Source organism: Natrix helvetica (assembly GCF_964273705.1).
Source record: "Natrix helvetica genome assembly, chromosome: 1".
Classification (NCBI taxonomy): Eukaryota; Metazoa; Chordata; class Lepidosauria; order Squamata; family Natricidae; genus Natrix; species Natrix helvetica.
Window position 1 is genome coordinate 69,502,756 of NC_138548.1, and position 116,679 is coordinate 69,619,434.

General features: G+C 40.4%; 1 protein-coding gene across 2 annotated transcripts; it reads right to left on the reverse strand.

Moving 5' to 3' along the window:
• Window positions 1–53,411: 53,411 nt before the first annotated feature.
• BMF (Bcl2 modifying factor) lies at window positions 53,412–115,602 on the reverse strand. 2 transcript variants are annotated; one of them, XM_081939908.1, is made up of 4 exons: window positions 115,487–115,602; window positions 78,662–78,982; window positions 76,414–76,577; window positions 53,412–54,231 (listed from the first exon to the last, which is right to left on the reverse strand). In XM_081939908.1, exons 2-4 carry the CDS (start codon window positions 78,975–78,977, stop codon window positions 54,130–54,132), a joined length of 582 nt encoding a protein of 193 aa, XP_081796034.1. In that variant the 5' UTR covers window positions 78,978–78,982; window positions 115,487–115,602; the 3' UTR covers window positions 53,412–54,129. The 2 variants fall into 2 exon arrangements, with proteins under 2 accessions (XP_081796034.1, XP_081796033.1); XM_081939907.1 differs by lacking the exon at window positions 115,487–115,602 and adding an exon at window positions 90,345–90,628.
• Between the last annotated feature and the right edge of the window lie 1,077 nt (window positions 115,603–116,679).

Consider the following 116,679-nt stretch of genomic DNA (forward strand, 5'->3'; position numbering starts at 1 on the left):
AAAAAAAGGCTGAAAGGTTCTTTGACCTCTTTGTTTACTTTGGAATTCTGGACCGAAACCCTTCAAAATGTTTCATCTACTTTTCATATTCCTCAAAATGTTTCTTCTTCTTTTTGTACTGTTAATCTACACATGCCCCATTTCACCAAAGGGGGGGGGGGTAGAAAAGATACTCCACTGAGCATAATAAAACGATCTCTTCTCTTATTTACACATTAGGGATAATTTCAAGAGTTGATCCTGTGTGCATTTACTCAGAAGAAAGACCAATTGAGTTGAGTACACCTACTCAAATTGCAGCACCATCCTGCAAGTCTAAACATTGTTGGAAACAAATCCTATTTAAATTAGTTGGGCTTATATCTATGTAAACCTAGTTCAAGAGTAAATTGCTCTGTTGAGGAGTCAAACAGAGCAACCACTCAGATGAAGCCTGAATAAGCAGACCTGTAAATATTTAAATATGTAATTATTTATATCAGAAATACATAGATGGCTAAATATTTTGTGTGTGTGAAGCAGGAATCAATCCTTGCCAATTTTAAAATATTTGTATTGGACCTCTACTCTACTGTTTCTTTATTGTTTCTTTATAGGCAACAGAAACAAAACTTTTTAAAAAAATCCTAGATTCAAAATTGGCGCAGTATGTTTAAGCTATACTAACAAACTACTTGAAAAGCTCTAATGGTAAATAAAACTTAATTTAAAAGACACAACATTCAGTAGTATTCATAGATACTATAAATCAAAATGTATGTTCCTTAAGGTATAGTAATAGTTTAGTGGTTTCAGAAAGTCTACCCTCTACAATCAGAAATACGGAGCAATCGTTAATACAGGTAACAGCACTGAACCTGATTTTTATTAAAATGTAAGATAAAAATTTATAGCGTGTCATGAAAGCTCATTGGGAAGAAGGAGCAATAATAAAAATAGAAAGAAGCTTCTAAATTATGAAAGAAGATGAATGGAGAGAAATCATGGGAAGGAATTGAATATGGAAAAAAAAATGAAACACATTGGATCGGAGCGGCCAGAAATGAAGAGTAAAGCTGGAACATAGGCTGTTTAAGTAGAAATCATCCAGAAATGGCTGGATAGAAAAATTGCTGCTTTTTAACAGCAATCCTGTGCATAAGGATTAGTTCATTGCTGTTGAAACTTTAGAAGCCTGGTCAGTTCCCCAAGTGGTAGAAATTTCATGACAACACGAGATTTGTAAGATTTCCTCTTTGTAATTCTCTCAATTAAAATCAAGGTTGTTCAAACATCTGTTAAGGATGAATAGTATCTTTGGAACTATAGGACTACAGTACCGATATACAGTAGTATCCAAGTGAAGTGGCCTGTTGTGGCCTGTTGGCCGCTGGCCCCTCCAGCGGCCAAATCAGATGAGGAGGAGGAGGCGTGGGAGTCAGGGTCAGCATCAAGGCAATCTGAGAGCTCTGAGGGGGAAGAGGGAATGGAGTTGCTGCAGAGAGAGAGAGAGAGAGACAGAGGTGGAGCATGGGCCATCTGTCAGCCCTGAGATGGAGAGTCAACAGCCCCCAGGTCTGGAGGTGGCTGATGAGGAAGAGGAGGAACAGCTGGCTCCAGTGCCTGACCTGCAGATGCGCAGAAGGCAGAGGAGAGAAGAGCAGTGGAAATCTCTGGGCCGATCCTTGGGAAGGAAAAGCCACCGCTGCTAGCAAATTCCTACCCTAGCTCTCAGGATAAAAGGCAGGGGGAAGAGATTAATAGGCATGGCAGGCAATGATTCATCTCCCTGACGGACAGACTTGTTACCCTGTGGTGAAAGAGAAACTTTTCACTGGTACTGTTGGCGCTCCTAATAAAGGAATCATTGCTTCAACTACAGAGGGATTGTCGTGTTTGGGGAGCTGGGTCAGAACATGGCCATACTATTATGCAAATAGGAATTAGCAAGTCTACGCTACAAACATTCCAAATGACCAGGACATGAGCAGCAAAGTGATGGAGACAATCCTCTTTGCTACCATTCAGTGTTGCTCATATTACTTTACTTCAGATATGATATGCCTGACTCAAGGGATTTCCTACACAAGGATAATTTCACACATATGTACATGAAAAAAGGTCTTTGTAGCTTTTTGTTTTTGAAAGCAAAAAGTTGCTTTATAGCAGGGGTCTCCAACCTTGGCAACTTTAAGCCTGGTGGACTTCAACTCCCAGAATTCCCCAGCCAGCTTTGCTCCTTCAGGTTTAAAGTTGCCACGGTTGGAGGCTTCAACTCCAACCCAGAGTTGTCACAGAATACCACATTAGTTGAAAACTTGGATCTTTTTCTGCAATTGCCCTTTGCAATGTCATTGTGATCCAGGAAAAAAAAAGATGTATTCAAAATGCAAAGCTCATCACAGCTATTTGTTTATTCTTTTTCCGTTTTTGCTTTCCTCCAGCACTTTTTAAAACATCATGTTGTTATGCAAATAGATCTTCCCTTGAAGAATGCAACTTAACATATTTTTCAGTGTATAACTTTACTTTACTTTACTTTTATTTAGATTTTTATACCGCCCCCTCTCCCCAAAGGGACTTGGGGCGGTGTACAGTCAAATAAAAACACATCAAAAAATAGAAAATATAAACACAAAGAGGAGGCAATAAGAAACTGTACATATCTGAAGTAAAGTAGTTAAAAGCAATATTTAAATACCCTAAAAATACCCAATTAAAATATCTACCAGGAGGTAGAATAAAACTATAAATGGGCCAGGCCGGCTAAACGGAACAGGTGAGTCTTCAGTTTTTGTCGAAAGGAGCGGAAGTCGGTGGTGGTTCTGATATCGGGGGGGAGGTCATTCCAGAGGGTTGGGCCCATCACAGAGAAGGCTCTACTCCTAGGCGCCGCCCGTTGGCATTGCTTAGTGGACGGCACCCGGAGGAGTCCTTCCCTGTGAGAGCGAATCGGTCGCAGAGAAGTGTGTGGTAGGATGCGATCCCGCAAGTACCTAGGTCCTGAGCCATGGAGCGCTTTAAAGATGGTAATTAACACCTTGAAACGCACTCGAAAGACCACAGGCAGCCAGTGCAGCTCGCGCAGGAGCGGTGTTACATGGGAGTACCTAGTACTCCCCATAATAGCCCGCGCGGCTGCGTTCTGGACTAGCTGCAGTCTTCGAGCGCGTCCCAAGGGAAGCCCCATGTAGAGGGCATTGCAGTAGTCCAGCCGAGACGTCACCAGTGCATGAGTGACCGTGCGTAGGGCATCCCGGTCCAGTAGGGGGCGCAATTGGCAATAAGATGCACTTACCCCCTAAAAGAGGGTGAAAATTTGAGTGCATCTTATATATTGAATGTAGCCCCGCCCACCCACTGGCCCCCACCCTTTGGCCTCTGCCTCCCAGCAATTTGCCTTCTTGCAGCAAACAGCAAACAGCCTGTTTCAGCTTCAGCACAGCCTGATTAGCGCAAGGAGCTGATTTTCAGTTGGATTGGCTTCTCAACCATCAGCTGTTTCAGGCTGCAGGGGTTGCCATTGCCTATTGTAGCTTCCGCTTGGCCCATTTTCGGTCTCCACATCCCATTTTTGGGTTCTGTGTGCCCCATTTTCTGCCCATTCCAATCCTCGCCGCCCAGAATGAGTGGAAAATGGGTTGCACGGAGGTGGCAATAGGCCATTGCAATCCCTACAGCCTGAAACAGCTGATGGGTGGGAGGCCCGACAATCAGCTGTTTGTGCTAATCAGGCTGTGCTGAAACTGATATGCGCTGTTTGCTGTTTGCTGCAAGGTAGCAAATTGCTAGGCGGCAGATTCCCCCCCCCCTTGTGCTAATCAGGCTGTGCTAAAATTGAAACTGAAACAGGCTGTTTGTGTTTGTTGCAAGGGGGCAAATTGCAGGGAGGCAGAGGCAATATTTTTTCTTGTTTTCCTCCCCCAAAGCTAGGTGTGTCTTATACTTCGGAGTGTCTTATACTCCCAAAAATACAGTAGTTTCCCCATCATATTATTTGCAGTGGTGGCAGAGGCAGCAGGAGTGGGTGAGGAGATCGTTTCACATGCACAACCTAATCCTGTGCATACACAAATGAAGCTTTGCAGGTTCACCTGCCACTTGCATGGCTCGGTTCCCAATGGGCCACAGACTGGTACCTGTCCAGTACCAGAGAGTTGGGGTCTCCTGTTTTAGAAGGTGCCTGTGGAATGCAGGGGAATTGCAGTGGTAATGCCTAGTTGCAGTTGGATTCTATCTGTTCTTTTCTAAAATAAGAAAAGAGGAAGATTTTCAGGCTTGGTGGACCAGGTTTTTTTTTTAAAAAAAAAAACTAGAAGGAACTATGACAAAGTGAAAAGATAATGACATTCTATAAAATTTGTTATAAAATCTCTAAAGGGATTTATGTTCTTAAAACAGGGGAGCCTCACACTGGAGGTGGTTGATGAATTGAGAGACACTCCCCTTCCCCTTCCTTGCTTATTCCCTCCGTCCCAATCTTTTAACTATAATTTTATTTTGATTGTGATTTCCATTTCTATGGTTTTAAAAATATTTATATGTTAGGATTTTAATGTTTTAATGCTGTAAGCTGCCCAGAATCATTTCGATATGAGAAGGGTGACAAATAAATTTAAGTTAGTTAGTAAGTAAGTAAGTAAATTATGATGTTACCATATGTTATGTTTCCATATTGCTAGAGGGGTTCCATATTGCTCAACACGGCCAACTCGCCATGACCAATTTGCCGTGGCCAACACTATGCGGGACAATTCACCATGGTCAACTTGCTACAAGACAATTCACCGTAGAGCAAGAGTTACACTAATATAGAGGAAATGGTGGAATTGAATCATTAAAGACTGTATGCAAAAGGAGGGACAAAATGAAATGTGAATGACAAAAATTAAAATAATTTTAATAACTTTAAATTAATATTTTACTTAATTGAATACTTAAATACTTGAATTGTTGAGTTGTTTTATAACGAGTTGTCCCACTTGAGTTGGCCAGGACAAAGTTAGCTGCACTGAGTTGGTCGTGACATGTTGGTCATGGCAAGTTAGCTGCGGCAAGTTGGCCGCACCGAATTGTCCCATTCTGTTGCTGGAGGCAATAGAGTAAGCTGACAGTGGCAATGGTGCCTTAACCCATATTTTCTGATGGCCTCATCACCTTAACAAACAGGATGTGGCTGATACACCTGTGATCCATCGATAAGAGTTTGATGGAAATGCTTAGGATGAAAGAATGTTGGGATCTGTCTACACTCCATCTATGCACTATTCCATTGCTGGTACTTTTGATCTTTCTTCACAGAATTAGGAGGAGAGTACTTGGTTTGTTGCAGCTATTTTCAAACAACTGGGGATTAGAAACCCAGAGTGAATGATCTGAAAACATTGAAAAGTGGTGAGTGCTTTCCCTTTTGTCCGACTCTGTGTTAACCAAAATACTGTTGCATTCAACACAGTGGCGGGTTTCAAAATTTTTTAGAACCTCTTCTATAAGTGTGGCCTGCTTTGTGGGAGTGGCTTGCCGGCCATGTGACTGGGTGGGAGTGGCTTGCCAGCCATGTGACCAGGTAGGAGTGGCTTGCCAGCCATGTGACTGGGTGGGAGTGGCTTGGCAGTCATGTGACTGTGTGGGCGTGTCCAACTTGTAAAATGTGATGAAACTCACTTAGCAACGCTCTTGCTCAGCAATCAAAATGTTGGCTCAGAAACTCTGGCATTTGAAGCACGCAAGTCTTAAAGCTGTCAAGTTACAAGACCCTTGCACCCCTAACCCTTTAGAAAAAAAACCTCCAGGGGTGTTCAAACTTGACAGCTTTAAGACTTTAAGGTTTAGATAGGACTCTTAGAGGCGGGCGGGGAGATTGGTGAGCAGGCAATCAGTGAGCGGCGGGTGGGGCAAGCATTGTGCGGATGGGCGGGGGGAGGGAGCTGGAACCGGTTCTAAACGGCACGGTAGATTTGTGGAACCTCTTTTATAGAAGAGGTTAGAACTGGCAGGAACCCATCCCTGATTCAACAGGACCTACTGCTTAGAATATGAGCAAAGGATTGGAACCAGTGGTGGGTTCCGGGCCCCGTCGCAACTGGTACATTGCGCATGGGGCTGGGCGTCCTAGTCCTAGCGCTGCACAAACATGTGCACGCCACCACCCTGCAACACCCAGCTGCTCAGTGGAGGTTACGCAGGCACTGCACTCTGTGCATGGGTGCACAATTGGCCGGTTGCGTTATAAACAGCTATGGAATGCAGGTGGGTGGGTAGGCCAAACAAGCCACCGTACCAGTATGGTGACCACTGCTCCCGGCTACTATCGGTACGGCTGTACCAGGCCGTACCTCCCAGAACCCACCACTGATTGGAACTCTGATGAATTATCAACAATGAAATGGCACAGCTAAAGATGCAATTTTTACAAATACATCAGTGGTGGGATTCATTTTTTTTTACTACCAGTTCTGTGGGCATTGGTTTTGGGGAGTGATGTGGCTTTGTGGGCATGGCTTTGTAGGCATGGCAGGGGAAGGATACTGCAAAATCCCCATTCCCTCCCCACCCTACTAATCTGCTTTCCAGCTCCATCCTCCTGTTCAGGGCAACAAAAGAAGATCAGCTGGGAGGCAATCGGGGTGGAGCCAGCCTATTGCCAGTTCTCCGAACTACTCAAAATTTCTGCTACTGGTTCTTCAGAACCTGTCAGAACTGGCTGAATACCACCTCTGAAATACATATACCTTTAAATCTAGGCATTTAAAAAATCTACTATAAAAGCTGTGCTTTTAATTTGCACCAAAGATGTTTTCCTTCCTGGTATCTTAAAATAACCTATTGGGCAAATAATGCAGTCACTTTTCCATGCCAAAGTCACTTAATTCCTTTATATTACAGCAAGTGGCCACGTCAGCTTCTTTCATTGGATGCCAGCCGTTGTTCATGTTGAGAAATGGTAAATAAAATAACCAGTTAGCTTAACATCAGAATGTTATTTTCTCATGTGAATGTTATTGTTGTTAATCCCTTTGTTTACTGTTACATGGAAAGCAGCATAAATAAAATACGCGTCCTGTGGAAGATCAGGGTGCTTAGCAAAACTGCTGGCACCTGGGCTGCCTTCTTTCCCATCCATCTGAACCTTTCCCTGAATGTCAGCACAACAAACTTGCCAGTAAAGGTACAGCCTTGACATAGCCATAGGAGGGGTTGTTTGTTTTGGAGTTCAGTACAAAACCAATGAAGGCATTGTTCCTCCAGAAGGTATGGAGGGCCCAAAGGAGATGATTCTGCAGCCCGGCACGATGAAACACAATATTTAAAACAATCCAAGAGCTTACATGGTGGCCATTAACAGAAAAAGAAGAAGACATCTCAGAGAGGGGGGATTTCAGGCAGAATAGGCTTAAGAAAGAAATATTGATGCAAATAGTATAAAACACGGTACATAGGTAAATTGAAATAGAGCCGTAAGTAATCATACTTTTGAAGAGCAAGAGGAAGTGTGAAGTAAACTGGCAGCAACACCGGCAGCAACCCACCCCTGACCTGAGGGTAGAACAAGAAGCAATGGGTGGAAACTAATCAAGGAGAGAAGCAACTTAGAACTGAGGAGAAATTTCCTGACAGCTAGAACAATTAATCAGTGGAACAGCTTGCCTCCAGAAGTTGTGAATGCCCCAACATTGGAAGTCTTTAAGTAGAGATTGGACAACCATTTGTTGTGGGTTTCCTGCCTGAGCAGGGGTTGGACTAGAAGACCTTCAAGGTCCCTTCTAACTGTTATCTGTTAATAAGAAGCTGACCTTTGTTATATTTATTTATTTATTTGTTGACCATCATTTTCAAGGCGCTCCATGGCACAGGACCTAGTTATTTGCGGGATCGTATCCTGCCCCATACATCCCTTCGGCCTATCCGCTCACACAGAGAGGGACTCCTCCGGGTGCCGTCCACTAGGCTGTGCCAGCGGGCGACGCCTAGGGGAAGAGCCTTCTCTGTGATGGGCCCGACCCTCTGGAATGACCTTCCCCCTGACATTAGAATGACTACTGATCTCCGCTCCTTCCGTCAGAAACTCAAAACCCACCTGTTCCAGCTAGCCGGCTTGGCCTAATTCCAGCCTTTCCACCTCAGTTTTGGTTTTTAAATTTTATGATTGGTTTTATGGGGTAGTTTTAATTTTTATAAATTGTACAGGGGTTATTTAATTTAATTTTAACGATGTATATTATTGTCTGGATGGGTTTTTTAAATTTATACCTGTACACCGCCCCGAGTCCCTCCGGGGAGAGGGGGTGGTCTAGAAATCTAAATAAATAAATAAATAAATAAATTATTACTGTATTTATAAAAGGATTTTCACCAGAATCAATTATGTCTTCAGATTTTTCTTTCTTTCTTCTGTATTCGTATGCATATGTTCTGTGGGTTATGCCTAGGCCATTCTCACTTTATCCATATTTATGGCTTCATTTCTACAAAAAAACCCTGATGATAATTTTCAGCTATGGCAGGCAAGATCCCTGCAAATCAACACAGGTTTTTTTTCTCTCAAGGTATTAAGCCAAATGCTCAGAGTCAAGCCAAATTGGCCAGCAAAAGGATTTCTCTCATGTAACGTTTCACGGGAAATATGGAACTTCACTACTATTGTTTCACAAAAAAAATTAATGTTTCTGTAATACACCTGAGAAGATCCAATTTTACCCTTCTTGCTATCCAGCCTGCCTGCCTTTCCAATACAAAAAGGAATATTTTATCCTTTGTACACAAGCTATAACCACAGATACTCCAACTCAAAACACGAGAAAAAAGATAAGTGTTTTGTCACTGATCTCAGTTTAATGCAAACAATAACTATACATCTGTCAATTTTTCCACTGGATAAAAGAGGGCCAATTTTTAACTTTCATATTTAAAAAAGCAATTGAGAAAATATAGAGCATAAAGAATTGCATGTGACAAAACTGTTTCTTTTTATGTTCTTAATAGTTCAGGAGTGAATATTTTCTACCTCCACAGAATTACAAAAAGGGGCCCAGGTGCAAAGTGCTTGGTCACCTGTGAACTTGCAACTGTATGTAATGGCGCTGACAATTATCTTTGCTGTGAAGCATCCTTGAGGAAACAAGAACATTTGCAGGAAAAGGGCAAGATACTACTAAGCACCCTGCCTGGTTCCCAAAATTCTTTCAGAGAATGTCTCATTTGTAGCTTTATCTTGTCTTTCACTGGCTTCCTTAAGCAAATAAGGTTCTTTTAAGAAAAGGTTCCTTAGAAATAACTTTGATTCTTAGCAACTTTATGGACAAAAAACATTAACAACAGGACAAAACAGTGCAGACTGCCCACCTATCTCGCTGATATTCCTGTTGGTCTCTCATTCAAGCACTAAATACCATATTTTTTCAGAGTATAAGATGCACTGGAGTACCGTGTTTCCCCGAAAATACGACATGTCCTCATAATACAGCCATGCCACATTTTTCTGGTGGGCAAAAATATAAGCCCTCCCTACCCCCTGCATAGAAGCCCTCTGGACAACCCCCCACTTCTGGCCAGGCAGGTATAAGACGAAGCTGAAGAAGCTTCTTGGATGAAAAGCGTAACGTCTTCAAAGAAAAACAAGAAAGTCCAGGTGCTTCTTGAAAAAGTACCTTTGGGACAAGCCAAGTTTTTATTTTCGTATGAAGATGCTAGTAACCTGTGGATGCTTTTAGTAGCTTGTCCTACATTACTAGAAAAATGAACATAGAGCCAATAATTTGTCTCCTACGAGAGAATAAATATCAGAGGAGAGACACTTTGCATTTCACAATTATGGAATGGGAAAATGCATTGTCCTGATATTCACTCTTAAGTTGTCTCTCACACACTCCTTCGGTTTTACTGCAGTTTTACTCTCTATAGGGAGGTAACTGTATCAGTGATGGGACTGTACGTCCATAGGGTGGCTTCAGGACAAAACCACCTATCTTTAGAAAACATTACAAAAAAAATTATTTTCACTTTTTCAGATGTGAACTTTGGCTATAGCAGCCACAAAGAGTTATAAATTGTTCTACTGACTCATCCTGAGAATACTGCTCTAAGAGAGCGGGTTTTTTTTTTTTTGGCAATTTTATAATAATAATCTGGCATATCATTTTATGATCTCCAAAAAGGTAGATCCATCTTTTGGAAGTCATAAAATGATATGCCAGATTATTATTATAAAGTTTTGTCCCATTCTACTTAAGAGGGGGAACAATTAAGACAGGATGACGAAGACTAAACAAACCTATATAGAAACCTTATAGGAAGGAAGGAAGGAAGGAAGGAAGGCCCTGCTGCAGTTTGTATGCTGTACTTTATGGAGATTATGTGTGCGTGCAGCTCTGGACTTTGAAAAACAGACTTTTTACCCTCTCTTTAGGCACAATGGCCAACACCCTGGCAGCTCTCTGAGTGCTCTGACTCTGTTACCTAATCTCCAGCTGTGGGCCCTGCTTTGTGCCAAGTCTCCTTTGGCTCTGTCTTGCAATAATGGTTTCTGGAGCCCAGCCAGGAACCCCTGCCAGTTCCAGTCACACTCTGCTAATGCAAGAGGCAGAGTTTATTAATTCACCGCCAAGGCCTATTGTCTGGGACTGCCTGGCTATTTATTTACTCCAGTTGATGGGGTTACATTTATGCAGAAACAGCAAGCCAGTAAAGGGGTACTGATTAAAAATTGTGGCCCCTTCTGATTGTGGAGAGGTGGGATCCTTTCGCAGTGTAAAAGTTCATAACTTCTCTTGAATTTTTTTCCAGGAGAAAATTAATCTCACTGCTATATCGTTTTCTCAAGTCCCTTTATTTCTTTTCTGAGCCATATCGATTTGTTTTTTTAAAAAGGATCGGCAGAAAATTGTGATTTTAAAGTGCTAATCTAGAAAAGAGATAAGAGAAAGTACAGTGCTGTGCATAAAACTATAATAGTAAAGAGAGACTTTGATTTGCTTTAACTCTCTCATAGATGTTTTTCAAGGAGACTAGTCATGGCATTAGATAATCAAGTACACTAAACTGCAGCCTTTCCCAATGTGTTGTTGTTAATTGCGAAGTCAAGTCCAACCCATCGCGACACCCTGGACAATGTTCCTCCAGGCCTTCATTGTCCTCTACTATCCTCTGGAGTGCATTTAAGCTCACGCCTACTGCTTCGGTGACTCCATCCAGCCACCTCATTCTCTGTTATCCCCTTCTTTTGCTCTCAATCTTTCCCAGCATTAGGCTCTTCTCCAGTGAGTCAATCTCCCAATGTAGTTGATGATAATTTCCATCTTTCCTATTCATATGACCCATGGTCTCAAAGGCAGTTTTTGCTTTGGTCCAAGGCAAGGAGACACCAAGTTGGAGAAATCTGCCCTGATACATATCAGTACATAGAGGTAGGAGCAGATATGAAAGATTGCTTACCTACCGTAAATGCCTTAATTTAGTCTTATCTCAATTATTGGGGACAGAGGAAATTTTCACTGCAGAGCTAGCTCTATGAGATATAGTTCCCTTTCTCCCTTGCATCTTTACCATACAGTATAAGACTTTATCGTCTCTCTGGTCTATTCCACTGGTTTCCCCATGGCTTTTTCGTCTTGAAGAGAACAACATTTCTACTTTCAATACAGATGACCAATATTGTAGGTGTGGGAGAATAAAATATGTTGCGAATAAAAAAGTAGTATAGAAAAGCACCCAATTTCTTTATCCAACTCATAGTTGAAGTTATTATTATTATTATTATTATTATTATTATTATTATTATTATTATTATTATTATTATTATTATTATTATTATTATTAGATGTGGTAATGGCTGCTAGTTGGACTGTCTAAAATGGTATTAGACATATTCATGGTGGATGAGATTATTCTTATGACTGTATGCCCACTTGTAGAATTAAAAGCAGAAGATATTGGGAACCAACAGGTGGAGAGAATAAGAGCTTGTGTTCTCTTAGCAGTTTTTCATAGGCATTAGGGTAGTCAATATCTGATGATAGAAACCTTTGATCTGTTCTAGCAGAGCTCATCACACATTCTTCTGCTGGCGGAGAATTTAAAAGATTGACCATCATTTATCTGAATAAGGATGAATGTTGGGCCCCATTTGCCCCAAATACATTTAAGAGGTTTGGTAATCACTGTACAAGAGACTTTGAAGTGTCACTATTTGATTGGCATTTTATGTAGTGATTAAGGTGCTCCACTAGAAACCCCCATAGAAGTTCTAGTACTCCCTTAGAAACAGAAGCCATCTGGGTGATATTGGACTGGGTATTTTTTTCTCAGCCCAGACACCTCACAGGACTCTTCTTGTGATAAAAATAGGAGGTGGGACCATTAAATATACTTCCCTAAATTGTCAAAAGTAAAGGTGGGTAGAAATGCAGTGGAATGCAGTACAATGCAAAAAAGTGCATTCTTAATTTGAATCTGATTCTTTTGGCTATTGTTGTCTAGTTTAACATTTAATTTCCTCTGTTTGTAATTTTAGACATAGACTCCCAGTGATGCATACCTTAAAAGGACCTTACTGCAGAATTGTAAAATACGTTTACAATTAAAAAGCAGAACTGTAATTTTTTTTTCTCAACAGTAGATGGTTCTTGTTAATGAATAGTCTAGGGAAGAACAGATTATGCACATAATAAATAGCAGACCTTAATTGTAATAAAAGATCTCTAGAAGGAGTTGTCTTATTCTGTATTACAGAGACAGGGAATCAGTGGTGTATTAATCATTAAGCAGACTAGGCCCGTGCTTAGGGCACCAGGCCCAAGGGGCATCACAAAGTTGAGGGGGAAAAACCAATGAAGATTTGTAAGGTATGTATAAAGGAGAGGGGTGGGCACCAAGATTTGTCAGTGCTTAGGGCACCAGTGAGCCTTAATTGGCCACTGCAGGGAATGTGAAGTCCTCCAAAATATAACTCCCTTATCACTTGCCATACTGGTGAAACACTGGGGAATTGTAATAGCTATTTGGAGAGCTACTCATTTCTTATCACTGCTTTAAGAAAAGAATTGCTAGTCTTATCACTCTCTAAGGAAAAAAATTATCTTCTACAGTAAACTTTAAATTACTCAACCATATTATTTTAGCCTTGTAATTGGTTGTATGGTTTGGTGTGACACAGTATGGCAGCTTCTTATGAACAAGAAACAATGAAGTTGATAGCGATTACTGGCCTGGATACAAATAAAAATAACACTACAAAAATATTCTGGCTGACATCATAGGGTAGAAATTCTTAAACTGGGGGTCATTTGGGCAGATCCAGAGGATAATGGAACAATTTGTAATTGCTTGTTTGAGAGTTGGGGATCCAGTTTATAACAGCCAATGCCGAGAAACTTGTGTAAAATAACATCCTGTGTTTTTTTTTAAATGGAGGTAATGATATTACAGTATTTGAGAGCAGGAAAAGGAGTAAAGGATCAAACAATTTAAGAACTTTAGTCGTGAGGAGTCTTGGGTTTCGGCAAGCTGATGGGTCCCAATTTTCATAAACCTTTCTGATGTTGCACAGTACTTTTTTAAAAAACCTGAATTCTCCAACTGTAAAGAAGTATCTTGTCAGATTTTAGACAAATATGCCTCGGTCTGTACAGAAAGTCATTCTCTGGGGGCTAGAAGGAGCCAGTCAAAAGAAAATTGGAGATTTAGGAGGCCAAGCGCCAGCCAGTGTGGAAGAATTTGACCCTTCTATCTCTCGTGCAGGCCCAGGTTACAAATGGAACTTTTCTGAGTCCCCTGAGTGTCCAAGAATAACAAATTGAATCAAGAGTGAGAGACATAGACATGCCAGGCTTCAGGAAGAAGCTCCTTCACATAAATAGTCTAGCTGGGTGTCCGCACTCTGACATGAGCCTATTCAGGGTAATTGTGTTAGGGTAGAGGACTGAAGACTGCAGGGGAAAGTATGCCTTTTGAAGACGACCCAATGCTGAAAAAGAAGGTTTGCCCTTGAGCTGTTTTTATATTCAGCTACTAAAAATCTTACCTTTTTCTCTAGGACAGTGATGGCTAACCTTTTTTGGCTCCCGTGCCAAAATCTGGGGGAGCGCAGGGGGGGGGTCATGTGCAGGTGTGCCATGCCCATAATAGTATGCATGTGACCCCCCTCCCTGATGTGCATGCACACGTGACCAGCGGCCCCTCCTGCATTTGGCGCAGTTTCTTCACCCTCCCCAGGCTCCAGAGGCTTTCTAGGAGCTTGGGGAGAGTGAAAACAGGGCCTCCGGGGGGCTTCAGGAGCTTCCCTGAAGCCTCCAGAAGGGATAAAATGGACCGATGGGGAACCCAGAAATTCGGGAATGGTAACTTCTGGTTTGTCTATAGGGCCAATTTTCGACCTCCGGAGCCTTCAGGTGGCTTCCCTAAAGGCTGTGCAAGGCAAAAAATGGCCGTATGGATAAGGTGACCAGACGTCCCGCTTTTGGCGGGACAGTCCCGATTTTTAACAATTTGTCCCGCGTGCCATGGCATTTTTAAAAAGTCCCGATTTTTGGAAAGAATGCACTACAAGCTAGGGAACAGTGTGAGCCACATCCCCCCGGGCAGCGGTGGAGCTGAGGCGGTCTTCATGCAGCGGCGGTGGCGGCTTTTGCCCCTTCCAAGGAACCGGCTCCAGGGGAAGTGGCGGCAGCGTGCGCGCGCCTCCCAAGCGGAGCCGTGGCCCGGCCGAGACGAGGCGGAGGTTGCAGCACGCGGACCCTGTGGGGAGCTGGCGCTGGTGGCCTCCGTCCGTCGGTCCCCCCACCCTGGCAGGCCGGGGAGTGGGGCTTCCCCGGGGCCCCCGATCCTACCAGGCGCTCAAGCGGCGCTTCCCCTGTGGCTCCGGCCAGGATCGGTGCACGTGCAGAGACAGGCAGGAAGAGCCTTGGCCGACTGGGCTGGACTGGCTCGCCTTACCTGGTGCGCCGCAGAACGGGTGAGCCAGCGATGCGTGCCCCACCTCCCCGCCCTGGCTGCGGGCTGTCCGCAATGCTGCTCCGCTCACTCAGCAGCCCGGAGAGGCAGGAGCCCAGCGCTGGCCTGCCTTTTGTCCCCCGCCGCCTCCACCCGCTGGCTGTGAACGCTCTGCCAGGCGGCTCCCCCTGCTCCGCGCCTCCTTTCTGTTTGTTTTGTCTCTGGGTCTGTGGAGGGAGAGAGAGAGAGCGGAGCGCCAGGCAAGGCGGCTGCCTTTCCGCTCGCCAAGCGCTGCGGGGAGAGAAAGCGTCGGGCGGGCAGCAGCCGCAGCAGAGGCCGAGTCTCGCTCTTGGCTGTGCCCCCTCCGAGCATCCTCCCTCCCTCCCGGTCAATGGTGTCCCGCTTTACCAATGTTAAAATCTGGTCACCTTACATATGGACAAACCGGAAGTCACTTCTGGTTTGCTCGTAGGGCCGGTTTTTACCCATTAAGCCTTCAGGGAAGCCTCCTGAAGGCTCTGGAGGGCAAAAAATGGCCCTATGAGCAAACCGGAAGTCCTTTCCTGAAGTTCCAGTTTGCTCGTAGGGTCGGTTTTTCGTGAAAAACGGCCTCAAAAGAAGGCCGAAGTCAGCTGGCCAGTGCACGCATGCACGCTGGAGCTGACAGGGCAACGCCTCACATGCCCTAACAAATGGCTCCGCGTGCCACCTGTGTCAGGCATGCCATAAGTTCGCCATCACCACTCTAGGATTTATTATTTAATGTAGATCTGGTGGACTTTGCTCTTCTCTATTATTCTGGGATCTGAGGCTATTGGATGAAACAGGCTTTGGATCAGGCAGAAAAGGGTAAGTTCAGATTTAGTAACCCATATCTACCTATTAAACAAGGCAAATCTTTGGCAGCAGATTGGGAGTGGGCTAGTTGCTGGGGCGTTTATTGGTCTCCACAATAAATCTGGTTGCAATAAAACCAAGTTAACTAGTCAGTCAAACTTTTAAAAAACATTTCAAATGAAATGACATCATGTCATGAAGTAAAAGTCACAATTAAGGATTTCTTGACTTCCTGCCTCCTCCTACATGACCTTGTCTGCTAAGCAAGAATATATGATTCAGGTGGCCACTAGTGTTTGATCATGGCCTAATCATTTTTTTTATAACTAGACATTTTATCCCAAAAAGATTTTTAAAAACTAACAGAAACTAATAATTAAGGTAAGAGAAAGAAGAAAAAGGTATGCAGAAAAAAAGAAAGAAAAAGAAATATGAAGAAATGATTTCTGATTTTCTTTTACAGCAGTTATAAATTTAAATTGATCTCTTAGTCTAAGGTTACATTACTTTTATGTTTTCTATTATCAACTATTTTTTCTAATCATTGCACCTACATATCATATTTTCATTTTTTTTCTGTCTCACACAAAACGTCCAAAAGAGATTTCTAATCAGCATTAAAATTAATTAATATCTTTTCTCTAATCAAAGCTATTAATTTTGCATGTCTCTTCTGTGGTGAGTATTGTTGAATCTTTCTCCTGTGGCATATATAAAAGTTTAGCTGCCTTTATCAGATATAAAAACAAAGTTTCATGGGTTTTTCCAGCTTTTGTCAATCAGTACCAAAAGAAACATCTCTGGTTTCAATTGTATCTTAATCTTTTAAATCCTTTGAATTTAATATACGATTTCAATGTAAAAAAAGGGGGGGCACAATGGCTCAGTGGTTAAAGATGCTAAGCTTATTAGCTGGAAAGCTGACAGCCTGAGTTCAAGATCTGAGCATTGTGCAAAGGGTGAGCCCCCATTGCTTGCTCCAGCTCCTGCCCACCTAGCAGTTCAAAAGCATGCAAATGCAAGTAGATAAATAGATACCACTTTGGTGGGAAGGTAGCAGTGTTCTGTGTGCCTTCGCTTATAGTGATGCTGGCTACAGAAATATCTTTGGACAATGCTGGTTCCCTTGGCTAAGAAATGGAGATTAGCCCCCGAGTGTCAGACATGATTGGCCCTTTCCCTTTATATTTATTTCAATGCAAATGTTTTAAGCTTTTTTTTACATGTCCACTGTTGGAAGAAAAATCCAGGTGCAGTTCCAAGTCGGGAATAAAACGGAGCCTGATTGGAAAGAAAGATTCTGTTTATTCGTGAACAGAACCAACACACAGCATGCAGTTCTAGGACAGCTGACAAAATGGAGTTGAGAGTGCGTGAGTTTTATACCTTCTGGATCCCTATGAGGTCAGGTAGGGGTTATGGCTGGCTGTATAGGCAAAAGGAGAAATGCAAATTCTAGATGTTTGTCTAAGCTAATCTTGTCCACCTTTGGCTTGTTGCTTATCTGAAGTTTCTGTCTGACCCAGTCTTTCTGAATGAATTACCAAATCTGCATTTCTAAAAGTTGGCTTCCTCAATTTTTTGCTTGGGGCAAGGAGACTGGGGCTAGTGTCTGGCTCCCTTAAGATTTTTTTCTTCCATTTCTCTTTTAGGGGAAATATTCTATCCTGCCTTTTTAATATTCCCCAAAATATTTCATTCTCTAGGAGGGTGTGTGGGATCTGACTTTCTATGCCACCTAGAGTGATAAAAAAAATTCCCCTCTTGTTTTTATTTCCAGCATATATTCAAAATATTTTTTTTACATTTTAGACAATTTTTTGTGGTGACAAATACCAGTGAAACATTCTTGTATAAAAATTGTCTTTAAGATTACAACATAATGTGAATTTTAGTCCTTTCGCCTATATATTCTCCCATTGTTCCATTGTGTATATTATAACCAAGCTTTTAGCCCATTTTATCATATAGTCTTTTACTTGATCTTCTTTTGTTTCAAATTTTAATAAAAGTCTATAAACCAGCAATAACATGCTCATCATCTGCACCTATTTCTGTGTCAAATTTATTCTTACATTATTCAAAACCAAAGGTCTTTTCATCTTCTTTAAATCTTTCTAATAATTATAGATAAGAATACCACTGTCGTGTATGTCTTCTAATATGTCACCATAAGTTAACTATTTATGTTTAAGTTATCATTTCTCATCAATAATATGCTTCTTGTGGTGAGAGCTGCAACAGTATTTTTGAACAAACCTAAATGGACATCTCTTCTATAATCTCAACATGGCACATCTAATAAAATGATTTTTAACATCTATATTAACCTTGACTTTATGATACCATAAATAGCCATGCCACCTAACCTCAAATCATGTCCTTCTCAGTCCAATAATAACCTTCCATTTCTTAGCTGCACCCAGTCTTTCATCCAAACTAAACAACAAGCTGCAAAGTATAATTTCAATCATCATCATGGTCTAATCATAAAGGCCACTCTGACTGAAGAGCAGAAGCATCCAATACTGAATCCAAATATCCCTCCTCTGGATAAATAGCTTAAGCTGTGTCTGCCATGGTATTGCCATTTGGAGCATGCTGGCACTCATGAGAAATTGATTGCGACCACAGCTTTGTTGGCACATAACTATAGAAAGCAGGCTCAGACCGATCTGCTTTGCTCTACTTACATTATCCCACATTCCCTCGGAACTCAGGCTTTAGCAAAATCCAGTGCACACCCTGAATTAATACCTTCATTAACTGCTATGTGTATGATGAAACCATATTTTTGGAGTAAAAAGGGAAGTGTATATTTAATTCTGAAAGGTATAAATCAGGGTTTAAGTATTGGATTAAGGCAATCAGAGGTTTACAAAAAGGTACCAAATGCAAAGAAATTCCATGAGAAAAGGGGGAAAATATTACAGAATAGAGTTGTTGGTAAGAATTGGACAATAGCAGGGGGGGGGAACGAAAAAGTTGCTTAAAGCTTTTGTTTTAGGGAACGTTGTGATTTCATGAATTGAATTATTAAAATGCTAAACCACATCTACATTCCCTGTTGAACATGACTGCAATTTGCATTGAGAACACAATTTTAGAGGTTCTTTGCTACAACACACTTATTCTTGTCCGTCCGTCCCCCTATAAAAGTCTCAAAAGATTGAAGTCAGAATGGTTATAGGCTGCATTTAAATGCTTGGTGATTGTTCTGTTAGGGCATATCTCTGTATTGTGTGTGTGCACGCGCGCCCGCACACACACACACACACACACACACACACACACACACACATATACACTGCTGGTTCTGTGCTACTGACAATTATGTAACCAGCCCAGCTTTTGGGGGTCATCCTTGACCCTAATTTGCCACTTTGAGGCGGATAACATAATTTGAAAACTCAATAGTATGAAAATATTGCACACTACTATAAGAATTCATTAATCCCCCCCCCCCCTTGCTAAACTCTCCCTGAAGAATCCAATGCTTTTTTCTTATCGCCATTTCAAATCCATTTGGCTCAACCTTTTGAAGAACCTGTTTGCAATTACACCAGCTGATTATAACGCTGTCATCATTCTACATAGCTTTAGAAGAATGTTATTGATTTGTGTTTCAGGGCACCATTAACATGTGGGTCAAAAAGCAGAGCATTACTTTACTTTACTTTTATTTTAGTTTTTCATTTCTTGCCCATTATCCAGAGAATCCAAACATGCATGCATGGCTTTCTCCAACAATACCAGGCCAGTGTTTCTCAACCTTAAGAGGCATGGACTTCAACTCCCAGAATTTTTGCAGCTAGCATTGCTGGCTGAGGAATATAGGAGTTGAAGTCCATGCATCTCAAAACTGCCAAGTGTCAGGGTTCCAACCCATGCCCTAATTAAATCATGAGCTTTAAGCCAAGCTTCAAAATAAATCCTGTTATTTATTAAGAGCTTCACGTCAGCAACAAACCAAGTGAAGCCAACTCTGACTTCACTTAATTTGCGCCTTGGTTCTGACCTGTTTCCCCCTCCCCACAAGGTGTGTCATCAGTCACATTCCCCAATGAAGCAATTTCGTATAAGTCCCTCCCTCCGGCCACTGCAGACACTCAGTAACCAGACTGCATTTAAAACCGTTTGCAGCATGACCAGATTTTTCCAGTTTTGCAAAAACATTTATTTTGAACTGGCACATACCACTGGTTTGCTTAATGACTATGGTGTTCTAGAACTTTTCCCCCCTAGGAATCATGTACTTGTAGTTCAACAAATGTCGATATGTCAGTAGGAGGTGGATAATATGTTTGGTCTTTTATTTATAATTATTTCAATATTGTCTAATGTACAACTTGGTTCTGGAAGAAATTTGTTCCCAGCGGCTCATATTTTGATCCTATGATATTTTTTCCTCTAGTTTCTTTCTCTCGGAAACAAAGGAACTTGGCTTTAACTCTATGGGGATGTCATTGTAGACAGCGGGGTCAAATCCTGTAAAGGAGTTACTCAAAATAGACATGTTAAGGTTTCTAGGATCTTAACGCGTCTATGTATATATGTGACATGCCGGGGTGGTATTCCCTTGCTTTCCCTACCGGTTCGCAAATGTGAGCATGCATGTGTGTGCTCAGCCTCGGCACATGCACTCAGTCTTCCGCTCATGCGCTTTTGGCTAAAAAAGGGCCTAAATGGGATGCCATAGAGCCGGGGTGGGTGGGGCCACCCACAATTTCCACTACCGGTTGGGGCGAACCAGTCCGAACTGGCAGAATACAACCTCTGGTGACATGGGACCATCTTTCCCCCACTATATTGGCCCATCCCACCAGGGCTGGCGGGAAAGATAAATATGTTACAGACCCTGTCAATTAAAGAATTCTGACTGGCAGAGCCCAGGAAGCGAGACTTCTCTGCTCCGACCCTTTGGAATATTCCTCCCCAGAGGAGAAGTGGGCCCCCACTCTCCTGGGCTTTCAACAATTTGAAGACCGAGCTCTGCCAACTCACATGGGACTCGCAGAAGAACATACAAGCTTGGGGTTGGTTAGTGTCTTTAAGCTCCTCCCCTTGCCTTTTTAAATTTAATTATTCTGTTGTTTTATCTGCCTCCTAATACCTAAGATGACCCTTGGTTTTTATATTTTATATATTTTATATTTTGATTGTACACTACCCAGAGCCACTTTATGAACAAGATGGGCAGTCTCTAAATTTGATAAATAAAAAATAAGTAAATAAAATGTAGGACACTATTGCATTGAAAAACACAGACACTCAACATTTACAGTATCCTGCCAAATTTCACTGGAATAATCTGTTGCTTTCAGACCAGGGGTGAAATTCAGCAGGTTCTAACAGGTTCTGGAGAACCTGTAGTGGAAATTTTGAGTAGTTCAGCAAACCGGCAAATACCACCTCTGGTTGGCCCCAGAGTAGGGTGGGAATGGAGATTTTGCAGTATCCATCCCCTGCCACACCCACCAAGCCACACCCATAGAACTGGTAGTAAAAAAAATTGAATTTCACCACTGTTTCAGACCTTACGTTGTTATCTCGCACTAAGCCACTTTCACCTCCTCCAAATCACAGGAGCTAAGTTTAAAAAAAATGCTAAGTAAAAACCACATAATATGGAAGCCATTGCTATTCCATACCACTGAATCCAATACTCTGAGCCAAATTGAAGGTATTTTATTCAATACTGCTGGTTTTGCAATTAGCTTGATCTGCACGTTTTACTAAACTGTAAACCATGGTTTACCCACCACAATATATGATTTATACTAGCTATGTTCTGCTTTTGCTTAAATCTGGAATGGAAAGTTTTATGCTTGGTGGTTATCAAGTCCTATGCAGGAAGGCAAGCCCAAGAAAGCAAGAACTATACAGTGTTCTTGGTCTAGGGTTAAATACAGGATCTTGGAAATTATAATAGGATTTGCCTGATGTTATTTATAGTCAGTTAATTAAAGGAGGCATGGTGGCTCAGTGGTTAAGACGCTGAGCTTGTCGATCAGAAAGGTCGGCAGTTTGGCGGTTTGAATCTCTAGCACCACATAACAGAGTGAGCTCCCGTTACTTGACCCAGCTTCTGCCAACCTAGCAGTTCAAAAGCATGTAAAAATGCAAGTAGAAAAATAGGATCCACCTTTGGTGGGAACAGCGTTCCGTGCACCTTTGGCATTTAGTCATGCCGGACACCTGACCATGGAGACGTCTTTGGACAGCACTGGCTCTTCAGCTTTGAAATGGAGATGAGCACTGCCCCCTAGAGTCAGGAACAACTAGCACATATGTGCAAGGGGAATCTTTACCTTTCATTAAAGTAGAGTCTTTTGAAAAATGTTGGGGTTTTTTTTTCTCCACCTGATCTTAGTTGTTGTTCATAAGATAAGCTGCCAAGAGACCTGCTCACTATGTCTTCCTTTTTTTTTTACTAATCTGACCGCAATTTCTCCCAGTGATGGATTGGTGGTTTTATATATAGAGACATATACACCCCTTCGTATGCCTGTATCACATACTGTTTATACCACGCCAAATCATAAACAAGTTTGTTTTGGTTTAAACCAGGACACTATAGATTACTTATAAAAGAATGATGACTATTCATGATCAAAACCTCAATAACTTACATATCTTCACAAATTTAAGTTCACACATATCACCTCTTCCTTCCTGTTTCCTGAGCCAGCTCAATCAAATGTGACTAATCCTGAAATTACTATTCTGATCATTTAACTGCAGGAAGTGGACAATGTTTGAAACGTCCCCCTTCTTGCAAGGTTCACTAATGAGCTCAGTCTGTTCGGGAAAGAAAACAGAGCATCAATAAAACAGATGCTAAGAAACACCTTAAATGTTCAGTGTTCACTCATCCAGTGGAAATTCAGCTCGATAGTACTGCCCTAAGATCTCATTGCTGTTTTGAGAAGTGGGAGTACTGGATATTGAAATCAATTTGTTTTAATTAGGAAAATGTTAATGTCATCTTTAAAGCGCTCCATGGCTCAGGACCTAGTTATCTGCGGGATCGCATTCTACCCCACACATCCCTGTGGCCAATCCGCTCTCACAGAGAGGGACTCCTCCGGGTACCATCCGCTAAGCAATGCGGGCGGGCGGTGCCCAGGAGTAGGGCCTTCTCTGTGATGGGCCCAACCCTCTGGAACGACCTCCCCCCTGATATTAGAACTACTATTGATCTCCGCTCCTTCCATAAGAAACTCAAGACCCACTTGTTCAAATTAGCTGGCCTGGCTTAATTGTAATTGTAATTAGTAATATAGCATAATTTAATCCTGATCTTCCTGGATGGCATTTTAAATTTTTAAATTTTGGGGTTTTAAATTGGTTTTAATTGGAACTATTTTTAACTATCGTTAGTTTGGTTATTGTACGGACTGTATGTGTAAGTTGCTTTGTCTGGGTTTTATGTTTTGCCTGGTTGTCCTATTGTATTTATTGTCTGTACACCGCCCTGAGTCCCTTCGGGGAGAGGGGGCGGTTTATAAATTAAATAAACTCAAACTCAAATGTTGATCCACAGCTAACAAAAAGGTGGGAAACCCTGTTAAATGATATTGTTTCTAACAATACAACCTCCTTTTCAAAACTAAATAAGAAATTTGTAGCATGCTTTTATCAGTTTCTTGCAGTAGTATGCTATGAAGTGCCTTGAATTTTTCACTCTGAAGAAATTCTTCTTTTCTCCAGTTAAGATTTGGTCTTCTTTTGTATCTTTTCCCATTAAAGTAATACTACTCAAATTTAAAGCACTTCATTTCAAGGCTCTACCAGATTGTCTAAGTTTCCTTACATTTTCATTCTCCTTGGTACTTGTTCCTTGCTTATAGTTACAGTAATGAAGGGGGAAGAGGTTTCTAGACTGAAATTTCCACTCTGTACTCTTTATTTTAATATTGTTTAATTCTCGTGTTTCATTGAGCAGCAAATGTACCTGCTTTGGTCTGAACTTGTTACTTCACATGAACATGTTCAGATCTTTTTTGGCACTTGTAAAAAAATTTTCTTGCTGTGCAAAGACTTCAATTTCTCTTCTTTGGATTACACAATTTTGATAATGTGTATTCTTGGTTACACAGCAATGTATGGCTGTGAATGTTGTACCATAAGAAAGGCTGAGCGCCAAAGAATTGAGGCCTTTAAACTATGGTGCTGGAGAAGACTCCTGCAAGTCCTTTGGACTGCAAGATGATTAAACCGGTCAGTCCTAGAAGAGATCAACCCTGATGATTCTTTAGAAGGCAAATCCTGAAGATGAAACTCAAGTATTTAGCCACCTAATGAGAAGAAAGGACTCACTGGAGAAGAACTTAATGCTAGGAAAGTTTGAGGGCAAAAGGAGGGGGTGACAGAGAATGTGGTGGTTGGATGGACTCACCGAAGCAGTAGGCATGAGCTTAAATGGACTCCAGAGGATGGTAGAGAACAGGAAGGCCTGGAGGAACGTTTTCCATGGTTTACGATGGGTCGGACCCGACTTCGCAACTAACAACAACAACAACAGATTCTTGGTTACCCAAAAGATTTTGCTTTTCATACAACTCCTTCATTCTCATTCTGCACAGATTTATTTACAGTCCATAATAAGTGTTGCACTTTGTTAAGAATGGGCTAAAGGCAGCCTAAGAGGCCTAAGTAGGTGAAATTGAACCTTTGTTTTCAACTTGCTCCCCGCAGCCTCCCATTTAATCCTTTTTATACAAAACCACAACTGCTGAAAATTAGATAGTGGCGTTATTGTTCAGAGATCATTAGGAAGGTGGATTCAGCACAAGATAATCTTCTAATTTGCTAATGAGATCCATGACATCAAAGATGGAGCATTCTGTTAGACACTAGGAGAAAGAACAGTTAGTTCAATGAGGCTGTCCTTCTCTTTCTCTCTCCATCCTAAAATAAACTTCCCTCCTTTTCCTCAAATATATTCAGAAATGTTTTCCCTTAACTTGCTATATTTTGTGCTCTCCATCAAAATTTTATTCTGATCTGTATACTTGCTGTCTCTACCTCTATATGGTTTAGCTACAGCATTTTGTAATTCTCATTAGTTTTCAGCTCTTGTTTCCATTTCCTATCAAACCTTTTGCTTTTTAGCTTTTAATGAGATTGTTATTCATTCACACAGGTCTTTAATGTTTTTCTATTTTTTCTTCCCATGGAGATAATCTGTGCCTATGTTTTCAACGTCTATTTTTTTGTTGTTTATCCCATAAGATTCAAGCCATGGCATGCTGTTCACCTTTTGCCTGAGTGCATTAAAAGCTGTCTTTCTGAAATCCCTGGAGCAAGTCCAACTTCTTTCAACTTTTTCTTCTCCTAGTTATCTTGAATTCCAATATGATTTAATTGCTCCCCCCCCCCCCAAAAAAAAATGGATTTTCATCCTTTAATCAATTCCTATCTGTTGGTGGTCAGGATTAATTTTAGATTAGATGAGTGTCTTCTTTCTTCCTCTTTCTTCTGAAAAATGAAATTATCTGCAGGAAAACTCTGTGGGTCCTCCTGCCTAGTTGGCACAATGGTTAGAGGCAGTACTGCAGACTACTTCAGCTGATTGCTAGCTACAGTTCAGCAGTTCAAATCTCACCGGCTCAAGGTTGACTCATCCTTCCATCCTTCCGAGGTGAGTAAAATGAAGACCCAGATTGTTGGGAGCAATATGCTGACACTGTAAACTGCTTAGAGAGGGATGTAAAAGCACTATGAAGCTGTATATCAGTCTAAGTGCTATTGCTATTGCTCCAAACTGCTTTAGTTTTCCAACAGGTATCAGGATCTCTTGAAGTTCTGAAATGCACAATGGAAAAGAAAAGAAGCAGCAGCAGCAACAAAATGGACTTGCCTAACAACATCGAAATGAGATGTTTCAATGACCTCTCTCCAAGTCTGTTCATGGGAATGAACTGTAAATGTGTGCAGAAATTCAAGCGCTTATTCAAGAAAGAAATAGACAATTATTGATTTCTAGCGATGATGGTTATTTTATTCAGAATTTTGTATGGGATTGTTTCCTTTCTTTTTTCCAGTGTATGTCTCTTTCCAATAAAATTATCTTTTTTACATGGAGATATTTATTGGTGTTACTTGTTCAAAAGGGGAAATACTCATTGAAACCTACACACATGTAAAATTGCACAAATGCGTAGAAAATCTTTATGCTTTTTCAGTTGATTATTTATGGCCTTTGGTTGGGAAGAGCCCCAAACATTTCTTTTTCTTTTCTTAAATCTGGACTGAAGGGAAAAATCATTTGTAAAATTTCCCCCCAACAAGACACACTAGACTAGAGTGAATCAGAAAGTAATTCAGATTGTAGCCAGCCTATCGTAAGTATATTTTTTCAGAAAGCCTTAGGAAAAAAAGGGGAGGTTTCAAATCAACACACTTCTCCATTCATAACACAATGTCACAAAAATGTTTTCAGAATCAGACATAACATATTTCTTGATTGATTTCTTAAATAGGGAAAAACAAGAGGAGGACTTTAGATTTCATATATTCTCTCCAGAGAATATTCCACAGGAATTTGGTTAACTATTAAAAAGAATAGGATACCGGAAGACAGAGACATTGCAAAGACATAGTCTATAGCCTTTTTCCTTATAATTTTAGAGAAATCAGGAATCTTCATTGAAGATTGATGAAATTTTAGATCATAGGTTTTGCAGGCTTTGCCACTAGATCTTGAGATGCATCCAAGAAATATGCCTATGTCTTTTTCTTTCTCCTTTTGCAGCATTTTCCAATCATCTAGGTGGGTTATATTAAGATTTTCATCTTCAGGGCATATGAGCCAATGTAGCTTGGAATTTGGGAATATGTCAGGAGGATACCTGCGTAGGAAAAACTGATTTACTCACTTCCATCCTTGAAATTGCCATAATTTATGCCACCAGATTAACCATTTAACAAACTGGAAAAAACCATTTAGGCCAGGGGTGTCCAATCTTGGCAACTTTAAGACTTGTGGACTTCAACTTCTAGAATTCCCCAGCCAGCTCTGCTGGCTGGGGAATTCTGGGGGTTGAAGTCCACAAGTCTTAAAGCTGCCAAGTTTGGACACCCCTGATTTAGGCTATCAAAGCCAAAATACTCCCAACTGTGACTGTCTCAGTGTGTTGGATACCAGCATCTGTCCATCCTTGCCTTAGCTTACTAACTAAATATTAGTACTTGTATGAGAAATCATCCAGAGATTCATTCAAGGCTGTAGATTAAATTGGGGGGTTAAATACCCTGTTTCCCTGGAAATGAGATCTCCCCCCAGATAATAAGCCCAATCTGGCTTTTGAGCGCATGCATTAAAGTAAGCCCTCCCCAAAAATATTGCAACACAGCAGCAGCCCTGAGATGACCATGCTTGCCACCTCCTGCACCTCAAAAATAATAAGACTTCCCCCAAAATAAGGCCAAGCACTTATTCATGGGTCAAAAGAAAATAAGACTCTGTCTTATTTTCGGGGAAACACGGTAAAAAAATATGGAAGAGGAACAGTAGTAAACCACTTCTACATAGTTATTTGTATTTATTTGTATTTATTAGTTTGTCAAACATGTACACAATAGCAGGTATAACTATAAACACATATATGAACGAAACAAATGAATACAAAGAAAGGGGGACAAAAGGACAGGGAGAGTAGGCATGCTGGTGACCTTATGCACGCCCCCTCTTAGGAATGGGGTGAGGTCCACGGTAGACAGTTTGAGGTTGAAACTGTGAGGGTTAGAGGATGTAACAATGGAGTCGGGTAGAGCATTCCAGGTGTTGACCACTCTGTTGCTTAAGTCCTATTTTCTGCAATCAAGTTTGAAGCGGTTTACCTTGAGTTTGCATTGATTATTTGCCCATATATTATTGAGGTTGAAGCTGAAGAAGTCATTGACAGGTAAGTTGTTAAGGTTACTGAATAGAAGTGTCTGTACTATCTCCATTTACATAAACAAATATAAACAAACATGTAAATGGCTGCTTAGGCATCTCCTTTAATACATCTAATGGAGTAACCCTAATGGAGTAATTTTGGCTAGAGCGCTCTTGCATTCAGTCAGAATCTGCTTACATGTAATTAAAACCCATTATTCCGTGCCCTGCACACTGAAATAAGAGAAAACCCTTCCTGTGTGTGCCAGTGTTTCAGGTATTTGAAGAGTGATGTCAAATCCCCGTCCTCTCAAAATGAGACATATCCAGTTCTTACAATCTCTCTTCATAGGACTTAATTTCTAATCCCTTTATCAACCTCGCTTCCCTTCCCTAGCTCAATTCCAATTTCTCTGAATCTGTCAACTGCAGAAATCAGGAAACTCAAGACAGTTCAAATGCATGTAAAGGTCTATTGCAAGCATAAGCTCTCTACAAGCATCTGAACTACTAATGGTCAAACCAAATTAGCGATAAACAAGAGTCAAAGGAATTCAAAGTGGGCTAGACTTAGATCTCTTCTGGGCATGAAGGAACTTAAGAGTGATGACATGTTTGATGCTTCCTTCTGGCTCAGCCTAATCATGTCCTACAGTAATTATAAAGACAGAATATATAATTATATACTGTATGTTAGAAAGACCTCGAGAGACAAGGCAAAGAAAGGCTGCTTAGACTTAGAGAATGGTCAGATAAGAGAGGACATAGTCTGCAACTACATAAAGCAGCAGCAGCCAAATAAGCCAATGCAATCCTAGGTTGTATTAATAGAGGGATAGAATCAAGATCACATAAAGTATTGGTAACTCTTTATACAGCCTTAGTAAGACCACACTTGGGATGCTGCATATTATTAAAAAAATGTTGAGACTCTGGAAAAAGTGCAGAAAAGAGCAACAAAGATGATAAGGGGACTGGAGGCTAAAACATATGAAGAATGGTTGCAGGAATTGAGTATGTCTAGTCTAGTGAAAGCCACTTATCTGGAATAGTATAGGGCAGGGGTGTCAAACCCATGGCCCATGGGCTGGTTGCATCACGCACTGGCCCCGCCAACCCCCAGTTTAGCGAAGGGGGAAAAAAGTCATGATACGTCAAACTCTCCCTAGTTTCTCATGCTGTAAAGGAGATGGTGGGAATTTTGTACTTTCAGTTTTGCAGGATTCTAATATTGTGAAGTAGAACTAGCTTATCAGGTCATGATTCCTGTTTGGTCAATCTGGGAAGGCTGACATCAGTTGGATCTCTATATGTCTGATAGCAAGTATCTGTTCTCCATAAACATCAAAATAAAGTCTGAGAATGCAGCAACGAATATTATATGATATGGGTTATGCTATTTTAACTTTTTAAAAACTATTTTAACTTTTTAAAATTCTGTAATTTCTTGTTCACATCACACCCTAGAGGAGAATATAGTGGAGCTGCTAAGAGGCAGCTACAAAAGGATTCAGAGAGATGCTTAAATCCTCACTTGAGGATTTTAAGCACAGTAGTGAGACCCTCTCCCAGTAGTAGCCGAAGCAAAAGCAAGATGCAATCTCCTTCTGGTCCTTCATGAAGAGCAAAGACAGGGAAAACATCCTCCAGCCTGAAGTGACCTTTGTCCTCCCTACATATCCCATTCCTGAAACCCCCTTTAATCTTCAGGGCCAGGACAAAACTTCCCTGGTGAGTGGGTAGATCCCCCAGATGGCAAATAGAAGACTCAGTAAGCACTCAGTGACACTCACCTGGGGCTAGGTCACAATGGTGCTAACTTCCTCACCATGCATGTCTTTGACCATGTGTAGAGAAATGGTCAGAGGGGACCCAGAGCACTTGGAAAGGCACCGATCCAAGGAAAGCCAACCCTACATTTACACAGTGCAGTCTAGTACTCCAACAGGAAAACTGCCCTCTAGAAGGATGATGCAAGTGCCAAGAGATATCCTGGGTACTGGCGAAGAACTCTCTCATGATTAAGACATTTTGAGAGAAAGAAAAAGGTAGAATAGGGAACTGGAAAAAAAGGGAAAGGACAAACAAAAAAAATACTGGATGAAAAGAGAACATATCCGTGAACAAACAGAGTTTTCAATTGGCATGAATGAAAATTCAGGATTTCATTAGGGAATCAATTCAATTAACTACCTGAACAGAGTATATTAGGATTTTAAAAGAGGAGCAGACTCTAAAAAGCAAAGCAAAATATTGATATTGGAACGCTTTATTAGAATTCATTTGAAAAGTAAAGGTAAATGTATAGAAAAAGAAAAAAACCCAATGAAAACGTTCTTAAAAATTGTTTATTTTCAAATTCCATCCTATTAAAACCTGACAGATAAAAACTAAGAGGTTTATATAAGCATCTGAATTTTTTTTATGATGGCACTACTTAAAATGCATAATTTTTCCTTTCTACATATCTATATTTCCCCTAGTGTGTGCCACATTATCTATAGGAGAGACATGTTTATATCATTTGGTGTTCTTACATTATATATATATGTTGTTAAGGGTACCTAAGAAAGAAGTATAAAGAAGAAAGCAAAATGCAAAGATTTGCAGGGAATGGATTTCTAGGCTTAGTTATTCAGATTAGAATTCTAGGAATAACAGGTTCTACAGCAGCTATCTTCATGTTGAGTGAAAAATATTTTCCTACCTCATCTCCAACAGACCTATGACTTAGGTTGTAAGGGAACAAATCTTTATTGGATTATTTTGATATGCATGCTACAACTTGATATGCATCAGTCACGATACTCAAGTATTTTTATGATTGTGATTACCTTTTCCAGGAGGGAAGGCCAGAGTAACTGAGCATCAATGAGTAAAGGCCAATGTCAAGAAGGTGATGGCTGGAATAAAGGCAAGTTCCTTGGAAATTTTCAGAGTGCGACAGCAAGACTGTAGCAGATAGGCCATAATCAAGCAATTGATTAGTCAACCACTCTGCCCCAAAGCGGTTTCATCCCTAAAATTAAAGAAAAAGTCTTGGGAAGCCATGGAATATCTTTGGAAAAGAGAAAACAGAAGCTAGCACACAGACTTATCTGATCATTAAGCCACACCCCATGCACACACTGGTATCTGCTCCCTTTGTGACATTACTGTGTTTCCTTGAGTCACAATCAGGGCCACTGGCTACTTGCTGCATAAAAGGACCACTTAAACATCATATGAGTCCCCAGCCCAACCTTCATCTTTAATGTGTTTCCTTTCCAGAGTGTGTATTTGGACACTGCCAGTTTCTTCATAGGGGAAATCCCAGGCCCAGGCAACCAAATGTTTGTTTGTTTTGTTTTGTTTTTATTGGATTTATATGCCGCCCTTCTCCCAAAGGACTCAGGGCGGCGTACAACATTAAAAGGCACACATCCCAAAAGTTAAAAAGAAATTAAATATATATCCAAAAAAACAAATTGAATTTATGAAACAATACATTTAAAAAATGAATTAAAATTAACATTAACAGGCCAGGCTGGCTTGCTGGAAAAGCCAACTTTTTAGGGCGCGTCGGAAGGACCGGAGGTCAGGGATTGTGCGAAGCTCCGGGGGCAGCTCATTCCAGAGGGAAGGCGCTCCCACAGAGAAGGCTCTCCCCCATGTGCCAAATGTTGACACAGAGGAGCCCAAAGGTGGACCAGAAGAGGACTGATGGAAAGGCAGGTTTGCTAGAGAACTTGCTGAGCAGGTTGGATTATTTGCAGCTTGAAACCCTCTTATCCCAAGGACTGAAAGCAGCTGATGTCTGGGAAAAAACCAAGAGGAAGCTGGCTGACGGATGCAGTGTAGAAATCCATGAACTGAAGCCGGGGCAAGTTTGTGAATAGATGGAATGTGTCAGATAGTGCAGATGGGCAGAGTGGACCATCCTAGAGTGGAGGTAGCCCACAGAGTGATTTTGGATACGTGTGAGTTGTCAAATCTGTTTGTGGTGCAAGAGAGAGCCCTGGTGTCGGTTTAGTCTGGCACTGTAGCGACATGGGGTGATATACCCAGGGCTCTACTTTACTCTGATCTAATGACGGCATGAATGCAGCTAAGAATGCACCTAAAGATGCGGAACAAAAGGAAACCGGTAAATATTCATAGGAGGAAACCAGTGGAATTTGGCAGGTGGGTGCTGGGAATGAGTGCTCCAGACCAAGGCTAGTGGGTGTCTTTTAAGAGATGTCAGTTGCAGATGAGCTGGCCCACTCAGTGTACTTTGCTTTCTTGGCAGCATGCCACTTAGCTATTCCAGGAGTGAAGCTCGGGGGCAATGGAGTATCAATGAGTAGAGGCCAATGGTCAAGAAAATGATGGCTAATAGAAAGGCAAGTTCCTTGAAAAGTTTCCGAATGGGATGGCAAGATTGTAGCTAACTGACTGTCATCAGGTGATTTCCTTCCACCCTTCCCAAAGTTGTTCTCTCACTTGGCTTGAAATGTTGCAGAGAAGTGTAGGGAATTAATCCCCCACTGAATTAGAGAAGATACCATTGTGTTCTGGAAGGAATCATGCAGTCTTGTCTAGAAGCAAATAGGAACCCAGTTGAATGGAAATACATGGGCCTTCCACAGTCCCTGGGATGGCAGCGTGCATACTACCATTTCATTGATTGATTGATGATTGTGAAATTGATCCCTCAATAGAGTTTTCTTCCTAAAATTAAAGAAAAAGTCTTGGAAAGCACTCACCTGCTCAAGTTGTGCTAGTGTCTTTCCCAATTATTTCCATTTGCATAGCTGATTTCTGGTTTCTGGGAAACCTACAAGCACAAGGGCCCAGCCTGGTGGGTTTGAGATGTTAGCTTCCATTTAGTGACATCCAAGTGGTATTCTCCAACCCCAGCTCCTCCCGCAAATGTGTGATCTGTGATGATCTCATGAGGTTAAGGTTTCGGACAAATGAAACTGGGTCTTTGTAAGATGGTTTTCCTTGGAAGTGAGGCAAGGGGCTATTCCTGCTGAGTTGGGGATATTTGGCCATTCCCCCAGAGGAAGCCGCTCCTACTCCGAATCTGCTCATGAGGAAGTTTTTCCAAGGCTCACCTAGCAAATTGCCTCCAGTGAGGGATTGCCCAAGAGCATCCCTTTTCCTTCACTAAGTCTTATTCTTTTGTCTCTCACCCTCCATTCTAAGACTAATCCTATTCCCAAGGCTCAGGGCTGCAGAGTAAAACTCACCCAGAAGGCCATTGGAGTTACAATAATACAATACAATAATACAATAGCAGAGTTGGAAGGGACCTTGGAGGTCTTCTAGTCCAACCCCCTGCCTAGGCAGGAAACCCTATACCGTTTCAGACAAATGGCTATCCAACATCTTCTTAAAAGACTTCCAGTGTTGGGGCATTCACAACTTCCGGAGGCAAGGTGTTCCACTGATTAATTGTTCTGTCAGGAAATTTCTCCTCAGTTCTAAGTTGCTTCTCACCTTGATTAGTTTCCACCCATTACTTCTTGTTCTACCCTCAGGTGCCTTGGAAAATAGTTTGACTCCCTCTTCTTTGTGGCAACCCCTGAGATATTGGAACAATGCTATCATGTCTCCCCTAGTCCTTCTTTCTATTAAACTAGACACACCCAGTTCCTGCAACCGTTCTTCATATGTTTTAGTCTCCAGTCCCCTAATAATCTTTGTTGCTCTTCTCTGCACTCTTCCTAGAGTCTCCACATCTTTTCTACATCGTGGTGACCAAAACTGAATGCAGTATTCCAAGTGTGGCCTTACCAAGGCATCATAAAGTGGTATTAACATTTCACGTGATCTTGATTCTATCCTTCTGTTGTGTTCCTGTATGGCCACGAAATAGCCACTGAGGCCATGGAACAGCTTTGATAAAGAGAAACAGAGCCTGATGCATATACCTATCTAGTTATTGAGCAAAATTCCAGGTACAGACAGTTATCTGTTCCCCTTCATGACATGATTGTGTTTGTTCAGGCCACAGTCAGGGCCATTGATAATTCACAGAATGAAAGGCCCACTTCAGCATTACACACAGCACTAGCCCAAACAGTCTTGGTACCATCTCCATCATTAATGTCCTTTCTTTCCAGAGAGTGCATTTGGACACTGCCAGTTTCTTCAGAAGTGAACTTCCCGGCAACCAATGTCAACACAGAGGAGCCCAAAGGTGCATCAGAGGAGATGGGCTGGAAAGGCAAGTTCTCTGGAAGACTTGCTGAGCAGGATGGCTCATGGGTAGCTTGTAGCCCTCTGATCCCGAGGACTGAAGCCGGCTGATGTCTGGAAGATGGACCTAGTGAAGCTGACCGGTGGAAGCTGTGTGGAAATCTATGAATGGAACGGAAGACAGACATGATTGTGAATGGATGGAATGTGACTGGAGAGTTGTAACTGGAGAGATGGGTGGTGTGGACCATCCCAGAGTGGATGTAGCCTACAGTGTGCTTTTGTGTATGTGTGTGAGTTTTCGAATATGTTCATAGTGTAAGACAGAAGTCTGGTGTCGGTTTAGTCTGATGCAGTGGTGGCATGGAAGGATAAACCCGGGCCCTGCTTAGTTGGGTCTTGTGGCAATGTGAATGAAACTAAGGATCCTAAAGATGTAGAATGAAAGGAAATAATATTCATAGGAGGAAGCCAGTGGAATTTGGCTGGCGGATGCTGGGAATGAGTGTTCTGGACCGAGGCTGACGGATGTCTTTGGGCGATGCGAGTTGCATATGAACTAGCCTGCTCACAGTACTTTGCTTTCTTGACAGGATGCTGCTCGGGTCTCCAGATTATTCTAGGAGTAAAACCCAGTACAATGGAGCCTCAATTCAAGGTGCAAGAAGGAAGCCTGGTCTTAGCCTGATGCAATGGTGGCATGGAAGGATAAGCCTGGGGCCGAGCTTAGTCAGGCCTGATAGCGATGTGAATGCAGCTAAGCTTCCTTAAGAAGTGGAATGAATGGAAAAGAGGAGCATTCTTAATTTCACATCACAACTTGTTCTTAATAAAGATAAACCGTTACTATAAAACTCCAGAATTTTGAGAAGAGGCTTTATATTAAATTCATGGTAGTTTGGCCTCAACTAATTTTCCTCAAAAGCTTTGTGGACAAAATCTTGGCAGATTTTTCAGGAAATGGAATATCAATGGAAGGTTTGAGAAAAGATGGAGGAAAATTTAATGTAATACTACAGGTGCATCGACATAGACAATGCTGCCAGTTCTTGTTGTTCTTGTTATGGGTGTATAAATTCAGCATATTATTCATTATCATTTAGTATCCATTTTTGCTCTCCCAAGCTTTTAACGGTGACTGACGCTTCAGTCCTAAACATTAGGGAGCTCATTAAACACAGTGGGACATTCTTCTGAACAAACAGTCATGTGAGTTCATACTCTTATTAACTGAATCCCTTCAGAAATGCAAGATTATACTAGGAAAACTCAGCCCCGCTCACTCAGCGATAGCAAAATGTCACTGAGCACATCCCCTACAATTCTCACATAAAACAAAAGCAAACATGATTCCAAAGCTGGAAACAGTTGCTAACTTGTGTTTTAGAGCAGTGCATCTCAACCTTGGCAATTTCAAGATGTGTGAACTTTAACTTCAATCAATCAATCAATCAATCAATCAATCAATCAATCAAACTTTTATTTATAAACCGCGCCCTTTCCTAAGCAGGACTCGGGGCGGTGTACAGTCATTATTAAAAACCATATACATATCAAAATCGAATACATATACATAAACATAGACATAGACGGAGGAGGTAGAAAATATACTGTACCATATTTAATTAAAATACAAATAAGATTAAAATTCCCTTAAAAATTCCACAATAAGATGTTTGCCAGGAGGTGAAAGATGGAGCTATAAATCGGCTAAGCCAGCTAATTGGAACAGGTGGGTCTTAAGCTTCTGTCGGAAGGAGCGGAGGTCGTTAATAGTTCTAATATCGGGGGGGGGAGGTCATTCCAGAGGGTTGTGCCCATCACAGAGAAGGCTCTACTCCTAGGCGCCACCCGTTGGCACTGCTTGGCAGATGGCACCTGGAGGAGTCCCTCCCTGTGAGAGTGAATAGGTCATAGAGATGTGTGAGGTGAGATGCGATCCCGAAGGTAACTAGGTCCCATGCCATGGAGCGCTTTAAAGATAGGATTCCAGAATGAGATGAATTCCACACATTTTAAAGTTGTCAAGGCTGAGGAACATTATATGTTTGCCATCTTGAGTTATTGTTGAAAATAATAAAGACAGGACAAAATTAAAATGAATAAATAAATCACCTTAAGAGTTTGGAATGCCGTATTATATAAGTTAGCTGTATTTCTTGATCATGTCAGCCCCGCTGCAACACATTACATAGATAGAGAAGCCTCATGTTGTAAAAGGAGGCATAGTAGTGGAGCTATCTCTGATATCGTACTGATTTCCACATCACATCATACTAGAGTTTGAGGCAGATAACTGAAGGGGAAAAAAACTCTCCACATTTCCTGACAGCGAGAACAACGATCAGTGGAATGACTTGCTTCCAGAAGTTGTGAATGCTTCAACCCTGGACATTTTAAAGAAAAGATTTGAAATGGACAACCATTTGTCTGAAATGGTACAGGGTTTACTGCCTGAGCAGAGGGTTAGACTAGAAGACCTTCAAGGTGCCTTCTGACTCTGTTATTCTGTTATTCCTGCAGAGCTGTCTTCTCTTGAAATAACACTGAAATGCTCCACACTATTGCATGGCCCTTACAATGCATAAGCATAGCCCACTTCTTCTGAGCTATGCCTGTCCATGCACAGAGGCTTTTAATTCGTGACTCACTTTTTCTGACAAGACTGTCTCGTGTAAATGTAGGTGTACCATCTCTGTTAAGAATCCAGAGTCCTTCCAAGTCTAACCACTACTTATTTTCCATAACAGATCATGGGGGGGATATGGATGAAAAACTGACCTTAATCTTCACAGACCGCAGTGGAAAATACAGATCTTTTATACAAATCTGAATACCATCCAGAATAAACATATATGGTCTGAAATAATTATAGCTGTACATTTCAAGGTTTATATGAGAGACGATGCCAAGAACAGATCCTTTGCAACTGCTAAATATGAAGATGAATTGCTCAGTGAGGTGTAAGGACAGCTGCTTGTAAACCAGGCGGACAATGGGAAAACCAAAGCCTGTAAGTCCAAAAGACCTCATGTGGTTACAGATGTGCCAAAAAAATTTTGCAACTTCAATATCCATACGTTTGGTTATTACTTCAAAAGCATGTTCTAGATTGTGTGCATTCTGTGCGCCCCAAAATCCTTATCAATTAATGCAAATTAAAGAGACTGTTTTGCATTTTATTCTGCAGTTGTTGGCACTTTTCATTGAACTCAATGAGCCTTATATGTCTGTCAAATAGTGCTATTTTCCAGTTGCGAAAGGGTGGGAATATGGTAGAAGCAGCTGTGGATTGGAAGCTGTTTGCATAAATCTACCTTGTGCACCAATTGTGCTCATTCCTGAATATAACCTAGCTATAGTCACTCATGCGTTAAGTCATCTCTCATCTAGATTACTGCAATGCACACTACGTAGGACTGTCCTTGAAGCCCCCCCACCCCACCCCTTAGAAGTTACAGTTGCTCCAAAATGTGGCAACTTATAGGCAAACCCCAGTGTGTTTGTGTAACTCTGTTACTCTGTGAACTGCACTGGTTACTAATATGTTTTCGAAGGTGTTTCAAGATGGTGGCTATGATCTACAAAACCCTTTGTCTGTCTGTCTCCAAATACTTCTGTCTATCCAATAAGACCTGGCAGGATGGATGTGCTTTGGATCCTGGCACTTAAACAGAGTCATTTGACAGGAGCCAAGATATATGTGGTTTCTATCACTACGCCAATCCTATGGAACAATATTCTTCTGCTAAAATTCTTTGTTGCCCCAACCCTAATTCTCTTTCAAAAGGCCCAGGCATTGGATCAGGTTTTCATGTTTGCCCTGATTATTTTTGACTGACTAAAAATGCCTCATGCACTACAAATTTTATTGTGCTTTTAATTGTTATCATTATGTGTTATCTCTATCTATGTTCTGCCTATTATGAGTAGCATGTCAATTGGGTAGATATACTTGTATAACTAGATCTAATAAATAAGTAAATCTTACATGTAAATCTTCTCTTTTAAGTGTGATGTTCACAACAGAAACCCATTAAGTTCTGCAGAAATCAATCACTGTTGCTGTTTATTGAAAGGCATATAACAGGAGAAAGGCAGTTTTCCATTTGTAAATTTGTGACTTTTGTGGTGGGTATGGCCCTACATTTATCCTTGATCCAGCTTCCCAAATCCAATTTTCTCAGCTAAGAATTGTGTGGCTTTATTTCCCACACAATTCTTATTTGGGATTGAATGTTACACGTAAACAGGGACTCTCAGGCAATAGGTAGAATGTCCTTGGAGTAACCAATTTTTGTGTTAGTGCAATTGAACTTACAAGAGCTCTTATTTCCAAGATGAGTTATTAATGGGTGCATTTTTTCTATGTGAAACATATGTAATGGGAGGTTCTCAAACTTGTCTTCCCAAACTTGCGCAGAAAAGGCTTCATTTTGAATAGCTTGCTGGCAGTAGTAGGATGTTTGAAAGAAAGAAGGATTTGTTTAGAGTCTCTCTTGGATGGGAGCCATTCAATCATTTTGAGATCGACCAATTGCTTTTCATGGTGTAGAAGCTGATTGAGAGGGAATGTGGCTGCATTTTTTGGGGGGGGGGGACCCTCCCATTTTCCTCTCAGGCAATAGAAAGATAGCATTTAGTTTAGTTTCTCTTAATATTAAAGAGGAAATTTGTAAGGAGGGGGCAACAAAAAGATATGTTTTTGAATACACAGAGATGCCAAAGAAGCAAGGATGGAAGAAAATATAAACGGAGCTGTTTATAGACAAGAGGAATATAAAACTAAAAATTATGGATAAAATCTCAGTTTTATAACATTTAGCAAAACAAGTCTACATTAGATTTTTATGTAACTTCACCAGAAAAATATTTAAAATGAAAGCCAGAAATCAATACTTTTCATTTTGTGGATAATGTTTAATAATTCATCAAGGATAGGGGAAAGAAAAAGTGGCAAATAATTCTGTAAACTTTTTCTTCTTTTTTCTTCATTGGCCAAGTGTGTTTGCCTCCGGTACATAAGCTCTTAGGGTACATACAAGCAACAAGTGGTAAATCATTATCATCATCACAACATACAATAATCATAAATCATAAGATTCAACACTCCGTGATAGACATAGGATACTAAATCAATCAACATAAATCATAATAGGATACTAAATAAATGCAATCAACATAAATTATGAGATACAACGAAGTCAAATCATAAGCTAAGGGAATAGGTAATAGGAAAGATGATGAGAATGTCCATGACACGTATCATTTAGCCAGAAACCATGATTTGCGAGCTACAATAATGGCTCAAACAACAAATGTAGCCAAAAGCAAACAAGTTACAGGATGAGAAAGCATCTCCCAGTTGCAAGACCAGGAAAAGAACGGCCAAATTTCCATTAACTAAAACAAGCTAGAGGAAAGGCCTAGAATTTAAATGCTGGAACAGATCTTAGATGTAAAAAACTTGGTTCCTGTGTCCTACAGAAAGCAGATCTTTTGCTTATATATCATTTTAATTCTATCTGCTATAAAGCAGCTGGTTGCAACAGTCAGCTTCTGCTGTATGCAAGTTTGGAAATATGGTTTTATGACTCTGGCAAGCTATGTACGATAGTTGTGCCTGACATGAAGTTTGACAGCAGTATTCACTTTCTTCTACACGCACGCACGCACACACACAAAAGAACATTTAGAACATTTTGACAGACACACGGTGTCATATTAGTGTGAGAGCAGGCTATCTGAAAATTGGCTAGCACCTGGGCTAATGGTGCCCTGCCCCTTTAACGCCTCCCCAGCCATAAGGCCCCTTTAACACCTCCCCAACAATAAGCAGCTATAAAAGCTGAGCAGAAAAGCAGCTGGGAATGGGGGTGTGGTGTTTGGAGTTGTTCTGAGAGGGAGATAGTTTCTGTTACTTTGTGGAAACAAAGCCACTGGAAGCAGCCTTGGGCTAACAGACAGAAATACTTTTCTTTTGAAAATTGTAGTAGTTGAGTACATTAGTGGTAGTAGAGTGGGTGGGTTCCTACCGGTTTGGACCTGTTCGGCAAACTGGTAATGGTTTGGCGGGCTGGGTCTGTGGAACTGGCAGCGACCCAGGCCTGCCATGCCCCCAAACTGATTCTCTGCGTGCTTATCCGCAATGTGATCAAAATTGTTCTGTGTCTAAGTGCGCAGGCATGAAGCAGACACAAGGAAACCAGCAGTAGTACCTGCTAGAACCCACCCCTGGTGGTAGTAGTAGTGGACCTGGAGAAGTGGAGGAAAAGGAACTGTGATTACTACCCAATGTCTGCTTGTGTAAGAGGAGGTCTAAAGGTCAAGGGGATTTGTGTTGGTCCTCTGGGGTTTTGAGATCCCACTGACTTTGAATTTAGATGAAGAACCTCTGATAATGAGTGTGCTTTTTTCTTGTTTTGACTTTTGTACCTCTCACATTCTTGCAAACAAAACAAGTGTGCTTCTAATTTTTCATGCAAGAATCCTTTGCATCACGTGAGCCTTCTCTATTCTGACCCCCGGAAAACATTGAGCTTCCCCTCCAGAGGTGGTATTCAGCCAGCCAGTTCTCTCCCGTTTGGGTGAACCAGTAGCGGCGGCTGTGGGAGGCTCCACCCACCCACCCCGACGTAATGTGTGAGCACTGCCCATGCGCAGAAGGTGGTGCACATGGGCAGATGTGCACTTACATTTGCAAACTGGTAGGGAAGGTAAGTGAATCCCACCACTGCTCCCCTCCAATATCTGCACTGCCCTTTGAGATTCTTGGGATTGGAAAAGTGATTCCCTTCCTTACCTGTTTAAATCTGTATTCAAAAGAGCTCATTTTGCAGCAAAAAAACATCTTTGTTATTCCAAACCTTCGACCAACAAATTGGCTGGACGGTTGCATGTGTGGCCCTCTCTCTCTCTCTTCAGAAGAGAGATGCAGCTTCCTTGGATTTTACTAGCCTACCAAATATTAAAGACCCCAATTAAAGGTGAGCTTTGCTCCAAGATGAATTGTGTCATTCCCTACCACCGCCTTCCCTCTATTCCTGAAATAGCTTGTTTATTCATCAAGTTTTCTGAAATTATGATTTGCCCAATCACTTTATTTCTGATGGAGATATACAATTCATGTCCCATTTTTGGAAAGTTCTGTTTCAGCACTGTCCATTGTTCACTGTTAGATGGAGAAACAAGACAGATGCCAAGTTAGTGTAATGATCTTCTTATGTAAACTATCAGCAGCATAATTCACCTGATCTTTTATTATGGCTAAATTTGCTTATAATAACTCAGTTCATGCCTCTACTGAGATGTTGATGAGATTTACAGTTTCAAGCCATGCCTGTGAAATGCTTCCCAGCCTCCCCCTCCTTTCACAGGCTTCCTGTTTACTCCAGGAACCGCAAAGTATTCCTCTCCTACTCTAGGATCAACTGGATCATGTCAAGCATTCCTATAGGTCCATGATGGCAAACCTATGGCACACATGCCCAAAGTGGCATGCGAAGCCATGTCACCCGGCACGCATGGCCTTGCCTGCTCATATATCTGTTTCTGGCGCGCATGCGCAGGTGACTATCAGCTGTCCTTCTTGTGCGTGGCAGGACCAAAAATTGGTGTGCGCATGCACACCAGCTAGCTGATTGTTGGGTGCGCATGTGCACCAGAACCCACAAGTCCAGCTTTTCCAGAGTGCGCCCCCGATGAGCATGAGCGCATGAGCATGATGTTTCTGCACAACCTTTTTGACACTCAGTGCCAAAAAGGTTCACCGTCACTGCTATGGGCTACCTGGAAATTGAATGTTCTGGGGAAACATGAGGCATTATATACCCCTCAGCTGCTTTATTTGCATTATGTTTAAAAATCCAGGCTGCCTGACTCGATGCATATTCAAGCTTTGGCATCTGCCAGCAATTCTGACTCAAAGTGAGGCCTTGTACTGGAAGAGGAAGGAGATATTTGAATTGAGAGACATTCAGACAGACAAACAGACATATCTTCCCAGAGAACCGAGTACCGGTAGATATTCTGAAATGGACATGTTCCCAACTAAAAGAGTTGGACACTTGCTCCTTTTTGCTATCTAGTGTCTGAAGCAGTAAGACGGAAAGACATAAAGCGAGAGAGATCTATCCAGATTTTTCTGTGAGGGGGAAAAAATCCTTCCATTTTGAGATAATCGGGCAAGCGGAGGAAGGATATAACAAACTGAAGATGGCTTTTTGCATATGTTCTAACCAGCAAAGAATTAGAAATTGAAGGAAGCATATGACTCCTTTAAATCACCTATAACCTGAAGGAAGGAAGGAAGATTACACTTCCAATATGCTCTTACAATTTTAAAATTAGGAACATTATGCTCAAATTTCTGTTGACTAAAACAACAGGCCTAGAATTTTTGCCTCTTTGATTATTGTAAAAAAAAATCTGAAGAATGGTTTATGGTGCTGGACAGTTAATAGTTATTGCTTTTGCCTGGTATGAAATCTTGCCTCAGAATTAGAGGAAGTTGGCAACCTGTTCTACATAGGAAGGCCAGTCCTACAGCTAAATGTGGTCAAAACACCTATTGAGTCAACATATTGTACCCAACTGTAATAATAGATTTAGTTTTGGCTCATTATAGATGTCAACTACTGTAGTCATGTTTAAACAAACAATGGCTTAGTATGGGATATGAAGGCAGACATTATCAGACCTGATAGTGTAATTCTTAGAATATAGTCACATGCATATTTCCTTGGATGCATCCTATGAATTATCGTTAGGGCAAATGAGGCCATTGAATCTAAGTCTTGGTTCAGCAAAGGAATTGAAATTAAGCTAAAGATGTTCAATATCTTCTCAGTAAGAGTTTTCAGTTTGCTGATCTTTGTTATCCTTCCCATTTGTCCAAAATCCATGTTCAAGTGTGGTGAGTAGAACTGGATTTAATACTTGAGGTAAAATCTGACTATTGCAGAAAATAGTTTGGCTATTATTTGTTGTGTTTTTGAAACTAAACTCCTGCTGATGCAGCTAAAACTCCACCCCCCCCCCCCAGTTATTTCATCCTGATGACTCATATTCATTGAGATCATTTAAAAATACTTACTTCCAAGAAAGTGAGGGTAGGATTTCCTTGTAAAAAGTTCAAACCCACTTTTTGCATGCTTGTAAATAAGGTTTAAAAGAGTAGCCTCTATTTTATTTAATGTGAAAGACCACAAAACTGAAACAATAAAAAAGTATCTGTACCACTACAGAATATAAATGCTGGATGTTTTAAAAACTCCAAATAGAACAGAAGTGAGAACAGCAATGGGTGGCCTTGTAGTCTTGAATTTTGACATGTGTTCAGGTTTGAATTTCATGAAGGTTAGCATGACCTCTACTTGAATCTATTCTCTGTTGATTTCAAAGGGTTTTTGTTCAAAATTAAAGACTTTACACTGTTTGTTTTTAGACATGATATTATAGCATAAAAAAAATCCAAACTGTATTTTCTCTCGAGTTTTCCTGAATAATTTTGCTTTTGCCAAAATGAATTTAGCTGTACTGTGATGGTGTTTAATTCAAAAGCATTTGGTCCCACAGGTATCCATGTGAACATGGGCTAGCCAATAGCTGAAGTGAATGAAATTACATTTCCCTGAAAACACAAAATGTACTGAATGGTTTTCTTGGATAGAGATCATGGGTTGTGTTAAATAATAACAAGCTTAGTGTGTTTTAGGTTGAAACTTACTCAACAAACCATGAGTGAACAAGCCACTTTAGTGTGATATGCTAGCTCAGATATGCAGACTAGAAGTTATGGTTAGTCAGGCTGTCACAAATTGCTTCTAAGGAGCTACCCTCTGGTCTCATGCCACCCACAATAACCTCTCAGTTACATTTCTGAAAGATGCTGTACACCAGCTTTCTCCAGCCACCTGTTGTCTAACAGGACTTCCCACTGCAGATGGAATAGGCAATCAGTATTCTTCAACCCCAGTGATACCAGCTGCCAATTCATAGAACAAAAAGAAAACATTTGATTTGATTTTAAGTATTTATTAAAAATGGTACCAATTATGAAAAAAGAGTCCAAGTTGAATAGTCAGAAATAAGAAAAACGGAGACATCCAGAAGTAAATATTCTGCAAAGATAACAAAAAAGGGGGGAATTCTTCTGACTTGCCCCTGGTTGAGACAGAACAGTCTGAAGACATGTAACCATAGCTAGATAAAATGCTACATTCTCACTGGGTCTCGGTCCATGGAAAAGGGGGTCTGTGCACTTCAGGCCCATGATGGCAAAAGATATAATAACAGAAACATCCTGAAAAATGGGAGAATATATAATATATACAATATGAATGAAATCTTTTTAAAAACACTTTTAAAAATGATGTGGCAATATTTGCCGCCTACCAGTTTTCCCAGTATAATTGGCTATTTCCAAATTACTGTAATTCCTTATTTACAAAGTTGAACATGTCAACAACACATGTCTTAAATTCTTCTTTCTTATAGCACTCTTAAAAGAAATCTGCAGCATACAGTATATAATGTGGGATGGAAAGGCAGGAGATTATAACAAATATAGATTAATTATAAGTTACTATATCAGAACGAGAGATTCAAGATACCTTAAGACTGTAGAATGAAGCTTCTTTAGGATTCCAATTTCACAGTTTAAGAAAAATACATCTGACTTAATATTTATGTACAGTATTTTATTGACTTCAATGGACCAGAATATTGGAGGAAAAATGAACTCCTGCTATATTGGGATTGCAACTTTCCAAACTTCCATCTGGACGCATCCAATTAAAGATCACTCATTTAAAGAATGGTCCTCATTGTGATTTCTGGATTACTTTGTCAACTTTGGGGAGCCACTGTCCTTTGATAAGGAACATGCTCATGTGCAGAAAGCACAAGGTTCAAATACCTGGTATGCTCTGTTCAAAAGATCTAGGAAATTGATGGAAAGACTTCACTGTGCCCAGGATCTTAGGGAACAGCTGCTAGTAAAAACACCCCCAACAAAACAAAAACAAATCCCAGTTCTCCATTGCTGGTTTGGACACACATCCTTGTAACATGTTATAAGATTGCTACAGACAGTTCTGCCTTAAATAGTGAAAAGGCACAATAGAGCTACAAAGTTAAGAACGAAATGACAGCGAGTCTCAGGATTTGTTTTTTAAAAAGTTGATCATTATTTAAATAACCAAAACTGTGTGAAATAAAGAAACACTGATTTGGTTTGGTATGCTGTATCCAGTAAGTACAAAAGGAAAAGAGGACTCTCTATTTTTAATAGTCACAAAACGGGTACAATTTTTCAACAGGTCCATTTTTTTCCCAAGCCCATCACAAAGGGCAGCTGGTCTCTCTTACAGTTACTGAAGGCGCAGAAATTCCATCTTTATACAAAACATGCTTCCGTAATTCCTATGATTCCTATAATAATGAAATAGGCAATAATTCTTGACATTAAAAGCACTCTGAACAAAAAAGAGTTATATAAATATTTATAAAACAATATACACAATTGCCTTACAGATTTGGTAGGCTCATAGCACTGAAAGGGTATCAATGCATCTGGGGAATTACTAGATGGCAGCAAAGAGTTACAGAAAACTCTAGCTCCTTCCTATCGGGCCCAATATACCAATCCTAATCAATATTTTTTTTAAATAAACATCCTTACCAAAAATGTTTTTTTTTTACAAACATTGTACGCACAATGATTTTCTTAACAGCATTTAAAAATAGCAATGATCCATATACCTTTCCTACTCTTAAACTCATCCTGTATTCTCATTACTCAAAGGTTGAAAATAATCTGAAGGCCTCTAGAAACACATCCCCACAAGTTTTTCTATGTCCCAATTGTTCCTGGAGGAACAGGCTTCCTACCAGAGAGCATAAGTTGCAATTGAAGCTCATAGAAATCGACAGGACAAACGAGTAATGCCAGTTATTCAATTTATTTCAATGGAGTTCATTTAAGCATTATAAAGTCCCCCTCACCTCCAAAGTCATATGGCTTTCTATTTGCAGAAATCATCTTCCAAGGTAGATTTCTGAAAAGTTCCTATTCATTTCGCACATTCATGAAGGGGGGGGGGGTGTAACATGGTGACACATGAGTGCTCATTAATCCAGTTTCACAGCCAGTGAGTTGCAATAACCCAACCAATAAATCTGTCTGGGTTGCCAGTGCTTCACCCAACCTCTGTAGCTGTGTCTTTAAAGCAACTCGATTTGAATACAGCAGCAGGGATAGTTTTTATGGCAACTTGCCAATTTTTTCAATCACTGTGAACAAAATACAGCAAAGGCAGTTAAATACTGGTGATCCTATTTGAGGCAATGCGAAAGAGGAACTTGGAGACCACATTTTATTTATAGATATACACAATTATATTCCAATGCATGTGACATACTTGGCCTCTTTTCTCGTATTGCTGATGAGTAAGAACAAGAAATTTGTAGGAGTTCAGTACTGTTTCAGATACTAAAAAATGGTACTGTCACTGTGAAACCCAACGCAACATTAAGTCATTATTATTATTTTGTGTGGATGAAATATAAAATGTAATAGCTAGAATGACATTTGTTAACAAGAGCTGCCAGAATACCTGGGGGGAAAAATCCTCATCTCTTGAAAAGCAGATGAAGCTTCTCAGACCATGAAGATAAACAGTGGCTTGGATCCAAATTTAGTCATTGAAAAAAAAAGAATTGCTAAAATACAGACCTCTTTCCCAAGTTCCATCACAATTAATAGCTCTACTCTAAGGAGGGCCAAGTTGGGATCCAACCCACTCTTGCCTGTGAAAGTCTGCACTTAAAAGTAGCACTTAAAAATCAGTTAGAATTGGAAAGGTTGGCAAATGTTATTTTTTCCTTTCGGGGCATGAAATAGCTGAAAAGTAAGACAGCCATTGAATCCTAGATGGAAAATGGGCATTTGAATATGTAAAGGACAGGTCTGTATTTTTAAGATATAGATCTCAAGCTTCATTTGTTGTTTTAAACGATTAAGATATTAAGATGACATGTAATATGATTCTACATAGGCCAACTCAAAAGCAAGACAGTTTACAGTAAAGTGGAATTACTTTCAAGTGTACATAGAGTTGAACCTTTGGTTTATTAACTTCAGATTTTACCCTCCACTGAAAAATAAATTTCTTAATAAATCTCCAACTAATAGTTAAGCATTATATGGTTGTCATTAGAACCAATTATCCCTTTTCCTATTTTACATTAGAGGGTGAAATATGCCACTGATTGATAGGTTGTACCTGAAGTTCTGTTTTTACATGTTGCTGGCTCCAATCTGAAACTAACCCCAATAGAACTGAACACATATTGCCAGATGTTTAAAATATGATATAATGTAATGAACCACAAGACCATCTGCTTTCAGTACACAAAACCAAGCAGGATAGGGGTAAAATAACACATAAATGTAAGCAACCTCATATTTGGTCATAAGCATGCTTACACAGGGTGTTAAAACTCGTGTCTTGAAACAAGGCTTAGAAAATTAGGCTCTCCAGATGTCACAGGACCAAGTTCCCAGCATTCCTCAGCATTGGTCATGTTAAAAACAGCTGTTCAGCAACATTTGGAAGGCCTCAAGCTACCCATATCTTAAAAGATTTGTATTGATTGTGAGATTGTAAACTTAGTGATCTGCCCTGTAAATTCCCACCATATCAGGAGAGAAGGTAGCCACAGAGAACTGGTTCAAATGCTTCCCCTATCTGAAGTGAAAAGAAAGATGCTGTAAAGGTAAAGGTTCCCCTCGCACATATGTGCTAGTCGTTCCCGACTCTAGGGGGCGGTGCTCAGCTCTGTTTGAAAGCCGAAGAGTCAGCATTGTCTGAAGATGTCTCCTTGGTCATGTGGCCAGCATGACTAAATGCCGAAGGTGCACGGAACACTCTTTCATCCCACCAAAGGTGGTTCCTATTTTTCTACTTGCATTTTTTTACATGCTTTCAAACTGCTAGGTTGGCAGAAGCTGGTACAAGTAACAGGAGCTCACTCTGTTATGTGGCGCTAAGGATTCGAACTGTCGACCTTTCTGATCAACAAGCTCAATGTCTTAGCCCCTGAGCCAATGTGTCCCTGCAGAAAGATGCTGCCTTCATCTCAACTACTGTTGAGACTGGCTGGCCTGGCATAATTTTAACGCCAACCTCCTGGCATACATATTTACTGGTTTTTTAGGGGGATTGTTCTTTTAAACTTAATTTTATAGGATATTGGGGTTTTAAATTCTGTACATTTTAAATTATTTACTTAGCAGTACAGTTCTGTATATCTTTTTATTCTCCTCTTATTTATGTATCTATCTACTTAATAATTTTAATTGTTTAAATTTTATAGTTATTTATGATGTATTTTGATATGGACTGTACACCGCCCCGAGTCTCTTTCGGGAGAGGGGGCGGTTTATAAGCGCTAAGAAATAAATAAATAAATAATTAAACTACAGAAAAGTAGGTGGAAATGAAACATTAGTTCTATATTAAGGATAGGACAACCATCTCCACATTTGCAGGATAATTCAGGAGCATAACAGGAAGCTTACTTTTGTTCCCTATCCACCAACTCCAGCTTCCAAAGGGTGCTTCCTTGAAACTTGTTTGTTTTTGGTCTCCAGCTCCAGATGTACTATATATAAAAGAGCTATGTGCCTGAATTCAGAGAGGTGCAGTTGAACTACGCTACAGCTCACTAATCTATTTGTGAGATTAACAAATACTAGCAAGGATATTGAAGTCCTACTCTAGTGGTCCCATGTCAGATCTCTGGGATATTGAAGGAAGATATCTATCTGAAGGTTTGGCAGTGCTGCTGCTAATCATTGTAGACCAAGTTCAGTCAATTTTTTTGTGACCAGTCTACTGTTGTTGTTTTTTTTAAAGAAAGAAACTCCCCTGCAAGGATCTCAGGGCTTGGTAACGACGACATGCGTTATAATTTTCAAGGGCTTTCTTTCAGGTGTTATTTTTCCAAAAATAAAAAGTGGGGAGGGAATGCTCTTGATTTCCTGCATTTACCTCCAAATTTTGGCAACATAATTGGGAGAGGTTACTGGGGGGAAGGGGACACGGTGGGATGAGGTGGCTAAGATGCTGAGCTTGTCAATCAGAAGGTCGACAGTTCAGCGGCTCGAATCCCTAGCCCCGCAAAACGGGGTGAGCGCCCATTACTTGTCCCAGCTTCTGCCAACCTCGCAGTTCGAAGCATGTAAAAAATGTAAGTAGAAAAATAGGAACCACCTTTGGTGGGAAGGTAACAGTGCTCTGTGAGCCTTCGGCATTGAGTCATGCTGGCCACATAACCACGGAGATGTCTTCGGATAGTGCTGGCTCTTTGGCTTTGAAATGGAGATGAGCACCGCCCCCTAGAGGCCGGAAATGATTAGTATGCATGTATGGGGGAACCTTTACCTTACCTTTTCCTTAGTGGGGGGAAAAATAGAGTTGGGTTGGTGTCTGTGCAGTTAGATTATTTGTTGTTCTTATTCAGTATAAAGAAACTTCCCATGTGCCACATGGCAGCTAGGCAATTTGAGACGACAGTGGAGTTACAGCCACAATACTTGTGGTGTTTGTAATGCCTCCTTTAATTTATCACAGCCAGTTAAATCTACTAATTGTTGTCCATTCTGTTTATAGCCCATGGGTAATTTATATGAAGCACTGGAATAAATGCATGTCCCATGTCATGGCTCTCTTTCACTTTGGAAAAGCCTCTCCCGTCTTTGCATTCTGCAAGGCACATCTGAGTCTACTTTTTATGTGATTAATGCCTTTCCCAGGCTTTTCTATAGGATGGGATTGTCAGTTTGTGGCCAATCTCAGTTACAGCTCCAACTCCTGTTGTATATGTCCTTATTTTGTACCAAATAGTGATTGGAGTTAATTAATTCAAGCTCACTGTTATATGACAACAGTATCCCTGCATATCTGGGGTTTGGTCACAATGCCAGTAGGCCACAATTTTAATTCCTCAAAGAACAAAATAAAACCCAAACCCAATGTGTTGAAAGCAAAGTCACAGATACGGTTTTCGATGGGAATGTTAGATCACCCCCTTTGGCTGATTATAACCAAAGCTTGCAAGTAGGTGAGGAGATTAGTACAGTCTTCAAAAATGAAAGTTCCAGGCTTTGGGAACATTGACAAGAACTTGCTGCCAACAGGCTGCTTAAGTTGGCAGAACAAGACAAGCAGATTTGGTACAATAGGAGAACACAATGCCATGGGATAAAGGAAAATCCACACAATTCAAAGAAAACAGCAGCTACGTATATAGACACAGACGTTGCACAACAAAAGCCCAATGCAGGACAATCAGCCAGTGTCCCCAGGGCCTTTATCCTCGGGGTCTTTATCTGAAGACCATTCCCCTATTCTCTCCCCACCTTGGCCTGGCTTTTTTGGCAGCTGGAAGACACCTCAGGCAGTACAGTTTGTTATGATTGCTGTCTCAGTTTCCAAGAACTGCAGCAAAAGCACTATTACTGGAGAGAATGCAGCCAAGGAAAGTTTGATTTAAAAAGGATTAACAAAGAACCATCTGAATTGAGGAGAAAGAGATAGTAAAAAGAAATTTCCTTTCTCAATGGAAGCTTTTGCTGTAAATTGCTCTGCCTCATTTGCAACATTTTACTGAGGTAGTAGAGCTTCAGATAATGTTGCAGGTTATTTGGAGCTCTCCCATGGTCTTTCTACCATGGTGAAGACTTTCGTTCGGTTGCTAAAGAGCCACTAAAGAGAAAAGACAACTGTAAACTAGCGGCACAAAGCAACCTCCACCCCAAGCCAAGGACTCTTGCTTCCTTTGAATTAAATGATCATGAGAGAAGAGCCCCTCCTTAATTAGGGGCTCCCTAATTGTGGAACTTTAGAATATGGAAGTGTTCTTTTAGAAGAAGTTTAGATGTCCTAAGCCAGCCCTGATTTTATCTATCTATCCATTCAAAAATTAGAGTTCCAAAAACATGGGAGTCATAAGCAACATCAGGTTGTATTATTAAGAAGATTCACAGAATTCATTGAGAAGTGTCTCATTAAATCAAGGTGGTAGTCCAGTTAGAATGCACGAGATAAGGACACCAAATGGTCAGAAGAAGCCAGAGGAGGTAAGTAAAAATTACACGCTCATTTTCTATTACTAGATGTTAAGCAGGTTGTTCTGGTTCTACGCAATATGAAAAATCTAAAATCCAAATAGGCTTCCCAGGTCCTCCTCCAAAAATAGAACACATTAATTATGTCTGGTGGGATGAAGCTATTATGCCTTATAACCAGTTCAGCCCCGTTACAGGTTCTGTTCTTGATTATACACTTAAATAGATACACATTTATTATTATTATAACTTTTTAGTATAAACAGACAGTAATCATTGGTAATAGTGGGGAGGAGGGAACCACTGTTCAACAATAATAATTCTGATGTATTAGGTTAAAGAAGACACAATGTAAAACTCTTAAAAGGTCCCAATTGGGATTTCTAGTCTTCACACAAAAAGAATTGTATAGAAGGCAACATCCATGTGCTAACATGCCCTACTTCTCCATCCCTTAGTTACTGCTTAGTCCACTGCAGAGAATAATACAATAAAGCTTTGTGCTTCAGATGTCTGCCCTGTGTCCAAACTGATGATGGGTAAGTAGGTCATGTGTCAAACAAGGCAATCTATTGCATCTGCTCTCACGGCAGAAGGGCCAATACCTATACCGATCAGGAGGAGGAGTAGCATCTAAAGAGGTTATCAAAAATGAATCTGGCCCATTTAAAAAAGTCCAAGGAGACAATCTTCCATCTTTATATGCCACGATGAAGTAATGGTCAGCAACGTTATTTGTCTGAGTCAATTAAAGGAAGGTGTGGCATGGGAACATATTGATATGGTTGGGATTGCAGGCTTGGCTCAGAAACTCTTGATTCTTGGAGCCACTTCATTTAAGTCACCTTTTCTCAACCTAGTGCCCTCTTGCTGGTTGAGAATTAGTGAACTAAATGTTCAGCATACCTAAATGATACCTGACTTGTGGAAGCCTGTCCCAGGTGATCCATTTTCACATCTTCAAATTATAAGCTCTCGGGGAGATAGATTTGGGATAGATAGATTCCTTCTGGATCCCGCAAGACCTCCCTAAGCAGAGTTCTTATTAGGGAGTTCTGTTTCACATCACCTTCCTCACTGTCCTAGAGCTCCACAATTTTCCAGAAGAGATTTTTTTAGAGGAATCAGAAATCACCTATTCATTCTACCAGCAGGAATGCTCCATTAGACCAGATCGTACTATAGAAGAAATCTGTTCTTTTTGTAGAGATCAGAAGTTGGATTCAGTCCAGGATTTGGAGCAGCAAGTTTTCAACTCACTACATAAATGCTGAAATATAGCCTACAGTTCCATAATTAGGCCAGATGGGGCAAACTCTCTTAGTGAAGGCACAGTGGCAAAGCTGGAAGGAAATCTAGCACAGAGACGCAAAAGTCTGAGACAAAGCTGCTTGCTAAACTCTTAAAATCCCTCTCCGAAAATATGAAATGAAAAATGTAAGTATTAGAAACTTTGGAATAGAACTTTGTCTGAACTATTTGTTCCTTCACATTGGGAAATATTTAAATGATACGGATATTGTTAATTCATGTTGTTTTTATTTTCTTAAAATCAATATATAAAAAGGCCATAATGTTAGAGATGCTCTCATTACACCTATTTTGGGAAGAAGTACTAAACACACACTCACCCAACTGCATTCCTGTGTTAGTCCATTTTCTTAGTCCTCAAAATACAACGAAGCACAAACTAAACATATTGGCTAGATCTGCACAACATGCGAAAGCCATGAGGGCGAAACCGCAAATGCACTTAACATTAATCAAACTGTGCAACCGCTGACTCTAAATCTTAAAAACACCTAGGAATATTGCCTCTTAAGATAGTGGGGAAGTATTACTACGTAGTTCAGAATAGCAAATGTCTTCAGGTGAACACTTTGGAAGGTATGTCTCTTGCAATAATATAGCCAAATCTTTGAAAACTCCAGAAGCCTGAAACTGGAGTGCAAAACCCCTTTCAAAATCTTTTGCATTGATGCCCCTGTACCTATGGCCGGGCAATAAAAAGCATTCCCCTTCTTTCCTGCAATGTATGTGATTTTCTTTTTTTCCCAATAAAAACTTTACTTCCATTTTTTTTAAATGGCTAAAGAAAAATAGGTAATATTATAGGTTCAGTAGTTTGTGGTTCCATCTCTGATACGGAGTATAATCATAATGAGAGTTTAATGTAAAATTAAGGCACTTTTCTCTGCTAAGTTAAACGAATTGTGTTCGATGTTTGGACTTAGAAAAGAGAGAAACCCAGATAGCTGAATGAGTTCTTCTGTAATTTTAGTAGCTTACGCCAACTGGATCCCCCCCAAAAAAGATAATTTTCCTTTCCTTGTCCTGCCCAATGATTCCAATGGGAAGGAAAAGGATGGTACAAGCTCCAGGCTGCCATGATCCTACCCACTTTAGAGGCAAGTTAGCATATGAGGACAGTAGAAAACAGGGTTTCTACTAGCAACCCCCCCACCCTGACCTTCATAGTACCAACTGCAGCAAGTTTGTAGCTTTAGGTAAGGTCCTTGTGAGGCTGGATTTCTCTCTCCGAGGACAAACCTTTCTTCTCTCCTTAGGGAAGGAAAGCTAAGAAATCCTATTGGTTGGATAATGGCTCATTTTATTACTATAAGGATTACAGCTTTAGAGTAGTAAAGGTACATTTGATAAGGAAGTTAACTGCATTTTTCTGACTTGAGTTAAAAGACAGGAGGGGGGCCTATATGTTCCTTAGAGTAATGATTGGGTGTTATTATTCAAGACTCACTCCTTGTTTACACCAGTATCTCCAGTATTTAAAATGTTAGGATTCCGTTGTACATATTCTATATGCTGGTTCACAGTTGCTTGTTAACAGAGTTTCTTCGAAGTTTACTTATCAGGAATCTGGTAATTGCCCTAAACCTCGATCCTAGAATATCACCAACAGTCCATCACCAACTCTTCCAAAGCTTCCTTACATCAGCTCCTCCTTGGACCTTGATTATAAGCCAGACAATTTGGGAAGATCTTTCTTCAACAGTGTTGGACCAAAGCTCCCCACTACAGAAGACAAGGGAGTCAGAAGGCGAGTCTTTTGTACAACAACTAGCACCCTCGTGGGGTCCACAGGAGCCTCTCATCTGTCCAGTGGCACATGCATTTATAACCTGGGTTTGTTTGGTGCTCCCAGCAGACTGGATGGAACCTGGAAGAGGCAGGGCAGGTCTCACCTCTGACCCACACGTTGTCTGTTGGCTTCCACGTTCACGGCCAAGTTATGGAGGAAGAGAAGGATCTGCCACCAGACCTGATTTCTGTTCTGCTGGTGCTGTAAAAAGGGGAGGGGGGGGGAAGGGATCTCAACAAGATTATTCACATAAAATGTTAAAGCCACCATTCAAAAGCTTAACCTGTCCCAATAAAAACTTATACTTATATTTTTTAAGAACAGGCACTTTTTAATCCAGCAATACTACACATATTAAGGAGGTAAATGCATTGGCCCCAGGGTATGTGTGTGTGACTAGTAGTAGTTTCTCCAGGAATAATTGTTGCTCCAATATTATGAAAGAAAGAAGCAGACCCTTTATGTATTGTGCACAAAAGGATTAATCCCTCCCTCCCCCCCCTTTTTTTTTTTGCAGGATTCTGCAGAGTTTTGCCAAGTGCTGTTTTTAATCAGATTGGCTTCTGAGTGTCTCATAGCCCAGCTGCAAGAACAAACAACTTCGCCCCCCCCCACTTTTTTTTCCTAAAGGAGAGTGCCTCCCCCTTCCAGCAAACACAGGAGGGGGGGAAGGGAGGGGGGGAGAAGAGAAGTGTAGCTGGTGATCCATCTGTAAGTGATTTGACACTGTGAAGGTCAAAGGGTTAATCTTCAATTTAAACCACACTGCTGAGACAGCAAAACTGATTTTATCCAGTACAAGGAAACACACTCCTATACACACACACACACACACACACACACTCCCCCCCACTTTGCTTCCCAACATCTCCAAGATAATACTGCCCTTTTTTAATAGCTCCTTTTGACAGTAAGCCATAAATAATCAGTCTTGGAGCCCTTTCCTACTGACTGGAGCCAATTAAACCTTAAGCAAGAACACACTTGAAAACAAAACCCAACCAACCCCCCCCCCCCACTTAGGGGTTATTTCAGGTCCCCATGATCAAGCAACACATTTTAAAGCTTGACTGGGGGCGGGGAGGGTTCAAACTCTTAACTCTGCTACCTTGAGCTAGGGCTAGCGAGAGCTTAGCTTTCATCAAGTGGCACAATCCAGGCTTTGTATGATGCAGGCCTTTTGTCAAAAGACAGAGGCATCATTGATACGACGAGCTAGATCTAGAGATCCAGCAAGCAGAGCCCCATGCACATTATGTCAAAGAGGTCATTTTCTCCTACCTTCCCTTTAATGACCTCCCCTCCCCCCCCAAAAAAAATTGCTCCAGAAAATTGGCAGCCCTCCAGCAGAGAATGGAAAGGGGCTCAGAAGAGCTGCTGGAGAAAGGACGATCTAGGAATTGATATTTAAAGGCCACTTGGCCTTCATTAGCAAGAGCCCTGCTAGATTATAGTCTCCTCCACCAATGGATCTATTTGTGGAAGAAGAATGGAAGCCATGAACTTTGTTTTGCAAGATTACACCTTGTGTTGTGCCTTGTGTTTTGGAATGCTGCAGGGATGTAGAGAAATGATCCTTTATAATAATCCTCTGGCAATTCCAGAATTGTTTTGTCTTCATGAGCCACGGAGTCTACCTCAAGCAGAAGCCAGACCTCAGTGTATTTTCATCCCATTGCAGAGGTGGCATTCAACAGGTTCTGACCAGTTCTGGAGAACCAGTAGTGGAAATTTTGAGTAGATCGGAGGTGGTATTTACTTGTGTAAATACCACCTCAGACTGGCCCCGCTCCCATCTATTCTCTGCCTCCCGAATCCCAGTAGATCGGGAGGGAATGGGGATTTTGCAGTATCTTTTCCCTGCCACGCCCACCAAGCCACACCCACCAAGCCATGCCATGCCACGCCCACCAAGCCATGCCCACAGAATCAGTAATATATATTTTTTATTCCAGGACTGTCCCGTAGTGCCATCTTTCCTAATAATCTAATAGCAGCTGATACCATCAACATAACCCTGACAGCTCACAAACCTTAGAAAACTAAAAATCAATACAGGTGTTCCTCATTTTAGTGACCATAATTGGGACCAGACATTCTGTCATTAAGCTAAATTGTTTGGCACTTGAGTCAGAAGCACCAAGGTGCTTCCAGATTGAAAGGATTAGCCAGTGACATCACTGATGTCCTGGGGACATCCAGTTGAGAGTTCCTTTCATGTCCCCGGCAAGAGCTGGAATGAAGGACAAGGGCTCAACCTCTCCTCACTGCCTGCTCTCAGGTCTCAAACACAGGCTTGCTAATCTCCTGCCCAGGGTTCCAACCACTTGAGCCACTGTGCTCCAGCTAAGTGGCTGCTAAGTGGGTAATCAGATGATAGTGCTTTTCTTTTCCCCACTCCCCTACCCTTTGGTATGCTCACTCCAGTGCTGGGTGCTGAAATAATTAGCAGGAAGGGAATTAATGTTTGCATTTACATTCATTGGGAAAAAAAGGAATTAAAAGAGAGTAAGAAGGCAGACGATGAGGAAAATTCATTGAGAGCAATGTGTTGGTACCCATAGTCTAAGCTTGCTACTCACACAGCCTGGTATATTCCTCACTGTGCGCCTGCTTATTCTCTTTAATCTCTTCCTCTCCAATCTCTCTGCTCAGCAAGGCAGCTGAGGAAAATACAACAACACTACATTGAGTATGGACTATAATGATACTCATGTGACTGAGGATCGCTGCTAAGCTTGCCAACGAGGTCATTAGTTATAATATTATTTTTTCAGCATTGTCATTAACTTCAAATGGTTATTGAACAAATTAGTAAGGGAAGTCTACCTGTATGGAAAACTCCCAGTATGCCCAACTTCTGTACATCCCCACAAATCCACAAACAAACAAGTCTTTCTGGGCTCCAGACTTATACTTGTGAGAAAACCAGGCTGTCCCACTTTTGGAAGGCTAGGAGCCTGCCAGACCTCAGTGGTGTATTTAAAGGACAGACACAGGCTACTTAGAAAGCATATTGCCTAGGTCCCACTAGATGGTAACATTTGAGGGTTGGGATCTGAGAACATCCATCCTATCACACCTAGTGGAATGGGCAGATACTCTCAAGGAGAGGTGATCTCACAGATGATCTGGCCCTGGGCCATTTAGGTCTTTAAAAATGGTCACCAGCACCTTGAATAACATCAGTCAAGAAAATGGACAACAGAGCAGTTTTCTCCAGCAACAGGGTGACATGCAGAGGTGGTATTCAGCCAGTTTGGACCGATTCGCCTGAGCCAGTAGTGGAAATGGTGGGTGGGTGGGTGAGCTCTATGATGTCCTATTGAGGCACATTTTTGAGGCTGGGTGCATGCACGGAAGGTGCATGAGCAAAGTGCATGCGCAGAAGGCTGGGTGCATGTGCGGAAGAGGCATGAGTGTCTGCAAAGCGAGCGGGCGCACGCGGGGCAAACCAGTGATAATAAAATATGAAACCCACTGCTGAAACCCAACATGGGTTAATTGTGAAGCATCCAGAACTATATGGGCCACCACATTCTGCACTAGTTGTAATTTGTGTGGTCTTTTAAGAGCATCCCTAAGTAGAATGTGTTGCAGTAATGAAACCAGGAAGGGACCAAAGTATGAATGACTGTGAACAAGGCCTTCCTGTCCAGGAATGGGCGCAATTGGTGCACAAGATGAAGCTGTGCAAAGACCATGTGGGCCATAGCTTCCAGGTGCCCCTTGACTAGAATCCCAAGTCCAGGAACATATCCAAATTGTGTACCAGCAAGAGTCAAAGGTGATACTTCACCGGAACCAAGAGGATCAAAGAGCCAGAACCCCTCTGCCTTTCTAGGTTGAATTGAAGCCAATTCATCATCACCCAAATGCTTATAGCCTCCAAGTGCTGACAGCATCAGCTGGACAGCATCACCTGGTCATCTTGGGATAGAAATGTACAATGAATATCATCAGCATACTGATGATAATTCAACCATCCGCAAGGATATTGACCAATTATTTTTATTTGAGATGTTCAAAATGAATGGTAATCTATATGAAACACCTACTAGGTTGTTTTCAAAATATTTTATTTATTTATGTGCTACCCAACTCACTCTGAAAAGTGACTCTTTTATTTATAGAAATCTAAAACAGTTTAATTCCATCACTTTAATGCCAACTTAAATATCTGGTGTGATAAATTACATATTTCAAAAAGATGAATTTGTATCCCCTGAGTGGATATCAAACATTTCTTTGGCTCCTTTTTGCTTTTCACAAACCACATTATTTTTACCTGGAAACTGGTAGCCAAGTTTCTAAAGGACACTAGAGTCAGGTCTCATCCTATAGTATTAATTGCAGTGGCACAAAATGAAACTCTCAGGGACAGAGCAGAAAATCAAGAGCACTGCAACAACAGAATGCAAGCAAATAAGTATGCTATATGACACAAAATGTAACACTCACAGCTGCATAATTTGAAAAGTAGTTTTGCCTGCCTGTCCGGTATATGGAGTAGGCATACTCTGCTGCCACAGAACAGATTAAATGTTAGCTAAAGCAAAGAAATCACTCACATTCCTCAGAGTAACAGATGAACGAATATGTTCCAGATGGCAAAAGAATCTGGTAACCAATGGGTGGAATAAAGGGAAGGAAAAGTCCCCATAGTGGCCTTTAAGTATCTGGAAAATGACTAGGCTAACCTTATAATTCTCCAGTCTTGTTATTAAAACATGTACGGACAAGAATATTGATTTAGTAGCACAGATGAAAACTTGCCATTATGCTAATGCATCTTCAATTTTTAATCTTCCAAAGCCAACATGGAAGGAAAAGTGAGAATTCCTTTTAAGAGGCTGAAAATTCATGTGTTACACAAAAACCATTACTTGGTTCTTTATGTGATACCCGATAATTATTTTGGGAAGGATGCCACTAACCCTTCCAGGGCAATGTCGTGCGAATCAGGAAGAACCAAAGGGGAAGAAGCCTAGCTTCATTAGCCAAAAAAGACATTTGTGCAGAATCTATACGATGGAGACTCTCTGAGCTGTTTGAAGAAATATTTAGTGAAAAGTGCTCCTAGTACTTGCTTAGTTCCCCGTCACACCTGATAGCAAGAGAGTGCAATGACAAGACAGATTGACTTTGCTTTGGAAGAGGTAACTGCTGTGTTCAGCCCCTCCCACCACATTTTCCCAGGTTCACAGCATCTCGACTTTAGTTCCCGTTTCCACTTGCAAAAACAGAAAAAAAGGAAGTACAAGAATCCAGTGCAATTATTGCAAGCCACAGCATCTCAAGTTAAAACTGCAAGTGGAAGAAATTGGTGGTTTTTTAAAAAAAAAATCGTTTAAATCAGGGTTTCCCAACTTTTGTATCTTTAAGACATGCGGACTTCAACTCCTAGGCTTCTGTGTCTTAAAGTTGTCAAGATTGAGAAACTCTGGTTTAAATTGTGGAATGTGTTTACAGGATCCTCTGATGCAGGTGAATCCATGCTTATTCTCAGAAAAAGGACATGAATAGGAGGACAGCGAGAAAGTAATCATATTTTATTGGCTCAGGGAATGCCACCATATGCCAAAGGGAAGACTTTATGGAAAACAATAACTCTTTTTTTTTTAATGCTTGCAACCGGTGATGGGATACGACCAGTACGCCCCGGTACAGGCGTACCGGAGCCTGCTGGGAGCACCGGGTACCATTCCACTACGGTGCTTCGGAGGGCCCACTCGCCCGCCTGCCCTCCTTACCTGTATTTGAGCTGATCGGTGCTTACAGGCATGGAGTGTACAGCGCCTGCGCGATGCTCCGCCGAGCAGCTGGAGCATTGCGGGCGCTAAGTACGCATGCGTGTGCTGCACACATGCTGTGTGTGTGCATGTGGTGGACGCCCGGCCCTGTTGTACTGTACCAGTTGCAATGGGCTCAGAACCCACCACTGCCTACAACCTATCAGATAGTTTTGCTACTGACCATGAGCCCTGGGAATCTCAGGCAGGATTGGCAATGGCTTTCTTCTACCAAAAGCATCTCCAAGGAGGGAATTATGGTAGACTCAACACTGCCTGGCAATTCTGTTTGGCTCCTTAGAAGCTCAGCATTCACAGCTATGTTCTGAAACACCCAGGGAAACTCTCCCATCCATCTACCGGTAAATTATTAACTGCATGATTCCTCTCTGGTCCAGAGACCATTCTTGGATGGAACAGATGCAAAGAGAACATCTGGAACAGAGGTGGTATTCAGCCGCATCTCTCCTGTTTGAGTGAACCAGTAGTAGCAGCTGCAGGAGGCTCCACCCATCTGCCCTGATGTGTAATGTGCGAGCACTGCACATGCACAGAAGGCAGTGTACATGTGCAGATGAGGTGTGTGTGAGCGAATCCAGAGTGAGCACGTTCACATTTGCAAACCGGTAGGGAAGAGAAGTAAATCCCACCTCTGATCTGGAAATGTTACATGCTTATTGTAAGCACAACTAGCCAGTTAAATTTTTTGTGCTTTTTTTTTTAATTGGAAAAAAAGAAAGAAAAGAAGTTGACCATTACTTGATAGGTTTAAGGAACTAAATCTCTGTGTGTATGTTTTTGGCGTGTCTGGTTTGGATATCTAAGATATTTTAGCCTAAGTATTTCTGAGCTGGGGTTGGAATATAACTCTGAGCATCATCAGTTTTCCCTGTTTTGCTACGAATGCTGTTTTGCATTTTCCCTGTTTTGCTACGAACTTGAGAGTCAAACACATCCAAATGCCTTTTTTAACCAGGCAGATCTTGATTCTGGCCATGTTGTGATGACACCCAGGACAATTTTGCAGGCCTTCAAATCCTCTCATAACACTTTTTCTCTAATCACATATACAGTAACTTTGAAACAGAAAAGTAATGTTCTGGAAAGTGCAAGTATATTCACATAATCCCTTTCCATCTACGGTAGCTGCTTTTTATCTATTTCACTTCTGTTTTCAATATAGTAACTCACTCTCTGATTTTAAGCATTCATGTTTTGTTTTGTGTTTTTTATTTGCATTGATAATTATCCTACCTTATGAAAGTACTTATACCCATGTTTTAAATAAGGTTTTAAAAATCTTTACTTAAAGCTGTAAAATCTCGCTTCTTCCTCAGTAAAGCACAAGAGATGAAGATGAGATTTTTTTTTCTTAAAATCAAAATGGGTTGTGTCCTTTAAGCTTGATGTCTTGCAAATTCTTTCAGATTTTCTTCCCAAAATTTTGAACATTACAATATTTACCAATATTAACACTTATCCTTCCCTGTTCCCACACTTACCCTTCCCATGAAGAAAGGCTTGCCACAAAAGTAAAAAATAACAAAAAAAAAGCTTTTTCCAACATGTTAAAAACAAGAAAAGAGTTAAGGAAACAATTGGTCCATTGCTGGGAGAAAGTGGCAAGACGGTGACAAGCAACAGGGAGAAAGCAGAACTATTTAACTCATGTTTTGCATCTGTCTTTACACAAAGAGATAAAACAGTCCAACCTATCAAAAACAGCACCACAAAAATCAGATTAGGAACACAAGTTGAAATAGGGAAGAAAATGGTAAGTGAGCATCTGTCTACCCTAAACGAGTTCAAATCACCAGGACCAGATGGATTACCCCCCCAGGGTTCTGAAGGAACTGGCAGACGAGATCTCAGAACCACTGAACTATATCTTTCAGAGATCCTGGAGCACCGGGGAACTGCCAGAGGACTGGAAAAGAGCTGATGTGGTTCCCATCTTCAAAAAAGGGGGAAAAAACAGATCCAGGAAACTACAGACCTATCAGCCTGACCTCAATACCAGGAAAGATTCTGGAAAAGATAATCAAGCAATGAATTAGCAAACACCTAGAAGCAAACAAAGTAATAGCCAAAAGCCAACATGGGTTTGTTAAAAACAGATCATGCCAGACTAATCTTATTGCATTCTTTGACAATGTGACAAAATTAGTGGACCAGAGGAATGCTGTTGATATAGTTTACTTGGACTTCAGTAAGGCATTTGATAAGGTATACCATAACCTACTACTAGATAAAGTAGAAGAATGTGGGTTAGACAGCATCACCACCAGATGGATTAGTAGCTGGCTGACCAACCGCACTCAACGTGTAGTCCTCAATGGAACTGCATCTACATGGAGGGAAGTATGCAGTGGAGTACCCCAAGGCTCTGTTTTGGGCCCAGTACTCTTCAACATCTTCATCAGTGATTTGGATGAAGGAATAAATGGGGAACTCATCAAATTTGCAGATGACACCAAGCTGGCAGGAATAGCCAACACTCCAGAAGATAAGCTTAAGATACAGAAGGATCTTGACAAACTTGAACATTGGGCACTATCTAATAAAATGAAATTCAATGGTGAAAAGAGTAAGGTTCTACATTTAGGCAAGAAATACAAAATGCACAGGTACAGCATAGGTGGTATCTTGCTCAATAGTAGTAACTCTGAAAGGGATCTTGGAGTCCTAGTGGACAATCATTTAAATATGAGCCAGCAGTGTGCAGCAGCTGCCAAAAAAGCCAACACAGTTCTAGGCTGCATAAACAGAGGGATAGAATCAAGATCACGTGAAGTCTTAATACCACTTTATAATGCCTTGGTAAGGCCACACTTGGAATACTGCATTCAGTTCTGGTCTCCACGATGTAGAAAAGATGTGGAGACTCTAGAAAGAGTGCAGAGAAGAGCAACAAAGATGATTAGGGGACTGGAGACTAAAACAAATGAAGAACAGTTGCAGGAACTGGGTATGTCTAGTTTAATAGAAAGAAGGACTAGGGGAGACATGATAGCATTGTTCCAATATCTCAGGGGTTGCCACAAAGAAGAGGGAGTCAAACTATTCTCCAAGGCACCTGAGGGTAGAACAAGAAGCAATGGGTGGAAACTAATCAAGGAGAGAAGCAACTTAGAACTGAGGAGAAATTTCCTGACAGTTAGAACAATTAATCAGTGGAACAGCTTGCCTCCAGAAGTTGTGAATGCCCCAACACTGGAAGTCTTTAAGAAGATGTTGGATAGCCATTTGTTTGAAACAATATAGGGTTTCCTGCCTAGGCAGGGGGTTGGACTAGAAGACCTCCAAGGTCCCTTCCAACTCTGCTATTGTATTGTATTGTTCAGCTACTTCCCTTTAGTTTCTTTCAATTCCCCCTCTTTTCTCCCCAGTGCACTGGCCCTTCCCCTCCCTCCCCTTATCTTCATCCTGCCATTGTTTCCTCAGCCTTAACTATTTCTGTTGAAAGGAGGAAAATATATATGTGCACAATTGAGTTTTTGTGTGTCTGTGCAAGAGTGTGGGCCTCAAATAAGAGTTTTTAATGTAGAGTAAAACCAATATCGTTGTATTTAAGTACAATGACAATAAAGATTATACTTATAGAGGGAATTCATGTTAATCAATAGTTAAGAATCTAATATTAATAGCAATAGCATTTAGACTTATATACCGCTTTACAGTGCTTTACAGCCCTCTCAAAGCGGTTTACAAAGTAAGCATATTGCCCCAACAATTTGGGTTCTCATTTTACCCATTTCTGAAGGATGGAAGGCTGAGTCAACCTTGAGCCTGGTGAGATTTGAACTGCCAAATTGCAGGCAGCCAGCAGGCAGCAGAAGTAGCCTGCAGTACTGTACTCTAACCACTGCGCCACCAGGCTCATTAATTACTGAATTCACTAATACTGAATTAATATAAGTAGTCCTCAAATTACAACCACAATTGAGCCCCAAAATTATGTTGCTAAGTGAAACATTGTTAAGTGAATTTTCCCCATTTTATGGCTTTTATGGCTTCGCCACAGTTGTTAAGGGAATCATTGCAGTTATTAAGTTAGTAACACAGCCATTATGTGAATCTGGATTCCCTATTGACTTTGCTTGTCAGAAGATCACAAAAGCGGATTAGATGATCTTGCAACCGTCATAAATATGAACTAGTTGCCAATAATATGAATTTTGACCATGTGACCCTGAGGATGCTGCAATGGCTGTAAGTGTGAAAAATGGTCAGAAGTGACTTTTTTCAGTGCCGGTATAACTTTGAACAGTCAACTAAATGAATTGTTGTAAATCAAGGATACCTGTACCGAGTGGGGGATTATTTTAAATTACAGATCATTGTCTTTTCAGATAGATGTAGCAGTCACTCTTGGAGGAATTTTTCAATTTTTAATAAAATAGTCAATCAGAAGAAAACATTCAGGGATCAATCCCCATTTTGTACTAATGCCTTAGACCAGTGTTTCTCAACCTTGGTAGCTCCCAGAATTCCCCAGCAAAAGTCCAGGCTTAGAAACATTGCCTTAGGCAAGCACAGTTTGAGGTCAATACAGCTGCTCTGCTAGTTGGTCAACAGACAAAAACTGATACCAAAGGACTTTCCTCTGATGGTAAACAGACCGGATGGCTATCCATCAGGCATGCTGCAACAACAGATTCCTGCACTAGACAAAGGGTTGGATTAGATGATAGCTCAGATCCCTTTCAACTCTTATACACGATGATACTGACAGCACAACTTTGAACAAGAATAAGATGCTTGATGGTGGAATTATTCGAATCCAGTTTGGGTTTGGCTCAAACACAACTCTCTTTGGTTGACATCAGCTCTAGAAACAAATGTCAGAGATGAAAGTAATAGTGAGAAGAAGTCAGCAGCTACTGAAATGAGAATGTGGGGAAAAGATGGAGGTGATGCAGAAGTAGATCAAACCAAACATGGAACAGAAAAAAAAACACACAACATAACTTTTCCCTAACTTGATGTCCTTTTTGGCATAGGCAACTGTTGGAGACAATTGGGAACGCTACTCTGGAGATCGCCAGGTTATGAATGGCTGCTGCAGACCCCTCCCAATGGTCCAAAGCAGGTGCTAGGAAGACAAAGAACAGCTGAAGTTGGATGCAAACATGAGATTTCTGGGAGGAGAAAAGATAAAGTCCCAGCAGGGATCAAAGCAAGAGTCCATGTTGTTGACAAGAGACAGGAAATAATTTTAAAGGCAGGGATCATGATCTTTACAGGATGGGGAGTCAATACCAGGAAAAGGCACTTTCGCAAATATTTTCATTGGCCGATCTATAAACAAATCCACACTTTACACATCATCATGGTACAGAAATATTGGATCTGCTTCAAGAAGAAGCAACAAAGTGTGAAGGACTGGTGTCAGCTCCATGCCCACAAACTAATGAAATACATTCACTCTCTGCATTCCCTCCAGTTCCCTCTCCTTTGCACATTTTTTACTACAGTTCACTCTTTTGCTGTTTTGTAATATTTTATAATATTCAAATTTGCCATTGCCACAATTTGCCATTGTGTTGGAGCTTGTTTTTGTTTTCCCTGCAAGGACCAAATTGTTAGAGAAACATATTTTATTCATAACAACTCTGTTCAAAGCATGAGCAAAAGTATCCTTCTGCTTCTAATCTTTTAAGACGTTTTAAAAGAAATCTGTCTTTGTCGAAGCTTACTTCGCATAAGGAGAGATACGGAGCCCAAAACTTAAGGATGAGACAGCTAACAAAACCAAAAAAAGCCTTTTTTTAAAAAAAAAATAGTATTACTGTTGAGATAATGCTGAGAAAATCTTTGGAAAGGTGCCTGCTAGATAGAAAGAGACAAAGGCCAGCAGTCAGGTATAACAGTGAAGTCTCCATTAATTCAGGCTCTTTGTCAGAAGTTATGATGACTCAGTTACTAAATCTAGAAAATGATTTAAACACTGCTGGCCGCAGAGAAATTCCTGCTAAGCTCCTACCTTTCTCACGCACAGTTGTACATATAAGAATGCCCTGAACCATTTTTTCCCTAGGCCTAATTAAAACAAAAAACTTGCCAGCAGTCCCAAATGAGACAATGTTTAATGATTGCGACTTGCTCCGAGGCAAAGTCCTTTCTCATAATTCCTGGGAGTTGTGTGGCATCATGCAAACTAATCAGAATTAGTAAAAGCAACTTTTTAAAAGGGGATGGTGTAGGACAGGGATGGCTAAACTTTTTCGGACCAAGTGCCCAAAGCGTGCCTGAATCCCCAAAATGCAATGTGTGTGCAGCCCCCACACTTGTGCTCATGTCCCGCTATATGCACCCTGCCCCTGCCCCTGTGCGCGTGCCCCCCACATGCACTCTGTACCCTGTACATGCATGTGTACCCTTAGTGCATGTGCGCATGCCCCCTGAACATGGCCCCCCACACATGCCACCAATGCATGCGCCGCCACCACCCCGTGCATACGCGGTAGAGACCTGACGACCAGCTGTCTGGCGGGAGGCATGAGCGCATATGTAGCAGAGTTGAACTGGGGTGACAGCTCACATGCCCACAGAGAGGGTGTTGGTGGCACCTATGGCACGCGTGCCATAGGTTCGCCATCACGGGCGTAGGAGGCAAGAACCATGTTGCAAAAACACTCTACAACAGAAGGCAAGAGAAACAGTCCTTGGGGAGGGGGGGGGGAAGTAGAATAAAACTTCTGATTTGTTTGGTGGTATAGTACTGTATGGACAATACCACCTTTAAAGGCGTGTCTCTTATTTGCCTCCCCTACTGCTGTGGAAGCTAAGAAGAATGTAACAGTTTATATTTTTCTCCTTGCCTCAAAAGCTGTAAACTTTTATTGGTCAATATATACAGCTCTCAATTACGGCTCATTTTCCACAAAAACCTCCCAGAAGCCCTGAAGCATTATCTCAGCCAGATCTAGGGGCCAGAGCTGGAGACTGGAGTCAGGTCTCCTGGATTTTATTGACAGTTATGCCACTCTCATCCTGCAAAAATAAACTGCCTCCATTTTTTTTATAGACTCCCAGTCTATTAAATAAAACCCTGGGAGCCACAAGAAAGTCAAGGACAAAACTTATTTGCTTCTGTTTTTTTCTAAAACATGAACAAACTAATTAACCATGATTTGATTTGCTAGAATTGTACTCACAGGCTGCAGGGCGATGCATTGTTACTTGGGTTTAAGTCTGAAGTGATGAATTTAGCAATGCTTGCTTTGAATAGGTACAATAAAAGCAGCTATTATGCTCTCTGAGGTAAAGGTAAAGGTTCCCCTTGCGCATACAGTATGTGCTAGTCGTTCCTGACTTTAGTGGGCAGTGCTCATCTCTGCTTCAAAGCTGAAGAGCCAGCGCTGTCCAAAGATGTCTCCATGGTCATGTGGCTGGCATGACTAAACGCCAAAGGCGCACAGAACGCTGTCACCTTCCCACCAGAAGTGGTTCCTATTTTTCTACTTGCATTTTTACACGCTTTTGAACTGCTAAGTTGGTAGAAGCTGGGACAAGTAATGGGAGCTCACTCCGTTAGGCGGCACTAGGGATTCAAACCGCTGAACTGCTGACCTTTCTGATTGACAAGCTCAGTTTCTTAGCCCCTGAGCTACCACGTCACCATTATGCTCCCTAGATCTCCTGAATACAGGTAGTCCTCAACTTACAATAATTCGTTTAGAGACCTTTCGAAGTTACAACATCAGTGAAAAAAGTGACTGATGACCATTTTTTCACACTTATGACTGTTGAAGCATCTTCATGATATGTGATCAAAATTAGAATCTTTGGCAATTGACTCATATTTACGACGGTTGCAGTGTCCTGGAGTCATGTGATCATCTTTCATGAACTTCTGACCAGCAAAATCAATGGGGAAGCCATTCATTTAACGTTACTAACTTAAGAACTGGAGGGATGCACTTAACAACTGCGTCAAGAACGGTTGCAAAATTGGGAAAAACTCACTTAACGTATGTTTCACATAGCAACAAAAATTTTGGGCTCAATTGTGGTCGTAAGTCGAGGACTATATCTGTATCTTAACAAGATTCAAAAACTTTATTGGACAGCAATAATAAATTTAAATAAACAGTTCTCTTTCTGAAATTGGTTGAACGGGAGAGTGAAATCTATCAACCTCCAAATGACTAAAAGAAGTTTGTGTGTAAATTAAAGAATGGGTGAGCCAAGCTCAGACATAGTACAGATGGGAGTATTACTGCATTATAGATTTCAATATAGCCCTTACTGTACACCCCAGCATTTGATCCTGTGTACTTCTATCTTCAAATAGGAGGTTTATGTCTGTGGTTAATCTAAAATTAAAAATTAAACCACAGTACAATGGCTATAGGAAAAGTGATTGAGGTGTTCTGATGTGTCTCGCCTACAAAGATCAGAACAGTGCAAGTCATGGTATTTTCTGTTATCAGCGGAAATGAAAATTGGAATTTAAGAGACCAGGATAAAAAGAGTATTGATGCTTTTGAACGTTGGTGTTGAGAAGACTCTTGGGAATACCGTGGACAGCCAAGGAATTAACAAATGGGTCACTGGATAAATCAACTATCGTTTTCACTTGAAGCACAAATGATCAGGCCCAAATTATCCTACTTTACACACATTATGTGAAGAAGGCTAAACTGCTAGACGAGGCAGAAGAAACCAGCAGCATGATAAAATGACTCAGTTACAAGCAGTGATGGGTAGATTGTTAGAAGATCTGAAAGACCACACTGTCATAGAGCAAATCTATCCATATGGTCATCAAGAGTCAATATTAACTTGATGGCACATAATCAATATATCAATTATACATATTGGAATACCTGCAAACAACAGGAAATTATTAGATAAACCGACTTTCCTTCTCCCCCTCCCCAATAGGGAAAAGAAATACAAGTTGCTTATGTCTTAGGCTTAACACAAGTGCTAATCAACTACAAGACAAACCAAATGTTCAATTGGAGTCTGTGTTAAATATTGATTCCAAATTCATATATAGGTCAGGCCAGGGAGCCGAATATGAATGAATCAGAATTAGTATTTTTTCCAATACAGTTAGAGAAGGAGAAGCAAACATCTCAAAGCTTGATTTGATTCACAGAGTCTCATATAGATACAACTAAATCCAGGCTTAACATTGTCTATAAACATACAGTTTCATGGAGATGTAAACTTTTAAAAAAAGAATCAGATAAACTCCAAATATTTGTTATTGAGGCTGGTGTAGGGATTATGGTACTGATCGAGGACCAAGGAAATCCAAATTCAAGTCTACTCTTAATTCATGTATGATTCCTTCCTATTGAAGGGCCATGGCTATGGATATGAAATAAGAAAGAATATCAGTGAATTTTAGCTCTGCATGTTATAGTGAAAGAATCTTTATCTTAGCCATGGTGCTTCTTCAAGGCACCAGGTGGAAAAGGTTGTTTTTACTCATTCATGCTCAATGGATGGTCACCTAGTCATTTTGATAATTCTTCTACTAAAACAAAGTCATCTCTTTCCTCAACTATTTCTTCCATCTTCCACACTCATAATGCAATGTGCACCCCTCCCCCCATTTCTGCATGCTTTTTTGCCCGGTTTGCTCGTTGGGTTGTTTTTCGTCCTCCAGAGCCTTCAGGGAATCCTCCTGAAGGTCCCTGAAGGCTCCGGAGGGCTTAAACTGGCCCTATGAGCAAATCGGAAGTCCGTTGCTGAAGTTCTGGTTTGCCCGTAGGGCTGGATTTTTGTGCTCCGGAGGCTTCAGGGAAGCTCCTGAAGCCTCCAGAGGGCCTCCAGGGGGGGTGGGGAAGGCTTTTCACCCTCCCCAGGCTCTTACAAAGCCTCTGGAGCCTGGGGAGGGTGAAAAATGGCTTTAAAAAAGGCTGAACTCAGCTGGCCAGTGCACACATGCATGTTGGCCAGCTGACAGGGCAACGCTTTGCGTGCCCTGACAAATGGCTCCGCGTGCCATAAGTTTGCCATCCCGGCAATAGTGCAATCAGATTGCAACCATACCTCTCTGAGGTGACACAATAAACAAGTTACAATTCTGGTCACCAATAATTGTCTAGAAAAGTATTGGACAACACACCACTGTCTTTATCAACAGGATGAGACGAAAATGGCAAAAGGAATATGAACCACCAGAACAAACTTAGTAATAAGTGTTGTGGTGTCCTTCAGTATAGTTCCGCACAAAGAAGAAGAATCCCCATTTCCATATGTGTAGGGAACCCTTTATTCCAGACCTTGTCAAATAAATATCTTCCACATCTTTTAGGAATCTTTTCTCCACAATTGTTGACAACATGGAACCCATCAATCTGAAAGCTCTGGTTTAATGAGGAAGGATGACTGAGTGGTAACAGATCAAATATTTCTTTCCTGTAAAGGTAAAGGTTCCCCTCACGCATATGTGTTAGTCGTTCCCGATTCTAGGACAGCGCTGGCTCATCTCCGTTTCAAAGCTGAAGAGCCAGCACCGTCCGAAGACATCTCCATGGTCATGTGGCTAGCATGACTAAACAGCGAAGGCACACGGAACACTGTTACCTTCCCACCAAAGTGGTCCCTATTTTCCTACTTGCATTTTTACATGCTTTTGAACTGCTAGTTTGGCAGAAGCTGGGACAAGCAACAGGAGTTCACTCCATTATGCGGTGCTAGGGATTCGAACCACCAAACTGCCAATCTTTCTGATCGACAAGCTCAATGTCTTAGTTACTGAGCCATCGTGTCCCTCTAATTTCTTTTCTACCTTCTGTTTAAACAGCTCTTCTTTCTGTTTAAAGAGCTCTTCCTTTTTCAGCTGAAATAATATAGTGGCATAAAGAATGAGAAAGTGTGTCCAAGCTGACCGTCCTTTCTCTCTCTCTCTCTCTCTCTCTCTCTTTCTCTCTCTCTTATATTTGTATATGCGCAAACTCCTTTCCTACAGATTTCTTTCCTACTTTCTGTTTCAAATAAGAAGTTTGTGCATAAACAAATATAGGGAGAAAGAGAGAGAAGGGACTGTCAACTTCAGTGGTGGGTTTCAAAAATTTTTAGAACCTCTTCTGTAGGTGTGGCCTGCTTTGTGGGAGTAGTTTGCCGGCCATGTGAGACAGGGTGGGAGTGGCTTGCCGGCCATGTGACTGGGTGGGAGTGGCTTGCCAGCCATGTGACTAGGTGGGAGTGGCTTAGCAGTCATGTGACTGGGTGGGCGTGACCAACTTGTAAAATGTGGTGAAACTCACTTAACAACACTCTTGCTTAGCAACCAACATGTTGGCTCAGAAACTCTGGCATTTGAAGCACGCAAGTCTTAAAGCTGTCAAGTTACAAGACCCTTGCACCCCTAACCCTTTAGAACTCCCGCCAGGGGTGTTCAAACTTGACAGCTTTAACATTTGCGGACTTCAACTCCCAGAATTCCTCCTCTCACTCTTCATCTTGATGATGTGCTGACGGGCGGGGGGGAGGGAGCTGGAACCGGTTCTAAACGGCACTGTAGATTTGTGGAACCTCTTCTATAGAAGAGGTTAGAACTGGCAGGAATCCACCCCTGGTCAGCTTGCACACACTTTCTCGTCCATTATTTCAGCTGAAAAAGGAAGAGCTCCTCCTCTCTCGCCTGCCTCAGCTCGTAGTAAAGAGGGAGGCTTTTGTTTACTAACTCTCCCACATGCTTGGATGACACATGATGCTCCTACACTATTTCTGCTCTGCAGTGGTTCCTCTCTGGCTCTTGGTGCCACAGCAACGCACACGTCTTGCCTGAAGAAAAGGGGAGGGGAAGACCCACATTTCTTTTTTTGGTTACAGCTTTTTTTTTTCCCCTGGGGGCATTCTTGGACACATTTCCCAGACAAAGACATTGGATAGCTGCACTCCCCAGATGGAACGGGTCGTGTTACAACCAGTTCTGCAGCTTCCCTTCAGGACTCTTGACAGGAAAAACAAAGCCCTGTTAACCTTTGCCATTCTAAACAAAGTTAGCTACCCCAGAACTGACATTAGGGACAGATGCTGATGGAATGCTATCTAGGATGGGAAAAACAATGCCAGAAGGATTTGAAGAGAGGGGGAAGTGATTAATTTCTTCTATCACCTATCAAACATATGGAGTTCCTACATTTACCACAATCAAGACATTAGAATGCCACTCCAGCACTTGAGTTTGTGTTCTGGTAAAACTCCCCCCCCCCCGCCAAAACTGTTCTCTTTTGCTGAATGTAAAAACAGAGATACCGTTCTTTTGTCTAGAGCCATTTCTCCCCCTCCCTCTCCCCAAACAAAGTAGTTATATCCCAAAAATTGAGGGCAGAGGTCTGAGAGAAAGAGGGGATGAAGTAAAATGAAGCTCGAGATTGTAGGAAAAGCAATGGAACAATCTGAACATCTGGAACTTCATGGAAATCCAGCTACAGAGACCATATACACACATCCTTTCCTCCCTGAGCGGATTCTGCATTTGTGAGAACTTGGCAGCTGCCACAGAGTTCCTATAGGAAATAGCAATGGCTGAAACTTAAAGCTCTAGTCCTCTGCAGCCTTTGCCTAGTTCCATCCCCCACATGACCCTGGTCCACAACAGCTTCCTGAAGTGGTTGCAGGCTACCACTCCTGTTCAGCTGGAAACACCCACAATCAGGCAGTGAAACTTCTCTGCTTGATTTATAGCCATTAAAACAGCTCCAAGGAATTTCTTATCTTCCACCAAGTACATTCTTTTCATAAAAGCACAAGTTTCCTTTACAAATATGGCAACCTTCATTATGGATCTTATTGCCCCCCCTCCCCCCACTAACCAAAGCTCTGGCATTGTGACACAACATGCACTTGTCTTAAGAAGAGAAACAGAAGCCACAACAATGATAAACTGATACCAAATTATATTTGGGTTTGCGGAAATACCATCCCAAGAAAACATAAACTGAGATTTGAAAGAGATACCTACAACAACAGAAAAAGAAAGTGAGACAGGAGGAGAGAATGAGAGGAAGGGGGGGGGAGAGAAGAAAGAGCTAAGGAGAGAAGGGTGGAAGGGAGAGAAAGAGAAGGAGAGAGGATAGGAAGGGGAAGAGGAAGAATAGGAATAGGGGAAAGGTAAGGGAAAGGAGAAGAGGAAGGAAGAAAGTAGAAAAGGAGGGAGGGAGAAAAGAAAAGGAAAATAAGGTGGTGTTAGAACAGGCGGAAGGGATGGTAAATGAGTTGAGTTTGAGTTTATTAAATTTATATACCGCCCCCTCTCCCCGCAGGGACTCGGGGCGGTGTACAGACAGTACATATATAAAACAACAAAGCAAAACACGAAACACTAGACAAACAACGTACACATACAGTCTGTATAATACCCAAACTAAATTATAGTTAAAAACAATCTAAAACCAAATTAAAACCCCAAAATTTACAGTTTAAAAAGCCATCCAGGAGGGTCCGTAATAGGTTGTACTAGTGATTACAATTAGGCCAGGCCGGCTGATCGGAACTGATCGGAAATAAAGCAACCCAAACTGTATATTATAACCTATTAAATGAAATAACAAATGTATAAGAATAACAAATGTAAAGAAGAATAACAATTATGTGAATGTATACTTAAAATGGTATGTAAGAGAATAATTTTTTTTTTAAATTGGGGGAAAAAAAACAATGATAAACTCCTGAATGCAATTTTCCTCAGAAGGAATTTAAGTGGCCCAAGCTGAAATCAGATCAGTCTTAAGTAGGTTAAAATAAACCGGCTTGGATGATTCCTCCTCTCCTGTAAAGCATTCTGAGAGATCTGCTTGGGTTTCACACAAGGAAGGACAATCCACAAGGGTAACTTACAAAGTAATAGTGGGAAGTGGAGCTGGTGGTGGTGAATAGAGAAAAAGAGGAGGGGGGGGGGGAAAGGGAAGAAAAAAGCACCCAGTGTCCAACGATAACATCACCTCCTATTGAAAGACCCAGAGGAAAAGACAGCTGCTCAGAACTTCATAGCTGATTGGTCTGGTGTAAGATATTTTATAAAATGGAAAAGATTGTGGTGAGCCTTCTAAGAACTCTTCCCACTTCTGCAAATCTTCCCTTGCAGAGAATTTAATCAAAAAGTCTAACAAAATACTCCTTTGAAGATGAGTTGGCGCCAAGTTCCTTTTTGTAAAGAAGCCAAAGGACACATTGGAATGCCAGTAGTGAACTAGTGTAGCAGGAGTCCCCATCCGAAATTTTGTACCTCACCCTTGCTAGAAGCTCAGTGGCCATGTTGATATAATACGACTCAAGAAGGTCAATCAAAAACCTAGTAGCTGCATTTGCACAACATACTAAGCTTGCTTAAGGTTCATCCTTGGCTGGTTTAGATCTTATTTTATGCATTAAAAGGCTTTAGGCAAGCTCTTCTGTCAGTCTTGGACACTTACATCTATTTGCAATCTGGATAGAACAGAACTAATTAGGGTTTGCTTGCTTTAAAAATGAGAAGTGCTTTGGATCATACATGTGCGTAAGGGCAGCATCTTCCTGCTCTTCATTTATGCAGCCTGCCTTTTTTAGTTTCCTTGTGAGACAGCTGCTGCTTTAATAGTCATGTTAATAGATGGATAGCATATACTATAGCTGGAGCACATTTGTTTTCAAAATTACAAGAAAGTCTGGAAAAACTCTGGCTGCCTTAATTAAGACCAGAAAAGTGCTATGCGTGTGCAACTTTCAAGGCACTTGTTTTAAAACACTTCTGAAGCATGCAGGGCCTTGGTACTAGTTCACTTTATTGTAACAATTATAATACAGACTACTTGTGGTACCTGGGAGAATGATACCGATGCTTTGTACTCAGGGGTGAAATTTAGCAGATTCTGACAGGTTCTGGAGAACCGGTAGCGGAGATTTTGAGTAGTTCGGAGAACCTGCAAATACCACCTCTGGCTGTCCCCAGAGTGGGAAGGGAATAGAGATTTTGCAACATCCTTTCCCCAGGAGTTGGGTGGGAATGGAGATTTTACAGTATCCTTCCCCTACCAAGCCACGCCCACAGAACCAGTAGTAAAAAAAAATGAATTTCACCACTGTTTATGCTGTTATTGTGACACTCAAAAGCTTTTGATGAAGAAGGGCTATTGCCATGGCATCGTGCTTCACCCATCACACCATGTTAGTTTCTTTCATCTGCTTCACAAGACAGAACCAACAGAAGAGCAAATCTCGAAAGTGACGGATACTTCAAGGCATATGGGGAGAGAGTTAGATTATTCATGGTATTTAAGGCTGAACTACATTTGGGACTAGATGTCAAAGCATGAAATTTGGCTTCCTGGAAGCCTTGCCTACTTGTTCTGCTATCCAGCTGACAGACTTAGTCAGCAGAAAATATTCTACCTTTCCATGACTAATGGAAACAGAAGACCAGCCCCTTACATACAGTCCCAGCATACAGGGAATGGCAGAAAGGCCTTGTTCTTTCTCTCTCTCCTAACACCACTGCGAGAAAGTAATAAAGCTGAGGTAAACAGATATCCCTCAAAGTATTTTCTAAGTTGTCCTTGGGAGCAGAAGGCAAGGCTCAAAGTGGTAGATAGGTAAGCAGAAAGAAAATAAAAACACCGTATTTTTAGGAGTATAAGACGCACCAAGATTTTAAAGAGGTAAGTTAAAAAAAATTTTTTTTGCACTCTGCAGGCCTCCCAAACCTTCTGCATGCCTTATTTTTTGTGAAAAACAGGGCATGCATAGCCATTAGGAGGCTTGTAAGGTGCTCCTGGGGGCTGGGGGGGGGGGCAAAAACAAGCAAAAAGGGCCCGTTTTTTTGCAAAGAACAGGGCATGCATAGGCTTTAGGAGGCTTGTAGAGTGCTCCTGGGGGCTCGGGGGGGGGGGGGGCAAAAATGAGGAAAAAACAGCCCATTTTCCCTCCCCAGCCCCCAGGAGCACATTGCAAGCCTCCGAAAGCATCTGTACCTCCATTTTTGTGAAGGGGCAGGGTTTCGGGAGGCCAAAAATGCTGTATTCAGTGTATAAGACGCACCCAGATTTTCTCCCTTTGGGGGGAGGGGAGTGCGCCTTATATTCAGAAAAATGCAGTATATACTGTATTTAGAAACCCTCCTCAGGAGAAGGAGTAAACCTGCCCACTACTTAGAAAGAGTAGGTTTGATTCTTTTCATCTTAGTTTTTTTTTGGTTATTTTTTTACTTTGTTCAATAGACTTAGTAGAAGACATTCAAAAACAAATCTACTTCTTTCTTTATAATGTAGCTCCCTGCAAACTTTATTTTATTTTTTGTTCAGCTGCAGGATAACTCAACAAAGGAAACCAGCTTTACATTCAGAAATAATAATTATATTAGTATTTCTGTGAGGCAGAGCTAGGGTACCTCTGTAAATAAATTACAATAGAATCAAATAAAGGATAATAATTATAAATATATATTTCAGAAAATAGTTCCCAGTTTTGGGAACAAACTGTATATTATCAATATTAACACAAAGCACCTTCTAAGCATATCGGAAGTGATGGCACAGAAGTTACACTACTTGACTATGCAATATATTCATAAAGCCTTTCTCCAATGAATTAATTCTGTTGCCTTACTGCTACCCCTAATTTACTTGCTCTTCAAGCTGCCTACCCTCTGTAGATGAAGCCTGTGGAACTGATCTGCAATGCACTGTAACTTCCGTGCAATCTGAACTTCAGTACGCAATTCCTGCAGACTTTCCTGAGGTTCCTCCTGGAGATGGGGATTCAATGTGAAACCGATTGGTTGGACATGTAAACGGTATCCAGCATTTCCTGCCAAATATCATACAAAAAAGATGTTTATATCACAATATGGTATAAGATCTTTTTTTGACATCAATAGCATAACAATAGGCAATTGGTTTTTTGTTATTGTTGCGCCGTTGAGTTAGCATTGACTGCCTGGATTAGGCCCTTCAGTTTCTTAGCCAGATTTTCAGAATTGGTTTTACCATTGCCTGATTCCTAGGGCTGAAAGAGAGCGACTGGCCCAATGTCAGCCAGGTGACTTTGTGCCTAAGTCAAGATTAGAACACATAGGCTCCTGGCACCTTAGACATTACACCAAGCTGGTTTGTTTAAACAATATAATTGAACTCAAATTTGGATTATTATTTATTTATATTTATTTATTTATTTATTTGTGCTTCTAGACCGCCCCCTCTCCCAGAAGGGACTCGGGGCGGTATACAGTCCATAGAGAATATCACAAAAATACAATAAAAATTAAATATTAAATATGTACAGTTTGGAGGAGGTTAAAATGCAATTAAAAGAACTGTACAAAGCTGAATAAATATAATTTTTTAAAATCCCTAAAACAGACACAACAGATTAAAAACCCTAAAATAACCAGATAATAATACATTTGCCAGGAGGGACAGTTGTAATTATGCCAGGCCTGCTAATCGGAACAGGTGAGTCTTCAATTTTTGCCGGAAGGAGCGGAGGTCAGAAGTGGTTCTAATGTCGGGGGGGAGGTCATTCCAGAGGGTTGGGCCCATCACAGAGAAGGCCCTACTCCTTGGTGTCGCCCGTTGGCATTGCCTAGTGGACGGCACCAGGAGAAGTCCCTCCCTGTGTGAGCGAATTGGCCGCAGGGATGTATGTGGGAGGATGCGATCCCGCAAGTAACTAGGTCCCGTGCCATGGAGCGCTTTAAAGATGGTAATCAGCACCTTGAAACGCACCCGAAAAACCACAGGTAGCCAGTGCAGCTCGCGCAGGAGAGGTGTTACGTGGGAGTACCTCGTACTCCCCATCACAGCCCGCGCGGCTGCATTATACCCATGGTAACTAAGATGGTTTTAATCAACATTTAATTTAGTGTTATTATTGCATCCATACCCTACCTTTCTATTGGGGGCTAAAGATGGTGCTCCCCTCATTTTATCTTCACAACTCTGTGAGGAAGGTTGGATTAAGAGGAAGTGACTACTCAAATTTAGCAGTGATCTTCATGTCAGGATCCAATTCAAAATAACACACTGAACTCCCTCATATGAATTAAATTTGAGTTGCAGTTAGTTACCAATTAATTTGAGAGGACAACTTAGATTACTTTTCTTCTAAATTATTATTGGAGCTTGTACTATTGGCTTATAAGGAAGAAAGAATCTATAAAAACACATCCTAGAATCGTGGTGGCACAGTTATTAGAATGCAATATTTCAGGCTAATTCTGCTGACTGCCGACTGCCAGCAGTTCATCCTCACTGACCCAAGGCTGACTCAGCCTTCCATTCTTCTGAGGTGGGTAAAATGAGGGCCCAGGTTGTTGTGGGCAATATGCTGATTTTGTAAACAGCTTAGAGTGGGGCTGTAAAGCACTGTGAAGCGGTATATAAGTCTAAGTGCTAGTGCTAGAAATGTCAAGTGACAGCAATTCATTTATTAATTCTGCATTTCGGAAGCAGATTATTAATATATTTTTCATTTATCATCTATTTCTTTTTTTAATAACACTAACTCTTTTTGTAGAACTAGCCCAGTTCTGCATATTATGAAGACTGTTTCTAAGTGACTTTTGACCCCAAAATTCAAGGGAGGGTTTCATTGCTACCAAATGTTGGTGGCCAAAGATGGGAGAGCACGGAGTCACATAGGTTTTGAGGTGCTGGCTGCCCAGTCTTGCTCTAAATAAAATACTCTGAAGATGAAGCAGGACTTCCCTATATCTGTTTCATGTAGAGCCAGGCAAAAGGTTCTGAGATAACTATTTGACACAACAGCCAAGGCAATTGCTGCCTTGCTCAAGAACAGCACGGTTCATTAAAAAAAGGGAACAGGTTATATCTGTGGCTCACTGCCTTTTTTCACTGTAGACAAAGAAGCCAGTAACAGCTGATGATTCTTACCATAAAAGAGTCTCTGAGGCTCTTCAGTGACTCCACAAGGTAACATGATATCCTGGCTGGAAGAGGATGCATTGAGGGTCTGTGTTGCCTTGTCTTGTTGTTTGGCATGCCTGCTGCCGGGACCACAACAGTGTGTAAGTGGGAAGAGCTGGAACCTGCCCAGGAGGCAGTTGTAAGATTTGCTTTGGGTGAAAATGCCACGAAAGGCCACCTTGCTGGACTGACTGACCAGTTCACAGTCATCAGAATGGAACACATCGTCATCTAACCCATCCAAATGGGAAAAATCATCTTCCAGGTAAACAGGGGGATCCATTTCACCTGAAAATATGTAATAAGAATAATAAGAATATTACGACACTAGATAATTGAATAGCAGAGGCAAAAACATACATGCCTTTTATTTGTCACATAAAGCTATTTCTGAATGCTGTCTGGGGAAAAAAAGTTAGCTGGTTAATGAAAGAGGCCCTCTGACCGAGTTCTCTCTTCTTTAAAACAAAAATTTGAAGCAAATGGGAAACAAAATGCCATTTAAGGTTCAGACTGTTTACAGTCTGGTCAGCCCTATGAAGAAAGTTGAAAGAAAAAAAAATAGCTTCCAGGAAAATTATTTTAGAATACAAGAAAACCACATCAATACTTTAACAAGCACTCCGCTCTCAAAAAATATTATTCTAAATTCTCTACAGAGTTTTGGGAATTCTTAACGTACAGTACCTGAAAACATTAATCAAGTTTGTTCATCTAAATCATAGAGCCAGTGGAACCAGGGACTGAGTGTGCCACTCCAGTTTACTAGGAAATACATCCAAGTATGGCTGGTTTTTGCCATTTTAATGCAAAAAAGCAAAGTGTGTGCGCAGCGAACTGGTACCAACTGGTACAGGAACCCACCTCTGATTGGATTATCTGCAAGAAATACCTTTTGCCTCCAAGCAAGAACTGGTGAGACCATAAAATAGACAAAACCATAGAAAATGAACAACTGAAGTGCTTTGGGACTTTGAATTCCAACAGATAAACATCTGCATCACTATACCTCATATATAGCAATTGTTGATAAGAAAGACAAAAAAAATCTGGATACTGGGCATGGCAATACCTGGAGATAGCAAAATAGAAAAGAACTGGAGAAAGTCACAAAGCATAAAGATCTGCAAATAAAAGTAGAACAATTTTAGCGAAAGAAAGCAAACTACCAAGAGTAAATTGCCCCAAAATGAGGCTCAACACCATAATCTCTGACAAAATCACTAGCCAGTTGCAAAAGGTAGCTTGATTTGGAACAGCTTACATCCTCTGACTCTTCCTTTAACACCATCAAACAACATCTTCCTATTCCAGGTTCTTAGAAAGGACTTGATAGATAGATAAAAATGCCAAATCCAGTCTAAACATCTGGCTGACTATGCAATGAACCATAATAATTTATTAAATGTATATGCTCCCTGATTCCTGATGATTCTTTTACAGCAAATGGCAATCATCGCCCCTAATGACAATTTCAGAAACATCACGCCGTTTTAATGTCTTCCACAAAAAAAGTAATTTTAAATTGTCTTTAGGAAAGGAAAAGTCTTGTTTCCTTTCTGCCCACCAAAATGTTTTTCCTTGCCAATATGTTTTGTGCAACAGTCAATTCCATCTGCTATGTTCTCTCCCACCCACCCCCACCCCAATGTTAGGGTTACAGTTATCTCTATGAATTTATGTAAACATAAGGCTATTGCACCAAGTGGCAACACCCGTAGCAGGCATGAGATTTTAGCATTAATAATGGGCAAAAAAAGGAACAAGAGCCAAAAAGAAGAGAAAAATATTTTGAAAACAACCAATCATAGAGAATGGAGAAAAAGGCTCCATTTCTAGCAGATAAAAGAAAAGGGAGAAAAAAAGCATTGTTGGCAAGCATTACAGTGCTGTTTGCTGGCACCTGTCTATTCTCTAGAAAGATAAAGGACACAGCACAGAGTTCAGAGCCAGAGGATGCTGCCAGAGGAAGGAGAAGAAGAGGTCTGCAGGGTGCCCTGCTCTGCAATTTTTTCCAATTACCTGACTCTGCTCTGGAATTTCACTTTAATTGATTTATGAACCTCAAGAATCAGTTGTGGGGTCAGAAGACGGAGGAAATCAAGCTGCTTTGGACACTCCTTAATGCCATATTTCATTACCTATTTGTATTTATTCACATATATCACTACATAAACATCAAATGGTGCTTGTTTACGTACTGAAAAGATATACAGGTAGTCCTCAACTTTCAACAATTCATTTAGTGGCCATTCAAAGTCACAACGGCACTGAAAAAGTGACTAACAGTCATTTTTCACACCACCGTTGTAGCATCCCCGTGATCAAAATTCAGACGCTTGGCAACTGGTTCATATTTATGACCGTTGCTGTGTCCCAAGGTCACAGGATCACCTTTTGCAACCTTCCGACAAGTGAAGTCAATGAGGAAGCCAGATTCACTTAACAACTGAGTTGCTAACTTATCAACCGCAGTGATTGACTTAACAACTGTGACAAGAAAGGTTGTAAAATGGGGCAAACTCACTTAACAAATGTCTCACTTAACAGGAGAAGTGAACAGTAGACTGCAACATTCTGTTGCTCTTGTTGGAGTACTTATTTTTTTGCCTTATAAAATACCTTGGTACTGGCTTTGAGAATAAACTATCCTCCCTGGTGGTTTACGAAGTTAAAAGAAATGGAAGAATCCATTTCTTACCAAACTCAGAGGTATGATTGGCTGTTTTCAAAAATTCATTTTAAAGCAGTTACAGGTAGTTCTCACCTTACAACAATTCATTTAGTGGCCATTCAAAGTTACGACGACACTGAGAAAAAGTCACTTATGAGGGGTTTTCATGCTTGCAGCATCCATTGCAGCATCCCCATGTTCATGTGATCAAAATTTGAATGTTTGGTTCATGTTTATGATGGTCGCAGTATCCTAGGATCACATGGTCACCTTTGGCAACTTTCTGATAAAGCAAAGTCTAGGGGGGAAGCCAGATTCACTTAACAAAGCGTGTTACTAACTGAAAAACTGCAGTGATTCACTTAACAACTGTGGCAAGAAAGATTGTAAAATGGGGCAAAACTCATTTAATAACTGTCATTCTAAGCAACATAAATTTTGGGCTCAATTGTGGTCATAAATTGAGGACTACCTTTATTACCTTAGTAGCTATTTAATCTGGGCTGACAAAATCCAGATGGCAGTAGATGGTAGCAAAGAGATAGTAAAAACTAGTTTGTCAATGCTGCTATGTAGTGGTCACCTGGATTTTGGCAGCCCAGACCTGATACCAACACTGCAGTATTAAAATACTGTAGTATTGTTTGAAACAACAGCAACAACTCTAGGCTGTAAAATAAAGAGGGATGGCTATTTCTTAAAAAAACAGAAAGGAACACTCAGTTCATTCAAGGGCTGTTCAAATACCTAGTTCACATTTAATGCTATTCCATCACTTGATTTGTTTTTGTTTGACTTCGTAGGATGTGTGAATCTAACTGTTATGGATAAGTAATGACTGCCTACATCAGCTCCCAGCAATTGGTATTCCAGTGAACCAAACAGCTACAAATCTTTAGGAAAATCTTTGTATCTCCCCATTCAAAACTGAATGCGTGTCATAATTTAGCAGTTTATGTAAACCTAGCTACGTATGCTCCACTGTGGATTATTCCATCCAGGTGAGGACAACTGCATAAAAAGCTTTTGCTGTTGTGCCCAGCCAACGTTTGGTTCTTCCTGTCATACTTTTGTGTTTTTTAAAAAAATATATAATACTTATTGAAAGTTTAAATGAGTAAGAATTAACACAAACTAAAATAGAGTAAAATCAAACAAAGAAAAAGGAAGAAATAAAAGAGAAAGCTCAAAGGCAAAAAGGCAAAAGGGTAGAGGAAAAATAGAAAAGAAAGGAAAAAGATATAAAGAAGTGTTTTTTTTTAATTTTTCTTACAGCAGTTATAAATACAATTGCAGATTTACATCTTTCTCTAAAGTTATATCATGACCCTCTTCTTTCTACAACTTATACTATCTAGTTGTCCAAGCCACAGATCATAAGTTCATTTTTTTCTGTTTTACACAAAATGTCTATAAGGCATTTTCAGTCAGCAATAAATGTTTGACTAGAAAAAAGACAAGATCTACAAGTCAATTTGGCTGCTTCAGCAAGTTCTATCATATTCACCAACCATTCTTTGGTATTGCTCAATCTTTGAAGTCACATTTTTGTTGAGTGTGAACAGTGCCAGTGGCCAGACTCAAGACCAAGTGGAGAAGGAAGTGGTTTACAATTTCTGGGTTGGTGATTAATTTTCTCATTAACTGGATTTTGGAAGATCACGTTGTGCAATCTCACTTTATAGTAAGACAAAAACCTTGGTCAGCAAATCCGCTCAATCAGGTTGACTAACAAACAATAGGAGTGAATTGACTTCAGAATTGGATTAGTCAATGCAGGTGCAAAAATATTTTTGCAGAGCTTTTTTTAGATATGTAACAAATGTACTAAATCTAAGCATAAGATCTAAAATTTTAATTAAAAAACAAAAGAGTATATAAACTCAGTTATCTAGCATCTAGATAACAGATTATACTGATAATAATGAAGAATGCAGTTGTTCAGAAAATCTCTAACAAAATTAATAACTTTGAACAAATGCTACACCATGGCCATGTCTTCACTGAATGTACAATTTTAATGACATCCATGAAAGGTACAGGCAATTTCTCTCCTATTGAGTTACGTTTAAAGAAAAACAAAATGTTTTTAAAAGGCAGCTCTTGAATCAACAACCAGTCTGCCCACAACAGAGCACGTAAAACTACGCAACTCCATGTCCAATCACAGTAACCACCATATAAATATCCCTTGGCAAAGAGGATTAAATGTACACCTCAAAAGATGGCATGGGGTGGCGTAGATTTATTTTTCTCACCCAATGCCTGGCTGGAGTGGGAAGTGAAAAGAATATCCCCAAGGAAGCCAAAAACTCTTTCACATCGTACTATACCAAGAAAACTGCATAGAAATACCCATGTAAATCACTATAATTGAGCTTAGTTCTGAGATCATATTATGCATTCTCAAGAGCTTATATAAAGAAAGTCTGGCAAGCAGAACCAGGGTAAAAAAAGTGTCTTTCATAACAGGACATGCTGCACAAAAAAGGAGGTGCTTTGCAAAACGAGTGTTTCTTGAGAACATCTGGCAATGTGCTCAATTTATACTTTCACTCTAGCAACTGGAACCGCTGGGATAGATAAGAAAGGGAAACTGTGCTGTTTCCTCTGGCCTCAGGCAGGAGCTCTTGGGAATCAGGGCAAGGAATTTGGTTGGCCTAACTTGCCAGGGTGATCCTGTAAGTGGAACTGCCCAAGTAGCATCCATCAGACAAAAATAGAAAAAAACAAGGGTAAGAAAGAAGCCATAGGAAGATTGGTGTGGTCCTGAGGCTATTTTATGGGCAGAGAAAGCATTATCGGAAGGCTTAGACTATTGCATACAGTTTCTTGGAAAGCCTTGGGAACTCCTTGACTACACTATTCTGACATATACTATGGGGACATTAGAGATTATTGCATATATTGTGTGATGATAATATTGTAGTACCATCTTCAAATTAGTTGACAAGGTTCAACACCTTTTGAGTGAAAGCAATGTGGAGGTGTGTTAGCAGGTGGTAACAAACTAGAATGAAAGGATAATAGCAAGGAAGAGAGGAAAAGACCCTGAACAAGTCAGCTACCCCAAAATGCACCAAGATCTTGCAAAACAGACAACTCTTTTTCTGAAATCCCAACTACAAATATTGCATTTTGTCTTCTTTGTTAAAAGTATGTACTGAGCCTAAAAACTGCCCTCCTAATAAATAAATTAAAAATACATCTAGAGTCTTGTTTCATTTTTATAAGCTGTCAAAATGCTTGGCCTATTAAAACCAGAAGTGTTTACTGATGCACATTTAGGTTATAGATTATAACAGGCAGTGCATTGATTTTTATTTATTTTATTTATTTATTTAGAAAATTTATATTGCCGCCTACTTGCACATGGCGATTCAAGGAGGCTTACAAGGACATAAAAGCACAATATAAAAGAAATAAAAATAAAAATAATGCAATAATAAATCTCCCAACAATTAGTCTTTCATGGTTTGAGGCCAACAATTAGTCTTTCATGATTCTCTCAATGTTAGCTTAATTTAAATACACAGAAAACTCACAAGAATTCTCCAGATCTTAAAAAAGTAAAATTCATTATTTGGATTATTTATTGTGCTGCGGTTTGTATAATCTAATTTGCAATTACTGATGAGATCTAAAATCTATTGTAGAATTACTTAGGAGTAGCATGTGTTCCTGAAATCTAAGGGATTTTTTTTTACTATGTACATACAGAACTGGGCTATAAATCTTGTCCCGTTTTGAATATTTGTACATAAAAATATTTGAAATTTAAAATAACACCTCACAACCTAAACTCTAACCTTAACCTTCACTAGATCAAAAGACTTGGTCTTAATTTCAGTTGTACTCCACTAAAGCCCACATAGTTAAAGACACTTTTATGTACTGTATTGCAATTCTAAGTTTATTTAACTTTAAACAATTTTATTCTACATTAGTAACAGGTGCCATAGATTATAATATTTTTCTTGTTTCACTGCCAGGGAACAAAAACAAACCTAAAGTCAGGTACAGAATACACACAACAAAATTATTTCAAAGATCAGACTTCTCTGTTGGTAGATGGTTGTTGCCATATCATTTTTCTTCAATTTTCTAAACAATAATAACAGTTGAAATGTATTTGAATACTAGTAGTTTGGGTTGATAGGCTGTTGTTCTGAGTTCCGAGCTTGGCAATTTGGTCACAAACGTTTCGTGACCATTTGAGGAGATGTCATCTGCACTTTGAATTGTGTTCGTCTGTCAGAACACTGGCCTTTAAATGTCTTTTTATGTGATGCAAATTAATGTGGATGTTGTTTGTTCAAGCTACTTCTGAGTCATGGTCTGATTTTGGACTGTTTGATAGGCTGGCTGTTGTTATTGGGACATGGTCTTTGATTATAAGTACCATCTGTATGATGTAAATTAGTGTTGCTTGTTCACATATTTCTGAGTTCGGATTGTTTGATTGACTGATTGTTGTTATTGAGATCTTATGGTCTGATTTCTTGTGAGCTGATGGGTTATGATGCGTTATATTAGTTTGTCACTTCTGGCTGTGATTGTTAAGCGAGTCACCACAGGTTGTTAAGTGTGATGTCACTTCACCATAATTTGTGAGTTCCTGCCAACTTTCCCATTGACTTTGCTTATTGACGGATGGCTGTGAAGATCACAAATGGCAATCACATGACTGGCCCTCTCTAACCATCATAAATGTGCACTACTTACCTAGGGTCCATGATCATGTGACCATGGGAACACTACAAAGGTTAAAACTTTGAGGACTGATCGCAAATCTCTGTTTTCAATGCCGTTGTAAGTTGAACAATGCTGAAGGAGTGGTTGGTAACAAGGAACTTTGGAAGAAACAGAATAAAGGCTGAAAACAGTGATAGAAAATTGTTCTATGGCATTGGAGCTAAGAAAATAATTAGCTTTCTACCTTAATTTTTTTAATATTATTAAATGCATATTCAGTTTTCTAATTACTGTAGTGACTTATCAACAAGCAAAAATACAGAGTATTAAATATTAAAAATAATACAAATAAAACCCAAACCAAAATGAAAATCAATCAATAATATAATTGATAAATATTGAAAGATCTGGAGCCAAACATGGCTCCTTAGGGAATTCTTCCTAAGCTTGCTTTGGAGCTGTAGAGAAGGTGGTTCTTTCCCACAAAGATGAACCGTGACAATGGGGTACCTTGAGAAGGGCCTCTCCTGCCAATCTGAGTAACCAGAAAGGTTTGTAGCAGGAGACGCAATGCCCCAGATAATCTACCACTAAGCAGTTTAGGGATTTAAAGGTCAGTGCAACCATCTTCCATTGTGCCTGGGACACATTTAGCAACCAGTGCAGATTTTTTTAGTCCAAACATCACGGGATTCCTATATTACATAGCAGACCAGAAGCTGGAAGCTTCATTTTGCGCCAACTGCACCCTCTGGATGCTTATCAAGGGTAGGCCCACATAAATTAGAAGAGTTGTAACTAAGGTGCAAATTACTGTCACTAAATTCCACTGGCTAAGGGAGGATCCCAGCTGCACCCTAGCCATAACTGTGCAAAGCGCTGCTCATTGCAGCTGCCAGCTGCAAATCCAATGACAGCTGATGGTCAAGAACCACTCTAAAATTGCAAACCCACTTCTTCTTGGGGAGTGCAGTCCCATCCAAAACATCACCATTCCAGAGTCCAGCGTTCTTCTTGCTAATGGTATCTCTGGATTGCCTGGATTCAATTTCAGCTTGCTCAGCTTCATTCTGTAAAGAAGTTCTTTTGATCTCACCTTCACCGAGCAATCTCATGTTTGAGCAGAATGAAATCCAATTTACATTTGCCATGCCATGCACCATTTCCACTGTATTTCTTTTATTCTACCTTGGAAGTTTATTCCCAAATAACTCCCAAATGCTTTAATTTTTTATTTTTATAATTTCATTTTACTCCATTTATGTATCTGCTGTAGGCTATAAATTGCAGGATTGCAGAAATGAAACATCAACATGAAAGGGTAGAACAATGTTCTAGTCCAATCTCATTTCTAGGGTAAAAGTCCATTTATACAACATCCTTTATATACCACTAACCAGTCTGTTTAAATATGGAAGAGTCCACCACCTCCCAAGGCACTGTGCTCTTACTTTTAAGGCTGTTTTTACCGTAATGTCCAGATGACATTGACTTCCTTGTAATTTCAACCCATTATCTTTTCTTCCATCATCTGGGATAGGATTTTGAATAACTCTCCCCCATTTTCTATGTAATAACTGTTGTGATACTTGAAGATAGCGATCATATCTCTCTACAACTGCCTCTTCTGTAGGTTAGGTAAAGGTAAAGGTTCCCCTCGCGCATATGTGCTAGTTGTTCCCAACTCTAGGGGGTGGTGCTCATCTCCGTTTCAAAGCCAAAGATCCAGCACTGTCCAAAGACGCCTCTGTGGTCATGTGACTGGCATGACTAAATGCCCAAAGTACATAGAGCGCTGTTACCTTCCCACCAAAGGTGGTTCCTATTTTTCTACTTTCATTTTTACATGCTTTCAATCAGCTAGGTTGGCAGAAGCTGGGACAAGTAACGGGAGCTTACTCCGTTAAGCAGCACTAGCGATTCAAACCACCGAACTGCCGACCTTTCTGATCGACAACCTCAGCATCTTAACCACTGAGTCACCTGTTCTCTAGGTTAAACATACTAATAATCTTGCATGCATAATTAAGACTGCTATACAATAAGTATTCATAATATCTATCACCACAGTAAGGGTCTTTAATTTATAACATAGAGAGAGAACGGTCCCTCAACACAGATCCTATGTTCGTAACTATGTTATGAACAATATTCACTTACCATACAGTCCTATGTGTAAGACCTTTTGTGTTCAGTGGGGCTCACTTTAAAATAAGAGTCCTTGAGTCTGTGAGGTTCTGAACAGTTAGCAGTATGGAAAAAACAGAATTGGAGCTTGGGAACTCATCACTTTCTTTTAGGCTAGGTTCACAGATCACAATAAACCATGATTCATTTAGTCGTGGTTTGTGGAATAAACCAGTGTTGTAAGGGTTCTTAAAGCAAAAACTTTCATTTTTTTCCATAAGTGGCAATTTTATGGGGCCAATCCAAGATCCTTGAGAGGAGTGCAAATTATAAATATCTTCTGAGCACAAGGGCAAGGATTATGCAGTTCCTTCTTACACTATAAGTCTATTATTTTTATTTTCCAACAATGCCAACGTGAAATGCAAGGGCACTCTTGAGAAATAAAAATTATTCTAGATGTTTAGAATTAAAATAATATTTAAAAAATAATAAGAGTGGGGCAGAAGGTGGCAAGAAAAGTATCCACGAATACACTGGTATCCAAAGGCAACATCCTGGGGATTTAAGTGCACAGGATGCAATTATATTGATACCATTCAGCACATCTGAGCACCTGGACTGGAATCCCCTGAAAGTCCCAAGCAAGCAGTTTTATATTTCCTGAAATGCTATAGAAGCATAATAAATAACCATCATGCTCTTCGGAAAGAAGGAAATCAATTCGGCAACCAACTTCACAACCCCGAATGGGAAAGAATGAAACCAATTCGGCAGTTCTTTCCACCTGGAAACACCTGTTGAGGAACCGTACAATGCAAGCATTCTTCCATTACCTCTAGCATTCTCTCAGGGGGAAAAAATCAATATACAACCACTTGCCTTTCTTCAGGAATGGAAGAACAAGGAAGAGGGTGGGGGAGGACATAACACGTGCATGCCAGTTAGCCAAAACAAAGTGACAAGTTGGTTTCATGATTTCTTTAGCTCTTCCTTTTGCCTTCTGCCCTGTGCTTAAATGACTCAATCGTAAAGAACCTTTAAGGTTGAAATGCATTATATCAGCCCAGGAAGAGGTCAAACCAAATTCTTACAGTGAAAAGGAAGGAGGAAAAAAAATCAGATACTCATATTTTATCCAAATGAGTCAACAAATAGAAAGGCCTTACAGCATCCGTGGTGCAAGAACTAAATTGAGTCTTTTAAGTATTAAAACGTCAAATATAGCACCTTGGTGGCCAGTTCCGCAAAACCAAGTGTCTCTTTTCTATTTTGTAGAACACAAATTTGCATTCCTTAATGATTATATTTAAGATGGCTATAGTCTTGGTATCCGAACAACTATTTCACTAGATGACAAATGATCTTTGTTTGCATCCCATCTTTTCTGTATGTCTAAAACCATCGCAAACCATTGGCACAAATTTCAGCTGCAGTGGTCCTGCTAGTTTGTTATCCTTATATCTTGGACAACTTTAATGGCCAGCAAACAAAAATGAAAAAGAAGAAGTTTCCATTCTTCGGGTCCTGCCTGTCAAGCAATATTGGAAGCCAAGTAGCCATGACACACCCCTCCCCCCCCCACTTTTTACTTAAGGCAAGTGAGGACTAAGTTATGTCTTGGAAAGTTAACTGCAAGATATACAAAGCAGCAATATCTCATGTGAGAGTGCAAGGGGAAAGTATATATACAAATATGCACTATATTGCCTAAAGTATTCGCTCATCCATCCAATAATCAGACTCAGTTGTGAGCGAATACTTTTGGCAATATAGTGTATCTTTCGATGAATATTTTGTATAATGCTAGCCCGAGCAACTGTAAACCTGACTCACACAAAGAAAGCCACCTTTGGGGGAAGATCATTTAACCGACTTGGGGGTGGGGGTGGAGAAGCCCCTTGCTTCAATGTAACTTCCTTAACTGCGCAAGGGGACCCACAGAACTTATTAAGTAGAAGAATCCGCCGATGCCTGCATCTCTAACGAAGGCTCTCGAGGGACTCTCGACTAGCTCGCTAAGGAAATCCAAATCCCAAGGAGCACGTTGTGATTTACAACTTATAAATAACAGAACTTATACATACAAATAACGGAGTTGTCACTCAAGTCCTCCCCTGCCAGCCCCTCCCCCGCTACTCCCCAAATACTGACCTGTTGCCCCCACTGCGCCTCTGCCCGGGCAGAACAGCTGCAGAAGCTTACGATCTTACCCCGGAGACAAGATCCAGGAGCCCCGGTCGCCTATTCAAAGCGGCGATCTGCGAACCCTCCGAAACGGATCCCGCCTTTCATCTGGTCTACTATTTGCTGCTGAAGCGCCAACAAGAGCCGCCAGCGGAAAGAGCGGGAGCCGGAAAGTCCCCGGGCTTGCAACCTGAGGCGCCGCCGCTTAGCACCACACGGTATTGTTTCCAAAAAGACACTCGCTTCCTGGCATTACCCCGCACAGCTGATGAAAGACACGCCTCCCCGCCGTGACGTCAGGGAGGGGGTCTAGCCAATGGGGAGCGGTAGGCGCGCACGTTCCCAGCTCGGGGCTGTCACAACGTGGATAATTTTGACGAGTCCGGCTCGTGATCTCGGTTCACAGCGAGGCAAAGGCTGGAGCTGCGGCAGAGCCGTTTCCAAAAGCCGCTGCCTCTAGACGGGGCAACCGCCTCCTTCCCCCAAATCGTGGCGCTAAGACGGCGAGAATTAGTTGGGAGACCTGAAGCAAAAGATTTTATATTTAACCGTGCCTCTTTGTTGCCCTGGCATTCAGCCCAAAGCCAAACCTCACAATCAGTCGAAGGCAGGGCAAGTCCAGACTTGCAGAGAAGCAATTTTTTTTTATAATCCCCCCTCCCCCCATGTAAACATTCATATTTTATGGACAGTACATTGACTGGGTCAAGTCTTAAAATAAGCCACTTAAGCAATAGTAATACAAATAAATAAATAAATAAATAAATAAATAAATAAATAAATAAATAAATAAATAAATAAATAAATAAATATGTATACTTCAAATCTTCCAACTTCAACAATATTGGTCCATAATTTCCATAATCCTTTATCTTTTTTCAAATATTTCTGTAGGAAGTTAAACCCACTCATCTAGAAAAATGAAATAGCCTGGGAAATATTGAAAATGTAGAATATTATACTTCCCTGGATAAGAAATGGAGAAACATGTTTTTAGGCAAAAAACAGACTCACTCTTAATACCCCCACCTTTGTCAATAGGCCATTAAAAGGCCTGAGCCAGTTTATTCTACATAACAAAGATCTCCCCCCCCCTTCAGCTCCATAGTGATGGGATTGAGGCATAATAGTATTAGCCCTTTACCCATCTCACCACAGGGCACTTGGGAAGAAGCAATGCTTAACCAAACTTGGACTCAAGTTTGGGACTACAGAGTTGCTCCTGCATGGCCCCATGGGAGTCTGACCAGCAATCAGAATACAAACTCAGGTTCAAAGCCCAGAGAGAGCATAAAACCAGGGACTTTCAGCATCTGTCTCTCTCTTTTTCTTCACCCAACATCTTAAAGCATGTGATCACCCTTTTCTGTTCAGGAGTTCAAGCCGTGTGATCCTGTCCACCATTAAACCAACTTTCCAAGCAGCCTCCATGTTTCCAGTGTCTTTTCCTTCCACTTGGAACTGAATCCAGAAGGACATTTCTTCCAAGAGTTCATTTAAACATAAATAGCATTTCTTTTTGCCCTATATTTATTATCCCCTGCTAAATAATATCATTTAATAGTTTTAAAAAGTACCCATTATTTCACCATAACTTCAATGTCCCGAATGTGTAGGTTGCTAATAAAGCCAATTATGTAATCAACCCCAGGAATATATTTCGAACTCCCCATAATTTCTATTCCTTACTATTTTAAATTCACAATATACTTTAACACATTATTAATGTTATTAATACAATTACATTATCTAGTCCTAAATTCCCACCTAATAATCTTTACTTATTGGGGTTATACCGTATTTTCTCCAAAATAAGACAGCATCTTATTTTCTTTTGACCCCCGAAATAAGCACTTGGCCTTATTTTTGGGGAGGTTTTATTATTTTTGAGGTGCAGGAGGCGGCGAGCATGGTCACCTCATGGCTGCTGCTGTGTAGCAATATTTTCAGGGAGGTCTTATTTTCAGGGAAACAGGGTAACAAATATACATTGTCTATTAATGTATATACTACTATTTTATCTACATATCTTTCCCTTTTATTAATACATTTTCTTGTCCTTATCTCTTAATCTCTTTGCAGAGAAGCAATTCTTGTACAGTCCTTAGCGCCTTCTCTTTTTTTCGAATTCTAAAGAGAAAGCTTCTCTCCTGCTTTCTTGGTTGTTTGCAGTAGTCCTGAGATGGTATAGGGTCTCCTGCTCGAACAGCGAGTTGGATTAGAAGACCTCCAAGGTCCCTTCCAACTGTTGTTATTATGTGTTGTGTTTGTCCTCAGCCTGGTGTCCACTGGAAGACTACAGTTCCCATCTTCTTCAGCCAGAACAGTCACTGGAGAGTATGGGCTTATGGTAATGCAATATATTGAAGGATGCCAGACTGAAGAAGACTTGGATACTTGTTTTTCCTTGGTTGGTGCCCCCAAATCGGGCACCTACAAATTGCCAAATAAAAAGGAAAAACTTGTAGCTGCACTCTAATAATCCTAAATAAGAGGGCACAAAGAACTGTTCCCAAGTAGTTTCCGATATTAAAAATATGTATTACTTGGTTTTTGAACAGGGAGGTTTAATTTAGCTGTGATAGCCTTTCATGATAACCTTTCATAAACTTACCCGCCTAGGATTTGATTTAAACTTTTCTGGATATAATTTCCTTCTAAATAACCCCATTGCCTTTGCTTTTTATGTACCTTGAAGAATTCCCAGTGGATAGCCTTCAGTACTTACTTCCCTCCATTGTCAGAATTGTCAATTTATTCATACCCTTGCTTCCTGTTTTGAAACCACTTGCTGCTGTATGGGAGAAACCTGCCTACTTTGAGAAACATAAATATTTTTCAAAATATTTGGAGAACTTTATATGGTAGAACTTTATACTAGCAATATTAACACAAAGCCTGCAATTTTTCTCTTTTTTTCCTAGAAAGGAATTTGTATTTTGCCTAATGTGGGACACAGATCTAGATAATTTTTCATTTATTAGATTTGGAGACCATACAAATCCAAGCTTACTCTGGTCAGTTTATCATTTTAAAAACAGAAAAACGCAAGGCAAATATTCATACAATATCTATCTATCTATCTATCTATCTATCTATCTATCTATCTATCTATCTATCTATCTTTCTATCCATCCATCCATCCACCCACCCACCCACCCACCCACCCATCCACCAACTAACATGATTCCACAGCCACCTAAAACTAGGCCTGGGAGAAGAGCTAACAGATCTTGGGAAGATGATTCCAGAGGACAGGTACGATGACAGGGAATTATTTATTTGAATCGTTCTGAAGAGAGCAAGTGGACCTGATTTTACTGAACGGCCCAAAACATGATGAGATAGGCCCGTGATGGCAAACGTATGGCACGTGTACCACAGGTGGCACATGGACCCATCATTGAGAGCACACGAGCAGTTGCCCTAGGTCAGCTGCAGCACGCATGTGCGCACCGGCCAGATGATTTTCGGCCTTTAAAGGGCCTCCAGAGGGACGGTAGAGGCCATTTTTGCCCTCTCCAGGTGGGGTTATCCAAGCCTGCACGGAGGGGCAGCAGGGGGGTTGTGCACGCCTGAACGGGGGGCAGCGGTGTTTGTGTGCACGCATGCACGGGGGGCAGGGGGGGTTATCCAAGCCTGCACGGAGTGGCAGCGGGGGTGTTGTGAACATCTGCACAGGGGCCAGCGGGGTGTGTGCACGCATGTACGGGGGGCAGCGGGGTATTGCACACACGCATGGGGGCAGCGGGGGTTGTGCACACATGCACAGGGGGCAGCGGGGGAGTGCACGCATGCACGGGGGCAGTGGGAGGGTGTACGCACGGGGGTTGAATTATGGGTGTGGGCACGCATGCTTTCGGCACCCGAGCCAAAAGCCTGCACGGAGTGGCAGCGGGGGTGCACGCATGAACGGGGGGCAGCGGTGTGTGTGTGCACGCATGCACGGGGGGCAGGGGGGGGGTTATCCAAGCCTGCACGGAGTGGCAGCGGGGGTGTTGTGCACGTCTGCACAGGGGCCAGCGGGGTGTGTGAACGCATGCACGGGGGCAGCGGGGTATGTGCACACACGCATGGGGGCAGCGGGGGTTGTGCACGCATGCACGGGGGAGCAGCGGGGGGGTGTACGCACGGGGGTTGAATTATGGGTGTGGGCACGCATGCTTTCGGCACCCGAGCCAAAAGCCTGCACGGAGTGGCAGCGGGGGTGCACGCATGAACGGGGGGCAGCGGTGTGTGTGTGCACGCATGCACGGGGGGCAGGGGGGGGGTTATCCAAGCCTGCACGGAGTGGCAGCGGGGGTGTTGTGCACGTCTGCACAGGGGCCAGCGGGGTGTGTGAACGCATGCACGGGGGCAACGGGGTATGTGCACACACGCATGGGGGCAGCGGGGGTTGTGCACGCATGCACGGGGGAGCAGCGGGGGGGTGTACGCACGGGGGTTGAATTATGGGTGTGGGCATGCATGCTTTCGGCACCCGAGCCAAAAAAGGTTAGCCATCACTGAGATAGGCAGTCCCTCAAAAACCCTCATGCCATGAAGGACTTTATAGTGAATGATTGGCCACCTTGAACTGCACCAGAAGCTCACCAGCAACATGCAGCTTACAGGGCAGTGGTGCCACAAGACAAATACTGCCTGTACCACTGCATACTAGACCAGCTGTAGCTCTCAAGGGCAGCTTCATGTAGACCACATTACATTAATCCAATCACAAAGTGATTAGGCCATTAGTAATTCTAAGATATAACCTGAAACCTTTGTAGTATGTTTATTTGATTTAGGGCCTTTATTTTCTTCTATCCTTCTCATTTTAAGAGTATGTCTCTATAAAATATCCCGTCTCTCTAAATTATACCCTAGTTCAGTGGTTCTCAACCTAGGGTCTGCGGACTCTTGGAGTGGGCCGCAATGTTGTCACAGGGAATCCGTGAAAGCTTGAAAAAAATGTTATGATTTAAATCTTAAGTCTTAAGGGTCCATGGTCATAGTCCGTGGCCCCAACAGGTATTTAAAGGGGGTCCATATTGAAGAAAATGTCCTTTGCTCAATTCCTGTGGTAACTATTTTAGCTTTGATAATGTTAAGCATTAATAAGCAGATGGCTTTCAGGGCAATCCCACCACTATTAAGGCTAATAGCCATGGATCTCTTTCCCATTTTAAAAAGACTGGACGAGCTCTTCTGTGTTAGAATGTGGAACAGAAGAGAATGTCTCGTCTTAAGGGGCGGGAGATAGAAGTCTTGTATCCCCTGTTCCCCTCTAACTCCCATCCATAGCCACTTCTTTTATAGAATCTAAAACAAAAATATTGTGACACCCTACATTCATCTTTCTGCACTGCAGCATTCCTGTTTCTCTGGGAGGAAGAATGGCATTTTCCCAAATCCAAAATACACAGTCGATGACTGGAGAAAATGTGATATTCTTGCAACTTATTATCACCTCAAATCAGACAGCAGATAACTAGAGAACTCTGTAGACAAGGCAGGTATTTGGGCAAAAATCTGATGGTTAAAAAACACCCTTTAGAAACACCTTGGGCTGTTTTTCTCTGAACTGACCAGTAGAAGGCAACATAAGCAACACTGGATTGCTTTTTAGTACTTTTTAAATAGAAAGTACAGTATATTAAGGTACTATTGGTTCTTCAAGATTCATCATCATCTTCAAGGAGGAAATATTTGAATTCACCATTTCTTCTTGGGGAGAGTGGTTTTAAAGGAGTGGGCTACATTTCTATAATTGTATTTATTTGTTTGTTTGTTTGTTTGTTTTCTTGCTTTTAAAAAAATGGCAAAAAACACAAAGAAAAATTCATGCATTGTCAAAGAAAAAACACAAAATATTTTTAAATGAAAAAATGTAGCAAAAAAGAAAAAAAGGTATATTATTTAAAGTTGCAAATAGTTACAAATTTATTTATCATTATCTAATGTAATTATTGAAGTACATATGTATTTATAATACATTTTTAAACACACACATGTATGTATGTATGTATGTATGTATGTATGTATGTATTTGTGTTACAACCCCTGGTATGCCCAAATATGGGAGGGAGGGAGCTCCTCCCTCTTTCTGTCCTTCGGCTCATCACAGAAAACCATCCAGGCAGAAACCCATATTTTTATTTTGAATGTTGCCTTTTTTATATTTGTGTTGGATTTGTGCTGATAAATAAATAAAGGGAGACTAGTATGGATCCATTTCAAGCTATTTAGCTCTCATCAGCTAGCCATACCCTTACTGGGATTTGAACCTGGGATGTGTTACATATTAGGCAGATTTGTTAGCCACTACAACACAGGCTCTCCTCCTTTATCAGCTATATAAATCTACCTTTTAACTCTATACACCTAATTTGTATAGGTGAGCCTGACATTTCGCTATGTATGTGTCCATATAAAGTATATGTCTACTGGCATCCTACTCTTAGGTGGAAAGTGCAATCAGTCCATTAAGTAAAAAGGGCCATATACTTATCTTTCCAATGCTGCAATATCAGTCCTTTGGCCATGGTAACGGAGAATCCATTTACAGTATTTGGTTGTTAATTTTCACGTACTAGGTACAATATTGGGGTTCAAAAGAATTTTATCATGTGAAAAAAAGTTTTTGTTACACAATCACATTTACATAATCCAGTATTTTCTCCACATTTACATAATTCATACTTTATAATCATAACTTCCATTTGAATTGCTATGCCACAATATGACAGCCCATGACTGGTTTTTCTTTAACCCTATTATAAAATAATATTATTATCCAGGTAATTTGACTTTGTACTTAAAATAAACCTATTTACATAGGCTTCATTCACACAATACAAAATGTTTAACCTGAACCAATCAGGTGAACACAGCGTTCACCAACAGCTGGGCTACTGCCTGTGTCTCCCAGAAGTTTGGGTTCATCTCTGTGCTTTAGTAAAAGTGACCCAGCCTCCTTCTTGGTTGATCAATTCTATGGAGTAACACCACAACAGATCTTACTGACTGTGCTCAGATGACACAAGACTGACACTTAGTCAAGACTGTGCCACTTGGTTCCTCCTGCTGGTCTAAATTATATGTGCAGAGTTTCTGCCTAAATGATGAATTCTCTATCAGAAAATTATAGCTAGAACAAGACGTTTTTTAAAAAGCACTGTAGTTTCTATCATTAGTGAAGAAAAGTAGCTGCTTTTCTCTTCTTCTACTCCTTGTCTGTCTCTTTCTCTGTATTGTATGTACTGGCAGAGAAGTATCCGATCATTCTTTTCAAAGATTTGATGATTTCTTGAAGAAGGGTTTTGAAATTAACAGGTGGCCCGCCTTGCTCTTAATTAGGGCCATACTAGGCAAAAGTCTTGGCTTTTATCATTTTCACAACAGACCTAATCATCTAAGTGAGGAGCTTCTTTGCAGGGCACGAAAAATCTTCATGTGAAGAATTGTTTTTGTAAGAAAAGTGAGCACCAATAATTTGAAGATTTTTTTAAAAAAACCATTTAAACTGAATTTCTGGGCCTACTTCTCAAGCTCATTTTAAATATGAGTTTTGTAGCACAAATGAGAAGCAAGTTGAAGGAACCAGCTGGCAGTTACAGAATGAAACACTGTCCTCCTTCTGTACCCAACATAGAAACCCAACTGGTTGCTGTAGGAGGAAACCTATTTTCTACGTACATCAGAAAGAAAAGTATCACCCACCTTCCTATACTTGTTCATGTGGTACATAATAAATTTGCACAGTTCAGTCTTTAGGATGCAGTGATAATTATCAACAGTTAGTTGTAAAAGAGGATTACACACATTTTGTGAAAAACAAAGGTAGTTAGGTTTATTAGTCCCAATGTCTGTGACCAGGGGCAGGGCTGTCAGCTTTTGTGAGCTCTTGGTTTGATACGGCAGGCCTTTTCTCTATCAGCATTTGATTAATAAATATTTTGCAAGATATTAACATCGACAGCCTGCTTGCAAATCTTTGTAGTAAATTCATGAACTTTACAACTATTCTAATATGTAAGAAAATTGTGATGGATATATATGAGCAACTATGTTTGCTACCATAATTTAGGTTTTTAATTTTGACCAGGTTTCATTAGACTAAAGTCACAGAAAATGGAATTTACTATTTGTTGGTTAGGATTTTATCCAGGAAGCATACCATTTCAGGAAACATTGCTACATTATTTTTTACTATTGACCTGTCATCTTTTACTATTATCCACCTTGGCTGGGGTGACAGGAGTTGCATTAGGATCACATGAAGTTTTCATAGCTTTCAATGATGCCATAGCCTTGGCAAATGTCCATAGATAATGGGTTCATGTAGAAATGCCTTTTATATTTCGGAAATTACCCATCTACACTCACAGTTTTGATGATTATCCATTTCCATGGGTGGTTTTTTTTTGGGGGGGGGGGAGGTAATTCTAATTTGTATTCTAAACATCCATGAATGAGAAGGACAAATGTAAGCCAATTCATTTTGAACTAATATCACATGGGTTGCATTTTTCCTATTAAAACCATTGGTTTTAGGTCCCTGCAACTTTGATGGTCCTGATTTTAATTCTGAAAGCAGTTATTGTAACAGATGTTCTGGAAAGTTTTAGCCAAGCTGCAACCGATTTCAGTATTTTGCTGCAGCAGCCCAGTCATTTTCAAATCAAACAATTGTTTGTTTGGGCTTTAGAGACTCCCCGAGGCGTTTGAAGTCTAACCACTCTACTACTTAAGCATAGGAAACAATGAAATATACTAAAATGTGTGTTTATGTCTGTGCACCTAATATGAAATAAAATTAATGATCTGTTGGAACAAAAGAGGTTAGTAAAAGGACAAAAATTTCTCAAGAGACAGCTTTGTGAAAAGCCATATCAAGCAACAAAAACATTTGAGGAAACAAAAGAGGCCAGACATCACATACAATAGTGCTTCTTAAAGGATTTTTTTTTCCTGGACTCCAGTTCTGGCATTAGATATAATAAGAATAAAACTTTTGCTTCCAAGGGGAATCATATTGAGCCCTATCCATGGAAAAGAGCCATATACTGAATTGTCTTTAAAACCCAAGTAACTAGAATACTGGCCCTAAGTACCCATATCCACTATCATTATTTTGGCGAATTATTTGAGTTTGTATTCCAACAGAGAAGAGAATGGAGAAGTTTAATATTATTTCCAGAAAACTACCTGGGTGTTACGGTGGTGATGGGTATGTCTATGTGTGATTGTGTTTAAGTTTAAGGAGCCTACCTGTAGCATATCATCAAGATTCAGTTTGGGTTTTTATGCACCTGTATGTAATATCCTTTCCTAATGCATTCTTCTCACACTAATTCTTCCTCCACAAATGATTTAACCCAGATCTTTTTATTATCATTTAGGGGTTCTGTGTGCATGGTGAAATGCCACCATAGTAGTTGGTCGTTTTTTCCCCCTGTATATTATTTCTTTTACTACTTATTAAAATACTTTACTTTTAAAATGTTTTGCTGTCTTATTACTAAAACAAGTAATTTGTCTGATTCATTATTGGGTGAGTAAATAAATACATACACTTAACATTGTGTGAACAATTTCATCTGTATTTTTAAAATTCTTGTTTGATTTTAAAAAAATGGAAAAAAGCCGAAGTTGAGATATTTTGGACTTAATTCAGTATTGAAGGAAAAGTGACTTTCATTATGCAATATCATATCTGTAATCGACAACAGTTTATCACATCATTTACTTTCTGTTTTTTTAGTTAAAATTAATGACATTTTAAGAGAAATTCTCCCATAGTTGTTTTTTGTTCTTTTTCAGGTTGAGAATAGAAGCAGTTAGAGAAAGAGGATGAAAGAGAGATGTGCATTAGGAAGCAACAAAAGCAGCACCTTTGCTATTTTGCAATGCTAAAATAAACTCATAATCATTGTAAAAAAAAAATTAAAGGCACTCCTAATCACTTTGAGAATGGGGTAGAATTATAGAACCATTTTTCATTCAAGGAAAAACAAAAACAGCACTGATTTCTGTAGGATATTAATATTGCCACATAACATTTTGATTTCTATTATAGATAACTAAGAAGCCACATATACATTATACAGCAGTTTTGCAGACGTTTTAGAAAGAGGGGGGGGGGTGGCAAAGGAATTAAAAGACTTTATATATCTTAAATTAAAAGCAAAATGCAAACAGATTCATGGCGTGATCCTTGTCTTCAGTGACATTTTTTGTGCAAAAGATTTGAGAATTTGAAAAATTATATGAGAATAAAAGTGAGCGTCCAACTAGCCATGACAATATCACAATAATAGCTTTGCAATGATTTTCAGAGAGATATGGCAGGATTTCATCAAAGGTAATCTCAGGGGAGGGGGGCAGGTTCCTCAAGGAAATTAGTCATTGCTAACCAAAGGCTCTGAATAAACAATCCAGACAGAGACAGGTTGTCTGAAAAGAAAAGAAAAAGTTTCAATTGAACAAACTATGTAGTGATGAATTTGCTGAACTCTGCTGATGAAGCTAGCACAATAGCATAATGTACAAATGGGCAACTTTTTCTACTACACGTATTAACTCCATTTAAATGTATAGGAATAGTTTTTAAAATGCCATATTTTTGCATTTCTCCCACTGAATAATTATTCCCACTGAAAGCAGCTTTCTCAAAAACACAAAATCATGATCCCACCACTGATTTAAAATGTAAATGGAATTATTTTAATCATTTTCAGTATTCAATTGTTACACACCACTTCTCTCTTAGAGCCAAACTAGACATGACAATGGAGTAAAAAAATAACAGTGGGAATTCATCCATGCTCTTTGGAAGACAAATTCCCCAGTGATCCACAGCAAGAAAGAAAATTGTTTACGTCTTTCTTACCCACTCTGGAACTGTTGATTTTCAACATTGCTCCACATTCAAACACAACTGCTATAATATGCACTTTAAACGAGACTGGCAAATGAAGGAGTAGTTCTGTTTTCTTTGTATTGGCTCTCTATTTCATAAGCTTTAGCTTACAAAATAAGTATAACTATTAAATTGCTTTTAAAAGTCTTATAGACATTCTTTGTCAATTGCCTATGGTGCAAGAACAGGTTCTTGTTCCTAACTTCATTGTGAACTGATTGGATTTTTCAACTTGTATATTTAAGTGAAGACTAATGTAAAAATTAAGGATCCAATTCAGAATGTGGTGATATCCGCAGAAAAGCTTCTCTGGTTTCATGGGAGATTAATAAATTTTCCTGCCAACCTAAATGTAAGAACTAAAAATTGAAAACAACAATGAGCATGTCTCAATAGTCTTACACATACTTGGGAGAAAGTCTCCCTGAACAAGAAAAAGGCTTATATATAAAGAAACATGGAGGTAATTACCCTGTGAGGTTTTGTAGCTAATAGCAATTGTTTTACCAATCCCTGTTTATTCTCCTAGCATTATTCACTTACTTTGGCCATTTTAAGTATATTTTAACTAAGATTATTCTGGTAGTTCTCTGAATATTTGGTTGTTTATAGTTCTGAAGATTCACATTTGCTACATGAGACATGTCTGAGTCATATAAAGAATCATAAGTTTTTCTGTTGTATGTAACCCCTTCCTTCTTTGTCCCAATGCGCTCCAGATATCTTGGACTACAATTCCTATAATGCTCAGTATGGATTATGGATACTGCAATTAAACAAACTTGCAAAATACTAGATGGGACAAGGGTGGTGTATAAAAGCAAAAAAGAGGGTATGCCCAATATACAAAATATACAGAAATAATCAGAATAGCTCACCCATGTTTTTGTCATGCCTATATTAGATTGATTGGCACAGATCTTCTGATCCTGATGACAGGAAGAGTTTCATCTGAAAAATATTCTCTTGGTTCTTTTTCCTTCTACACTCCTTTTAAATGTTTATCCTTTCTAGGAAATTGACTGAAAGCCAGAGACAGATTTTCAATTTTAATAACAACTGGGCTTCAAGTTCCCAAGGAGGAAGATGTTCTTCATTGGATACAAGAAGGTCTTGTATCACCCAAATTCTTTACTTATTAAAGAGGTAGGCCAGATCTTCTTACATGCCCCCCTCTCTCTCTTGTAAAGATGCCTCTTTAAATCAGACAAGATTATTACACTGCCTTCATCCTGTAGGAGAGCAATGATAACATACACCACAGAAGTGATGCAAGTTGGAAATCTGATAGTCATTTTGAAGTACAGGATTTCACTATGAAAATCTCATAAAGATACCCCCAAGTCCTAAGTATATTTAAAGGATAAATCTGGTGAGTGAAGCCATAAGACAGAAATCGGATGAGATATTGCAGAGGGCTTTTTAAATCAGTCCTAGAACAGCAGATCCTGTGGGATAGTCAGTATTAACAGAATGTAGAAGCCCATGTTCTCCCTGGTAAAATAATTGCTTTCTTATGCCTTTTGCTTATTTGCTTTCTTATGCCTTTTTATTTGTAAAAGTTTTTTTCCCTAGTCTGGCAGAGCAGAAGAAATGTGCTCACCATTTTTCCAAATCCCCCATATTTTCTGCTAGATATTGCGCACAAGCGTTTCCACCCTCATATCTGCAGGCTTTCTCTTGATTACTTCTACAATGAGTTGGCTTTTTGTTTTTCTGATTAGAATGTTGAGGCGTCAATACATTTTGATCTGGAAAATCGCTTTTGAGATGTTTAGACATTTGTTTTTTCAAACTACATGTGACACAGATGTGGTAAGCTAGCATGCTATGAGATGACTAGGCTTTGCCCTATTCCATACCAAGAGTCACCAGAACAGATGCTGACTTTTTTCACTAATTTTTGCAAAACCTTACTGAAGGTGTTTTCTTTTAAAGCATATATTACTTTAGCACCACACACAATGCTCACATTAGTCCTAAAACAAGAAGCAGAATGTGAGGAGTTACTATAGATTTCCAAGGAAATTTTGGGCTGGCCCAGCCAATGAGGTAATGTGTTGCATTCATTGCATCATTCAGTGTGTCTAGCAATGATCATGTTGTTAAACAGCAATACTGTAATCCTTTGTTGGTTTGCAGCCATAACATGAAGGTGACAATTTAGTAGCACAAAATGTTGAATGTTCTGTTACGGAACATGTTCCAGATTTGTAAACTCTTAATGACATTCTGTCACCAAGTAGATTATTTCACTTTTCCCACTATGAAATTCTGGAGGAAGGATTTTTCCCAGAAGAAAATACTTACACTCCTTGGTTTTGGGCTACAATGCCAGCTGTGGTTGTACTACAGCTCCATTTTTTTAAACTGGAGGTATTTGCAGGGAGAAGAGGTAAATGAGAAGGTATAAAAAGGTAGTGTTGGTTCTTAGAGTAGATGGACTTACCACTGAGAATTAACTAGCTAAAATAATAAGCACTATTTATTTAGGTCAATGGCTCAGAAACTTTTCTTCACCATGGCCCTCTTCCTTTTGTGGCCACGGACCATGGCCACAGACCCCCCCCCCCCCAAGACTTATCTCAAGATTTAAATCATAACATTTCTTCAAGTCTTCGTAGACCCCCAGGATCCACGGACCATGTTGAGAACTACTGATTTAGGTCACAGTTGGCTAAAAGAGGTACTATTTTAACTACTTAAATGAGCAGCCAGGGGAAATTATCCTGTAATGCAGAGGTGGCATTCAGCCAGTTCTGACCAGTTCTGGAAAACTGGTAGGAGAAATTTTGAATAGTTTGGAGAACCGGTAAATACCACCTCTGACTGGCCCCGCCCCCATCTATTCTCTGCTTCTCGAGTCCCAGCTGATTAGGAGGGAATGGGGATTTTGCAGTATCCTTCCCCTGCCACGGTCACCAAGCCACGCCCACAGAACCAGTAGTAAAAAAATTGAATCCCACCATTGCTGTAATGTTTGGGGGGGGGAGGGGGGGAATCCTTTTAAGTTTTTAAACCTCACTCAGAAAAAAAAGGAAAACATAGGAGGAGGTTGTGTTTACATCAAGCAGGTGCCCTGCAAAAGGTTACTTCCCTATAAATACCAATAACTTGATTCAACACCATGTTACAAAATATTCTTCTGGATGTATCCTAATACTGTCATTCTTGTGGATAGAGCAAAACATCTTCTTCCAACTTTCTAGCTTACTCTCTTTTTTACCCTTGCCTCTTTTATGGGGACCTATTTGTTTGAGCACCTTAAAGCTGACAAGCAGATCTATGGGAGGTCACATGCCAGCACACAATCTGTCACTCTCTTAAATATACACACAGAGCAATTAAGTCTTAAAACAAGTCTCTTAATGACAACAGGGAATATATTATAGCTAAATTGCAACATGGAAAGGGGAAATCTTTGAGAAGGGATGCACTGTTGGGAGATGTGTATCATCCATCCCATAAGTCCAAAACACTTTTGCACAGTTGCAGACCTTAGGATAGGAACAGATTTACATCTCTGATCAGCTGCTAATCATAAACAATCCACCTTTTTCTCTCAGTATTTGGGCTATAACCATTGAAGTAAGGGTCTTGAGGCGTGGAAGGATTTTTGTAATAAGCCAAATATAAAGGTTCTATAAAACTATATTCAGCAAGGAGGGAGTTGGGAAGTTCTTTGGTTATAGGAACCTATTGAACAAAGTGCAATTCAGTAATGAGAAAAGTAAGCTTTACTCTTAGGGGTAAAAATAAATGCATAGGTATAGAATAGGTGGTAATAATAACTGTGAGAAGGATCTAGGAGTCCCAGTTAGCAACCACTTACGTATGAGCCAGAGGTGTGCTACAGCTGCCAAAAAAAAACAAAAAAACAAATGCAATCCTAGGCTCCATCAACAATGGAATAGTATCAACTTCAGTATTGGTACTGCTATATACTGCATTGGTAAGATAACACTTGAAATACTGCATCCAGTTCTGGTAACCATGATACAAAAAAATTGTTCTAGAATCTAGAAAAAATACAGAGAAGAGTATCAAAGATGATTAAGGATCAGGAGGCTGAAACCAGTGGTGGGTTCCTAACCAGTTTACTACGCTCGCTGAGTGGGCGTTTTGTGTGCGCGCGAACCACATGTTGCTGTGTATGCACATTTGACTGAAAACTGTTCTGTGCCTGCGCAGAAACATGCCGGCGATGGCAGAAGAGACCAGGGAACTGGTTTGGGGGCGTAGCAGGCCTAGGTCGCTGCCAGTTCAAGCGACCCTCATGGTCATACCACTATTGTTTCGGCTGAACCAATCTGAACCGGTAGGAACCCATCACTGGCTGAAACATATGGTGAACAGTAGCAGGAACTGGGTATGTCTAGTCTAACAAAGAGAAGGACTAGAGATGACATGATAGCAATCTTCCAATACTTGTAAGTCTGACACAAAGAAGTGGGGGATAATCTATTCTCCAAAGCATCTGAAGGCAAGACAAGAAGTAGCGAGTGGAAAAAATTATTTTATTTTATTTTATTTATTTATTGTTATATTTATTTGGTTTGTCAAGCGGGTATGAGAAAACAAGTATAAGTATGAATATAATATATAAACATAGAAGTATAAGCAGGTATAAGTATATACATAAGAAATGAGTACAAATAAATGGGAACAGAAGGACAGAGAGAGCCAACCTAAAGCTAAGGAGATTTCCTGACAGTGAGAACAATTAATCAGTCAAAATGCTTGCCTTGTGGGTGGTCCAACACTGGAGATTTTTAAGAAGAGATTGGACAGCCTTTTGTCTAGAATGGCAGGGTCTCCTGCTTAGATAGGGGGTTGGACTAAAAGACCTCCAAGGTCCCTTCCAACATTGTTATTCTGTATTCTATATAACCTGGAGGCGCCATGCCTTGTGCTACTTCTTTTGAGCCATGCAGAAAATTAATTTGGCACACAATCCTCTTGACTGTGGAAATTACCAATTATACAATTTGTCACCTTCTATTTGCCTCTTTTTTGGGGATTCTGCTAATCTATCTTGATTTTTATACAACTCTTGTGCTCGGATTTTCCATCTGTACTTTTGCATCAGTATGCACATGGCAGCACAATCTGACTATGTGTATTTCTATATACTATAAGTAAAGTTATTCATTAAGGTAATGAGGGAATGGGGAGATCTTGGCTCTCATCCATTATGCTAACTCTTCTTAGTGCACCATTAAATCTGCATGATGTTTTCCTTTGACGTTGCTTTACTCTTTTGTTGGACTCAGTCCACTGCTGACCAGAGCAACTCCTCTCCAGAGGGGAGAGGGAGAAAGAGCACAAATAACCTGTCAGTCAAGAGCTGATTTTATAGTGTAACCTGCTACTGCAAGAGCGACCAGCACCAGATAATCATTCAAAAGTGATACATAGTATGTATTAAATTGCAATTAAGTCCAATCACATTAAGATATATGACTGGAAATGAGTAATCAAAGTTTTCTTATGGCTGATTGCCAACTTGACATATTCTAACTTGATTTATGCATATTCAAAATTTACTGGGTTTTCTTTTTAAAAAACAGCAAAAATCCCCTCTTGCTTCTTTAAGACTGAATCCTGTGCACTGTACTAGTAGAATTTCAATTATAGAGTTAATATACACAGGATTGATTTAAGTTAGATAAAATGGTGACATTGTGGATCGGAGTTTTTTTTAAATCCTTCTTTAAAACGCTGTTTTATCTGAGGCTGCTTTGGATGCAACTAATTAATTTTTTTTGAATAAAGCATCATCCATATATTTTGAATACCCAGGGTAATTTTCTTTAATGATCACACTGGGAATGTTGATTGCTAGCCTCAATGATTGTTTGAGCACACTAATATACTGCAGCTAAACTTGAACAAGATGGAATCGATGACCATAGGAAATAAAGCATTCCTAGGGAGGACTCTCTACTTTATATAAATTTAAAATTTTACTTCTCCCTCTTTTTATGAGCCAGAAGCTTCCTAAAGCAGGTCAATTCTATTCCTATCAAATGGCAGCCTTCCGCCCCAACTGAAATTTCCACAACGTTTTCCAAAGCAACAAGAAACATAAATTTGCAAAACAGATCACTGCTGGTTTATGTATGATTTAGGAGTTTGCATATCTAGGTAAGTCTGGAAAATGCCTACCAGACATCTTGAAGTTCTGGTGGTTATTAGGCAATAACCTGGCTTGCATGTTAAACCGAACTGTAATATTGATTGACTGATATTGGATTAACACCATATGTGCATATAGTTAACGTTGTTTTTGTATTCCATACTTTACAGCCAAGCATGGCTCAACCTCAGTAAGTGTGAGAGGGAGGTAGGAGTCCTAGTGGATTACCACTTAAGTATGAGCCAGTAGTGTGTTACAGCTGCCAAAAAAAGCAAATGCAGTCCTAGACTGCATCAATAGGATAGTATCAAGATCACATGAAGAGTTAGTACGCTTTATACTGTACAGGTGAGACAACACTTGGAATACTGCATCCAGTTTTGATTACCCCAATGCAAAAGGATGTTGAGACTCTAGAAAGAGTGCAGAGAAGAGCAACAAAGACGATTAGGGGAATGGAGGATAAAACATGAATAATTGCAGAAATTATGTCTAGACTAATAAAGAGTAGAGGTGACTTGATAGCAGACTTCCAATAAGTGAAGGGGTGCCACAAAGAGGAGGAAATAAGCTTATTCTCCAAAACAAAGCAAAACAAGAATGGAAAATTATCAGAGCGGTCCAGCCTAGAACTAAGGAGAAATTTCCTGACAGTGCAAAGAATCAATTGTCCCCAGAGGTTGCAGATGTTGGAAATTTTAAAGAAGAGATTGGTCAGCCATTTGTCCAGAATGGATTAGGGCAGTGATGGCTAACATTTTTTGGATCGCGTACCAAAAGCAGGGGGAGCGCAGAGGGGTCGTGCGCGGGCGTGCCCACACCCATAATGCTATGCATGTGACTCTGGCACGCATGCACGTGACTCTGGCAGGCATGCACATATGAACCTCCCCACGCGCATGTGCGTGCAACCAACCCCCCCTGCTTTTGGTGCACTTTTTTCACCCTCCCCAGACACCAGAAACTTTCTAGGAGCCTGGGGAGGGCAAAAACAGCCTCCCCCGCCACCCCGGAGGCCCTCAGGAGGCTTCAGGAGGCTTCCCTGAAGCATCCAGTGGGCAAAAACGGTCCTATGGGCAACCTGGACGTTCGGGAATGGTGACTTCTGGGTTGCCCGGAAGACCATTTTTCGCCCTCCAGAGACTTCAGGAGGCTTCCCTGAAGCCTCCAGAGGGTGAAAAATGGCTGAAAAAGAAGGCCGAAGTCAGCAGGCCACATGGACGCTGAAGCTGAAAGGGCAACACCTGGCGTGTCCTAACAAATGGCTCTATGTGCCACCTTTGACACGCGTGCCATAGACAGGGCCGGATTTTCCTATAGGCTAACTATGCTTCAGCCTAGGGCCTCAAGATCAAGAGGGGCCTTTTATTTTTATTTATTATCCATGCCACATTTTTTATAAAGGTTAGTACCAATTACAACATGTTTCATTTAATATATTGATATATATCACAGTAATGATGTATTTTATTATCTCTCATGTAATTTACAAACTTAAAAATGGGAGGTGAAAGGGCCCCATAAGTGGAATAGCCTAGGGCCTCTTTTCATCTAAATCCGGCCCTGGCCATAGGTTTGCCATCACGGGCTTAGGATCTCCTGTTTGAGCAAGATGGTTGGATCAGAAAACTTCCAATGCCCCTTCCAAAACGATTACTCTTTACTCTTTACTATAATGTGAGAATCCAGCCAACAGTGATTACAGCCACAGATGAGACTATTGTATTCTCTCTGTGGTATTGCCTATAAAGACCTTTTGGAAACTACAACTGGTTCAAGATACAGGAGCCTCAGTGCTCGTAACACCAGTTTGATAAGCTCTGCACTGACTGTCAGTTGGCTATGGGGTATTTGAAGTCCTGGTTTTACCCCATAAAGCCCTTTATGTTTGGCACCTAGCTACTGGGGCAAGACCATCTATTCTAACTGGAATGTTGGCTTCAAATTTATCACGTATTTTGCTGAATTACATTTTCTCCTCCAGAAGTCTTTTAAATCTGCTTTATTGGTATTGGAGAAGCAGACAACCTTCTATAAGATATTTTTATTTACTTATTTGAGGGGTGGGATGCTTTGAGTCAGTGTTGACTCCCGGCAACTGCCTGGACAAATCTTGCAGCTTTATTGGCAAGATTTTTCAGAGATCTTTTGCCATTGCCACCATCCTAAGGCTGAGAGAAAGTGAGTGGCCTAAAGCCACACAGCTGGCTTTGCGCCTAGGCTGGGACTACAATTTACAGTCTCCTGGTTTCTAGCCTGGTACCTTAACCACTACACCAAACTGGCTCTCCTTGAGAAGATAGCAATGTATTTATTGGCATATCTAGCTAAAGTTAGGCAGTTATAATTGGGAAGCACATCGAACCGATGTCTGAAATGAAGGAGAAACCAAATCCTTCTTTAAATCCTTCTCTATATTTGGTGTGCACCAAATCATTTAAAACAGAAGCAAGAAAGTAAAGCAAGTTAAGAGCTATCTGAGTGAAAGATACTGAAGTACAATCCTAGTGTGAATTATTGAAGTGGAATCTGGAATGCACACCACATTATTAGGCTTTCTTAAGACTGCATCTGATCAGAAGAACTGAGTTACCTGAGAAGTAATAGAGAAGTTGTTGACTCAAAGCTTTGTAGTCTCAGCCTGCTGAGGAATAGTGACACCGGAGATGGAGGCAGGGGAGAAAGAGAGGGGTGGAGGGAGGGAGTAAAGGGAAATCAAGAAAGGAGGAACCTTCATTCAGTGCACAAGTATATTGCATTTCAAAACCAGGCACACGTCCAAAGTTTAAATACAAACTCACAAAACAATTGTTCAGTAATCGCTAGGGCAATCAAGAGCTGGCCTTTCAAAAATCCAGGCCAAGAATCCAATAGTAGAGAAGTTAAAGATACAATTCATGAAATAATTGTTCATTTGTTTTTGCTATAGAACATCTTTTCAAGAAAGGTAACTGAACTGCTGTTTGTAGCCCCAGCATTTCATAGATGACATTTTGAGAAACACATACGATGTTATAACTGGATCTGTAGCCAGAAAAGAATTTGGAGAATGTAGTCCTGGAAACCTATGTACCAAGCCATGCAAGATTTTGTAGGTTAAAACCAGCACTTTAAATTGTACCTGGAAAGCAAACGGAAACCAGGGTAGGGCACGAAATATAAACGTGATCAGAACTCAAACTGATGTATTCTTGAACAATAGTATTTTCCAACGCAGTATTGTATTATAGACCCATGTATGGAGCATTTTAATAGTCCAGTCTTATGGTGGCCAAAACATATGTCTCTTAGCCTAGTTCTTACACATTAGCTAAGACTGTAAGTGGCACACCGGTCAAAGCTGGGTAAGGGTTCTTTGGGCCACAGTCTCATCCTGAGAGAAGTTATGAGTTCAGGAGGACCTCCAAGTCACAGAGCACTTTTTTAGAGGTAACACTTCCCTGTCAAGAAACAGCACCGGAGGTACAGGAATACGGCGTAATACATCAACAAAGGCCTGAAAGCTCTTACGATACTAGAGTTTAACCTTGTTCTGCCCCATCCACACTCATACTACCAATCATTGTATGATGAAGGAAAGATCTTCACGTTATCTCCAGTCCATCCTGAGAAAAGATTGAAAATATTTTCAAAAGGGGGCACAGCCTTATTTGTAATGTCGAAATTCCAAGGGCTGACAAAATGCCCTCTAAAGAAAATTGTTGAGTTTCTCAGATCCAGTCAGTGATATGCATCTTGGACAGAAGGACTAACTATACATGGCAGGTCAGTCATAAGGCCTGTTGGTTTCTTTTGCACCAGTCATTGTGGATGTGAAAGCATTTTGAGCTCAATCGTTTTCAGGATACCGTTGTCCTTATCTGTTCAGTTTGTGCCCACTGCTGCACTTTTAAAAAGCAGTAAGGCAAATCAATTAATGAAAACTATTTTTGTTTTAATTAATTGATTTATTGATTAGCAGCCATTAATTCCTTGTCAGCAAACCAGTAATTTCCCCCCCCCCAATTAATTAAATACAACTTTCCATCTATTTGATAAGTTGTCAATTCCTATTAACAATTATAATCGATAACAATTTTAGGGAGGAAACCCTCAGGGACTCTACATATTGCAGGTGAAAAACTAAAGCCATGCTCCATTGCCCATATCCTACCAGGTAATTTTACCAATTTAATCACTTCTTTAAAATAAAAGCGTTCCTGTTTTATAAGCGTTAGGAGAAGCATGGTTTTGTTGGCTAGAAGCTTGAAATAAAATAAACTAGAAGAAAATGATAACTTTACTTTAGTCACCGTGATGGTAATTTTCTTTGCTCAAGGAAGATTATATGGGAAAGATTATAGTAAGTAGTCTGCAGTCCCAAGTGATAGAGATCGTTGCAATTAGTGATGTCAGTCAAAAGATGATAGCTGATCTTTCAGCATCTGTACGACGCTGCTGTATAAGGAGTAAATGGTTTATTTAGTGGCTTCTCAATGACAAATGCCAGTTGTAAAGCTTTCTAGGATGCACATCACAGTTATAGCAGAACTCTGTCTCAGCTGTCTGGGAACCAGTAACAAAAACCAGCCATTTGATCTTGGCCTTTTAAAATCTCATCTCATCTAGCTATTGACTGCTGTGCTGAGTGGTACCTGACCACCTTAACAGAAATTACATAAAGTCAACAAGCCTCTTGGAAGAGGCTTATTGCTGAAGTATTGTTTACCCCAGCAAATAATGGCTTCCTAATTAGAATTAGAATAGCTGTCTACTCCATTTAAAGAAAGAAGATCCTAGTGGGTATCTTTGATTCATCCATATGCATTCCGTACAAACATTATAGAACCTCAGGTAACAAGAGTATATGCCCTATATTATGTCCATTATCTATAATCACTATAGTCATATAGTCATTGTCATCTATGACTATATAAAAATACTGGTCCATTTATTACTGATGATATTCAGTTGCTGAGCCAGCAAATGTTATTTACGTTGCAGGCATATTGTCCATGTAATTAACTCCCCTCTGATCACAGATAAAGCATCTCATCCCAACATTGAATAGAGAACAAAGGATGGAGGCTGTTTGATCCCTTGGGAAGCCAGAACGTATAGAAAAGATACTCCCTGATAGTCACCAGTGTTGATGGATAGAAGGTCAGAGTCAATTATCTCCCTATTTACCTCAGTATAGTAATGGGAAACACCATCGATTTCCAAAATAGTTTCTTTTGCCAGTTTCTTTCTTTTTTATTTGTGTTTTAAGATAATCCTTCGAAGTCTTAGAGCAATTTGGGTTCTTGCTACTCTGGAGCACAATCTTATAATTTTTATTAAGAAATAAACAATGGGTATTTTGTTCAACAAAAGTTACTCCCAAGAAAACGCATACTGAATTGGAGCTTACATCTATTATTATGTGAAAGGAAGATGCGAAGTGTTGATTATGAGGAATCAAGGCGAGACTCAATCATACCAATAGTTTGAGATATTGCTTCAATAGTTGAATATGAAATAATTTAGAAGAGTTCACTATGAAAGTAAAAATGGAAAGTGAAAAAATCTGGACTAATGTTAAATATTAAGAAGCCAAATATAATATCATATAGCAAATTTACAGCTTTCAGTGAACAAATTAAGACGGTAGACATTTGTTTTCTATTTTTAAAAGTGGAAATGAAGGTATTTCAGTGATAAGAAAGATCACTGAAATATTGTTAAAGTTCTGACTTTCCAGTGCTTTTCCATGGCTGTGAAAAGTAGAATACTGAGAAATTATAGATCTGGTTTATTTATTTATTTATTTAGAAAATTTATATTGCCACCTACTTTATGAGCCATAGTGGTTAGAGTACAGTACTGTAGGCTACTTCTGCTGCCTGCCGGCTGCCTTCAATTTGGCAGTTCAAATCTCACCAGGCTCAAGGTTGACTCAGCCTTCCATCCTTCTGAGGTGAGTAAAATGAGGATCCAGCGGTTGGGGTAAACCGCTTAGAGAGGGATGTAAAGCACTGTAAAGGGGTGTATATCTAAATGCTACTGCTATTGTTACTCACACATGGCGACTCAAGGCAGTTTACAAGGATATAAAAACACCATATAAAAGAAATAAAAAGAATAAAAAGAAAAATAATAAAATAATAATCCCCCCACCCCCACCCTGGAAACAACACATATTCATACTAGCCCTTTAATGTGCTCAATCTTACTCTGGGTTCCCCATGCCCTCTGGCAGAACCACATCTTCAGGGCCTTCCGAAAGCGTGTTAGAGTGGGGGCCAGTCTAATCTCCTGGAGGATGATGTTCCAGAGAGAGGGAGCCACCACAGAGAAGACCCTTCTTCTGGGTCCTTCCAGATATACCTCGTTCGGGGACGGGACTCTCAACATTCCTTGCCTCCCCGCTCTAGTGGGTCAGCAAGGGATTGGTTACAAATGACATGGGGAACTTAAGAAAAATCAACCAGATTGCAAACAAATAAAAGCTGAATCTGGCACAGAGGTAATGATCAGCAAATAGAAATTAATATACCCTAGGTCTATGATGTTAGAGATTGGACTAAAAAAATTAATATACTTGGCATGGTTGAGAACAAGATAACTAGTAAGATGGATAGATAGGTTCAAAAGGATTATAGATAAATTTTTAGAAGAGCTACTTGTTTATTACTAAAAGCAATTCAAGATGGTAAGTATATGTTCATATAATCACGAGGTGATCACTCACCTGTATGGGACATAACTTACTTATAAAACTATTAGCTTGACACTCAACATGATATGGAGTGGAAACCAAAGATATAAACATACTGTATATTCAAAAACAGGATTACTTTCTTAGAACATACTTTGAAACATTTTTGATGAAGAAGGATGACAACCAAATTTGCACATTTATGTCATAATATGGTTTATTTGCTTATGGCTTTGGTATATGAACATACTTTCCATTGTTTGTTTAGCTGTGGCTTTTATAATAGCATGTTATGAGAACTGAGCCAATTGTTATTATGCAAACTATGTTAACAAATCATGATTTATTGCAATGAGTAAAACACTGTCAATATACAGGCAATCCTAGGTGCAAAGGATCTTAAGAACGGGAACCAGAGGATTTCCTGGCTGTGTTACCTTTCTTTTCTACAGAATATCACCATCTGATGGGGGGGGGAGTCCTACCCACCCTTCACTCTCTTTAATATGAGATGAAGCTGAGGTAGCAAAAAAAGACAAGTTCCAGCAATGGATTGGATTTTTTATTTTTTTGCAGAACTACAAAAAGGAGTTCAGGTATCACAGATTGCCCAATTATCCTATGCTTGCTTAGCTACTGTTACATTAGAATTCCCCCCAAGTGACAAGGAATATTATTAATGTTGTAATGTTTGGGTTTGGGGTACTTGTGGGTGTGCCATTCCAAAATCCTCTATGAACAAATTCTTCCTTTATTGATTTTGTTTGTTTGTTTGTTTTGATAGCATATACAGTATCTTGTTCTTCACTAACTGTAAATGCTACAATTTTTAATTTTTTCTTGCAGACAACTTTCAGGCTAACTGAAAGACCAGACTTCAGTTTGTTTGTGCCTAAGATAAATACTCATCTTTTAAGACTTAATGTTACTATTTTATTATTGAAGGATGATACGGGCTAAGATCTAAATTACAGTAACGGTCTAGTATTGGCTCTGTTAAAGAGGCCTGGAAACAACATTACATTAAGTCACACTTAGATAGCAATAGCTGCAATTAATAGGGGATCATGTACCTAAGTCATATAAATAAATTAAACTGGCAGAATCATCATTCTGAGGCTTGTCACCTTTTAAGCACTCATGCATACCTTAAGCACATTGGGCTAATACTACAGCCTGGAAACAAAATGAGCAATTAATTAAACAAATGTACAGTAACAGAGGTAACAGTAACTATTTGCAGAATGGGAAAGCTTCCCAGAGATGTATCACTTAACAGGAGCCATGGTTAAAAAGATAAAATAGAGAGGTAATCATTCTTGGTCAATGTATAAAAAGCTATAATGATTGCATTTCAGTTTTAAATTTTGCATTCTGATACTACTTACATCAGCTACGGTGGGAAGGGTACATATTCATGAAGTACATAAATGTATTTGTAAGAAATACCAAGTAACACAAGCACTGTAGTTTTCAGGATTCAACTATTTAGCAAGAAAAGATCTTGCAGAACAGAGCTGGTTTTAAAAAGTTCCATATCTTAACAGCAGCCCCTACTGGCCAAAATACAAAATATAAAAGAAAATAGATTAAAGATATTTGCTCCATTACCTGACCCACCAGTTTCAGCATTTCTTATGCATTTTATTTATGCACGATCAGTAGACTGATGCTGTTATTGATGAGATGTTAATATACATTTCTTTTCAGCATTGTATCTCTATGAAGTCATCTGCACAACATAAAAAGTCATGTTTTGTTCAATCGATTTGTATCTGTATCTCTTAATTAGTGGCTTTCGGTATCTTTCTGGATTGCATGCAAAGGTTGAGGGTAAGAAGCGAGATATTTATTAAAATAATATCTTACTTTTCATTTCAGGCAATACACAATATATATAATGCTCCTTCTACCCATTTTCTCCATACTATAATTGTATATGTAGATTGACCTAAGGGACAGTAATTGACTCAAAATCACCTAGTGAATTCATATGGTGAAAGGTGGATTAGAATCTGGGAAACTCTATTCCTCGTCATTTCTGAGTTTTATTACTTATACTGCACTGGTGTTTGTTAAGTGTTTTGACGTATACCACACGACACCTTTTAAAACTGAGCAATATATTAACAAAATAACAACATTAAGGTTGCTTTAAAGCATTCTTTGCTGTATCCCTGTTGGAAGAAATGTCCTTCTGGGTTCAGCTCCAAGTGGGGGAAAAAAGACATTGGAAACATGGAGGCTGCTTGGAAAGATAATTTTAATGATGGACACAACCACATGGTTTCACGCCCTGGGGGAAAAGGTGATCACATGCTTCAAGATATTGAGTGAAGAAGAAAAAGGAGAAAAGCTTGCTGAAAGTTCCTGGGTTTTTTATACTCTCTGTTCGGCCCCACCTCTCTGTTTCCTGTTCCTGTGTAAGAAATGTACTCTGATTGGTTGTCAGACTCCCATGGGTCCATGCAGGGGCAACTCTCTAGTTTGTGTGTTGAAGTCCAAGTTTAGCATTGCTTCTTCCCAGGTGCCCTGTGGTGAGATGGGTAAAGGGCTAATACTATCATGCCTTAATTCAGTG

Coding starts and splice junctions, on each gene's coding strand:
- BMF (XM_081939908.1), bottom strand. CDS start 78,977: ATGGATCCCCCTGTTTACCTGGAAGATGATTTTTCCCATTTGGATGGG. Junction 76,578..78,661: donor GCCTCAGAGACTCTTTTATG/GTAAGAATCATC, acceptor GATATTTGGCAG/GAAATGCTGGATACCGTTTA. Junction 54,232..76,413: donor ACAGGCTTCATCTACAGAGG/GTAGGCAGCTTG, acceptor CCCTTTTTACAG/CACCAGCAGAACAGAAATCA.